This window comes from Panicum virgatum, chromosome 8K (genome assembly GCF_016808335.1).
Source record: "Panicum virgatum strain AP13 chromosome 8K, P.virgatum_v5, whole genome shotgun sequence".
Lineage (NCBI taxonomy): Eukaryota > Viridiplantae > Streptophyta > Magnoliopsida > Poales > Poaceae > Panicum > Panicum virgatum.
Genome location: NC_053143.1, coordinates 2,599,851 through 2,709,171, shown reverse-complemented (window position 1 = coordinate 2,709,171; position 109,321 = coordinate 2,599,851). Strand labels below are relative to the sequence as shown.

The 109,321-nt window shown below is 47.7% G+C and overlaps 13 protein-coding genes, 1 long non-coding RNA gene and 1 pseudogene across 20 annotated transcripts; 7 read left to right on the top strand and 8 right to left on the bottom strand.

Annotated features, from left to right (window-relative positions):
* Positions 1-4,876: 4,876 nt before the first annotated feature.
* On the bottom strand, positions 4,877-7,768 carry LOC120643519 (BTB/POZ domain and ankyrin repeat-containing protein NH5.2-like). Of its 2 annotated transcripts, none has more exons than XM_039919901.1 (2): positions 6,966-7,768; positions 4,877-6,054 (listed from the first exon to the last, which is right to left on the bottom strand). In XM_039919901.1, the coding sequence occupies exons 1-2, from the start codon at positions 7,443-7,445 to the stop codon at positions 5,107-5,109; spliced, it is 1,428 nt and encodes a 475-aa protein (XP_039775835.1). In that variant the 5' UTR covers positions 7,446-7,768; the 3' UTR covers positions 4,877-5,106. The 2 variants fall into 2 exon arrangements, with proteins under 2 accessions (XP_039775835.1, XP_039775836.1); XM_039919902.1 differs by lacking the exon at positions 6,966-7,768 and adding an exon at positions 6,176-6,955.
* Positions 7,769-20,676: 12,908 nt separating this feature from the next.
* Positions 20,677-21,903, top strand: LOC120646490 (scarecrow-like protein 3). The gene is made up of 3 exons (XM_039923049.1): positions 20,677-20,838; positions 21,042-21,599; positions 21,658-21,903. The coding sequence occupies exons 1-3, from the start codon at positions 20,677-20,679 to the stop codon at positions 21,901-21,903; spliced, it is 966 nt and encodes a 321-aa protein (XP_039778983.1).
* Positions 21,904-23,861: 1,958 nt separating this feature from the next.
* LOC120643518 (scarecrow-like protein 3) lies at positions 23,862-26,398 on the top strand. Its single transcript, XM_039919900.1, has 2 exons — positions 23,862-24,617; positions 25,160-26,398. Exons 1-2 carry the CDS (start codon positions 24,240-24,242, stop codon positions 26,162-26,164), a joined length of 1,383 nt encoding a protein of 460 aa, XP_039775834.1. The 5' UTR covers positions 23,862-24,239; the 3' UTR covers positions 26,165-26,398.
* Positions 26,399-26,751: 353 nt separating this feature from the next.
* On the top strand, positions 26,752-28,908 carry LOC120643517 (scarecrow-like protein 3). The gene has a single exon (XM_039919899.1). It carries the CDS (start codon positions 27,217-27,219, stop codon positions 28,711-28,713), a length of 1,497 nt encoding a protein of 498 aa, XP_039775833.1. The 5' UTR covers positions 26,752-27,216; the 3' UTR covers positions 28,714-28,908.
* A 15,737-nt stretch (positions 28,909-44,645) lies between these two features.
* On the bottom strand, positions 44,646-45,628 carry LOC120643516 (probable calcium-binding protein CML36). The gene has a single exon (XM_039919898.1). The coding sequence runs from the start codon at positions 45,360-45,362 to the stop codon at positions 44,787-44,789; it is 576 nt and encodes a 191-aa protein (XP_039775832.1). The 5' UTR covers positions 45,363-45,628; the 3' UTR covers positions 44,646-44,786.
* A 2,332-nt stretch (positions 45,629-47,960) lies between these two features.
* LOC120643515 lies at positions 47,961-51,655 on the bottom strand (annotated as a pseudogene). Its single transcript, XR_005663026.1, has 9 exons — positions 51,380-51,655; positions 51,147-51,269; positions 50,869-50,955; positions 50,676-50,780; positions 50,380-50,541; positions 49,652-49,687; positions 49,461-49,532; positions 48,680-48,957; positions 47,961-48,391 (listed from the first exon to the last, which is right to left on the bottom strand). The product of XR_005663026.1 is annotated as a PP2A regulatory subunit TAP46-like (transcript).
* Positions 51,656-54,430: 2,775 nt separating this feature from the next.
* LOC120643514 lies at positions 54,431-58,334 on the bottom strand. Its single transcript, XM_039919897.1, has 2 exons — positions 57,978-58,334; positions 54,431-55,447 (listed from the first exon to the last, which is right to left on the bottom strand). The coding sequence occupies exons 1-2, from the start codon at positions 58,066-58,068 to the stop codon at positions 54,684-54,686; spliced, it is 855 nt and encodes a 284-aa protein (XP_039775831.1). The 5' UTR covers positions 58,069-58,334; the 3' UTR covers positions 54,431-54,683.
* A 52-nt stretch (positions 58,335-58,386) lies between these two features.
* Positions 58,387-61,749, top strand: LOC120643513 (cytochrome c-type biogenesis ccda-like chloroplastic protein 2). Its single transcript, XM_039919896.1, has 12 exons — positions 58,387-58,555; positions 58,647-58,718; positions 58,827-58,882; positions 59,161-59,288; positions 59,413-59,498; positions 59,599-59,630; positions 59,836-59,997; positions 60,275-60,347; positions 60,468-60,568; positions 60,780-60,872; positions 61,020-61,066; positions 61,419-61,749. The coding sequence occupies exons 1-12, from the start codon at positions 58,468-58,470 to the stop codon at positions 61,492-61,494; spliced, it is 1,014 nt and encodes a 337-aa protein (XP_039775830.1). The 5' UTR covers positions 58,387-58,467; the 3' UTR covers positions 61,495-61,749.
* A 200-nt stretch (positions 61,750-61,949) lies between these two features.
* On the bottom strand, positions 61,950-65,763 carry LOC120643511. Of its 5 annotated transcripts, none has more exons than XR_005663023.1 (13): positions 65,423-65,759; positions 65,203-65,300; positions 64,822-64,904; positions 64,545-64,671; positions 64,350-64,413; positions 63,924-64,021; positions 63,750-63,834; positions 63,513-63,636; positions 63,140-63,241; positions 62,991-63,068; positions 62,573-62,654; positions 62,398-62,477; positions 61,950-62,304 (listed from the first exon to the last, which is right to left on the bottom strand). XR_005663023.1 is itself a non-coding variant. In XM_039919895.1 (13 exons), the coding sequence occupies exons 1-13, from the start codon at positions 65,635-65,637 to the stop codon at positions 62,247-62,249; spliced, it is 1,281 nt and encodes a 426-aa protein (XP_039775829.1). In that variant the 5' UTR covers positions 65,638-65,763; the 3' UTR covers positions 61,950-62,246. The 5 variants fall into 5 exon arrangements, 2 of the variants coding, with proteins under 2 accessions (XP_039775829.1, XP_039775828.1); XR_005663025.1 differs by having other exon boundaries at positions 62,991-63,055; positions 63,924-64,001; positions 65,423-65,752; XM_039919895.1 differs by having other exon boundaries at positions 62,991-63,055; positions 65,423-65,763.
* Positions 65,764-70,742: 4,979 nt separating this feature from the next.
* LOC120643510 (calcium-binding protein CBP-like) lies at positions 70,743-73,011 on the top strand. The gene is made up of 5 exons (XM_039919893.1): positions 70,743-71,422; positions 72,041-72,087; positions 72,188-72,363; positions 72,584-72,602; positions 72,687-73,011. The coding sequence occupies exons 1-5, from the start codon at positions 70,837-70,839 to the stop codon at positions 72,789-72,791; spliced, it is 933 nt and encodes a 310-aa protein (XP_039775827.1). The 5' UTR covers positions 70,743-70,836; the 3' UTR covers positions 72,792-73,011.
* Positions 73,012-74,900: 1,889 nt separating this feature from the next.
* Positions 74,901-87,616, bottom strand: LOC120643509 (E3 ubiquitin-protein ligase listerin-like). The gene is made up of 15 exons (XM_039919892.1): positions 87,354-87,616; positions 86,814-86,876; positions 85,908-85,985; positions 85,267-85,358; positions 84,965-85,067; positions 83,994-84,146; positions 82,924-83,582; positions 82,391-82,841; positions 79,780-80,258; positions 78,875-79,673; positions 77,868-78,552; positions 76,720-77,783; positions 76,181-76,636; positions 75,462-75,692; positions 74,901-75,349 (listed from the first exon to the last, which is right to left on the bottom strand). Exons 1-15 carry the CDS (start codon positions 87,516-87,518, stop codon positions 75,122-75,124), a joined length of 5,706 nt encoding a protein of 1,901 aa, XP_039775826.1. The 5' UTR covers positions 87,519-87,616; the 3' UTR covers positions 74,901-75,121.
* Positions 87,617-88,155: 539 nt separating this feature from the next.
* Positions 88,156-88,698, top strand: LOC120646489 (NAC domain-containing protein 101-like). Its single transcript, XM_039923047.1, has one exon. The coding sequence runs from the start codon at positions 88,156-88,158 to the stop codon at positions 88,696-88,698; it is 543 nt and encodes a 180-aa protein (XP_039778981.1).
* A 689-nt stretch (positions 88,699-89,387) lies between these two features.
* On the bottom strand, positions 89,388-94,905 carry LOC120643508 (probable calcium-transporting ATPase 9, plasma membrane-type). The gene is made up of 7 exons (XM_039919891.1): positions 94,384-94,905; positions 93,384-93,438; positions 91,361-93,300; positions 91,126-91,284; positions 90,616-90,787; positions 90,210-90,508; positions 89,388-89,950 (listed from the first exon to the last, which is right to left on the bottom strand). Exons 1-7 carry the CDS (start codon positions 94,567-94,569, stop codon positions 89,645-89,647), a joined length of 3,117 nt encoding a protein of 1,038 aa, XP_039775825.1. The 5' UTR covers positions 94,570-94,905; the 3' UTR covers positions 89,388-89,644.
* Positions 94,906-97,633: 2,728 nt separating this feature from the next.
* LOC120643506 (mitochondrial acidic protein mam33-like) lies at positions 97,634-99,541 on the top strand. The gene is made up of 3 exons (XM_039919890.1): positions 97,634-97,878; positions 97,957-98,276; positions 99,040-99,541. The coding sequence occupies exons 1-3, from the start codon at positions 97,648-97,650 to the stop codon at positions 99,203-99,205; spliced, it is 717 nt and encodes a 238-aa protein (XP_039775824.1). The 5' UTR covers positions 97,634-97,647; the 3' UTR covers positions 99,206-99,541.
* An 812-nt stretch (positions 99,542-100,353) lies between these two features.
* On the bottom strand, positions 100,354-101,576 carry LOC120643507. Its single transcript, XR_005663022.1, has 2 exons — positions 100,494-101,576; positions 100,354-100,388 (listed from the first exon to the last, which is right to left on the bottom strand). It is a non-coding gene; the product is annotated as an uncharacterized LOC120643507 (long non-coding RNA).
* Between the last annotated feature and the right edge of the window lie 7,745 nt (positions 101,577-109,321).

Below are 109,321 nucleotides of genomic sequence, written 5' to 3'. Positions count from 1 at the left end.
GCCGCCGCGGCAGAGCACGCCTCAACTACCCGCATTGAATGCGGTGGGTGGGCGAGTCTTCCAGCGGAAGACTCGCGCCCGCACCTGCGCCTGCGGGACACATGGCGCCTCCGGACCCCCCCCGGCAGTATATTGGTTCTACGCGCGTGGGAGGTCCGGACGGACGCGGGGAGGTCCCGGACCCATATGGGGGGTCCAAGCCCTCGGCTGTTGGCACGGAGGTTCCCTTCCTCAGGGACATGTGGCGTCACCGGACCTGTTCCCAGAGCGGGGAACGGGTCCGGGGCCGTTGGCCTCTGGTGAGGTAAGAGCCGTACCTCTGGGGCCCGGCTGCTCCGCCCCTTAGGGTGTAGTTATGGATGACTACACGAGTCCTGCCTTACTGCAGTAGGAGTGCCTTGCTGCAGTAGGAGTGAGTATCGCTGCACAGGGTACCGACAGGTTCTCTCATCGGCAAGCATGGAGACAGCATGCGTGTGTACGTGCTGCATGCTATTGATCTGCCACAACCGGCAAATAAACGAATGGAACAAAAGGGGAAAAGATGCCCACGCTCGCTCGCAACTGAACACACACAGCAACCAGCAGCTATTATCACACTGCTTCTGAAAATTATCTTTCCATGCATGCATGCCATGCCAACTGATTGATAATCAGTTGATGAGCAGCACCTGGTCCTGGTCATGCATATATGGGGCGTCGATCTACTAGCAGCTAGTGGTACCTACTTTGGAAGGGCAGAGACAAAAGAAGAAGATGCCATCTATCACCTCACTGGATTTTGTTGCCCACACCGCCACCACACACATTACAAGATTTACTGATGATGCTACCTGGCCTCGTGCTGCTAATATAATATGATGACTCCAAAAAAGTGTAATGTACAAATTAACTGTACATGAAATAAAGAGGTTAGTTAGCTATTTGTCGGGTCACTGAATCGAGAGAGGACATGCATGACTCAGAGAGCAGAGAACACAGCATAACTCATGCAGCTTAGCCAATGATCGATACATCGATTGAGAGAGGGCGATGCTCAGATGCAGGCCAGCTATTGAGGAGAGGACGACAGCGCTGCTGGCCGTGGGCGAGCACAGTGGAATCCCCAAGCGCAGCAACAGTTGCCCTGCCGCCCGGACGACGAGACGACCGTGACTTCAATTATTATGGTGAGATGTTTTCAAAACAGTCTCGCCTATAGTACGACCGCGGGGCTCGCTCGTACAGGGACGACGCCTTCCCAGCCACAGTCCGTCGTAGCCCCGCTAATGGGTTGGTTTGAAATGCGTTTGTGGGTTTTAACGTGGGGTGCGTTTGGATGGGTTAAATTGGGTTGGTTAATGGGGCGGAGCGGGGTGACTGAAATTTGTGAGAGATGACTTAGTGTGATTGGCAACTACTTTGTGCAAAATTGGGTGGGTAGAACTGCATGCGAGCCTCATGTCAAGAGTCGGACCCTGGAAATAAAACATCGCGTTCACACTATAAAATTTTATCGAAAGTGACCGAAATTTGTTGGAGATGACTCAGTACAACTGACAGCTACTCTGTGCAAAGCTGGGTGGCTAGAACTACATGTGGGCCCCACGTCAAGAGCCGGACCCTGGAAATAAAACCCCGCGTTCACACTATAAAATTTTATGCAAATTGACTCAAATTTATTAGAAATGACTCAGTATGATTGGCAGCTACTCTATGCAAAGCAGTGCGGCTAGACGTACATGTGGGTCCCACATTAAGAGCAAAGCCATTAAATTTGTATATATAGTAGAACCCAAGGGTTTTTATGGGTTACTCGTTTATAATGGGGCGGGTTGGTTAGAGTTGAGAAATTAACATATTGAGTTGGGTTGAGTTAGATATATATATATCAATATATTACTTTTGGGTGGAGTTGGGTATGGTGCGGGTTTCAACGCATTAGCATTAGCAGGGCTAGTCCGTCGTCCGTGGCCGTGGCGCGCGCGCACACACACAGGGCTAACCATCGAGATCGATCAAGCTGCGTATGTGCTGCTGGTCATATGCAACCATGCATGGAGTCATCGGAATCTACTGCAGTAACAAACTGCAGATCAAGTCATCGAGATATGGAGCAAGGAGATTGGCGCCCACACCATCCATCATACTGGCATAAGAATGTAGAGAAAACTGTGGCTGTGTTGTGTACGCATCCATGATTAAGGGCATGGGGACGACACAGTGTACGCACACAGTCTTTCTAGCTAGCTGCTTGATGGAGTTTGGATCCCTACAGTGACAGTTTTTTCCACAACTTGCATGTGCCTCTAGCTACGTACCTTACATACACAGCTCTCGGTCCCTGTCGCGGTCAGCTATACTAGCATCTGAAAAATATATGTGCGTGAACTTTTTCTAGATCAATAGATGGAATTGCCAACATACATATATACCAGTTGAAATAAGGCAATAATATTATTAGTTAGTATATATATGGGACAAATGGCGCAGTATACATGTAAAAAGTTTCCATGTGCATGTCAATATACGGTACAGGTACTGAGTGGTGGCATAATTGTATGAGTGTGTACTCTTGTACACAGAATACTAGTCACCTACAGTTAACTATATGTGTGGCATTGACATCGTCTACAGTTAACTATACTCTTGTACGATTATTTTAGTTTTTAAGTACAACAATATTTTGACAAGTATAGGGTAGTAAGTGCTTTTGTAGTCTTATTAAACGGTATATGTATGCATTAGCTAGTAAAAGTCCTTTTCCGTTTTATTTCCATTCAAAGAGTTAATTAGTATGTGGAAGTATAAAAAACAATATCAATAAAATGAATATTCATGCCCTATGTCTACTAGATGCACTTACATTCGTAGACAGGGCACTCACATTTGTTATAGATAAATATGATTTCAGTCCCCTATATGCTACATTCTTTTGGTACATGTCGAATAGTAGAATGTTGAAATACCATGTGACATTACTTGTCTAATTAAGAAAAAAAAATGAAGTTATCATGATTTTAAGAATCATTTCATGAGTCACTTTTTTATCATCATGCTAAGAAGATTCGAGAGTCACCCTAAAAATCACCAATACCATTTTCTGATACACTGTCTTTACAATTTTTTTAAAAAACTCATGATCAAATTTCATAGGAGCTAATAAACAGCAACAACGATATCAAAACATTATATATTTGTGAGTGAAGAACAAGGGGGCATGCATTTTTTAGGAAGAAAAAGATAAGAAAAACCCGGACAACTCATCGATCACTTAATCTCTTTATAAACTTTAGCACCTGAATCTATCAGCAGACAGGTGTTGGTAGTGCAAAAAATCAAACTAAAACATAATACATAAGGTTTTTTTTCATACTTTTTCATGTGCGCATGATATCTTCAAAACCAAAAAAATACATATATATTCAAGCATTTCATTGCAATTTTGTAAAATGGAATTATGCAAAAATCAGTGGCATTCTAGCAATTGTCCATTAATATATATGGAGAGGTGATTGATAGTGTTGGCAACTTCAACAGTTATTATGGTGCAACTGTTATATTTATTACAAATTATGGATTTTTAGGGCATTAACAATTATGCATTGGGCAGTAGCAGTTTATTGCTAATAAACTAATAATAGCTCCGATCTAATTAAATTCGTGAGAGGGACTGTAAATAATTAACAGACTGCATTACTTTGATCATATGGGAACTTTAATTTTATTGTAAAACTGAGTAGCCTTGGCATAAGCAAGCAGCAAGAATGGTAAGTAACTAAATTAACCAGTGATAGAATTCATGAGAAGCAATCACGAAACAGTACCAGAAGTGCAAATTAAACCAATATATATAATTCTCATGTTTGACTATCCACATGCATGTAGACGTCCAGTTTGTGGCATTATTATATATATTCCAGTGACAAAGCTCATGTTTTAACTGTGTTGTCGCTGACCATGTTGGACATATATATTAATGCTGTACAGAACCATTCTAATTGAATTGTTATATATCCATCCGTTCCAAATTGTAGGTCGTTTTGGCAAATATAGATACATAAATTTTGCCATGCACCTAGATAAACACTATGTCTAGATGCATGCCAAAAATTATGCATCTAGATTTGCCAAAACGACCTACAATTTGGAACGGAGGGAATATATAAATGATGTGCAGAACCATGCTAATTGAATTGCAGTCTGAAACTTCAGTTAAAACTGAAAGAGAAATTTATGTCCAAATGGGGCACAGTTGATTTCAAAATATATAGTTGTATAGTAGCAATATAACAGGAGAAATGTATGCGCAATTCCTGTGCTATTCAAACCTACTCTTAGATTCGTCTTGTCGATGGAATGGCAAAAGAAAAAATGGCAGTCGCTCCCCAATATAATGGCTCACATGAGGGCCCCGTTTGGTAGGGTTTCGGCTCTTCCAAAAACAGCTCCGGCTCTGGCTCCTCAGATGGAGCGGCTTTTCTGGTGGAGTTGGAGCCGTTTTAGAAAATATTTGGCAAAACAGCTTCACTTGTTAGATTGATGTGTAAGCCGCGTGAAGCCACGATTTCATGGCTTCACCTTGCCTGTGTAAGCCGCCGACAGCTTCAGAACCGGCTTCACACGTGAAGCCGGTCCTGAAACAAATGTTTGGGAGGGCTTCACCTGAAGCCGCTCGTGAAGCCGCCGGTGAATCCCTCCCAAACGGGGCCGAGGTTGCACCCCGCTTTCCTACCGTCCAAAGCTTCTCTACAGTCTCCAAAAGCTGCACTGCATAAAGGCTTGTAAAAACACCAGCAGCTAAATCCTAGCTTGCTGCTGCACACTACTACTGGAGCTAACTAGCAAGCTCTGGACTGGATTGAATGAAGCCACATTACAAGATTATTCATCACAGTTGAAGAATGGAGAATTTGAACAAAGCAACAGTTGCTGCCCAATCGATCAGTCATTCAAGATCGAACAATCCACAGCAAATACCATGAAATTCTTGCTCACATCTCCTAGTCAAATAGTAGTTAAATAGCTACACCGTTTCGAATAAAAATGCGCACAAAAGATCGAACAGGGCTTGAGAAAGATCCATGGAGATATATAGAAAAGACAATGCTAGATAAGGATTAATTCTTATGGGAAGCCATTGGGGAAGTACATGTTGGACGGGCTCCCCCGGCCGCTGTTCCCTTTCCTCGCATCGCCGGCGACCGCCGCCGCCATCTCCTGGCCCTGGTACATGAGCGTGGAGTTCATCGTCAGGCTCACCAAGCTGTCGTCGGCGTCGCTCCTTGGAAAATTCCCGCCGTCGCTTCCCCCGGCCTCGCCGCCGGCGCCGGGCGCGCCCTCGTCGCGCGTGGTCACCATCACCGCGGACTGCACGAGCTCGAGGCACAGCCTGAGCTTGTTGGGCTCGATGTGCGTCAGCCCCGGCACGGCGCCCTTGAAGAGGAACTCGGAGGTGAGGCTGCGGAGCACGTCCAGCGGGGTGACGCCGTCGAGCGTCCTGGCGTTCGGGTCGGCGTGGTGGTCCAGGAGCACGGACACCATGTCGGGGGAGACCATCTCGGCCGCCAGGTGCAGGGCGGTCTTCCCCGTCGGCCCGGCGCTGGAGTTGACGTCGGCCGCGCCGAGCTCGAGCAGCGCCTTGACGACGTCGCGGTTGCAGTGCTGGACGGCGTAGTGGACGGCGAGGGCGTCGTCGAGGTCGAGGCCCTCGCCCATGACCATCAGCTTTACGAGCTCGATGTCGGCCGCGTCCAGGGCCCGCCGCATGCGCCGGATCTTGTGGTCGCGGTCCGCCGCCGAGGACGGCGCGTTGATGGGCAGGTAGTGATGGGTGAGGAACGGCGAGCGCGGAGTGTTGGCGGCGGCGACCGGGGACTTGGCGCGGATCTCCTCAATCTTGGCGACCACATCGATGGGGAGGTGCTTGGCGAGGAGATCGGCGGAGAGGCCGGAGCGCGCCACCAGGTGGGAGCAGGTGGCCCAGAGCTCCAGCATCTCGAACTTGCTCGACGCCATGAGCACCTTCATCACGTCGTCCACGGACGCCTCCTTCACCATGGTCTCCAGCTGCTTCTGCAATGCGCCAAAATTAAATTAATCACGGTTAGTACCAGCAGATTCGCCAATAATCAGACAGAAATTGCAGGAGATTAGCAGCATGAAATGAAGTGGTTAATCGATCAGAGTGTACTACTGCACATATAGTTCTCATTGCAGCAATATGTGCAACATGGAGCTTGACTGTACTTGCATCGGCATGGCAGTTGTACGGCAAGGTGTTTTGGAAATGATGCACGGCATTCTTGTTGGATTGGATCGATCTCCGAGAAACCCTAGCGATCGATGCAAATTGCAACGAATTGAAATGCCGCGCGTGCAATGGGATGTGATGCAAGGAAGGGACAGCAGACATAAACAAAGGGCGTGACAAGACCCTTCCTAGTAAAGATGAGTCAGAGGCTCGATCCATGACAAGTGATGACAGGTGCAGTGCAGACGCGAAGCGGCAGAAAAGCAAGCGAGACTGTGAGAGACTAGAGACGACTCAGTCCCCTGCACCTGCAGCCTGCCAGGACACTCCCCCATCTCAGATTCCACGCACGACGCCATGAAAAAAAAAATGGATAGAATAATGCGAGAAGAGAGAGCTCGAGGAGCACTAAGGTCTGAGGGATTCTGCCGATCGATGATACTGGCGCAGGCTCAGAGGGCACAGTACTAGGCCATGAATCGGAAAGGCAAAGTGGCAACCTAGGGATCTAGTCGAGCTCGAGCATGCATGCAGGAGCAGCAGCCGCAGCCGCTCAGCTCAGCATGAGCCCAGGCGATTCTCTGGCTCCATCTTGAATTGATGCTGCTGGAAAGATGCTCCAGCTTCAATCAATCATGCCAGGGCTAAGCTAGTGACCCTGCTGACGGATGCGCTTAATCGATGGAGGTGGGAGCTGCAGATCCCGAGACGGAAATCGAATCCCAATCCCCACCTGGACCAGCAGCGCGAGCTGCTCGACGCCGAAGGAGCGCGCGGCGGCGAGGGTGTCGAGGGCGAGGTCGACGGCGGCGCCGCAGCGGGTGTGCCAGCACCCCCTGGCGCCGCAGCCGGGGAGCGGCCCGCTCTTGGGCGCCGCCACCGACGCCTGGCCGCTGTAGAGGAACTGCAGCACGAGGACGAGCACCTCGTAGCGGATGGAGCTGACGGGGATGACCAGCTCCGGCGCGGCGCCCGCGGGCCGGGCGCCGGGGGACCCCAGCTGCGGCGGCGGCGGGGGCTGGTGGTTGGGGTCGAGGCCGCAGAAGAGCTTGCGGAAGAAGAGGCTGCGCGCGGCGAGGACGCAGCGGTGGGCGTGCACGAGGCGGCCCTCGACGCTGAAGGCGACGTCGCTGAAGGCCTGCCCGTTGATGAGCAGGTTGAGGTAGTCGAGCGAGAGGGACTTGAGCGAGTCCTCCGAGCTCATTGATCTCATGTGCAGCAGCTGCCCGGCCGCTGGCCGCTGGCTACTGCTGGCTGCCGGGAGGGAGGGAGGACGGAATCCGCCGGCCCGGCTTTCCGGAGAGATAAGGCGCGGCGCGGCTTTTGGAGGGGAAAGCAGGCAGCAGGAAAGGAAGGGAGCACAGCGCCCGGGCGACTGTGGAGGGAGGAAGACGATGGGAAAAGGCAGGCTGCTTGGGTGAAGGCACTGTGAAAGGGATCGAATCGGCCGGAGAGGAGAGCCAGCGATCGAGGAGGGAGAGGCGTGCGCTCTCGCAGCTCGCTCACTGGCGGCTAGCTTGGGTAGCTACAGGGAGAGTACTAGCTACCCTTGATCACGATGGTGGGTGGGGACGCGCCCTCTACAGTCTTTGTCTACAGTTCCATTGATGTGTGCTTTCTGCGCGAATTGAACGATGGTGGTGAGGGAGGGAGGCAACTAGGCAAGGCGGCAGCCATTGACCCAATGAGACAAGCTAGCGTGGTGGCGGTGCATGTACCCCTGCTGTGTGTTACTGCTGCTGGCGTTGGGTTATTAGTATCTTTTTTGTAAAGTCAGTTCGAAATAAAGTGGGGATTGTGATTGGTCGAGATCTTAGACGACAGGGCTGGACTGGACCAACTAACCACGCTCGGTCCAAATAAAAGGTTAGAGCTGGACGCAAGTAGAAACGTCTACTGTGCGTGATTATGGACAGTGAAAATCATATATGAACCATCGAAACAAGAATATTAATTAATTTTCAGTCTAGAACATATAGTACATTAATAACTAGTGAAAAATATTTTTATTATGTTTATATTTTTGTAGTAATTTTGGTTTTAATAATTTGGACGAATTTTAAGAGTAGCATGGTTCTGCGTCTCAATAGACCCATTCCCTTTTCTCTTCCTCTTTCCACAAAGAGATTGCATTTATATGTTTCTTTCTCTCTCAAGCTTCAAATTTCATGGTCAAATAAAGGTCATGCCTACTTGTATTCAAACTCCAATTTATCTGTTGAGACTCATACTTGGTAAGATTCATACATATATAGTTTAGTTAACAATTAATTGAATATTATAAAAACTATATACCTTATCCCATATATATAATTGGAGAGTGAGCAATTATCTCTCCGTGCCCCTATCTAGCTAGCTAGCTACAAGTAAGTACATTATGAACAAAACCACATACAACGCATATAATAATTCACCGGACAAATGTTTCGAGTATAATCATTGGAGTACAATTAAAGTACTACCATGCGCCTAAACATAACGCAAATAAATAAAAGAGTGTTTTTTTTTTCCTTCAACTGATTTAAAAACATCAGATCCTGAGTTGCACTCATCACATGTTATAGTACGTACGTGTTTATCATTTTTTTTTCAGGAGCATGGAACATTATTTTCCTACTTCATTCAGACGAATAACTACTCAAACATGCATGATTTTGGTCTTGCAAATAATAGGCCATATATATATGCATGCGCGATCAGCATCATGCAGGAACAGTAGTATCACATAGTAGCACAGAAGAAAGTAACTTTTGACTCCTTTTGCTTTTACCTCCAGCATCTCCCCGTGCATGATCCCATTGTCCTGTTGTTATTTTGACCTCCCCAATTATATATTCCAACCCCACACACACACATACTAGTCAGCACGGTCTTTTATTTACTGTTTGGTACTCCCTTATCACCGTCAGTACATACGCAGCAGAAGTATACTGGCCATGCCTAGATCTGACGCTGCTGATGCAGCTCTATTTTAAATTTTAATCATCTGAATATATGGTAAGATCATCAATGCAAGATGCAGAGATGCATGCACACACATCTTTCAGGAGCGTAAGATCCGGTATGCTTTGACCGCTGAACACACACAGAAGATAGCTATAGCTCGATCGATCGGTAGAGACCAACCAATGCAAAGCGTACATTATTATATTATTTGCTGGTTCAGAATTGATTGGTGAACATGGCTGCATTTGGTTTTTGGCAGGGGCCCATAACAGCGTTTGGTGTCAACTGTACAGTAGCCGAAGCACGAACAAGTGCCGGCGTCATTCCATCTGCTGCATCCTGGAAAGTAGAGCGATCAGCAACACGATCGAACAAGGCCTTGTCGCTTGGCCTGCCCATACCACTACTGCATTAATGATGGTAGTGTGTATAGTACTTCTACCACTGATGGTTTCTAATTGCTTTGATCTGTCAGGAACTTCAGCGTCAAGTTGATAGAGTACTTCTGTAGTTGTAGTGCTCCTAAATGTTATCACACACAGCTCTCTCTCTCTCTCTCCAACTGGGAAGACCACCCGCGCATTTGCGCGGCTAGATGTTACCATCTCTAATGTTATATTCTAAAGTATTTAATTATTTCTATTTTTACTTGTGCGGCTAGGCGTAAGTATATTTAAGGTTACACTTTTTTAATCGGCTTTCATAAAGCAATTTTTTTGTTGACGAAAATCAAGATCTATTAAAGCTATTTTGAGGATCAATAATTTGATTTTATTTTCATACTCCTAGGTTTGAACTGGATACCATTTTGAGATAGTTCTAAGTTTGTTGTTATATACGTTGATTAAAAATATTTAGTTTCACTAAAGTGTAAATTTTTTAATAGTACTCAATGTTGTGTTTTGAGCATCGCGTCAATGGCAAACAGATTATTATTCATTTGGAGGTAGTATTATTTTTTATATAAGAAAATTTTAAGCATTTTTTAGGTTTATGTGTTACAGTTAATGTTGTAGTGTAATGTTTTTATTAATTTGGATTCTAAGTCAATGATTTGTGGCAGTTTCTTGGCCTCTTGCTGGTACTCACCTGCTGGTACTACTACTTCTTGTTTGCTGTTATCTTGATGCTCAAGGGGAGAGACAAAAATGAGAGGTTTACTCTCTCATTCCCGGCTTAATTCGTAGAATCGATAGAGCGTGTGAATCCTATTCACCCCCAACCATTCATTTCTTCGTTGTTGCTCCTAATCCAATAATAGTTCCTCCACACTCCACTCCTCCGTGTCGTCCACTTCGTATTCGCGCTGGCTGATGGCCTTTCCTTTTTTTCATTTTTCTTTTCATTTTTTCTTATTTTTTCTCATCCCCCTTGTCGTTTCCAATGGAATATGGTTTTAGTGCACCTATTTTGTTCCTCTCTTAGCCTTGGGTACTCATTTAATCAATTCAAATATGCTGCAACTGATTTGACTAAAACAGTGAGATAAACAATGGTTGACATAAAGTTGTTTCTGGTTTTTTCAGCGCCATTTATTAGTTTCAACATGACTTTTAATTGAAATGTTAGTAAATAGAACACATATTAACTTTATCTGTACATGTTTTAATTGTATGCAAAAAATAATATTATAATTATTCAACTAAAATGATAGTATTTCTCAGTAAACTCTGAGGCTACAACTTTTATACTTTTTCCAGCGTGGTGCTGTGGCGTGCAAATATTTTTCTGAAGCTTGTTCGAATTTTTTTATCAATGTTTATGCTTGTAGAAAAAATAAATTAAAAATTATGATAGTAATTTTTAAGAATCTTCTAGCTTACCAACGCTAGTTGTTTGGAGTCTCATTACTATATTGGATTAGTTTCTTTATAATGGCATAGTGGGCTATATTTAGTCAATCACAGACTCTAGTTGTTTGGAGTCTCATTACTATATTGGATTAGTTTCTTTATAATGGCATGGTGGGCTATATTTAGTCAAACACAGTGGTATTTTGGGCAGATTTTTTTTGTAATGGCAGTAGTGGGTAATTTCAATTTTTCTTATTTTCTCCGATTAACGTGGAAATTTTTAGGCCTTGAGATCGAACGTGGAGCCTCCGTTTGTTGACCAAATAATAAGATATCTCAGTACACTATGAGGCTACAACTTTTCTACTTTTTCTAGCGTGGTGCTATGGTGTGCAAATATTTTTCTGAAGTTTGTCCGGAATTTTTTTATCAATGTTTATACCCGTAGAAAAAATAAATTAAAAATCATGATCGCAATTTTTAAGAATCTCCTAACTTACCCAACGCTAGTTGTTTGGAGTCTTATTACTATGTTAAATATGAGATTAATTTCTTTATAATGGCGTGGTGGGCTATATTTAGTTAGACATAGAGATATTTTGGGCCGATTTTTATCATAATGACAATGATTGGATTAATTTCTTTATAATGGCATGGTGGGCTATATTTAGTCAGACACAGGGGTATTTTGGGTCGATTTTTATCATAGTGGCAGTGGTGGGTAATTTTAATTTCTCTTATTTTCTCCAATTAACGTGAGAATTTCTAGGCCTTGAGAGTGAACGTGGAGGCTCCGTTTGTTGGCCCATCATCACCTCACAAAGTCCAAATGAAGGCAGAGTATAAAACAATATTTGAAAACAGAGTAAATATTTTCTTTCCCCAATTAAACTATGAACTTCAATTTTTGTGTAGCCACACTTATACTGCTACAGGCATTAGATCTTGAGCATCTGTGTAGTCCCAAAGTATGGACGCCAGTCAATAGTTTTTGCCACTCCTGAACTAAATTCATTTTCAGTTCAGTAAAGACACTTATCACGCACCTCCACCTCCAGTCTCCTTTTCGGTTCGCCTCTCTGCTCCTGTCCCCAATCAGACGTGAGCAGTTGGGATTTTTTTCTCTCTCTCGATGTCATCCCTGTCCAAAGCCAGCTTAAGCTCCAACCGCGGGGAGAACCACCTATTGAATTCCGTGTGCTGCGCATCAGCGCCGTAATTTCTTTACAGTAACGTGATGGGTTATATTTAGTCAGACACAGGGGTATTTTGGGTCGATTTTTATTATAATGGCAGTGGTGGGTAATTTTAATTTCTCTTATTTTTTCCGATTAACGTGAGAATTTCTAGATCTCGAGAGCGAACGTGGAGGCTCCGTTTGTTGGCTAAATAATAAGATAATAGATAGATGGACCAGTGTTGCAATGGTAATGGGCTGGATCACTAAGGCTTTGCATGTCCACTTTTTTGGGCTGGATCACTAGTCTTTTTCCTCGTGTACGTTGGCCCCCACACCCTGCATTTCGGGATCAGCAGCATCTCGTTGTTCAGTGTCCATGCACAGCAAGCTGAACTGCTGAAAATGCAGACAAGTGCATCTCCGCTATTATAGATGTCCAAACGTGCTATACGGCACGGCACGACACGAGCGGCAGTGCGCGCCGCTGCCGCGGCCCAGGCACGGCACGACGCGCGCGTGGTCGTGCCGGCGGGCACGGCGGTCCGGCGTGCTCATGCCGACTCGGACCCGAAGCTCGGCGGCGGCCAAGGCGAGAGGCACTGGGGGAGGACCGGAGGAGGTAGGCGAGGGACGGGTGACGGCGGCCACGGGACGGCGGCGACGATGAAGGCGAGGGGCGCAGAGAGATGGCATCCACGGGATGGCAACAGCGTGGGGAGTCACCCATGGCAGCGGGGACGGAGAGCGGCGCAGGGAGGCCGCGCCCATGGCGGCGGGGACGGCGAGAGGCGCCGGGAGGCCTCGCCCATGGCGGCGGGGACGGCGAGCGGCGCCGGGAGGCCGCGCCTGCGGCGGGGATGGTGAGCGGCGGGAGACCACGCCCGTGGTGGCGGCCGGGTGAGGCGAGTGGAGGGAGAGGGGAATGAGGATTAGGGTTTGGGAGGAGGGGAGAGACCCTTGTGCATGTCGGGCCGCCGCCGTGGTGGGCTGTTAGTGGGCCGCCAGGTGGAAAAGGGGCCTAATTGCTAGTAAGGCTAAGTAATGGCTAGTTAGGTACCGTGCCAGGCCCGTGTCAGCCCATTAGCCGTGTCGTGCCGTGTCGACACCGCGTGCTGGAGTTTCGACCCACACACTACACTACGTTCGTGCCGTGCTAGCATTGACACTAAACCTATCGTGTCGTGTCGTGTTTTTTAGTGCCGTTTTCCGTGCCGCCCATCTGACACGGCCCATTTGGCCATCTATAATCTCCGCACATTGCAGATTTCTCGTCCTCGTACAGTATAATCCAGGAAGTTCACCTAGCTATCATGCATGGCGGCTATCCAGAATATATATGTGAATTTTGTCCTCCATAGTCCTAGGAGGATGACCACAAAGTAAATTTGTCCCTTGCTTTCCTAGTTGATACGAAAACCCCAAGAGGGCCATTAGAGTGGATATTCCATTCCAAAGCATCATTGCTTCAACGAAGGTTATTTTTGTCAGCATCTGGATCCTAGTTCTCTCAGATGTCACTTGGTTTGTCACATCCAAATCCCTATCACTGGCCACAAAAAAAAACCCCTAAATTTTCTTGTTATCTTCATCAGAAGCAACCTTTGCTTTGCCTAGACGACAAACATGGCGAGGATAAATACGGCAAGGCCATGAACTTGTAAGACCTGCTCCTAGTCGGAACACTGGAACCGTAGTGAACCATGATGATGCATGGTCCTCCTACTGAGAGTGAGAACGGGCCGGCCTGGGGCCAGGCGCATCTGGGCCGGGCCCTGTGCGTGTGCGCGGCGGACGTGGAGGCTGGGTGCATGGAGAAGGCGGCCGCTGCCTGTCGGCCGTTTTTTCTTTTTTATATTTTAAAAAAAATTAAAATTTCAAAAATACATGTCCGTTTTGAAATATTTCAAAAATATACCCCGATCGCCCTCCCATAGGGCGACAGGCCAAAGTGTAATTTTTTTTCTTCAAATTTGCAACGAAGTCCCTGGAGAAATGTCGGATATCCACCCAGTATTCCATGTCTCGCAGTTGAGAAGGTGTTTAAGGATACCCGAAGTAGAGCATGTGCCGGTTGAAACGATAGATCTGCAGCCAGACCTGCGATATCAGGAAATACCGGTGAAGATCCTAGACACCGTCACCAGGAGGACCAGAAACTCCGAAGTACGAATTTGCAGAGTTCAGTGGAGCAGACACGGAGTAAAAGAAGCTACGTGGGAACGCGAAGATGCTCTGAAGAAGGAATTTCCCCACCTATTTAAGGATCAGTCGAATCTCGAGGACGAGATTCATTTTAAGTGGGGTAGGTTTGTAACATCCCAAAAATCTAACAAAAATAAATCACGCGCTAATCCTTGTTTTGTCGTTGAGCTCGACCCCTTCTTGTTTCTTCTTCCGCCTGACTTCCCGATATCCCGAGGAATCGAGCCGGCACCTAAATCTTCCGCTGTCCCATCCCTGTTTGGCCCTCGGCCTGCGCGTCGCACGCGGCCGACTCACGCGTGGCCGACCGCGGCCGCGATCAGCGCCGACGCGCTCGCCCCCCCTCTCTTTCCCTTCTCTTTCCCCTCCTTTTTCTTTTTCTTTTCCTTTTTCCCAATTTCTTTCTCTTTTCTTTTCTTTTCTCTCTCCTTCCCTCTCCTCTCTTCCTCCTCGCGTGCTCGGCTCCCTTTCCCTCTCTCCCCTTCCTTTCTTCTCTGCCGCGCACGCTTGGCCGCGCCCTCGCCCCCTGCTCGCCCGACCGTGCCCCAACGGAGCACGCCACCGGCCACGCCACCCCTGCCCCGCTCGGCCTGCCACCGGGCGCCCCGCGCGCGCGCCTTCCCCAAACCCCCAGCGCACGCGCCGCCCTGCAGCGGCTCGGCGCGCACCAGCCCGCGCCCCGGCCGTGCCCAGCCGCGCCCGCCGCGCCGCGCGCACCGCCGCCCGGACCCGCTCGTCCTGCGCCCATGCCCCGCCGCTCACGGCCCGCTCTGCTCCGCACGCTCGCCTGCCCCGCGAACGCGCACGAGCGCGCCCAGCCGGCCTGCCCTACCCCGCTCCCCCTCGTGCGCGCCCACGCTAGGCCCCAGCTCGCTTCGCGCGCACGCCACGGCCGTCTGGCCACACTCGCGCGCACCGGCCACGCCATGCCCTGCCCCCCCTGCGCGCGCACGCTGCTGCCCCGGCGCACAGCGCCGGCGACCCTAGTGCAGTGCCGCCTGCGGTGGTCGCCGCCTCTTGTCACCTCGCCCCCCCCACTGGCGCCATTGACGAAGCACAGCGCCGCTCGTCGAGCCGTCGCTTCACCAGCTAGCCGTGCGTTGACGCCCGCACAGAACCAAGTCAGTCCCACCGCCATTAACCCGGTCACCGGCCTCCGCAGCGTCCCGGCGAACCCCAACCGCCTTAGCTCGCCTATAAATGGGCGCCTAGCATCACCCCCTTCGCCTCCGAGCTCCGCACCCCGCCCCGACCTCACTGACCCCCTCACGGCCCCCCTCTCCCTTGCTGCAGCGTCGCCCCGCCGGACCCCGGTGGCCGCCGCCGCCCGCCCCCGAAGACCCGCCTCCTCGCTCCAACCCAAGGCGAGCCAGGTGGGGGAATCGAGCCGCCCCACCTCCCTGCTCCTTTTTCCCCTACCCCGGGCCGCCGCCGAGGCGCAGGGCGCCCGAATCGGCCGCCGCCGGCGCCGCTCGGCCCCTCCCCTGTTCTCCCGTGGAGAGGGGAGGAAGAAGGGGCACATTTGCCCCTAGGCCCTTCCCTTCCCTCCTAATTGTTTAAGAGCCCATCTACCTTTTGGCATTTTTTGCAAATAAACCCCTTTTTGTGTTATATTTCCAAAACAAACCCCCACCATATAAACTTAATTACAAATAACACCCTGACCCTTTTTAATTAACCCAAGAAACTTCTAAAATATAAACCAAGCCCCTGCCTACTTAATCTTAATTACAAATAGGTCCCTGGACCCCTGTTTAGGGCCTAAACGCTTCCCTGACCTATCATTTTATGCGCCTAATGACCTCGGCTTAACCTAAAATTTTACCCCGCCTCTCCTAACTCAGTTCTGGCCATACCATTCAGAAACCATTCAAAAATAATACTCTATGCTCTATATTTCATGTGTTCCCGTTTCGAGCTCGACGACAAATCCTTGTTCTGATTGTGTGTTTGTCTGTGTGCGCTGTAGACCACGGAGTGAACGAAGGAGAACCCGTTGACGAGCAGTACTGTGAGCAGGTGAACGAGGACCCGATCCGCGACCCCGAGCCCGAAGGACAGGACTTCCCCGAAGGCTTTGAAGACGGCAAGTTCAATCCCATCCCTTGATGCATGTTTCTGTCCTAGTTTTTATAAATACAACCCAATGGCCTATTTTATAAATTGCATATGTTTTGCTTGCATGAAAACACGGTTGGATAGCCACCCCTTGATTTGTGATGACCATTCCTTGACCACCTCGATTAATGTCTGATTTTGTTTGGACGTTAATCGATATTAGAACGCTCAGGACTTTACTCATAATATGCTTTGCTTTATAAAGAAAATGTGTGCGTATGGGAAGGGATAAAATGTGGATTTTCGAAAGATGAGTATGGGCGAGATGGACGGCATTTCCGTGTGGATTGCCGATTGGTGTGCTTATGCCTGTGTGGCAGGGCAATGAAAGGAGATATCCATCTTGTCGCATGTAAGGACCGAGTTGGTGTGTCATCTCACCTAACTCCACTATCGTGCAAACCACTCGACCGTTGTATGGGCAACGGCGTAGCATAAATCCCACTAGTTGGTGTGATAGCCATCAGGAGAGCTGAGAGCAACGGGTGACTAAGGATAAGGGATAAGCCCAGAGCGACTTATGCCCGGTTATACCTGAGTGAACGGTCAATGACCCCTTGGTACAACCCGTGATGGCTAGTCAGGCTTAGCTATGGTGGGTAATGGCTATGTTGGGATCTACACCGACACGACGGTGTTCGAGTTGTGGTATCCTGCTTGTGGGTAAAGTTGCACATCTCTGCAGAGTTAAGAATCTATTCGAATAGTCCGTGCCCACGGTATTGGGCGAGTTATGGTGTGGTCACATAACTAGTGTTTCTTTGGGATGGGCTGGTGTGAGTTGTTTTGGAATTGGTTCCGGCAGTTGTGCCGTGTGCTACGACGGACGGGGAGTCCGGTAGCAGTTTAAAACCTGAACTCTGTGTTACTGCAAAAACTGATTTCTAAAAGGTTTTTCGTAAAATAAACCCCTGCATAAAATGTCGTTTTTCTGCAAATTAAACCGTAACCTTATCCTTGATTTACCTATGCATATTATTCTGTTATAACCCCCTCCGTGGGTGTGGTTGGACTTGCTGAGTACGTTTGTACTCACCCCACTCTTACTTTTTACAGAAGAAGACCCAGACTTCGTGCCAGACGACGCCGAGTAGGGTTATCGTTCTACACCCAACCTTGCCTGTGGTACCGGCCCTGTCGAGATGCCTCCGCTGTCGCAGTACTCTGAGCCTGATTTAGATCCCGTATTAGTAGCACTCTGGTGTATTGTCGTAGCTTGGTTAATCCTTGTTATCATCTGTATCGAGTGTCCGCCAAGGTTTGTAAGGTTTTGAACCATCTGATGTAATAAATGTGGCATCAGCCTCCTGGGACTGATGTTTTGTATCACATTTAAGTCTTCTCTTATGAGGGGACGCTTCAATACCATACCGTATTCCGTTGGTATCATAAAGGAATGACCATTTCTCCTTAGATGCACCTCGAATCCAGTGTGAAAATGGCTTCTCAATTGAATCCCTAGCCTCTGCAGCCCGACTCGTGTCTGCTCCTGATGCTCTTACCTTCACTAGCTCTGCAGTCAACTGATTAAGCATCTGCCATAATGCATTGAATTTTCTCTGTTGATTTTGGGTGCACAACCTCTTAAACAGGTTCTTAAGATCCTTGTTCTTGAAGTGTTTATAGAAGTTTGCACCCATATGCCTAATGCACCACCTGTTTTGGACATCAGGCCATAATGGAGGCGTTGTCGCAGTTCCACGTTGCAATTTCAGTATTGATTGCAGGATACCTGCATGCCTATCACTAATAAGGCACACATCTGGACGTGCAGCAACAACATGAATCTTCACTCGTTCAAAGAACCAATACCAATTGTCTATGTTCTCATTCTCAACAAATGCAAATGCGAGCGGAACAATTTGGTTGTTGCAATCTACACCGATTGCGGTGAGTATCTGACCTTTATACCTTCCAGTCAAAAATATGCCATCAATGCAGATCACCGGAAGACAAAACTGAAATGCTCTAACACAAGCACCTATCCAAAAGAAGGCTCGTTGCATAATTCTTTGTCCCCTAGTCACGGCTGGTACAAGGTATGTGTCATAAAAGCTTCCAGGATTTCTAGCAGCAACCTGGGATAACATACGAGGTAGGTTATCATATGATGCCTCGTATGTGCCAAACCGCATCTCGAACACCCTTTGTTTAGCCCGCCATGCCTTCAAATAACTGATGGTGTACTGGTAACTCTGCTCAATGTGTCGAACAATCATTTTTGGCTCATAATTTAGGTTGTCCATAATAAACCCATACATTTGCTTTGCAACAAAGTCGCATGATATATTACGATGCGAGGGAAGAACTTCTGACAGCAAATAAGTGTGCTCTGTGACAATGAAACATTTCCAGTTTGATTTACATTTTCCCTTGAATGCATGTACTCGCCATGGACATCCAGCATTTACACACTTCACCTCATATTCTTTACTGCTAGACTTTACGACTCTGAATTCTCGTTTCAATGAGATTGCCCATAGTCTCACAGCATCTTTTACGGCTTCAATGTTTGGATATGTTGCACCTTGCACTACCTCATTTCCTCTGTACTCCCACTCCTGATTTCGTACATCTTCTGCGACATGACTGCCAAAACCATGCTCTTTCCACTCTTTTGGCAATGAGTACTGCTTGTCATCAGATGAGTCCTCATATTCTTCCATCTCTATTGCGGTTTGGTCTTCTGCCTCCATCTCGTCCACAATGCTGTGTATCCTTTCTCCCTCATCAGCAAGGCCCTTTGGTCCCATGTTTTGGTTCTCTGTCTCTTCTGACTCATCTTGATCAACATAATTGGTCTCTCTTCGAATACTCGGAGTTCCTTGATCTGCACAATGTTGGATTTCATTTTGTGTCTTCTCCTGAATTTGAACAAGAATGGCCAGAGGCCACCCACGCTCTAGAGCTGTTTGCATGTACTTCTGCCAGTCATCAGTGCTGTGTATTATCATTAATTCACATAATTCACTTTCTACCTCCCAATTAATAAGAGACTGGACAGTGATCACATGTGTCAACGGATCAACATGGAACCCACGCTGCAGCCACTTACATATGGAACCAAAACTCCTTTCCAGAGGTTTATCTATGCCGCTAGATGTGCGCTTAAAGGCAGAAAGATCTACTCCATTTGGCCCATACATAACATTGTATTCACTATAAAATACTTGAAACTGCATCTTGCTCGACATATCTGTATATCACAAAATACTTATCGAGTTATACTCTTTACTTCACTACCTTATTCAATAATCCGTAAAAACTAAGTATGAAATTCAACTACAACGTATAAGTATTCATAACTACGTGATGACACTTAAATTCTATACTGCATATGCCAAATTCTATTCTAAATCATAATTTATTTATAAACACGTCTCTAATAGTACTGCAATTGTAATAATAAATGCGTAGAACTAATTTTCTAAACTAATTTACTACTACGTAACTACAAACTAAAGTATCATTGAACTCCTACTTCAATGGTTCTACTATAGCACTAATTAAATTAAATTACTCACCTCTACTTAAATTACTCATATTTAAATACGTAGTACTTAAATCTAACAATATATAAACTAAATGTACTAACCTGCAGATCACAAGTGCTGAATCCGGCAGGGCTTCGCCGTTTTTCTTCTCCTCACTCCTCTCTTTTTTTCTGAATTTTTGGTGGAATTTTCGGGCTCATTTATTTCCTTCTCCTCACTCCTCTCTTTTTTTCTGGATTTTTGGTGGAATTTTCGGGCTCAAATGAGGAGGGAAGGGGATGGCTGGACCTTTTATAGGGGGACTACCTGGTCGCCCGCGCGGGGGGGGGGGGGGGGGGGGGGGGGGGGCGACAGGCCCCCCTGACGCGCTACCGCGCCCGTGGGCTGGGCCCAGCGGCGGTCGCCCGGCCCACGGGCGACAGGCCCTGTCGCCCGTTGGGGGGCGACGGGTTTTTTTTTTCCCAGAGACCTCATTGCGAATTTGAAAAAAAAATTACACTTAAAGCCTGTCGCCCTATGGGGGGCAACCGGGAGTATTTTTGAAATATTTCAAAACGGATATATATTTTTGAAATTTTATTTTTTTTAAATATTAAAAAAATCGCTGCCTGCCGCGGGCCACGGGCCTCGCCGCCGCCGCGCGCGACGGCTCGCTGCCGCGCCTGGCCGCGCCCCGTGGCCGACTGCCTGGCGCGCCGCCTCATCCGCCCCATGGTCCCCGTCGTCGCCGCCGCGCTCATCGACCCCTCCGACCACCTCGACCGCCGCTGCGTCAGGGCCGCACGCCGCAGCTTCTTCGAGCTCAGCCCCTTCCCCAAGGCCGCCGTCGCCGTCGCCAACCGATTCATCCTCGAGGCCATGGAGAACGAAAAGGTTCTGCTGCCTTGTGTGCTAGCTAGTAGCTCACTGAAACAGAGCTAAGAAAAAATAACTTTGTCCTAAATCCTAGAAAAATAGGAATTACTGGCAATTTGAAGCAGTGATGCCATCAGATTTGCAGTAAAAAAAGATTTACGGTAAAAAATTGTGCTACTTGTGTAACACTAACAAAAATGTTTAACCTTGACCATGAGCAGAACGTCCACGTCATCGACTTCGCCGGGCCCGCCGCGCAGCCATGCCAGTGGGTCCAACTCTTGCGCGACTTCCACAGCCAGCCGGAGGGCGCGCCGCACCTGCGCCTCACCATCGTCCACGACGACGGGGAGTTCCTCGCCAAGGTATCCGAGTCGCTGGCCGACGAAGCTGACGAACTCGACGTGCCGTTCCAGGTCCATTGCGTCGCCGGCCAGATCGAGACGCTGGATCTGAACGACCTGCACGGCGTCCTCGGCCTCAAGTCCGGCGAGGCGCGCGCGATCGTCTGCACGACGCGGCTGCACCGCCTCCTCGCCGCCGCCGATGACGCCGCGAGTAGTAGTAGCCTCAGCAGCGTCGGGCACCATTCGAACCAGATGGCGGCGAGCATCGCGCGGCTGCAGCAGATGGCGGCGTCCGGCTCGTGCCCGGCGACCATCTGCGGCGCCGCGTGCGAGGACGACGACGGCGACCCCTACCGCAGCCCCGCCACGCCGCTGGGCTTCGTGTCGCCGCCGCTAACCACCCCTCCGTTCCAGATGATGCCGGCGGCGCTGGCGGGGTTCCTGTCCGCGGCGCGCGGCGGCGCCCGAGATCGTGGCCCTCGCGGAGCAGGAGGCCGGCCACAACGGCGCCTCCTTCCGGAAGCGGTTCGCCGAGGCGCTGCGCTACTACGCGGCGGCCTACGACAGCCTGGACGCGGCGGCGGCGGCGCGCCGGCGGCCCGCCGCGGAGCGGGCGGAGGTGGAGCGCGCGGTGCTGGGCGAGGAGGTCCGGGACGTGCTCCTGCGGGAGGGCTCGACCGGCTGCAGCAGTGGGCTCGGCGCATGGAGGCCGCCGGGTTCCGCGGCGTGGCGCTGAGCGACGCCGCGCTGAGGCAGGGGGTGGACGCGCTGGGGAGGTGCGGCGTGGGGGGTGCGAGAGCAGAGAGCACGGGGGTGCCTGCTCCTGTGCTGGAGGTCGTGGCCTCTCTACTCGGTCTCGGCATGGCGCCCGGACACAGGCTCGGCTTATGGAGTCGGTAGCGGTTGTCATCTGTCACCGTCCGCTCCTCCTCGGCTGTGTTTATCCGCGAAAAGCTGGTAAAAAAAAATTACATCAGATACTGTAGTATACTATAGTATTTTTCGTTTGTTTGTGGTAAATATTGTCCTATTGTAGGCTAACTAGGCTCAAAATATTCGTCTCGCAACGTACATCAAAACTATGCAATTAGTTTTTTTATTTACCTATATTTAGTACTCCATGCATAGGTCATTTGCTATATTTAATATTTCGATGTGATTTTAATGTGATGAAAAATTTGGAGGAATTGGAGGGAAGTGAACACAGCCCTCCTGATCATTGCTTTGGCTGTGTTTAGTTCCAAAATTTCTATCTCCAAACTTCACTATTCACCTATCACATCAAATCTCTTACCTCATGTATGTAGCATTAAATGTAGGTAAATAAAAAACTAATTGTATAGTTTTGATGTACACGATGAGACGAATCTTTTTAGCCTAGTTAGGTCATGGTAGGACAACAATTACCACAAACAAACGAAAAGTACTACAGTGTGCTACAGTATCCGATGTAGCCGTTTTTACCACCATTTTACGGATTTAAACACACCCTCTGAGAAGTTGATGTGCTGATGATGGCGGTTCAGTCGAGGAAGACTGAGGGAGAGTTGACACCGTGTTACAGTTAACTGAATGAGCTAATATACTCGATGCAATTTGCAACATAGATCGAGTTAGCGAGTGAGTAATGGATTCACTGGTTGTAGCTTTGCAGGAGCATGATTTATGCTGGATGGCATTGGCATCTTGCACCGGACGAACCAATGTGATTTTTTTTTCTGCGCATCTGTCTTTGAGCTGATGATGAAGAACACTATGCTTGGGAGTTTGAATCTCACTCAGCCACTTGGACTGTTGATCCATCAATCACTTTATGGGCCACGGCCTGCTCGTCGTCTTCTAGCTCGTCATGGGCCGTGGCCCAAACACATCTTCGGTTCAGCCCACCAGAGCCTTTCGTCGTCTGAGTGCGGTCGCAGCTACGCGTCGCGGCGGGCGGCGGCGCGCCGGCGACCGAGGTAGTCTCCGCCGGGGAGCCAATGCTAATACAGACCGAGGGGCCAGGTGCCCGAGCCCTCAGCGGCCTCGATCCCCCTCGCGTGGCCGTCGCCCCGGCAGCAACTGCACCCCAGCGCATGCGCGGCCGCCTCCCGGCTCTCCTCGGACACAGGTCATGGTTGGTTGTGGTAAATAATCCTTTCCCCCCCTCATTGATGGCTTCGCTTAAGGTTGCTTGTAAGTTGAAACTTGAAATGATGCGAAGCTGCTGTGGATTACCACACTAGTTTCAGCTTCTTCACCCAGCTTCTGATCCAATGGTGTGCTCTATCATCTATCACATTCTCGGCAGTTCATGCCTCCATTTTGCTATTCATGAATCAGGACCGACGATCCTGTATCTAATTAGCCTCTGAAAATTTCCAAGCCCCACCATAGCAGTATGTTAACGGTTGCTTGTCTTAATTATGCTAGCCACTTGGCTAAATTCCAATGACTAGTGCATATATATTTTTTATCAAGAGAAAAGATACTGCATCCAGCCATGTTTGCCCATGTTTCAGATCAGTGTCTTCCTTGCCAATTTTCCTGGTCCTAACAACAGGATGTTTGGGTGGCCGGCCTGTCATACATGCCTCCAAGGACGATTAGTTGCTTTGCTGACTCAGATTGTTGGTGAGGGCATTTTTCAAAAGATGATGACAATCCGTGATGCAGGTGATTTCTGAACATCATGAATAAGGTATGTTTTGAGGAAGTTTCACAGCATGCTCTTCAAGAATAGAATAACTAGGTTGTATTCGTTCAAAAAAAAAAGAATGACTAGGTTGTGCGTAAAGTTTGTTGGTTGCTACCTGGTGCCTGGTGGATATGGAAAAACCAAGGGGGCAAATCCAAAGGGAACAAACTGAACATTCCCATAGTATTCGTTTTCAATGCGGACCACTCAACATGTCAAACTTTGTGTTTACCATGAATGCTTCCAAATGTCCTAGTGTTGTCCATATAGAACAAAATCCCCTTATCAGATAATTCATGCTATGGACACTATAAATCTGTCAGTAGCAACAAATAGAAAAGTTGCTCAAGCTAAGACCACAGGGACCAAATTACTACTTGAACATACCAAGAGTGATGTACAGGCCACTTATGCAGGATCAGGGCACGATGGATCACTTGGCGCAGCTTGGTCCAGTCCTGTATGCGTGTGCTGCTCATGTAACCGAGGGATCCTTTGAGAAGACTGACATTGGTCTTAGTCAGATAAAAAAGCTCACCTCCATAGTCGATGGGCCACTGCAGCGTCTGTCCCTGATCATTGCTGATAGCCTAGCCCGACGTCTTCTCTGCCCTATCCAGGGCTTTGCTGATGCCCTCATTCATCCATCCGACTACTTCGAGCAGTCAGTCCTTCAGACTGCTCGCTGCAACCTCGCCAACCTCAGCCCCTACATCAGTTCTGGCTTTGTCACCATTAACCGGGCCATCCTTGAATCAATGGAGGTTGAAAAGGTCACAATATAATATACAAGTTTTCATGCTATTTCCATTGCAGTGGCTTCCGTATCTACTTTGTGCTCAAGACATTTAGGTTTTCCAGACTTTCTTTTCATGTATAATTTTCCTTTCGTAAAAGGCCGAAAGGAAATTGGTTAGTGTTCTGATTTCGTGTCAACATTGCTGCTTACTTGCTTTCTGACGATGTTGGTACGATATCAAAACATTTACAGTTTTTTTAGCAATACTTAATTGCGTTGTAAATTTATTCGAGTCCCAATTGCAGCTTAGGTTACTGGCAAGCCAAATTTCAGGTTGAGCGCAGTATAAATTCTTTAATGCAGTTTTGAGACATTATCAAAGTCAAAGCCCATCTAGATACCAGATTTCCAGTAATCTTTAATTTTAGATAAAATAAGTTTGAAACACCAGGAGGTTCGAACCTCTAAGGCAGGCATGTAAAGTATAATTGTTGCCCAGGCTAGCAGTTAATGATAACAAAGTTATATCTAGATATATGCATGCTTGTGACCTTCTGATGCCAATAGTAACTGCAGGTTGTCCGCATTATCGACCTATCCTGCTCAACCGCCCACCCATGGCAGTGGCTCAAGCTCCTTCATGACTTCCATGGGCGACAAGGTGGGCCACCTGAAGTACGCCTCACCGTTGTTCATGATGACAATGATTACCTGGCCAACATGCGGATTCTGCTATCTAACGAAGCTGACAAGCTCAAAATTCCATTCCAGTTTAGTTCTGTGATTGGCAGACTAGAGACCTTGGACTTGAGTAATCTTCGCAATACCCTAGATATAAAATACGGTGAGGCAATTGCCATCAGCTGCTCTCTACAGATGCATCGCCTACTCGTGGTTGATGACAAAGTGAGCTGTTCTGGTATTGGTCAGCTCCAGAAAATGGCAAACATTGCGCAACTTAACCAGATGGCCAGCTCAGTGTACAGCCCAGCTTCCACACTGAACTATCCACAAACACCATCCCCTCAATGTAAGATGCCAAAGTTGCTGGCTACCTTCCTCAGTGCCGTCCGTGCGCTCAAACCAAACATCATGTTGGTGATGGAGCAAGATGCAAACCACAATGCCTTGTTGTTCTGTGACCGGTTTGCGGAGGCACTTAACTATTATGCTGCCCTTTTTGACAGCTTCCATGCAGTGGTTGCAGCCAACCCGCGGAGGGCCGATGAGCGGTCACGAGTAGAAAGAATGATCCTGGGGGAAGAGATCAAGAACATACTTTTGTGTGAAGGAGTATATCGGCATGAGCGACACGAAAGGCTGAGCCAGTGGGCAATGCACATGGATAGATCTGGGTTTGACCATGTGCCACTCAGCTTCCGTGCCATTTGGGAGGGTAATCAGAAGCTCATGAGCTTCGGATTGAATGGTTGCCAGAGCAAGGTAGAAAATGATTGCCTTCTGCTGTGCTGGGGTTCCAGGCATCTCTACTCTATATCGGCATGGAGGCCACATAAAGGCTCAACTTCTGGGAGCAGAGAGCATATGTTAGTGCAGCCACAGCGCCAAATAATAGGGTGAGAAAATTAGGTGTCTCCGTTCATCGCAATTTCTTTTCTTTTCTTGCTGGTGATGCGCAGGATAGCTCTGGCAGTTCCTCCTTTTTTTTTTAGAGTAGCAGACAGCATTTGGTGTGAAGCATGATTATGCATGTATAGATGAAAGGATTGTAATGTTTTCACTGAAAATTGGCTCTCGAGCTGAACATAAAATAATGAGTAACATTTGTTTTGAATGTTGCCAAATTATATGCCATTGACATTATGCTGATAAGTTCCTGTAATTGCATATTAAGATGTCATCCTTACGTGGCTCAGATTTCTCCTAGCAAACAAGAACACCCTGATCCTTCTCTGTCTTCCCATACAAAAACTTTCTACAGAACAGAAAGAATTAGCATCCTAGGTCGAAAACAAGGGCATCACGGTCAAATTCCATTGAGTACTCCAAGAAGATCCCACCTTGCAATCACCTACCATTTGTAAATCTGACAAAACTAAAGTGTGTACTTCTTGTCCTCTGGGAAAATGAGGTTTGCACATGAATGCAAATTTTGGAGCCATGTTAGAACCATTTGAACCTCACTGGTTGGTCATGGAAAACAAATATATAGCTTGAGTTTTCTGTCAACCTTTTGTATCTCTATGCAATCTTGTTTTCTGCACACACTTTCAATAACCTGGACCAGAGGAATTGATCACAAAATTGTCTGGTAGCTCCTGATCCAAAATGCTGTTGATATGTTCCAAGAGAATGATTCCAATCTGCTTAGTTATTCCACCGAGATGCAGACGACATCACTTAGCCCTTGCCGCATATGCATCCATTTCTGCCTTGTCCCTTTTGGCATCCCATGACAATGTTAACAACAGGCACCTAGGAACGTATGAACTAGAGACCTTGCAGGCTTGCAACATTTGTCGCCACGCCAAGAACACAACAAGATCCAACAATGGAGTCGTCGTCGATCGCCTCCATTACCGCTATATCCAGTACTGAAATCCATCAGCCATAGCTGCGTCCAATACTGGGAGACAGTTCAGTGAGGATTTTGCTCTGAATTAAGTCTGAACATGGACATATTCCCGGAGGACATGGTGTCGTCGGCGACATCGTCGCCGGCGTCGTCCCTGTACTCGCCGTCGCCGTCGCCGCACGGGTACGGCTCCTGGGTGCAGGAGCTGAGCCATGACCAGCAGGGCGTGCGGCTGATCGGCCTGCTGTACCAGTGCGCCGCCGAGGTGGCCGCCGGCGCCTTGGACCGCGCCAACCACTCCCTGGAGCAGATCACGCAGCTGGCCTCCCTGGACGCGCCCCACACGCTGCAGCGCCTCGCCGCCGTCTTCGCGGACGCGCTGGCGCGGAAGCTGCTCAGCCTCGTGCCGGGCCTCTCGCGCGCGCTGCTGTCCACGGCCAACTCCGGCGAGGCGCACCTGGTCCCGGCGGCGCGGCGCCACCTGTTCGACATGGTCCCGTTCATGAAGCTGGCGTACCTGACCACCAACCACGCCATCCTGGAGGCCATGGAGGGGGAGAAGTTCGTGCACGTCGTCGACCTCTCCGGGCCGGCCTCCAACCCGGTGCAGTGGGTCGCGCTCTTCCACGCCCTCCGCGCCCGCCGCGGGGGCCCGCCGCAGCTGCGGATCACCGCCGTGCACGACGGCAAGGAGTTCCTGGCCAACATGGCCGGCGCACTCGCCAGGGACGCCGAGGCGCTCGACATCCCGTTCCAGTTCAGCGCCGTGGAGGCGAGGCTCGAGGACCTGGACCCGGACGCGCTCCGACAGCTCCTCCGCGTCAGGTCCGGCGAGGTGCTCGCCATCAGCGTGGTGTCGCAGCTGCACCGGCTCCTGGCGGCCGACGACGCGGCGGGCAGGAGTAGGCTGCACGTCCCGGGCAGCAGCTGCCTGACCCCGGTGCAGATCATGGCGCGGTCCAGCCCGAGCAGCTTCGGCGAGCTGCTGGAGCGGGAGCTGAACACGCGGCTGCAGCTGAGCCCCGACTCGCCGTCCGTGGTCTCGTCGCTGTCGCCGCAGTCGTCCCCGGCGGCGGCGGCGAAGCTGGGGAGGTTCCTGCAGGCGGTGCGGGCGCTGTCGCCGAAGATCATGGTGGTGGCGGAGCCCGAGGCGAACCACAACGCGGCGGCATTCCTGGAACGGTTCGAGGAGGCGCTCAACTACTACGCGTCGCTGTTCGACTGCCTGGAGCGCGCGGCGGCGGCGCAGCGGCAGCGGTGGGCGGCGGAGCGGGCGCGGGTGGAGCGGCTGGTGCTGGGGGAGGAGGTCCGCGGGGTGGTGGCGCGGGAGGGCGCGGAGCGGAAGGAGCGGCACGAGCGGCTGGCGCAGTGGGCGCGGCGGATGGAGGCCGCCGGGATGGAGCGGGTGGGGATGAGCTTCGCCGGCATGATGGAGGCGAGGAAGCTGCTGCAGAGCCTCGGGTGGGGCGGGTCATACGAGGTGGTCCACGACGCCCGCGGCCAGGCCTTCTTCTTCTGCTGGCACCGCAGGCCGCTCTACTCCGTCTCCGCCTGGAGGCCCGCCGCCGGCCGCCATAGGCTCGGCGGCTCGTAGGCCATGCCGTGGTGACGCCATGGTGGCGGCTTCGCTGCTGCAGCTGCAGCAGCATGCGTGATTATATTGCACGTGTGTAGAGCATCCCTCGTGCCGTATTTGCGTGCGTTCTGGACTCTGATTACGGTGTGATGGAATTAATTGACTGTTGCTTGGTTGGTGTGTTTGGTCTCGAGAGAAAATTGGGCTTGTGAACTGCTGATTTGAAGATTCTCGTTGTGGAAAGAAATCGATCATCCAGGAACATAGCGATACAATCATACATCATCCAAAAGATAATGGCACGTGCATGTGTACATTGTCTGATGGTGAATGCAAAGCCGTGCCTCCTGCAGCTTGATGCAACGCAAAGAAAGTGACATGATCTCCCGGCCATTCGGTGAAGTTGCTGGTGTGGACACTGAAACTTTGTCTCCAAGTCGCGGCACTTTCCTTGCACTGCATATGGTGCTGCAGAGAGACAGAGACTTGCAGTTTCCGAACTGCTCGTACCAGTCATTATATTAGCTGATTGCAGGTCATCGGCGTACCAGTCATTACCACAAATTTGGCCGCCCTTTAGTTTCACACCTCGACGATTTTCTTGTACTGATGGCTCATATTTTTAGACCCGAAATGCTAGTAGTAGGTCTGAAAAATAAGCTGCTATTTTTTTATAAAAAAACAGTAAGCCGCTAATTTGTTGGTAACAACGGACAATGCATCACGTATATATATATGAGTACACCAAGATTATCACAAAATTTCTACGTCAACTTAAAATTAGTCTAAAAAAACCGCAGGTAGAAAAATGTTTCGTATTGGATTTCTCCTATGTAGTGTCAAGGTTTGCATAAAAAAAAAGCGTACGCGGAGCAAACATGCTGGCCCGGCCACTATAATTATGCAGCCGTGTCGTCCTCTGCGAACACGACGATCGACGGCGTGCTGCTCGGGGGACACACGGCTGCGTAATCCTAATAAGTGGACCTCAGCCCACCTCTCAATAAGTGGACCTCAGCCCACCTCTCAAGAATTCCGTATTTTAGGTCTAAAATTGGTCCAACAAACCAATTCACTTATGTTTTATTGCTGGAATAATTTTTTTGTTTGAGCAAAAAAAATTATCCTGGCAATAAAAATAATTGTTGGACCTTATGTGATGATTTGACTATCAGTTACACGTGTAACTTCTAACATTGGCCAATGGATGGAGGCATGTGCTGTAAACTTATCATGATTAAATTTCTCTACACATGCAGGTAATAAGCAAATTTGGTTTTGCCAAAAAAAAAACTTGGTTGTCAGAGTTTCACAAATTTTTCATCGGAGTTCCTCAATTTAGAAAGATAGGTACTTTTTTTATAAATGAAAAATAGTGAATCCCATACTAGCGTTGTCATATACCGTTGTCGTGGTGCTGCAAACCACAGCCGGGTGGCGGAAGGCACCCGCCCTAGCCCAGAGGGTGTATACTCAGGGGGTAGCTAGTCTTAGATCGGTCTCACTCAAGAACACGAGGAACACAGCAGGATTTAGAGTGGTTCGGGCCGCCGGAGCGTAATACCCTACGTCCACTGTGTGTTATATTGCCTTCCCACGAGAGTGAGAAGGTTGCGAGAGCTTGAGTCAGTCTGGATTGTCCTGTGCACAGCGAACGCCTCCCTTTTATATCTCAAGGGGGTGCGTACACAGCTGTTGGATCCCCGATAGGTGGGTCCAACGATGCAGTATAAAATAACGTACTTGTTCATACATTATGGCGTCGCAGGCAAAGGAGATCTCTCTCTTGGATTCCCTCGCCTGCTCCCAGAGCCCTTCGTCCATCATGTCCTGGCGTTGTCTTGTCAGGTCGGGCCTGTCGTAGCTAGCGGCACCGCTCGCCACACTGCTTAAGCGGGTGGTGTAGCTTGCGGCGTAGGCGGCATGATGGAAAAGTGCCGTGCTGTCATATCCATTTAATGCTGCAGGCGGGCTCTGCGCGGGTGCGGCACAGGCGGCTGCACTGTGCTCCTTGGTAATACGCGGTGCTCAGCGAGGCCTGACAAGGCTGTCTTGCGTACCGCGGCGGCAGAGCACGCCTTGTCCACCACATTAAATGCGGCAGGTGAGCGAGTCTTCCTGCGGAAGACTCGCGCACGATCCCGCGTCTCCGGGACACGTGGCGGCTCCGGACCCCTACACGGTGAGGGGAGTCCGGACGGGCGCAGGAGGTCCCGGACCCCTCTGGGGGTCTGAGGCCTCGGCGGTCAGCCCGGAGCTTCCCTTCCTTAGAGACACGTGGCGTCACCGGACCCATCCTCAGGCGGGGAACGGTCCGGGGCCGTTGGCCTGGTGAGGGAAAAGCCTGGCCTGGTGAGGGAAAAGCCTGGCCTGTGGGGCCTGGCTACTCCGTCTTTCCCGCGCAGCTTCGGATAACTACGCGGGTCCTGCCTTGCTGCAGTAAGAGTGGGTATCCCTGTTACAGGGTACCGACAGTGGCCCCCGGGCCCACCTTGGGGGAGGTACGAACCCACAGGTGGGGCCACTTCTGCGATTTGGCTCTATATAGCTCGAAGTTCCTTTCTGCAGGGGTCTTGACCGGCTTTGACTACCCGTCGGGTTGGTTGCTGCCTCATCACATCGCAACGGCTTACTGACTTTGGGCCCCACGATCAGTGGTTCACCTAGTCACACGCGCGACGTTCGGCATTGTTGCGGCCGGAGTAAACGGATCATTTACCACCGGCGCAGCTCCCGAAAAGCTCGGCCACGCCTGCGATTAATGTGTGCACGTCAGCTCAGCTTCCGCCTTGCTCCACACGCGCGGGCGACGGTTCAGATCCCGCCTTTTCACACCTCCGTTGATTACCCGCTCTCCCTGACAGGTGGGCCTGGGCCCCTACGTCATGGACTGGGCGGTTAACTCTAGGCGCGGGCGTCGCTTGAGTTTCGGCGACGGTTCCGGGGCGCGCCGGTTGAGTCAGGCTTTATAACGGGGCGCACCACATTCCGCGGTTGCTTTCCCGCATTCGTCTTCTTCCTCCAGCCTTTGCGCCCTTTTGCCTTCTCTCCCCCCTACACAGGCACCCTTCTCACTCCACCAAGAGATGGCATCCCTTGTTCATCCCCGTCGCTTCCAGACCGAGGGAGAGCTGAACACAGTGCGCCACCTGCTTGGGTGGAGTGCTCAGGAGACCGGCTGGGGGGTGCGAGCAGGCTCGGTTCCCCTTAGCAACCTCCGCGCCGGGGAGTTCGTGCTATTCACCTCGCACGTCTCCGCCGGCGTGGGACTGCCAATTTCTTCATTCTTACTGCTGCTGCTGGAAGACTTCGGCCTCCAGCTTCAGCATCTGACGCCCCACTCCCTCCTCCTGGCGTCCATCCTCGTGCATTTATGCGAGATGTTCGTGGGAGTGCGTCCCTGCGTCATCCTCTTCCGCTACTTCTTCATTCTGGTGAGGTCCGGAAGGAGCAGGGACGAAGTGGGAGGGTACTACTTCCAGATAAGGAGCGACCTGCCGACTCCTTACATTCCCGGCCTTGCTGGCGGAAGGTGGGAGGAGTGGCGCAGGGATTGGGTGATCGCCACCACCGAAGCCAACGAGCGCCTTGCCCTGCCGACCGCGGGGCCCGCCTCCGACAAAGCATCCTGGAGGGCCAAGCCGTCGCTGCAGCTGGAGTTCGACTCCGTGCTGGACAAGATCAGGTCGCTGGCGGAGAGCGGCCTCACCTCATGGCACGTGCTCGGCGACTTCGTGAAGCGCCGGATCGCCCCCCTGAAGCAGCGGCCGCGTCCGGCGTGGAGCTTCACCGGCCTCAACGATTGCAGCAGGACCCACCGCGGGGAAGGAAGCGACCTGACCCAGGAGGCCTTGGAGGTCCTGGTGCGGAACGTGACGGGAGACACCTTCATCCCGGAGAACCTGATCCTTCCGCAGAGCATAGTCCCCCTCTGCGAGGACCCGGCGAGGGTGGCGGTGCTGGCTACCCTGCCGACCCTGGACGACGGGGGACTGGCCCCACGACAGACCGGAGGTGACCCGAACCGTGGGCTCCGGATCCCTGGCACGTCCGGGGATCAGGCTACGCTGAGCGCTGCGGGGTCCGGTGCCACCACAAAGGGGAAGCAGGCCGCGGCTAGCAGTGCGGTCGCGGCCGGCTCCAGCCGGGCACAGAGCAGCTCCGGTGCGTCATCGGGAGACGCAGGCCGGCGGAGGCTACTCCGTGGCGACGGGACCCTAGTCTCGGAGCCCGCCGCGAAGCGCCAGAGGTCTTCTGAGGGCGCAGGCCAGGGTAGCTCCCGGGCTGCCGGCCCCCACGGGTCCTCTGGCGCGACTGGACCACCACCATCGCCGCCAAGGAATTGTTCCCGCCGGCAGCAAGAGCAGCAGCAGCAAGAGCAGCCGCAAGTGCAGCGGCAGCAGGCACGCGGGCGGCAACAGCAGCAACTAGTGCGACCTCGGGTTGCGCCCATGCCACAGCCACAGGGACAGCAGCAGCGGGAGCAAGCCCGGGTTGCGCCTGCATCGCAGCTGCAGGGGCAGCAGCAGCATCAGGAGCAGCCGCAGGAGAAGAGGCCCGGGCTCTGGGGACGCTGGGTCCCCGGTACTTCCGGGTTAGTGTCATTCTACTCTCCTCCTTTGTGCCGGTGCTCTGTTTTTTTCTTTTCTGATGGCTTTTCTGCTTTGCAACCAGGGCTTCCCGCCCCAGCGGTTCCTCTACCGTCGCTGGCACATTGGCAGGTGCCCAGGCGGCGGCGGCCCTGGCGTCGACAGCGACGGCGGCAGCAGGTGCGGGGCCCTCAGGTACGGCGTCCTGTGCCAACCCCATGGTGCCTGGCATGGAGCTGACTAGCGTGCCATTTTTAGACTCCGCAGTGCTCAGTGCGGCGGCGGCGGCGGTGCTGGGTGCAGCCGCGCCCGACGCGGCGACGGTGGAGGCGCTGATACTGAACGCAGCCGCACCCGACACAACGGTGGAGGAAACGGCGGTACTGGGTGCAGCCGCGCCCGATGCCGTGGTGGCTGAAAAGCCGGCTCTGGGCGCCACGGCCCCCGACGCCGCAGCGGCGGAGGCGCGAGTGCTGGGCGGAGCCGCACCCGACACGGTGGTGGAGGTGCCGGTGCAAGGCGCAGCCGCACCCGACGCGGCCGCGGCCGCCACGGCGGCAGCGGGGGCGCCGGAGTTGGGTTCGGCCACGCCCGACTCAGCGGCAGCGGGGGCGCCGGAGCTGGGCCCGGCCGCGCCCGACTCGACGGCAGCGGGGGCGCCGGAGCTGGGCCCGGCGGCGCCCGACTCGGCGACAGTGGAGGCGCCGGAGCTGAGCCCGGCCGCGCCCGACTCGGCGGCAGCGGGGGCGCCGGAGCTGGGTCCGGCGGCGCCCGACTCGGCGACAGCGGAGGCGCCGGAGCTGAGCCCGGCCGCGCCCGACTCGGTGGCAGCAGAGGCGCCGGAGACAAGTGCCGCGGCAGAAGCCCCTACCTCCAGCTCCGGTCCTGCCGCAGAGGAGGAGTTGGAGGTGGTTTTTGGCAGGCGGCTCCTGCAGATTCAACTTCCGGAGGAGGATGCGACTCCGCTTCCTCAGGTGCTGTTGCGAGTTCGGCGTTCGATCGAGGAGGCAACCTCCTCTGCCGAGGTGGCCTTCCGGCGGGAGTGGTCTGCTCTGGAGAGCGAGCGTCAGCGCCTCTCCGATTGGCACACCCGTCTGGAGGCGCACACCAAGGCTGAAGCCTCCCATGCCGCGGAAACTCGGTCAAAGCTCAAGGCGGACCAAGAGGCCTACCGAGCCAACCTTAGGAAGGTGTTTGATCGAGAGTTCGCGGTGTCAAACCGAGAGAAATCCTTGGCGCAGCGGGAGCGGGACTTCACCCTGGAGGTTGTTGGCTTTGCTGCTCAACGGTCCGACCTCGAGGCCCACCTCGCAGCCCAGCAGTCAGAGCTGGAGACTCGCAGCGAGGACCTCGAGGTCCGGAGGCAGGAGCTCGACGTCTTCTCTGCGACTCTGCAGGGATGGCGTGAGCAACTGCAGGAGAGAGCCCGCCAGCTGACTGCCGACGAGGCGGATTTGGAGGAGGGCCGGAAGTCCCTCGCCAAGCGGGAGGCTCACGCCACCGGCATAGTTAAGGAGCTTGGGCGCCAGCGAGACTCGCTCAAGAAGCGGAAGGTATCTGCGGAGCAGAGAGAGACCAAGCTGGAGGAGCGGTCCCGCGAACTCGAGGAGAGGTCCCGCGAGCTCGAGGAGAGGTCCCGCGAGGTGGAGGTGGCCAAGGCGGCTCTGGACACCCGGGTGCAAGAGGCAGTCCGGGAGGCGGTCTGGAAGCACCAGGAAGACCAGCGCGTTGAGGCCCAGCGGATCGCTGACTGGGCAACCGAAGCGAGCCTGGCGCTGGTGCCGCTTGGTCTGAGCCCGATCCAGGTGGCGGAGCCGCCAGCTTCAATAGCTGACGCCCTCCCGGTGCTGAGTTCTGCTTCGGATAGGCTCCAGCGCCTGGGGCCAGTCCTTGCCGGACAGCTTGAAACCGAGGGCCGCGAGCTGATCCGGCTGGTGGCGGAGCACATCCTGACCTGCCTCCGGAGCCACGATCCGACCATCTCTCTGGCGCCCATGGTCGATGGCCCTGTAGCGGAGACGGAGGCCGCCGCTCGGGACAGCGTGCAGGAGGTCGTTGACTTCATCGCCGCCTACTTCAAGCGAGAGCCTGCAGACCCTTGAGCTGGGCATTGTATCTTTTTCCTTTTGCATTATGTAACAAACTTTGTACTAGCTGAAATTTTTGAAGCAGAAAAAACTTCAACTTAGCTGTTTGTCAGTTGTTGACTTGCAATATGCAGCACCCCGGTGCCCTGGCCCCCTGGCAGATAGGTTCAGTTGCTTCGACCTATCTGCCATCTGAGCCGTAGAAGATACTCCGGACCTCCTTGGCATAGGGCTGCATAGCCTGCAAGATGATCAAGCGCCTTGTTCCCTGTGTAGTATACAGGAGTACAGATAGAAGAATCAAGTTTGCTTATATAGCAGCAACGATACTGCAACTTAGCTATTTGACGCATGCAGAATTCATCCATGATGTCTGGGACAAGGCGGATGCCCTGGGCCCCCTGGGAGAGAGACTCAGTTGCTATGAGTCTGTCTACCATCGAGACTGGCTCTTATCCTGCAGGAAAGCTTTGAAGCAGATACTCGGACCCCCTGGTAGGTAGGCTCAATGGTTTGAGACTGACTACCACTAGCCAGGTTTTAACCTGTGTACCACTTCAAAGTTATAGCTTAGTAGCAGACCCGCGGGGCTCACTCCTGACCAATCCCAGGCTGGTACCAGGTCCAGGACTCTAGATGCGCAGGCCCAGGTAGCTCTGTGCTTGTTACAGAGTGGGGGAGTGCGTAGGCTTAGGGTCGGAACCAGGCTAAGGCGCTACGCAGGGCTCCGGACCATTCCAGGAAACAGCACGATCTTTCCGGACCTGGCTTCATCGTCCCAGACCCTTTGCAGCAGTGGGTGAGGTCACTTTGCTATGCTCGATCCTTTGAGATATAGTGCTGAACATGCCGTGTTGGACTTAGGAAGCCAGCTCTTGAGCTGGGGCGAGGTCCGGGCCCCCAATTACCCAGCTCCAGGTACTAGGGCACTCGTTACAGGGTGGTGGAGTGTGCAGGCTTTTGGGTACGGAACCAGCTAAGCGGCTACACTGGGCTCCAAACCTCCCTAGGAAAAAAGTATCCGCTCCCCAGAGTAGGTCCCTAGGGGTCCGGACCCCTCTCCAGCAGCAAGAGGGTCCGGATCTGTACGGCAGTCCAGCAGCTCAATGCAGATCTTAGTTGCAGCAACAAGAGTAGAGGTCCCGCGGGGGTTAGAAAAAGCGAAAATTCCGAGAATCGAAATGCGTAATTTAACCTTGACACAAAGACAGAACTAGGAGAAAATCTTTCCTTTGCAATCTCGATGTACATGGCTTGCGCGATGGATGCCAGAGGCCGGGTTTACGAGGTCGGACCTCTACCGCTCTGAGCCGCGCGTTAGCCGCTAGTGCGATGGATGCCAGAGGTCGGGTTTACGAGGGTAGCCCCCAACCGCTCTGGACCGCACGCTAACTCTATCTTATTACAAAGGAAAAGTTATTTCCCTGCTCTGCCTAGGTGTAAAACTTACGCAGATGCTCTATGTTCCATGGGTTGGGCAGCGGCACTCCGTCTTCTGTGGCGAGGCGAACGCATCCGGGCCGGCATACCTCTGTAACCTTTAAGGGCCCCTCCCAGCTGGGGGAGAGTTTGTGGAGCCCCGCTCGGTTCAGGATCCGTCTGAGGACGAGGTCGCCAGCCCGGAGCTCCCTACTGTGCACGAACCGTTGATGATAGCGCCGGAGCGCCTGGTTGTAGCGTGCATTTCGGATTGCTGCTCGTCAACGAAGTCCACGTCGTAGCACCACAGCTATTCCTGCATGGATTCGTCAAAAGCCTAGACCCGTGGTGAGCCCAGGTGAATTTCTGGGGGAAGGCATGCTTCAGCCCCGTAGACCAGGAAGAACGGAGTCTCCCCGGTGGCTCGGCTGGGTGTGGTCCGGTTGCCCCATAGTACACACGGAAGCTCGTCAACCCATTTGGCACCATGCTTCTTCAAGCAGTTGTAGGTGCGGGTCTTGAGTCCCCTGAGGATCTCTGCATTCGCTCTCTCAACCTGTCCATTGCTGCGGGGATGTGCTACGGACGCAAAGCATAGCTGGATGCCGATGTCCTCACAGTACTCTTGGAAGAGTCTGCTTTTGAATTGGGTCCCGTTGTCCGCGATGATGCGGTTTGGGACGCCAAATCTGCACACAATGGACCTGAGGAATGCGACTACTGATTTCTTAGTAATATTCACCACAGGAGTAACTTCCGGCCACTTGGTGAACTTGTCGATGGCGACATAGAGGAACCGGTATCCGCCGACAGCCCGGGGGAAAGGCCCCAGGATATCCACACCCCACACAGCGAATGGCCATGAGGGTGGAATCATCTGCAGAGCTTGAGCTGGGGTGTGTATTTGTTTTGCATGGAACTGGCATGCTTTGCAGGACCTTACCAGCTCAGCCGCATCCTGGAGTGCTGTTGGCCAGTAGAAACCATGCCGAAAGGCCTTGCCAACAAGCGTGCGAGAGGAGGAATGACTTCCGCACTCGCCTCCATGGATCTCCGCGAGCAACTCGCGGCCCTCTCCCTGGGAAATGCATCGCATGAGGACACCGTTGGCGCCACGGCGGTAGAGGTCCCCTTCTACCACCGCGTAACGTTTAGCCAATCGGACTACGCGCTCAGCAGACACATCGTCATCAGGGAGGATGTTATCCTTCAGGTAGTCCCGGATCTCGGAGATCCATGCATCGGGAGCTCCCAGAGCAGGTGGGGGTGGCTCTGTAAGGTCACCAGGTTCCTCAATAGAACACACAGCCCTGGTCGGGCACCATAGGTGGAATGCTGCCGGGACCGCTAGCTTCGAGGTGCCAGCTTGATCCCCCTCACCCGGCTCGGCAGGCTGGGCGGTAGGTTTCAGCAGCCGTCTTTCAAAGACACCCTCGGGCACAGATGCCCAGGTAGATGCTCTCGCAGAGAGATCATCTGCTGCTGAGTTGTGCTCGCGGGGAACGTGTTGCAGTTCCAAGGCGTCGAAGTCCTTCTCGAGCTTCCTCACGTGTATGAGGTATGCCGCGAGCTGGGGATTGTTGCAGTTGCAATCCCCTCGGACCTGCTTGATGATTAGCTGGGTGTCCCCCTTCACCAGAAGCTGCCGGACCCCCAATGAGAGGGCTTGCGTCAGGCCGAAGATCAGAGCTTCGTATTCCGCCATGTTGTTGGTGGCCTTGAACTCAAGGTGCACCATGTACTTCAGCTGATCTCCGTTTGGGTCGATGAGGACCACACCAGCCCCGGCCCACTTCTCGCGGGCGGACCCATCAAAGAAGAGTGTCCAGTGAGGCTCGGTGAAGACTGGTGTCCTGATTTCCGGCTCCGGGGGTCCAGCATTTATGACCGGACCCCCAGGGTTGCTTGGGGAAGGAGTCCACTCCGCTATGAAATCAGCCAGGATCTGGCTCTTGACCGCATGGCGTGGCTGGAAATCCAGTTGGAACTCTGCCAGCTCTGCTGCCCACTTGGCGATATTGCCTGTGGCGTTGGAGTTGTGTAGGATCGCTCTTAATGGGTAAGAGGTCACTACAATAACTCGGTGTGCTTGAAAGTAGTGGCGCAGTTTCCTGGACGCAATAAGTATTGCATAGATAAGCTTATGCGTCTCAAGATACCTGGCCTTTGCCTCGTGGAGGACTTCACTGACGTAGTAGACTGGCTTCTGGACGGTCCGGACCCTAGTTCCCGGGTCCGGCTCGCCCTTGTCCACCACATCTGTCCCTTGGGCCCCCAGTGGTTCTGGGTTCCCACTAGGATGAGGCTCCCCCGGACCTGCCTGTGCAGGATCCGGACCTTCAAGCTGGGGTGAGGCTGACGGGCCCCTGTGTCCGGGGTCCGGCTCACCATCCTTGGCCAACAGGACCTTGGAGCTCCCCTGGCGAGTTTGCTCCATCCTTTCGGCGACCAGCACCATGCTGACCACCTCCGCAGATGCAGCAAGATACAGAAACAACGGCTCACCGGGTTCTGGAGCCACCAATACTGGCAGCGAGGTGAGGTGCTGCTTCAGCTCCTGGAAGGCCTGTTCAGCCTCTTCGGTCCAAGAAAATGGAACGGACCTCCTCAATAGCTTGAAGAAGGGAAGGGCCCTCTCGGCCAGCCTCGATATGAAGCGGCTAAGAGCAGCGAGAGATCCAGTAAGCTTCTGGACGTCCTTGATACGGCCAGGAGGCCTCATTGCTTCGATTGCCTTGATCTTGGCTGGGTTTGCCTCGATGCCTCGATGCGAGACCAGGAAACCTAGCAGCTTCCCTGCTGAGACGCCGAAGATGCACTTCTCTGGGTTCAGCTTCGTGCGCGTGGAGCGAAGACGGTCGAAGACGAGGGACAGGTCCTCCACTAGTGTTGACCCTACCTTAGTCTTGACCACAATGTCATCGACATAAACCTCAACAATATCTCTAATTAGATTACAGAAGGTTTTGTTCATAGCTCGTACAAACGTGGGTAAGGCATTCCTTAGACCATACGGCATGACAATGTAGCAATAAAGCCCATCTACTGTTACAAAGGCAGTATGCTTCCTATCCTCTCTAGACATCTGAATCTGGTGGAAACCAGAGTATGCATCTAGGAAAGACAAAAGGTCACACCCGGAGGTGGAGTCCACGATCTGATCGATACGCGGAAGAGGATAAGGGTCTCTTGGACATGCCTTGTTGAGGCTGGTGTAGTCGATGCACATCCGAAGCTTCCCGTTGGCCTTTGGGACGACGACCGGATTGGCCAACCACTCGGGGTGGTGGACCTCCTCGACGAAGCCGGCGTGTAGGAGCTTACGGACTTCTTCGCGGATGAAGTTCTGCCGCTCCACGGACTGCTTTCGAGGCTTCTGGCGCACCGGCGTGGCGTCGGGGTAGATCCTCAAATTGTGCTCGATCACTTCCCTGGGGATCCCGGGCATCTGTGACGGTTCCCAGGCGAACACGTCGACATTTGCCCGGAGGAAAGCGATGAGCGCGTCTTCCTATTTCTCCTCCAGGTTCCCCGCGATGCGGGTGGTCCTGGTGGAGTCTGCTCCAATTTGTACCGTCTTCACGGGAACTTGGCCCGGATCAGATGGTTGGACCTTGGGAGCCTTTGCAGGCGCCCTGGGTTGCGAGGTGGACGGATCCTCCTCGGAGCGTGCAGCCTCTGCCGCCAGAGTATGCAGTCTCTCAACTGCAGCGACGGCAGCGGTGCGGTCACCCTGCACGGTGAGGACTCCGGCAGGGGAAGGCATCTTCAAGACCAAATACCCATAGTGGGCAATGGCCATGAAGCGGTAGAGTGCCGGTCGGCCAATGATGGCGTTGAACGGGAGGTTCACCTCCGCAACATCGAACATGACGCTCTCTGTGCGGAAGTTCTCCTCGGTCCTGAACGTGACCGGCAATGTGATGCTCCCCAGAGGGAACACCGGGTGTGGGCCCACTCCGGAGAATGGGCGAGAGGGAGTCAGCTTGGACTCTGGGATCTGCAGCTGCTTAAACGCTGCATAACTGATGACGTTGAGGCCAGCCCCACCGTCAATCAGCACGTGGTAGAGCCTCACGTTGGATATGACAGGAGCGGTGACTAAAGGTAGCACACCAGCTCCGGCCATATTCTCCGGGCAGTCGGATGGCCCGAAAGAGATGGTGGTGTTCATCCACCTCTGGTGCGGCGCCGCCCTCGGGACCCCCGGCTTCACCGAAAGGACCTCCCGACGAAGGGTCTTCACGTCCCGCCGGGAGACGAGCTCCCAGCTCCCGCCATACATTACGTACAGCTTCTTGCGGCGGTCGCCGTTGTCGGAACCGGAGTCGTCGTCGTGATAGACGCCCTTCAGCTCTCGAGCGGGGGATTGGTACCCCAGCTCCTTCTCCCCGGCTGCGGCCCCGCTGTCAGAGGCCTTCTCCTTGCCGGCCCGCTGGCGAGGAGGGGATGAGCCATCCTTAGAGGACTGCTCACGCCGCCCACTGACCCGCTTCGCGAGCTTTTGGATCTCGCGGCAGTCAGCGGCGCTGTGGCGAGCGGTGGGATGCACTGGGCATGAACCTCCGCTTCCACCTTGCGGGCGAGGGCGTTTGCCGTGTGCATTCTGGCCTCCAGCCGCTGCCGCCGCAGCTGGCGCCGCTGCTGGCGCTGCTGCTGCAACGACTGGTCCGCCAGAATACGGCTCCCCGCGACCCCGGTTCTTCTTCTTCTTCTTCTTCTTCTTGCCACCGCCCGGAGTGGTAGCACTGGAGCCACCATCCTTGGTGTCTCCGTCTTGGGGGGCTGAGTGCCATGCACGGCCCTCAGCGGCCCTGGCACACTTGTCTGCCAGGGAGAAAAGCGTAGTGACGCTTTCCACCTCGTGCGTCGCCAGCTTCTCTGGCATCTTCTCATCACGTACCCCCTGGCGGAAAGCAGTAATAATAGATGCATCTGAGATACGAGGAATGGTCCCCCGTACCTTGGTGAAGCGCGAGATGAAGGCCCGAAGCGTTTCCCCGGGTTTTTGCCTCACGGCGTGAAGGTGTGCCTCCACACCATGCTGCTGGTAGGCGCTGGCGAAGTTCGCTGTGAACCTCGCACAGAGCTCTTCCCAGGACTGGATCGTCCCAGGTGTGAGATTCATGAGCCAGGTCCGGGCTGGCCCAGACAAGGCTACATGAAAGTAGCTTGCCATTACGGCGCCGTTACCACCAGCCGCTGTGATGGCGGTAACATACACCTGCAGGAATTCTGACGGGTTAGTAGTACCGTCGTACTTTTCTGGCAGGTGGGGGCGGAACTTGGGTGGCCACGCCACGGCGCGGAGGTGCTCCGCAAGTGCAGCACAGCCCACCCCGGCCACCGGTGCGCCTGATTGAATCCGGGCGTTCACCGGAGGCCTGGGTGCCGCCGCGTCCAGATCAACATTGAGGTTGCGTCCCTCAATGTTGAGACGGCGCTCTCGCGCCCTCTCGACAGCGATGCGGGCATCCTCCCCCGCGCGCCGGCGGTTGAGCTCCGCCCGCAAGTCTTCTGTTCGTGCACCCCTCACGGTAGGGGAGCGCACAGATGCCGACGCACCACCCTGACGCTGGTGGTAAGGTACCACCACGTTGCCAGGCGGAGGTCGTTGCCCAGTCTTTGCAGAACTGGGGGAGGCCTGAGCCAGGTGGAGGAGACGGTCGACGTCGTCCCGCCACTGCTTCAGGGCGTCTGGCGAGGCTGCCTCAGCCGGGGGGTTGCGAAGCAACTCCCTAGCCGCTGCCAGCGCTCCGCCGCTCGCAGCCTGTGAGGGGGCCCTTGATGGGTGCCCTGACTCTTGCCGGCGAGCGGCGCGCGCCGCCGCCAGTGGTGGCTGCTCCACAGGCACAGTTGCCCCTGGAGCAGGAACGCGAGAGGCATGTGGCGTGGAGGATGCCACACCCTCTGTCATCTCCACGTCGTCCACGCGAACCATGGGGACGAAGAAAAGATGAACTGCGACCAGCTGCCCCCCTACCTGGCGCGCCAAATGTCGTGGTGCTGCAAACCACAGCCGGGTGGCGGAAGGCACCCGCCCTAGCCCAGAGGGTGTATACTCAGGGGGTAGCTAGTCTTAGATCGGTCTCACTCAAGAACACGAGGAACACAGCAGGATTTAGAGTGGTTCGGGCCGCCGGAGCGTAATACTCTACGTCCACTGTGTGTTGTATTGCCTTCCCACGAGAGTGAGAAGGTTGCGAGAGCTTGAGTCAGTCTGGATTGTCCTGTGCACAGCGAGCGCCTCCCTTTTATATCTCAAGGGGGTGCGTACACAGCTGTTGGATCCCCGACAGGTGGGTCCAACGATGCAGTATAAAATAACGTACTTGTTCATACATTATGGCGTCGCAGGCAAAGGAGATCTCTCTCTTGGATTCCCTCGCCTGCTCCCAGAGCCCTTCGTCCATCATGTCCTGGCGTTGTCTTGTCAGGTCGGGCCTGTCGTAGCTAGCGGCACCGCTCGCCACACTGCTTAAGCGGGTGGTGTAGCTTGCGGCGTAGGCGGCATGATGGAAAAGTGCCGTGCTGTCATATCCATTTAATGCTGCAGGCGGGCTCTGCGCGGGTGCGGCACAGGCGGCTGCACTGTGCTCCTTGGTAATACGCGGTGCTCAGCGAGGCCTGACAAGGCTGTCTTGCGTACCGCGGCGGCAGAGCACGCCTTGTCCACCACATTAAATGCGGCAGGTGAGCGAGTCTTCCTGCGGAAGACTCGCGCACGATCCCGCGTCTCCGGGACACGTGGCGGCTCCGGACCCCTACACGGTGAGGGGAGTCCGGACGGGCGCAGGAGGTCCCGGACCCCTCTGGGGGTCCGAGGCCTCGGCGGTCAGCCCGGAGCTTCCCTTCCTTAGAGACACGTGGCGTCACCGGACCCATCCTCAGGCGGGGAACGGTCCGGGGCCGTTGGCCTGGTGAGGGAAAAGCCTGGCCTGGTGAGGGAAAAGCCTGGCCTGTGGGGCCTGGCTACTCCGTCTTTCCCGCGCAGCTTCGGATAACTACGCGGGTCCTGCCTTGCTGCAGTAAGAGTGGGTATCCCTGTTACAGGGTACCGACAACCGTATTTACAGAAATTTTACAATGATTGAAAAAATAAGAGTCGTCCATCTGATAAAATTCTACGATGGTGAAGGCAAAAAGTACCCAGAAGTAGCTAGTACTTCTAAAATGTGGGACCTAAGCTAGATAGCCTTAACTGCCCAGTACAATGCAACAAAAGTTGGAGTAATGATGAACCAAACATACCATAGTACAAATGTCCCAAATTTCCAATTTAAAGTTCAGGATACTAAAATAGAACTTCTATTTATGATAGTCAACTTGACATTTAAACAATTATTAGATCCTTGATGAATAAGCATAAAATTAAGCTCCATGAAAACACTCCATTCGTCTAGCCAAAGAAACTAATGAAGTATATTTCATTTGGAGCTATATTTATATGACTGGAGAGTTCATTCAATTCGTGATCTTCACTGGACTAAAAGAACAAAGCTTAACTCTTGTTTGGATTTGCCTTGCACAACTACTATTGACATCGGTCTTGTTTGGTTCACACTTAATTCCTAGTGCACACAAGCCGAGAAAAGAATCTCGCATGCATGGAGTGCTAAATGAAGTCTATTTGCAAAACTTTTTCAGGGATAAGTATAATTTTTCGCGACGGAGTTCTAAATTAAGTCTATTTGCAAAACTTTTTCAGGGATGGGTATAATTTTTCGCGACGAATCTAATGACGGTAATTAATCAATAATTAGTTACAGTGATACTACAGTAACTATTCTCTAATCACGCGGTCAAAGGTCTCGTTAGATTATTCAGTATTCCTAGCCTAGAATTTTGGAGTTAGTTTTGTAAAATAACTTTATTTAATACCGTAATTAATGCTCAAAATTTACAGGACTCCCTGGCACGGGTAACCAAACAGGGCCATCGACGACGGCATCAAAGAACACAGCTGCAAAAAGCTAGTAGGCGCGCCCCCGACATATCAAACCCCTTGCGTCATCATGCGCGCGAACTCATTGAAGCAGACGAAGCCGTCGCCGTCGACGTCGACGCCGCCGATCATGCGGCGGCAGTCCTCGACGGAGCACCGGTCGTCCCCGAGCGAGGCGAGCACGGCGAGGAGCTCCTCGGCCGAGATCCTGCCGTCCCCGTCGGCGTCGAACACCGCGAACGTGTCCCTGAGCTCGCCCTCGTCCGCTGCCGCCGCCTGGGCCTCGGCCGCGATCTCCTCCAGCAGGACCCCGGACCCCGCCGCCTCGGCGAGCATCTCGGCCAGCTCCTCCTCGCTCGAGACCACCCGCCGCAGGGCGGTCTCCAGGTTCTCCCTCGTCAGGGGCGCCGCCGGGTGTCTTCTCTCGGCCCCCGACGCGGACGCGGACGCCGGCGGCAGCGGCAGGACGGTGCGCGGCGTCGTGAGGGCGGACGCGCACTCGTCGGACGCCGACGAGGACGACGTGGTGGAGCCGAAGGAGCCGCTCTTGCCGTCCTTTGATCGCGTCCTCTTATTGGTCACCTTCTTGCCGGAGGAGGAGCCGAAGAACGGCACGCTAAGCTTCATGGCGGCGATGCCGCGACCGCGATGGTACGTGTTACCTTAGCTTGTAGATAGCCGAGGGATGGAATTGACGAGAGGATCGGAGGAGGGATCGAGGTAGGAGGAAGGAGGCAGGAAGGTGAGGGGTGGAGAAGACGATGCTCGCGTTTATAGCAGGGAGGAGGACGCGGGACAAGGAAGACGATCAACCGAGTGAGCTTCCAGGAAGCTTCGTTCGCGCCCGGCGCGGGAAAAAAACGGCCGGTTCGCACGGGACCTACCATCTACCAATGCGGCGTGCGCGATGGCGATGCGATTCTTTCGCCTTCGCATTGAAGGTTTCTCTCTAGCTCGTTTAGGAAGGTAGTATACTACGTACGGCGGATGCGATGGGTGCTTTTGCATGAGACGAAAGTGAACTCATCATGAGGGTTTTCAGTTTTAACTGAAAATCTCGACGTCTCCATCGTCGAAAACCAACCTGACACCAAGCGCAATTACGCAAATGGCTAAGCCGAAACATGGAACAAGGCAACAAATAAACTGATATATCTACATGCATGGAAACTGATTCTTCTTTCTTTCTTTCTTTTTTAAAAAAGGCAACCAGCAAAAATTTTGATAGGCATACGTCCACAGCAGACACACCGTTGCCACCAACCTAGAAAACAGGCACCAAGAAAAAAAAAGTTTGATTTCACTTTACAGCAAGTTGCGCTAGTTAAAATAGTAGGCGGACAGTGATATCGTTCACGGTAACAATGGCCAATGCAACTACTGTGAGCCGATAGATATCGAAACTGAACTTTGTTGACCACTACGCGATCCAAACTGTCAGTCGTGACACGGGTGCAGAGCTTATTTTTTTGGAAGAAACACGGGTGCAGAGCTTAGAATTTGCAGTTGAGTGACAGGGACGTCTTCAGGTCGGCAGCACAGCAGATATACTTCCTGAACCGTAGGAAAATATAATATTGTTGTGGGCTTTGTTTGGATTCATTCTAGAATATCTAGAATACTCACTTCTAGAAGATGTATGGAGGATAAATGAAGTATATTTGCAAAATCTTTTCAGGGATAGGTGTAACTTTACGCGACGAATCTAATTATACTAATTAACCGATGATTGGCTACAGTGATATTACAGTAATCATTTTCTACTCACGCAGTCAAAGATCTTATTAGATTTGTCAGAATTCCTAGCGTAGAAGTTTTAAAATTGGTTTTGTAAACTACTTTTGTTTAATGGGCGGTCAAACTCTCTTCTAGAAATCCTAGAAGATAAACCAAACAGGCAAGCACTATGAACAGGTTAAGTTTCGGTGTCGTGTACGGTAGTACTAGTATATCATACTATGCACACCTCATGAAAATGCGGGCTACCTGTGAAGAATTTGGTTGATGATGGTCGAAGCTGCCAGGAAACTTCCTCTTCCATGCGTTTCGTAAAGTTGACGACGACGTATTGTGCGAGGTACAGACAGCAGCGTGATCTGAATCTGACTGACCTTGGTAGCGTGAGTTGGTTCGGAAACTCATCAGGAATTTCGGCCGCGTTACGGCTGCACTGCCTCCTTGAAAACTGCAAAAGCCAGCAGCACCCACAGACAGGATCGCACCCACCAGATAGTACTAACGGTTACATACGGTTTCATTCGAGGACGAGAATAATAAAAATAATAAGAGATATAATAAGAGGCTCAGATTTATTCCGGATCGAAAACTACTTGCAACAAAATAAGTTCATAATAGATACAACAAAAGACCCGGATTCATTCCCCATCTCTAGACTCATAGATTGATTCCGGATCTCTTATTGTATCTATTGTGAGCTTATTTTATTACAAGTAGTTTCCGACCGGAAATAAATCCGAGTCTTTTGTTATCTCTTATTGTTTCTATCATTCCGGGTCCAGAATGAAACCATATGCAACCGAACAAGTCCTTAAGCAGTTGTTGAGCTGTAAAGTTTTGCCAATGCCATGTACTTCGATTCAGGTTCGTCAGCACTAGACTTCGCTTGATGTTGGCAAGGATCAAAGGTAAACAGTGCATCTATTTCCTCTTGGAGTATTGGTAAACACTACTGGTGTCTACCTGGCATAAACTCCACTCGTGTAGCATTCCAGAAGCTGTGCATGGCCGTAGCTGACTCCATGGCATTGTTTGTACTTTTGCGTCAATATTTGATTGTACCCAAGGCTCATCGTGTTGTAACTTTTTTTCAAAAAAAAAAAGCCCTTGTTCTGGATAGAGAGAAATGGTAATTCTTTATCCATAAAAAAGGCAAACACAAAAGGAGAAGAAAAGAGCCGAATCAAACGTACTAGGGCCAGCCACCAACTCTACTCAATCCCATCAATCAAATCGAAATTGCAACTTTTGTGCTATTCTGCACACGGTTCGAGCGACACCACTCTACCGCAACAACTCCATGCCCAGCCAGAAGCTCCCAGCTGACCTGCTACCACGACGACGCCTAATCGGCTATCGCGGATGGATGTGTCAAAACAAAATTTCTTCAGCCATACAACACACACGAAGCGGTATATCATGCGGTGCCTGTTCGCATACCCAGAAGACAAGTGATAACACCCACGACATGATCAACAGACAAGATGCTACTCTTTCAACAGCACACCCCTCTTCAGAAACAATGTAATCATGCACTTGCTGACTTGCAGAGCACATCATCAGTATCGTATTATACACAGAAAATTACTACAAAAGCACAACTGAGACAAAAACAAAAATCAAACATTCTATAATCTACACGAACATCCATCACAAGGGGGTATTTCAACACATTGCAAGCAATTTAGCCGCAGGGCGTGAGCTTCTTGTTGCCAGCACCACGAGGGTTGTCATCCTTCCAGTCGTCCCAAGCTCTTGCTTTTGCCTCCTCTGCATCCTCATCCTCTTGAGCTGAGCTAGTACCGTCCTTGTGCCATGCCGAGTTTGCTTCTTTGATCATATTTGCAGTTCTTTCTTGCCATTTCTCCATCATTTTCATTTCACGTAAACCAGCTTCTTCTATGCTCATTGTTGGCAGCCTATATATGATTCAAGCGATAGGATGGGTACTCAGGTTAGCACCAACTCCAACAATGCTCCACCATGAAACATCAAAGCATGGAGGATACAGGATAAATCAAGACTCCATAGGTGTACACTCAAATTTATCGGTACGATATTGTAACTTGGGAGTGTTTTTCACTAGGAATTGTAAATAGTGGTCGTTCCATGTTCACCACAAGGTTATCATTATTAGCAGATATGCGCAGTATAGAAACAACACAAACATTGCAGTGTTTAGGTGTATAACACTTTTTAAGACATACCTGTAACCGGGCTGAAAAACTTGTGCTGCCATTCTTTCCCTTTCACTGGTTAGTCCTCCACCAACAAGACTTGCAGGTCCAAATATCAGGGGTTGGTGTTTGTGCTCATGAGCTTGCGAAACACTTGCTCTACCTTCAAGGACGTCTTGAGCAAATGTTGCGCAAGTGATTGGATCAGCTGGTTTGGAATATGGTGCACGGTTTGCAGCATTGTGGTGCCATGCTTCAGCTTTTTGTGTACGTTCATCAAGCATTTCACGAGCAAATGCATTCCCATCCTACAGAAACGGAAAGGTTACTGCAGGCAAAATTTATGTTTAATGAAAGTAATTGCCTTTTGGGTTAGAAAATCTACTAGATCATATGTTGAGAAAGGATCGCCTGTAGACATTTTAATAGCCACGGTTCTTCATAAATATGCATAGACTAGTCAACAATCAGATTCACACCATATGAAATATTTTTATAATTTCCTGAAAAAAAATCATGGGATGGAATGTTTCCAATGCCCTGTAGCATTTCCCAATCATAATGAAAGAAGCTATAAGAAGAGATGCCAATCAGAAGACATCATGTCTTCGGCTAACATTTGGCAGATGCTATGTTGAGAACACAGCTACCCTAAAATTTTGTGCACTGATAAATTATATGCATTTATAATATTTATGTGAGGCATGATAGCCTGAGAATCCCACATTCTCAGAAGAAAAAAGTTTTCTAAAAATGATAGGCCTAAGATGCTACGGACAAGAAATTGCCAAATCACTATTATTAGCATTACCTTTTCCTGTCTTTCCTTTACAGCTAGAAGCATTTCTTCTTCCTTCTTTAGCATGTCAAGAAGATCAAAGGCCTACATAAGGAATAACATCAGATCAGTGCTTAAATATTATGAATGCAAGTACTGCAATTTGAGAAATCGAAACCCTCTAAACTAAGCTTATGTAAAATTTCTAGTCGCAACAGACTAACCTTGCAGAGAGCCAATGAGATAGTAGCTAACCATGCCTGCAACATGGCAAAAGTAGATAAGAACCAGAGCATATGTTCTGATTAATTATAAAAATGAAGTGCAAGGTGATAGTATAAAATTTGGAACCACACATTGATAAGATACGAAAACACAATGTATAGATTCTAAAAGAATTATTTAATCATGCCAATTTAAATAGCATAGGAAGAATAAGGATTAAAATTTGAAGAACTTACACTGAAGATTTATTTCTATGGGACAAATTTTGTAGTAGCTATGTGTCAACTGTTACTAGAGAGAACAAGATTCATCCTCATGGGCTTGGTATGCACTAAAACGAGCATTACAGGGTGTGTGGTTGACTTCCTGCATGTAATTAAGAACTAGCTATATGCATCGAATTCATAAAGCTCCCTAGTCCCTATAGGCATTACACTTACTAAATGAAAATCCCTCATGTCAAGTGGAATAAAGATTCATCTTCTAGAATATCACAGCTCATGTTAATTTGAAATATTAAAAAATTCCTTCCTGTCAAGAGAAGCAAAGCTATATTTTTCTAGTAGATCACAGCTCATTTTAATTGGAAAAAAATCCCTCATGTCGAGGAGCAAAGCTATATGTTCTATTACATCACAACTCATTTCAAATTAAATATGCTGAAATAAAGAAACCGGAATAAACATATGATTCAACACAGAACACCTTCCAGGTGTAGCATGCTAACCTCTCTTTCTTCCTCCCCATCATCCTCCAAGGCATCTTCCTCCCCAGCTTCAACAGGAGCAGATAAAGCAGCTGCCCTCAATGAGCGCCCACGCCTTTCTTTTCTCTCTTTAATCTCTTGGAGCTTCGTTTCTGCAGCTTTTTGACATCTGAACCAGGCAATCTAGGCTCCAGAAATACGAAACAGAGTATTACAGGAGGTTAACTGAGTCGAAAACATGTCAGAGTAAACAGATTTTTTCTACTATAGACTGCAAACTGTATATGCTAAGAGCCGAAAAAAGTAATTAGTGTCACCTTCTGTGCTCTTCTGTTTGCCATAGTATCAGGCTGCTTCTGTCTAGATAATTCAAGCTCATCCTCTGGAATAAGTTCTAGTGCTTCACATAGAGCAATAAACTCCTGTGGTGCATAACAGAAGTGATTCGTACATACGGAATGGGTGGTGGTGTGCTGACAAATGAATCAATTTGGCAGGTAGATTGCTTACCTTCAAATGGTTCTGTGATGCCTTAAGAATTGGGATCCTGTCCTCCTGTGCAATCTTCTCAGTCATTTCCCCTAGGTAGTATGGGACCTAAATTACCAACAAGGGTCATCTGAGATATAACCAAAGCAACAATTGAATTTGTGAAACGCTGAAAAGGCTGTAAGTTTCCTAGCATTGCTGCGATCCAAGCAGCACTGATAACTGACTACCCGTCTAGTGTCATCTATGGCCTGTTTCATGAACTTGTTCACGGAGCAGAGGGAGGGAGGGGAGCATACGAGCAGGTATTTGAGGTTGGCGGTGGAGACGTCTTCCTTGGTCTCGTTGGTGGAGAAGAGGCCGAGCTTGCTGACCATCTCGTCGCAGCGCCGCAGCAGCTCGACCCCCTTCCGGATCCCTTCCTGCCCAACGCAAAATCAAAGCACGTAATAAGCACCACTGGACCCCCGAGAGCCCAATCTCTTGGCGCTTATGAGAAGGACGACGAGGCGACCCAGAAGAGGGGAGGAACCTGGTCGAGGGCGGAGCTGGAGGCGAGGCCGTGGAGACGGGACGCCCTGTCGAAGAGGGCGGGGAGCGGGAGGTCGGGGTCGTCCTCCGGCTCTGGATGGAGGCGCATCTGCGACTGCATCTTGTTCCCGACCTCCTCCACCTCCACCATTTCGATCGATCGGGGGCAAAACCCTAGAGCCGGGCGGAGTCGCGGGGAGGAGGGGAAGCAGAGGAGAGAGCGCTCGCGTGGGGAGGGAGGAAGCAGAGAAGAGCAGAGCAGGAGCCAGGAGGCAGCCGTCGTGGGCGGATCGGCTCGCTTCGTTGCCGTCGCGTGGGCCCCACCTGAGACGCCAGAATGTTCGGGTCGACCCAACCAAAGCCCCGCTGCCACGTTTTTCCAAGGCAAAATTGGATGCTAAAAAATAGTTTTTGCCACGAGCTAATAATTTTTTTTTATCACGCACACGCTACAATTTAGTGTTAATTTTTCGCTAAACATTATAATATATATAATAATATGTTTTTTCTCAAAGAGATATCAACACATTTATAAAAGATAATTATTCCTTTATCTTTTCATATCAAGATTCTAGTAAATAAAAGGCATTCGGTCCCACTCTTCAACAGTTTTCTCCCACCCATGGCGACGGCCTCCTCCTAGATCCTCCACTCGCCATTTTTGGACCTCAGGGTCCCGCTCTCGGCCGCAGACCTCTGAGAGGCCGCCTACAAGGCGCTGGTCGTGACCTCTGGGACCACTGGAGGGGAGCCGCTCACCTACATCCCCCCAGTCCTCCGTGGTGGCGTTGGCATCCCCAGCCATGTCTGCGTCCTTGACCTCATCCATCTCGCTCCAGCGTTCTCACACCCCTGCGGAGTTAGCAGCATGGCGCATCGCCGCTCGAAGCCCTTCTTGGTGGCGTTCCCACTCATCGATGCCGCCATCAAGGGCACTAACGCTAGTGGCGTTCTCTCCCACGATGAGTTTCGGAGCGCCAGGGCTCGGATCATCGAGCTGCTCAACCTCGCCGAGATCCCAAGTAGGAGAGGGCGGGAGAAGGCTAGCTGCGGTGGGTTGCGAGAGCAGGGGAGGCCTGGTCGCCAGTGATTGCCAGAGCAGGGCGAACTCTAGGGTGCAGGTGCAATTTTAATTTGAGGCCTAGGGACATCGGGAGTCTGCAGCATAGTCACCAGGAATGTGGTACCATGCCCACGTTTTCATGCCGAGCTTGTTTCTGTACCGGAAACACGGGTACATTTTCGTTCCAAAGTGTTAATCACTCTTAAACAAGGTACCACGTTTCGCGTTTCTCTCGACCTATCGATTTGAGAACTTTTGTTACTGTGGTCTGCACGTGTGATCCTATTTGGATCAAACCAGAACAGGGGATAGAGAGGCACGAGTATGATTAACATTTCGCGCGGCTTCTGTTTAAAAATAATATAATATTAAATATGATGTTCTACATCTAATTACCATATTTATATGTGGTGATAGCCAGTGGCCCTGTTTGGTTCTCTACACTAGTGAGTGCTAGAAAACTTTGATCGCTAATTACGGTGTTAAATAAAGTCAGTTTACAAAACCAACTTCAGAACCCCTGTACTAGGAACCTTAAAGAATCTAATGAGGTCTTTGACCGCGTGATTATAGAATTGTACTGTAGCATTACTGTAGCCAATTATCAATTAATTATCGTCATTAGATTCATCGCGAAAAGTTACCTCCATTCCTAAAAAAAATTTGCAAATAGATTTTATTTAGTACTCTATGCATTTGAGGTTTTTTTTCGAGAAATGTGTGCGCTAAAATCCTAGCGTGTTCCATACATGGTCAGTATATCTTTTCCAATGTCATGTGACAAAAGCAACTTTTTTCAAGTATGGCTGTGTTTAGTTCGCCCAACTTCTCCAAACTTTCCATCACATCGAAATCACATCGAAACATTAAATATAGCAAATAACTCATGCATGGAGTACTAAATGTAGGTAAATAAAAAAACTAATTGTATAGTTTTGATGTAAGTTGCAAAACAAATCTTTTGAGCCTAGTTAGCCTATGGTAAAATAACATTCGATGTGATATTTTTTTTATTTACGGGTAAAGATCTGAACAAGACTTGGTCACCTAGTCTGGAGCAGGGTTTTATTTCCCAACCGGAAACCGGTTACCGCCGCCCTCCGGTACCGGTTTACCGGACCGGTTAGGCCGGTAACCGGTGGAAACCGGTTGAATTCAAATCCAAATTCAAATAAATTCAAATTTTCCCGTGCAACCGGTTCCGACCGGTTTACCGGCCGGTTTGACCGGTTTACCGGCCGGTTTTACCGGTTTACCGGTCGGTTTGACCGGTTTGAAATTCAAACGCTCCCGTGCAACCGGTTTACCGGCCGGTTTTACCGGTTTACCGGCCGGTTTGACCGGTTTGATCGGTGGGCCTTCATGGGCCGGCCCATTTTTTTTCTTTTTCTTTTTTTGATTTAACTTTAAATTCCCACAAACTATAATAAATGAATGAATTTTTGAGAAAATTTGACACCATTAGATTCATCACACCTCAAAGTATTTTTAGGAATTTTTTGGAAATTTTTCATTTTTTGAATTCAAATTTAAAATTTGAATTTTGGCCGGTTGGGTACCGGCCGGAACCGGAACCGGACCGGACCGGTTTGACCGGTAACCGGTCAAACCGGACCGGTTCCCACCGGTTAGGTTAACCTTGGTCTGGAGACCGGAATTGCTGTAATTTTTAATTGCTGATGATTTTTTGGGTTTTTTTACTTGGACTGTTTGGCGCAGCTCCACGGGGCCTCGGCTCCTGTTCAGAAGTATACTTTTCAGATGGGGTGATGTGCTATTCCAGATTGTTTGTGCTTTTTATTTTTTTAAAAAATATCCGAGAGCACTGGGGAATTATGTAAGAACTTAAGTGGGCGCCGACCAGACGCTCAAACACAGATGGAGTGCCGAGAAATCTAGGATGCGCCTGAGGGGCTCACACACGCACCCATACATCCGCGCGCACACACGCACACACGAGCCCTGCAACCCTCTGGGGAACAAAGCTAATGGAGAAGTATAACCAGGTGAACTACCTTTGCCCTGGAATGGCATGCTGCAGGTATACAACAGAAGAAAACCAAGACCAAAGCTCCAGAAGAGCGGCAGCACAACTCAAACATCTATTCACACGTACCAATTTGCTAGCAGCCACTGACTGCACAAATCAAAAGCTACAAACAATTCATCTCTCAACAAAACGCGGCGATTTCGCCACTCGATCAAGAGCCACCCTCTATGCCCTGACCTCTTTTGGCAGGCTCTAGGCGTGCAATGGACGCCATTCCCTGTTCCTTCCTCTATGATCCTGCCAGCTGCTTCTTTGGTGGTGCCCCTCATCCTGGTTATTGTTCCTCTGCTGGAAGTACCCGCCGCGGTTCCGTTTCCTTCCAGATGTGTGACTTGGATCCTCTTCCCGGTATCTATTATTGTTGGATCCACCATAGAAGTTATTATTCCTGTTGTATGCGTACTGGTTATTGCTCCAGCCGCGCCAACTAGGCTCCTCCAGAGAAGCACCCCAACCGGAGTTGCTATTGACCCATTTACTGGAGGATTCATCCTTCCCTCCCCAAATCGCATTGGCGTCCCAGTCCCATTTATTCACTTCAGCTGGCTTTTCTATATAGATGTCCCAGTTTCCAGACCTGTTCTGAGTACACTTGTTATCTGCCCCGGCATTGCCCGATCCAGTAGCCGGGGCTGAACTATAATCCGAGTCGAATGGTAGCCGTACCTTGTCCAGGTCAGCTACCAACTCAGGGTCAACTTTGCAGCGGTGGTCGACCTTATCAATGTACATATCAGGGTCTGGCAAAGGAATATCAGAAGGCTGGCCATGATAATTAGCCCAGAACCTTGCCTTTGAATTCTGAAAATTCTCAAAGGCTCCTGAATCATCCCACTGCTCAAGGTTATTGTATACTGAAACATATTGCTTGTTTTCGCAGAACCTATGCCAGGAAATGTTGCCAACATAACTGCAGAATTCCCTTTCCCATAATGGTACTGAGCAGTGCTCGTGTCCTGCATATATGAAAATAAATGTTAGAATTTTATGGAACCATCGTGGTAATGAAGGATAATACAGGATCTGCAAACCTACTGCATTCAGCAAACTGACAAAAATAAATTATTTTACAGCTAGATTGATCAGTACTCTGCTGTCTAAATTTGGAAGATACCAGATTGGAATTTTATAGTGAGTTCAGTAACCTGGAAGAGAAATACTTTTTTCTTCAAATTATCAATAAGGCTAGAAACCAAGCACCCCAGGGGTCCAGAGATAAAACTTGTTCCAATCATCCATGTTTACAATCGCAGAGAACAGTTTTCAATATATAAAAGAAGATAAATTTAGAGGCTTTTATGTGCTCATTCAAGACACCTTCTACATAGAATTAAAAGGTTCTTGTTCTGTCATTCTAGTTTTATTGGCAATTTGGCACTCTAGCTTTACAAGATGTTCTTTCCAAGTTAAGCTGACTTTTGAACCAGTAGTGCTGGCGAAATGTTGTTGGCCCTTTTGTTCTAAAATATTGATAAATAGAAAAATACAATAAACTCTGAAATAATGGAAAATTACTCTAGTTAATGAAACCCAATCATGATGTAATACATTCATAGCAATGAGAGGTTTGCAACACTGAAACTGGAAAGTTGAAATCAGTTCACAGGAAGAAGATCAATATAGGACAAAAGCTATGATGCCAAGAAAGACACCCAGGAACTTTGTTTCCCGTTCTTGTTCTGTTAGAGTGTTTTCCACTATGCCGAAGTTCAGATGTTATGTGCTGACGTTGTTCTGTAACTTTATTTTGGTCTCAACACATAAAGCTGGTGCCTATCCTACTTGCTCTGAAAAAAAAAGACAAAACTATAGTGGACAAGGAACATTAAGTTTCCTATGCTGTCTGAAATTTTTTTGAAACCTTTCCTTATGTTCATGGCTACAGTAATAAGGCTTCCTGAAACTTAATAAAGGAACTTGTTTGCCAGCTTGCAAACCGGTACACTGGTGAAAGCAGAAGTATTCCCTTTTTTAAAAAATAATTTTCACTTTTTCTATATGATACCGACGAATCATGTCAGTATTGAGAATGGTAAGGAAAATCCTAACCTTGAAACCAAAACCATATCCCTAAAGGCTAAAATTTAGCTTATCCATATAACCCAACATTGTAGGATTACTAGCTTCAGAGCCTATAGTTATAAGGTACTACTTTCATAATCCAAGCTAATTGAGCTAGGATATAAAATCAGAAATTTTATGGATAGTCTTCCACCTTCTCTTCATTCATATGAATGAAGATCACGGGCGTGGTGGAAACATTAGGCAGTCATATGCACAGCATGCAAAATAAAGGAACCATTCATAATTCTTGATATAAGGGTATGGTCCTTAAATGGCACCATTTATTCTACGGGTAAGTCTCTATCTCCTATACAGTTGGATTCAACGTGTCATTTAATTAACGATATGTCCATAAGAATTAGTAAGCAGGAAGAAACTGAACATGTGTCTTTCAGCAGATCATAAATTTGAGGCCATATTACATAAGAAAAAGATGGACACCCTTTACGGGACCAATGGATTACTTTCATTGGTAGAAGTACGGACAGACCTTGGTTGCTTAATCAGGAAGGGAATTGACTACTAGAGACTAGGCATTTCGACGAAGCGTACAAAAAAGGAGAAAGTAATTGAAGATGGAGCAAGGCACGAAGTGAGCCATGAATCCGAAAGATCCCAGCAGTTACCTATATAAAGGGTGAAATAAATGGTTGTATTGTAGCCAACTAGAAGAGGGAAACATTCAAAATCTTAAAATCAGACAGTCACCATGTATGGGACAATGGTAATACTTTCATTGGCAGGCGTATGGATGGACCTCAGTTGCTTTATCAGGAAGGGATTAGTGACAAGGCGTTTCAACAAAGTGCACAAAAGGACAAAGCAATCAAACATAGCACACAAGGCGTGAAGTGAGCCATAAGTCCAGACGATTCCAGTCATTGGATCCATGTAAATGGTTAAATGAACGGTTGTACTGCAGCCAACTAGAAGGGGCAATGGTTCAAAAACTTAAAATCAGTGCACTGCGTGATTTGTACTTCCATGTATCTTCAAAACATTTTGTGTTAACGTTCCTTATTAGTCATTACCATTTACCAATTTGAACACCAGATATAAATTATTGTTGGGACACATGATACACTACACAAAATGAACAGTGGCCAGAAAGCACAGCCTGCAATTGCAGTATGCCAGTACCACCCTTTTCCAATTTCCCCAACAGGAATGGCTATCTACAATATTCAGGTAAAGCTAGCATTTTTTTTTGTTACTTCATTGTACTGCAATGGCAAGAACAGTCTAGACAGATGAGAAAGCTTAAAGCAACAGGTTAGTCTGCATCAGGCATCAGCAACTTTGATTTTAAGCTCTATAATCAGTGACAGAGGTCACCGAATCTCTGTTCCACAAGAGATTACGTGATGATATAACCCAAATCAGAAGAACATGGGAATGACAACGAGATGCATCCGCCCGTACCGTAATCAGGCGGAGGGAGAGGTGGGTGCGAAGGGCGGCGGGAGCGGTCCGACTGCCTCCTCACATACCGCGACCGATTCCAACCCCCCATCGGGAGGAAGAGGAGGAGGAGGGAAAAACCCCCAACTCAACGATTCGCCGAAGCTCCCGAGCCCCGGGGGCACCAAGACAAGGCAGCCCAATGGCAGGCAGTCGGACGCCCCCCCAAGAACTAGCTCCCAACGAGCTGGCTACGAATCCATCGCACCGCGAGATTGGGGCCCGCCTTCCTTCGCCGGGGACAGCGCGTGTCCGGGAGTATATCGACACAGCCGGGAGCGGAGACGGCAAGAGGAAGCCGCCGAGTCCGACTGAAACGTGGGTGCCTTCTTCAGGCGTAGTTTTGGGCCAGGCCCATCATCAACTGGGCCAGGAATATCTAGGCGAGTCAGCTCTCCCAATCTCCTTGTCGTTGGCCGTTGCTAGCACTCCGCCCACCCTGCTCTCCGCCATGGCCGCACGCCCCGTGACCGCGAGCAGCTCACGCCGCCCTCCTCTCCCAGCTCAGGCTGCTGCTGCTGCTGCTTCCTCTTCCCCCGGTACGTCTGTGCCCGCCGCTTGCTCGAGCGCCATTATCTGATTATTCCGCCTCTTCCTCTCTTTTTTTTATGTTTTTGTTTGACCATACAGCGGTTCGTGGAGTCAGATCGGGGGAGCGCTCGCTCCTTCGGCCGTGCCCGATGCTGCTGACGTCTGTGGCAGGTATAGCTCTGAGCTTCCCTGTTCCCAACTTCCCGGCATGCTTACTTTGGTTGCAGTCTGTTCGATGGAATGGCCGTGACTGACATGAAGGCGATGTGTGGGTTGCAGTGGGGAGTTTGGTTGCCGCTGGGGCCGCTAATGCTGCCGAGCTATTGGATCCTCTGGTTAGGAGAATCACACGTGCCTTCAAATATGTTACATGTTCACTGTTTAATGTTCATTCAGGAGTTGTTTGATCCTGATTACCCGTGTCAAGTTATGATTACAGCATGGCTAATTTGTCAAGAGATATTATTATCATCCATTGCATAAGCTGTAGGATGTCTCACTTGTAATGTAGTCAATTTATGTCTCCTGTTCTTTCTTTTTTGCATCCATTTGCTTTCCATTACAGTGATATTTATTGTGCATCAATCCCTGCAAACTGCTTGCTTTTCACCAGCACGGATCATCAGAACTTCTTTTGGCCGATCTTGGCATTGGAGATTGGTTTGGGGGTTTGCTGTTTTCTGCTGGACAGCAGGCTAATGAGGCTGTTCAGGATCAGCTATCTGCTCTTAGTTTCTCTAGGTATGTTCCTTTTCACTTATGTTAACTTCTTGTTGACATTTCTACCTGCTCGGCATTTTCAATTTTTCTGCCTATTGCCTAATGCTTGCATCTCTTATGCCTCACCTTTACCTTTACCCTCCAGCTTGGCAGTCATTTTCGGTGCTGGACTTGTAACAAGTTTGTCTCCATGTACACTCAGCGTTCTGCCATTGACCCTGGGATATATAGGTGAATATAGTGGTTATCGTTTGAGATGTTTGTTAGATTCATCTTCAGAATTAGTTGTCACTCATGACTCTGACATAATTCTTTCTTCATAAACTTTTAGGTGCATTTGGCTCTGGAAAAGGCCGAACTGAGGTAATTTAAGATTAATGAACAAGTGGTTCTGCATGACATAGAAGTTAGGATGCATATTTCCAAAAACTTACCTCCGCTAAAGCACTTAGTTGAGTTATTAAGCCTAGCATCTGTAATGATTAAAGGTTGACATTTCCAGCTGGATACTTCCCTTGATATAATTACTGGTATTTGAGTATGTGACATGGCTTTTCCTATCTATTAGGTTATCGGAAATTCAATAGCATTTTCATTAGGACTGGCAACAACCTTAGCTATTCTTGGTGTTGCTGCTTCGTTTGCTGGAAAGGCTTATGGTCAGGTTGGACAAGGACTCCCAGTGGCTGCTTCTGGGTTGGCCATCATCATGGGACTGAACCTTCTGGAGGTAAATCACTGCAAAATGAAAATTTGGATAAACTGGAGCATGTCAAGAAAAATTTCTTCCTGCATCATTTCCTTAAGTTAAATCATTTATGAGCAGATTTGATACCTGTGTTTCTTGGTTTCTCATTATATTGGTAATTTGTTTGTATAAACTGACTGTAGTGGTAGTTCATTCATTCTGATGAAATGACATTTATGTTTTTTTATCTTGTGTCTGTATTATTAGCACGCAAATTTCGCCTTAATGTTTTAATTTCATGTTATTATGTATTTAACAGGTACTCGAGTTGCAACTTCCCTCCTTTTTCAGTGATTTTGACCCTCGAGCTGCTGCTGCTAACCTCCCTTCAAGTGATGCCTCCTGACGTCATCGTTTATTTCCTAACGAAAAAATACTAATCTGTGTATCACTATGTTTCTTTTTACTCAAAATAATATATTTCTTTTGTCACCTATTTTATATTATATCAGGTGTACAAGCATATCTTGCTGGTCTTACATTTGCATTAGCAGCATCACCTTGCAGCACACCTGTTCTTGCTACCCTTCTGGGATATGTTGCCACTTCAAGAGTATGTATTATTGGATACATAAGTTGTCTAAGTAGTCAAAAGTTTATTACTGTTGTTTAAACTTCAACACAGGGGAAGACACTGTCAAAAATTAGTAAATCACATCCTGCCGTGCGGTACTTTATTTTGTATTATATGCTTCCCCTAGCTTTTGTCTTTCTGAATGATGAGGATATTCTGTCACCACAACTTCAACCTTTTTTTCTGTCAGGACCCCATTATTGGAGGAAGCTTGTTGTTGACATACACAACGGGCTATGTTGCGCCTCTTCTTATTGCAGCTTCTTTTGCTGGAGCATTGCAGGTATGGATGCTTTCTATTTCTTCGTGCCGACCTATTCGAACAGGATTTAAACCTTGAATTGCTCTCAAGACTGCTCTAGACTAATAGACCAAATGTGTTTTTATTCTCTTTTATGCCCCTCATAATTAACTTAGTTGCCTTATGTAGAGTTTGCTGTCATTCAGAAGATATTCAGCATGGATAAACCCAATCAGGTACCTACTCCATACTGACATTTGAATGTTTTCTCTTAACAAATAAATGTTGAGCTTAATATCCATTAGCATCTTGTGCTTTCTAGTCAAAGTCTTAATAGCAACTTTTCTAACTTTCAGATTGCACACTCTGTCCTTGCATAATCACTCTGAGTCTGCGTCATAAACTAGCTAACTTGATTTACTCTTGGGCTTTGGATATATAGATTGGCTAAAGAAACAACACACATGAAATGGCATATGAACCCTTTTTTGTAAACTACTGACCTGATGTAAAGATCATTATCAATTGTTCCTTCCAATACTCTTTCCTTTACTAGGGATACTTCTTGCACTAACATTTTTTCGACAGTGGTGCATTTCTACTTGGTGGAGGTGTCTACACCCTTCTGGACAGGGTGTTTCCTGCAACATCAATGGCAATGTAGGACAGTCCATTGAACATGTGATAGCAATGTCTTCAGATGTACAGTAGGTAATGATCAAGCACTGAGAGTATTTTTGGTTCTCTCTACAATGTATAGGCGTGTAAATGATTTTATACAGCCAAGACATCTTTACCTCATTAGTCTGTACTGTAAGGGCCTCAATAATTGGAGGTGTACCCTGTTAAAATTACTTACATCCAGAGACTGGAAGGATTGATATAATACATGGAAATCCATATATGCGTATGTACCTAAGGATCGGGGCTTCAACTAATGACCAACACTGGTTATCAGGGCATGTGGCGGGTCCAAATTCAGTGGTCAAATTCCTTATGGGCGTCAACGACCAAATACCTTCTGGTTTAAATTTTTTGCACAGAGGTGATGCTGAAAATAAGTGAGGCGATGCATAACTTATCCTAATGCGGATATGTGGAGAGATGAACATCGAATGGTTTCTGGGTCTAGGATGCTGTATTTACCGTGCTTCCACTGCCATTCAAGCATGTGGCTTGTGGTGCACAAAACTGTTTTATCCGCCCATACTAGTTTTTTTCCCTTATAACCATCATTTTTGTATACAACCCTTTCAAAATAAAGATAGCCCAACCAATCATTAAAAAAAATTCTTGCTCAATCTGGGGGACTTTGACATGCTGCTGGGTGCTGGCTGTCACATTCAACATCTTTTTACTCCTTAGATTTAGTCAAGCTCTGTCAAGCATCCAAGAATTTAAGCACACTTAATCTTCTCACACATAAATTCCTAGCCCGACTTCCTTTGGATCAGTTTCTACCATCCATGAAGGCCTGCCAATTCAAGTGGATGAACATGTTTAGCTCAAACAAAATATGAGTTGGAACATTATGTACTGTTTTTTAGGTTGGCAAAAGAGAAATCACTTGTTCATCACGAAGTTGCTTGTCCCTTGAGATGCACGCTCAAGAAGAAGCTTCCTTGCTTCGACTGTTATTCCCTCTGGCTGCATTACAGCAAACTGAGACAGTTTAGTTTGGGGGAACAAAGCTCCTATGTAAATCCTCCTTTCCTTTCTTCTTCCATTCAAGCATTACTAACCTCTTCTGGAAACCAAACACCTGGCTGGGTGTTGCCCTCAAGAACCGCCAAAGCAAATGCAGCTGTTGCAAAGCCCACTGATCTGAAAAATTCCAATATAGCATGCTTAGATGCAGTAGAGGCAGTATTCCTTATGGTAACTTCTAACAGTGTAAGATAATACAAAGAAAACTAAAATCTGAACCAGATATTTTTCCCAGGTTTAAACAAAAAATGGAACGGAGGGTTTCCACAGGATGATGTTGTAAATCAAAGGAAACCATCAGTTCATATTGTGTTGTGCTTTGGACAAATGAGAAGCTTCGTAATTGTTGCAAGTAATCAGATGGTTGGTGGTGACAATGTTAAGATTATAATACTAGATATCAATTACGTATTGGGTGTCAAAAATGCTCAATGTTCATGCTTTTGTACTTACACAGATAGCTTCTTATGAGTAAATAGTCCAATGGTATTCCGGCCATTTGAACAGTCCAAGTCTACCTGCAGAAAAAAACTAAATGACTGTATCAGGCAATGACCATTAGCGGTCAAGTACCACTCCTCTCACACATATAAAGAACTTACTCTCATGGAGACACGCTCTCCTGCAATGCCATCAATTGCTCGGACCAAAGGATCAACTGACATGACTAACTTTTGAACCTTATTTTTATCCCTCAAGAACTCCTGGAAAGAGAAAGATGGAGTCAGGCACTGAGATCAAATTAACTGCAATTCAATCAAAAATATCATTTATGTATACATTCTGGATTCCAGTCAAATATATATCGTTTAATCTTAATTCAAGAATTACTGGCTAAATGTTGTAATTGCTGAAAGGCAGATGCTAATAGCTGTTTGTAACCTTCGTTAATTTTGTTAGTACTGGTAAATAAAACTAGAAGAAGGGTTCAGATGAATTAACTTGATGATGCATAATCTGAGAAAAAAGACATACAACAGGTAAGAAGTTTGCGAAAGCCTGCATTCCCCAATTCCAGAAAAAAGGAGAAGTACCAAATCGAGCACTGACAGTTGGTACACCTAAAATCTTAAAGGCACTCCTCACTTCAGGCAAATTCCTGGAATCAGTAATGTAATGTCAAATCCATTTGCTTCTTTTTGTGGCTATATTGGGTCTCTGTTTTGTCAAATATAAGATATGGAACGGTAAAAATTGGCGAAAACTACTTACAATAAGTAAACATTTTTCTTTCTGACCCCTTTTCCAAAATCAATGTTCAGAGCTCCACTGTAGGGCTTCAGTTTGATTTCTTTTCCTGGATTAGTAATAGTAATAGAAATAAGAATGACTTTAAGATTTCTCCGAGGACCACCAAAGGCGCACTAATGAAGTAGTATGAAGTACCCTTGTTGTATGCAATTACATCTTCCCCAAGAAGCAGGAAACTTGTTGTCAGTATTGTTGGACCAGCGCCACCAGAACCTGCAGTATAGTAAAAGAATCTAGAAAAGGGATTTAGCAACATACAACATAGGTATGGATGCATCAAATTACTTGCTGCTAGCTTCACAAATCATGGAACCGTGGTTGACAGTGATTCGTACAATGCAATGCTTATGCAGGTATTTTGAAGATAACATAATTATTCACGTATCAATTAGGAGAAGGGGACATATCATTGGGAACAATCTAATTACTATATGGCAGCACAAAAAATTAATCGGAACAATCTAATTACTATATGGCAGCACAAAAAATTAATCCAACCATCCTTTTTAAATACACTGTATTTTGACATTTGATTTTGTGTAGACAATGACGAACTCTAACCTTAGTCTTTCCGGTTCGCCATCATTTTCACTTCTTGCAGCATTGACAAGTTCAGCAGCCATCACTGTCAGAAGAGAACAATACAGCACATTAATAAACACTGAGATATTGAAGAGCATACATTAGATACTGGACAACAGAAAGAGACAAACAAAAGGCAAATCTGAGGAACTGTATTGAGGGAAATGTGGAGACCATTGCTCACTCCAGGATATATGCCGGCAGTAGTAATAGCTGGGACACCAGCGGATTTCGCTTGTTCATGGAAACCTTTTGCTCGCCAGGAATAGTCAGTGTCGTCGCAAACATCAATATATGCTGTCTGTTCAGTAAAATATTTGAAGTTGTGCCAATAGCATTTGCAGGTGATTGAGTTAGGCATTGCTTAATCTTATCAGGAAACTTAACACAATACTTATATGAAATTGAGTTGAGCCTCAAAACTCAAAAGCATGGCATGTGTCTGCTCTACCTTTGTAGATATTGCTGCCTGCAACACGGTGCACTCCTCCGCCCTTTGGAAAGGCCCAGCAGTATGGACAACTAAATCCACACCTGGGGAGGGAGAGATTTAAGGTAGTTAAGCCTAAAGTAGACATTGGTTTAGGGCTCAAGTATAAGGATTAGATTATTAAGGAGTTAGGAAAAGTGAGGAGCTTTGGAAGAGCAGTTACTGCTACTGCTATAAAAACTCGACCGGATGGGTACGATGGACCCAACCATATTTCATTAAGAGGGTTACTGCTACTTCTATTGTGCGTGCAATCGTAGCATCAATCGGTGAAGTGTACAACAAGTCGCGGAATCAGTGCAGAATTAGTAGGGTGCTGCATTAGCAATTAGCATTACTAACCTTGTAGCGCTTCCTCCAACATTCTTGCGTCGCGGGTATCAACTTGGACAAACTCAGATCGCTCTCCGAGTTTAGATGCGAAGGATTCACCCTTTTCCCTGCCCATCAGCAAGCGGCGGTTACGCAGCCGGAACAGAAGAAGAGGATAAAAACGAGGCAATGGACCAGAGCAGAGGAGGTGGCCAGTGGATGGTACTGGTATCGAGGCAGAGGCACCCACCGGTTCCTTCCTCCGACGAGGACGCTGAGGTCGGGGCGGAGCTTGGAGAGCGCGGTGGCCGTGGAACCCCCGACGCGGCCGGTGCCGCCGAGCACGAGCACGCGGGCGGTCCTCGAGGAGTAGGACGACCTCTTCACCTGGGAGGCAGCGTCGTCCCTGGTGGAGGGTGCGGCGGCAGGAGGCGCGCATGCTCGGACCATGGCCATGGCGACCATTCGGTGGGCTTATCTGCCTGACGGAGATGTCAGATGTGGAGAAGCGTTGCTAGAACGATGGACATGTCAGGTGTGTGGTCGTTAGCAACTCCCGGTCCGGTCCGGCCGCGGTGGCACCATTTCCTTCCTTCCTTTTTACCTGCACCGCAGTCGAGCGAGATCGCAAGCAAGTGGCAGCAGTAGCGGGGCGCGTGAGAGGACGAGCTCAACGCTGAACTGCGCGGGGCAGGCCACCACGTACGCCCACAGTTCCTGCTCCCAGCTGCCCCTTGGCTTCGATTTGATTCCAGGGATTTTTTTTAAGTCCCTGGAATTTTTTTAGTATTTAGAAGTATTAAATAAAAGTTAATTATAAAACTAACTGCAGAACTCTGGGGTTAAATTACGAGACGAATTTAATGAGGTATATTAATCTATGATTATCGAATGGTTACTGTAGCATCACTGTAGCAAATTATGAATTAATTAGACTCATTAGATTCGTCTCGCGAAAAAGCACTCAGCTGTCAAAAAACATTTATAAACAGAATTTATTTAATACTATAAAATAGTAAAATTCTTTTTGATGTGATAGGGACTTCTGAAAAAAGTTTGGTTCCAAACAGGAGCCAGTACTAATTCTACAGTCACCCGATGGAAGCCACCTCACGGTCAATCCGACCTGCACCCGTCCAGTTCGCAAAGCGCAAACCAATTCACATGGAGGGTCCCACGCCCACGTCGCTATCTTCTCGCATCTTCATCCAGTGTCTAGTCTTCTCCTTTTCTTTTCTCCTTTCCGCTTTCTCTCTCTTCTCTTTGCTGGATTCTTTTCCTGCGACCATCTTCTTGCTGGCAGCCTGCAGCATGCACAGAGAGGTGCGGACTGCGGAGCTATATAGCGGTGAGCATTGAGCAAGGAGGGTGGCAAGCCAGCGTCTGGAACTCCACACGGCGGGCGGGGATGCATGGCCCAGACGTGGCCGGCGTCGGTGACAACGGAGCCCGGCGTGGCCGGAGGAGCTGCGGCGGCACTTTTGCTCGTCAGCTATGCTAGTGCTAGTGAGTTGAAAGCGCTGCGATGGCTGCCTCAATTTTTCTTTTTAGTAAAATGCGCTGCCGGCCTTTGAACTTGGCAGGGGTGTCATCAAAGTCCCCAAACTCTAAAAATGCGCATTTGCATCTCTAAATTTATTAGTTGGTTCACGTGAGGTTCAAATCACCATTACTCTGGTTAAACCACCAGCGTGTCAAGCTAACTGGACGATGACGTCGACCTAACTTGTGGGGCCCACATGTCAGATCCGTCCTCCTCCTTCCTTTTCCTTCCTCCCCCGTGCGGTGTAGCGGCGACAGCGGCCTACCACGCCGCGGCGGCGGTGGCACCCTGCAAAGTACGCGCGCAACGGCTCCCGCTCGCCAAGTGGGGTGGAGCCGCGGTGGAGCTCGCTCCCGCCGTTGGGGGCGGAGCGGCGGTTCCTGCTCCAGGCGGCGCCGCCCATCAACCGCGGGCGAGGACGAGGTGCAGAGAGAGCGCCCTGGCCGCACCCACGGCCGCGGCCTGGCCGTGAGGCGCCCGTGCGGCGCCCCTGGCCGTGCGGTGCCTCACAAAGGGGCGGCGGTCGGAGGGGGCGGCATGAGGCGGTGGCGGCCTCCGGGCAGCGGCCGAGGCGGGGCCGGCTGGAGGGGGCGTGGCCCTCGGCTGCCGGGGCGGCGCGGCACCCCCGACCCTGGCCACCGGCGCGGCGCAGCACCCCACGACCCTGCCACCGGTGTGGCGCGGCACCCTGCGCCCCGCCGCCTCCTGCTCCTGGGTGGAGCCGCGGCGTGGTAGGCCGCCGGCCCTGCAAGCCGCCTGCGCGGCCGCCGCCCCCACCCGGCCGCCGGCGCGCGGGAGGGGCCCTCGGCCGCCGGGGCGGCGCGGCACCCCCGGCCCTGGCCACCGGCACGCGTTCGTGGCCCTCGGCCACCGGCGCGGCGCGGCATTCTGCAGCCCTGGCCACCGCACGGAGGAAGGAAGAGGGAGGATATTAATATGACAAGTGGGCTCCACATGTCACAGCGCCTAATCAGCTTGACACGCTGGTGGTTTAACAAGATTAATGGTGATTTGGACCTCACGTGAACCAATTAACAAGTTTGAGGACATCACGTGAATCAACTAACAAGTTTGGGGATGCATATGTGCATTTTGGGAGTTCGGGGACCTGGATGACACCCGCTGCCAAGTTCAAGGGCCGGTGGTGCATTTTACTCTTTCTTTTTTTGTTGCTGTATAATTTTTTTTTAAAAAAGTTGTCCATAAATTTTTTTTGCTGGTTCATGAATTTGTTGTTCAAATGTTTTGTTTGTCGTTTTTTGGTTCTGAATTTTTGTTTTTTTTAATTCTGGTTCTAATTTTTTTCTCTCAGATTTCTTTTTTGTTTCAAAAAATTTTATCCCAATTTTTTTCTGAGTTTTCTTACAAACGTTTATACAAAATTTTGTATTTCAACAAAATATATACATGCAAAACTTTTTTGTTTGAACAAATTTGCATAAATAATTTGGAACACAAATTTTGTATTCAATAAATTTTTTAGTGAAAAAGTTTTTGTTTTAAATATTTTTCACGCACTTTCCCCATCCAAATTTTACACACAATTTTCTTACAATCTGAAAAAAAAGAATCGCTTCTGAGAAATAATTCCTGCCTGCGGGATGCAAAAGGGTGAGGGTCAGTGGGGGAATCTCATTTTCTGTAGCGCCAGGATTGATTTTGGTGTCTCGCCTAATTGGAAGTACGGGACCTGGACATATATGCCAAAAAGGGAAAGACTAAAGATGTCGGAAAATAGACTGTACCAATGAAAATAAACATGCGACCGTAAACTAGATATGCCCAGACGAGGAACCAGAGGGAGAGAAGATAAGGACAGAGACAGAGAGCACTAGTGATGGCCCCACTTGATTTTGCTGGTCCACGTATCAGTGGCTCCGGTACTAATAACTAATATAAATACCAGTGAAAGTTTCACTTAGCTCGCTGATATTTCCCTCGAAATACTCTTTTTTTTTTGAGTAATTTCCCTCGAGATACTCATAAAGGCTAGAGTTTCATTTTTGTTACGGCATCATTTTTATTTCTTCTGTGTTTTTTCTTCCATGGATGTGCTTTGCATTTTTCCAATCCAAAAGCCCAAGTTAATTAGTACTTCATTTGTTATGTGATTTGTGATGTTTAGAGAATTGAGGCTATTCACATAAATTGACGTTTGGAACCTCGAATATGTATGCTACATGTGTGATGTATGATCTGATGCGGTAATCATTGGTACTGCTTAACAGATGTATCGAATTATATTGCTAGTGTCATGGCTATGCTTTGATATGTTTTGAAATATTGTTTTGATGGATTTCCATCATTTTTTATGTGCTATCGGCCGGATAGTTTCATTTTCAGTTTTATCGGAACACACATGCCGTTTTTGTTTCCAATAATATTGTATCGTTTTTGTTTTCAAGTAAAAAAATATAAAAGTGAAAGTGGTGGAGTCTTCTATCGATCCTTTCCGACCATTTTCATCTCTAAGCGATGACAGCAGCAACGACACGTGCTATTGTTCCGGAGTTGGGCTTCACCCATCAAGCTAGTAGTTGGGCTGCGGCCTGATCTTGGCCCATTTGAAAGAATGTCTACGAAATCTTCTATTTGGATGACAGTATACAGTGGGCTTGCTTCTTCTCGGATCTCATTAGGAGCAACATGCGTGACTGGGAGGCAAGACCTTGCAGAAGGTCCATGGCGGTCCACGACGTGCTCCCTCCCGCCGTCGTGTTCCCGCCCGTCGACCCACCCAACGCTCGCCCACCCACCGCCGATCTTCGACCCGACCTTCTTTTTGGGCCCACCGCCATTTGCCAGGGGTCCAGCCCCGCCTTGCCAATGACACCGGAAATCCTATCCATCTTTCGAAAGATTTTTTCTTCCCCGCCTTGCACTGTTTGAGATTCGTGCAATCAATCATAACCCTTGGATTCACTCCAAATTCTACCATCCCCTCTCTCTCCCCCTTCTCCTCTTCCTACCGCCGCCACATGCCCGCATCGCTCCCCGCGCGGTTGCACGTCTGCTTCGCCGCGGTGCGCCGCTCGCTGCCTCCGCCACGCGTCTGCTCCGCTGTGGTGGCTGCGCCACCCGCTGCCCCTGCCGCGCGCCTGCTCCGCCATAGGGGCTGCCCGCGCATTGCCGACGTCGACGCCGCCTACTCGGCCTGCATCGCATGCTCTGCCTGTGTCGCCTACTCTGCCGCTGATGGATCCGCCTGCGCAGCCTGCTCCGCGCGCCACCTGCTTGCTCCGTTGCCGCCACCCGCCCTGCCGGAGCGCCTCCGCTGCCGGCCGCCGCACCTCCGTCGTCGGCCACCGATGACAAAGAAGATGGGAAAATGTTGATGTTCAACATTTTTGAACTATTATTTCAACATTTTCTAACTATTATTTCAACATTTTTCAAAATACTATTTCAACACTGTTTTAGTAAAATGTTGAATGAGTCATCAGCTGAGTCTTGGTGGACTTTATATATGAGTTGCTTAACTATCTTCTAGAAGATACACAGGAGCCCCCACAGTGGCACTCCCATGCCACCTTGCCTCCAATGTCGACCGAACCGTTAGTCGGTAGAGTCATTATCACATCGATCTCTCCCTCAAAAACCGCCGATCATAGAAATAGATCTAACCCTGGAATCCTACAACCGCCTCCTCAACCACCACCCCCGGCCGGCGGCGATCTCCCAACCTCGATCGCGAGAGGAAGAAGAACAATACCTTGGTTTACTTGCAGAGAGCCCGTAGATTCTACGCCGCCTTCGCTAGCACTCACGCGCGTGACTCCGAATATTTGCGTTTGTTCCCGCATTCAGAAATAGCGATGTGAACACAACTCCTTGCTCCGTGGCCGCAGCTCAAGCTCGTTTCTCACGCACGCACGCGCTGGAGCCGCCGCGTCGTCGAGTCGAGTTCGAACCGGGTCGTGTCGGGTCGGGTGGCCCGCGGTTAATTCTAGCCGTTGACCCAGTCCAAGACCGTTTCGATTCGCCACGTCATAAAGCCTGCTCTCTTCTCTCTTCCGCTGCAGAAATTTCCATTCGAAGCGCAGCCTCGATTTGATTCCCAATTCCCAATTCCCCACCATCACCACCGTCTCCCTTCCCGTGTGATCGCTCCACAAGCCCCCATGGCCGGCTACCCGCCGCCCGCCTCCGGCTACCCCTACGGCCCCGGCGCCGGGGGTGCCGGAGGCTACGGCGCCCCGCCGCCCTACGGCTCCTCCCCGGCCCCCTCCGCCCCGCCCTACGGCGACAAGCCCCCCAAGGAAGGCAAGACCTCCTCCTCCTCCTCCGCGCCGCCCAACTACGGCGCCCCGCCCTCCTCCCAGCCCTACGGCGGCGGCGGCGGAGGCTACGGCGCGCCCTACGGCGCCCCGCCGCCCTCGTCCGCCCCTCCCTACGGCGCCCCGCCGCCCTCGTCCGCCGCTCCCTACGGCGCGCCGCCGCACGCGCCCGCGCCCTACGGGGCCCCGCCGCCGGCGTACGGGGGCGGTTACGGCGGGAGCCCCTTCGCGTCGCTTGTGCCGTCCGCGTTCCCGCCCGGGACCGACCCCAACGTGGTGGCCTGCTTCCAGGCGGCAGACCGCGACGGCAGCGGGATGATCGACGACAAGGAGCTGCAGTCCGCGCTCTCCGGTTACAACCAGAGCTTCAGCCTCCGCACCGTCCACCTCCTTATGTACCTATTCACCAACACCAACGTCCGCAAGATCGGTAATTAAGGCCCATCACGCTCCTCCCCCCTCCTTCTCGGTCCTGCGTGCCATTGTTCCTTCTAGTTAGTCAGTAGCGCGCGCCTCGAAAGATCGGCATTGTGCTCCTCGTGCTGGTCAGCGGTGCTGTGGTTTAGGTTTTTGCGTCGTGCATGGGACTTATGGAAACCATGGGACTTTTTGTAGTTCATGAATGGTGAAGTGGTTCTACTGGGCATGTCAATCTGTATCTTTTTTTTTCTGTAATGCATGTAGTTTGGTAATGACAATTTTGTGCCATATGGACATTCATGCTTGCTACAATTCTTTACATTCAATTCTATTTGGTACACATTCGATACAAGTTGAAAATACTAACTTGATCTTCACAAGCTAAACCATTTAATTTAAGTAAGATTTCCATATATTGTTTTTATTCTCTTTTGCTATAATAAATGTAGAGTTCAAGTCATGAGTTGTGATTTTCTAGTCTCAACTCAAAAGATCAGTGCTAAGTTGTGTTTCTTGGTCCTTTTGCTCAACTAGTGCGAAATATTAGAGTCACGATTTCCCTTTTTAAATCATATACCTTCTCTGTTTCTAGGTATTCATGTGCTACCTTTTGTTTTCAACCTTTCAGGGCCCAAGGAATTTACTTCTGTGTTTTACAGTCTTCAGAATTGGAGAGTAAGATGATCTGCAACTTAATATTCCTTTTTCTCTTACTTTTAGGCAAGCAAATCAGTCATGCTTAGCACTGGTACTAATGTTTCGCTCTATTGTTCAGGCAATATTTGAAAGATTTGACCGTGATCGGAGTGGTAAGATTGACTCATCAGAACTGCGTGATGCTCTTCTCAGTCTGGGATATTCCGTCTCTCCAACTGTGCTAGACCTGCTTGTGTCTAAATTTGACAAGACTGGGGGCAAGAGCAGAGCAATTGAATATGATAACTTCATTGAGTAAGGGCCTTCCTTCAATTTAACTGGTCTTTGTTTCTTGACTGGTTGCCTGGCAATGATTTTTTTTCCTTCAGATTTTTCTGTTATGGATATAGCCGCATGGATCATACAGTGCTGTTATCTTGGATTTCATAACTCATTGATATCCTATATGCTTTCATTCTGCCCAGTACCACAATCCTAACTTTTTTTTCCCCATTTTTTCCTTTTACCTCTGCAGATGTTGCCTCACTGTTAAGGTACTCTACCATACTGAACAATCGCAGCATTTTTTTTTTGGCATCTTCTGTTATCTTGTGCTCATTTGTTTCAACTATTTGCAGGGACTGACTGAGAAGTTCAAGGAGAAGGACACCGCATACTCCGGGTCTGCGGCATTTACTTATGAGGCTTTCATGCTGACCGTGCTCCCTTTCCTCATCGCCTAGTAGCACAGTTCAGAGCCAAAGCTAAGCATGCCATGCCAGTTGTGTAAAAGTGGAGAGAGTTGTTTTGAGCTGAGTTAAAATTCTTGGATTTGATTGGTGTTCCTAGTGTTGCTTGTCATAAAGTTGATGGGTGGGTATGTTTAGCTCAGAAAATGCTACAACCTATATATAGCACTGGATCTGTTTGTTCAACAATAACCATCTAGTCATTTTCCGTCCATTGCTTCTCCCACTCGTGTCAGCACCTTCCCAAATTCTGCCGCCGCGAGATAATTGACAGCGACTTTCGGTCACCAGCATGAGTCTAAGACCTGTATTTCACGGTCGATTTCTTGTCCGTGGCATCGTTAAAACGAGAGAGAGAGAGAGAGAGAGAGAGAGAGAGAGAGAGAGAGAGAGTAGACTTTTTGTCCGTGGCATCATTAAAGTGTATAAAACAAGCGAGGAAAAAAAAAGTTCGCAGTATACTTTGCACAAATTTTTAAAAAAGATGGGTGGTTTTTGGACAGCGCCCTTGCACACTCCTAGATCCATTTTCTGGGCTTCTATCTTAAAAATAAAAAATTATTTACATGAGCACAACTTCTACCAAATAGCTAAGGGCAACACAAATATTTGGTCTCAACCTTGGATAGCCTCCTGGAACGATATGCATGATAGACTACAAGATAATGCACCTCGCACCTCCATCCCCAACATAGTTTCTGACCTTTGGATCCAACACACAAGACATTGGGACACACAAAAAATAGAGCTCTTCTTTGGACCTCAAAGTGTTCAAGAGGTTACAAAAATCCAGATTATTAATCACCACCATGATGATTACCTTTGTTGGGACACTTCCATCTCAGGCACCTGCACTGCTAAAGAAGCATACCTAATGTTAGCAAATCAAAACCCGGCTCCTATTAACAATCAACGCAGTCGTGCTCTTCCACAACCTATCTTGCACATTCTGAACATTATTTGGAGAAACAGCTTATTGCAGCCAAGACTGAAGACTTTTACTTGGAGACTTCTTAGGCAAGCGTTGGCGACAGGACAAAGAGCTGGACGCTTTTCCCAGCATATTGATGAAAAATGCGCATGCTGTGGAAACTTGGAAACTGATAATCATCTTTTCTTTTCATGTCATTTTGCTAGAGCTGTATGGTTTGCAGGAACGCCTTCCATCAGAACAGACCTCCTCCCTCAAGGACCACAAGGAGTATAACAAGAAGTAAGATCACTCATCACCCCTACTACCTCTATGCAGGAGATTCAGAGGCTGATTACCACTATGTGGTTCCTCTGGAAAGCTCGGAATGATCACAGGTTCAACAAAAAAGAGTGGAAAGTTTCACATGTCCTTCATGCTGTTAAGGCAGACATCCATATCTCACACACTATCACACAAGAGCTGCAAAATCAACCTTCTGCACCCACCCAGCCACAAAATACAGCACCACCACACAACAACACGCTCCCACCTTTTTCAGGAACAAGATGCTATGTGGATGCAGCAATCACACCAGACGCACAGAGGTCGAACCCAAGACAAGCTGGCCTTGGAATTTTAATCCAAGGAGCACAACAAGCTACGCTCAACAATGTCTTCATTCAGGCAGTTACTGACTTAGCGCTGAATCCACTACAAGCTGAGACACATGCCCTAACGCTAGCTTCAGCAATCATCAAGACCTTAAAGATTAATCAAGTGCAATACTTGACAGATTCTAAGCTACTTGCAACAACCCTTCACAAACAAGACCCGGTCACTCAAGCCGCCGACTGGAGAACAAGACCACTGATTGCAGATTTTCTCTGCAATTCTGAACAAGCAAACTTCACTGTCATCAAGATTCCAAGACAAAGAAACTCAACTGCACACGATCTGGCAGCTCAAGCTAGATCTCAAGCTGACCTTCCAGCTTGCCTTTTTGCTTGTAACAATGCTAATCACTTGCCACCTTGTCATGTCCATCTAGCTCTACAAATCATACATTGGGGCAACTACCGCCTCATTTCTGTATCTTGTATTTGATATTTCAATAAAGTCCTTAAGTATAAAAAAAAAGATGGGTGGTCAAACTTAGAATAAAAAAGATAAATGAATTATAATTTGTAATGGAGGGAGTAGTAGTTAGCGAATGAATTGAAGAAAAGGAGCTTGCTGTATACATTAGTTAATCGAATGGGCATTACCACTTAAGAGTCGTACATCTCTTCCTGTACCAAGAGATTGGACTGGAGATTCTGAGAGCTAATGGTGTTAAAAAAAACTGCTTGTGCTACACTGATACACACGTCATTTACAGGAACTATCGAACAGTGCCAACAAACATGCATGCCTAAAAGGGAGTTTGGCACAGTGGGCAAGTCGATTTGTTGGACGTCGAGAACCACTTGTAGAGGCAGGCACCGTGGAACTTATGCTTGCAGGTCTTGCACGCCAGCCGCGGAAGGCTGTGGTTGCTCGTGTGGAGAATGCTGTAGCAGATTGGGCACTCCTCCACGCCCTCAAACTCCTTGTCGAAATTGCTCTTCCACGTGCGGATCGCCTCTGCTATAGCACCGTTCTGCAAAGAAGCATATGCAAATATGATCGAACGCCTCTTTTCATGTCCTTGCGTTGAAAGCCATCGGTTAATATCTACTACCCTCTCATTTTTGTTCTAGGAAAGAAATTACCTGGTTGCGGACGAATGATGTGAGGGAAAGCAACCATTTCCTACACTTGACTTCACTGATACCTAAACTTCTGGTACATTCAACATCAACATGGCGCAAGGGGTAACAGTTGGGGAGGCGTATGACAAGATCAATTCCTGTCTCCTCCTTTTTGTATGTAGCAACGATTTCGTAAGCCGATCGGTTGACGCTAACTGAGAAATTCTCGTCAGCATACACAGAATCCTTAACCTGTAATAAAGAGAAAGATAGTGAGTTGCAGGAGACAATAGAGCTCCAAGGACCATGTTGATTTCAATTGGAATAGCATTATCTGATCTACATGCAGGGGCTGAGCTGGGCCAGGCCGACGCCTAGGACCACTCAATAGAAGAACACGCTGGCTGGACCTAGGACTTTTATGCTACAAGCTACAGTATAGAAAAAACCAGCCCACCTAGGGCCATGGCCCTAGTAGCCCTACCCTTCCCTCCACCACTGTTTACATGTACCCACTCAACTGTTACTACATGATTTTAACAAAAGAAACAATTACTGAAAACCAAATGAATTAGTGGGCATCTAATGCCGCTAAGTTGTGTCAGGCTAATAGGTTGTTTTCAAAGAGGTTAACCGCTAGTTAATAGAACCCTATAAGCTGGCGAATAAATTGTAACACGCATGGCTCTTTCTCACAGCAAGGCTAAAGTGTATCTTGCCACCGAAGATCATGCACATACCTGAGAAAATTCATCTAGCAGAAGAGGAGGGCTGCACCATTGTCTGGTAAACGACTCAATTGAGTATGACAATGAACGGTCCCTCAAAGTAGTAAACCATGTGCGCACAAAAGAGGGTAGCAGTCTAATCATCATTCCATACAATGATCCTGCAAGTGAAGCCATTTGCAAAGTCCCAACTGGCGAAAGAGATTCCACATATGGCAGCAACGAACAAGTAACTATGGCATCCTTAGAAGCTTTTGCAGCAGCCTCCGCTTCAGGCAAGAGTTCAGCATCCTTTTTCTTCCCACTAGGAGCAGCACTCTTTACTGGGATGTGCTGGAAAATGCAATCCAATATGCACGGACTGATCTTCTCTTGTATATATTGAAGTACATTTTCCCTAATAATGGAAGATGATGGCAGTGATTGCAGGTGTGACAACAATAATGCCCATGCAATGAAGACATCAACCTAGTGAGAGAAAACACAAAAGAACCATTAGCACATGATAAAAGAAATAGCTGCTAAATTTAAAAAGACATAATATAGCATACCCTGTCTCGCGCTGTCAGATCTGTTTTCAGAAGTTCAGACGTTGGGAATTCAACTAAGGCTGAGAGTTCATCTCTGAGACATAGAGTTTTCTCTGAATCTGGCATCAACTCAGTGCTTTGGCTAATGTCTGAGCGCTGAGCAGATGAGCAATTTTCTCCCAGAGAACTATCTTTAAGCAATGAAAGTTGACAGAAGGGCTCAGACAGAAGTAGAGAGAAAGCGGCAAACTGTAAGTGAAATATTGGTTGTGACGAGAAAAGAATTGAATACAGTCCACTGACTGAACCCTTGGTAAGTCCCCACAGGTCCATGGACTCCAGTGCAGACCTTCTAATCTCTGGCGAAGCATTCTTTATGAATGACACTACAAGTTCCCAAAAATGTAAATAAGCATGGCGACTGGAACCTATGATGGATGAAGCCTCTTCACCAAAGGATTTTGCAATTGCCTCTGAAACACCAGTAGCCAAGAACAAACGGAGGATACTCTCCATCATCTTGTTAGTACTCTCAGCATAGTCCCCTGATCTAATAAGCTGCAAACTCTTGGCAGTCTCTACTTCTTGGAGATTACCAAGATGGTTGAGGTGACACAATGTAACAAGAGAAGCTTCCGCGAGGCTTAATGTTAACTTATCTGTAGTGCTAACCATTAACTTAAGCTTCTCCAAGGCATCTTCACTTGATAACTGGTTTATTACGGCATCATTTATGCCATCTGTCATTTCTTCCACAAGCAAAGCAGATGATTCAATACACTTGAATACCATGCGGAACACAAAATGCCAATCATTTTCCTGAAGTTTTGTCCAGCAATATCCAACCATAACAGCTGTCAATTTTACCCCCAATAACTCAACTGTCCTTGGTATCACAGTTTCACTAGTGGATAATGATGAAGCTGCACCATTATAGAAAAACTGATATTTCTGAAAGAGAGTCAGCATTAATGATATCTCTGCATAGCTGATTTCTCGCTCAACCGTAACTACCAATCTCTGAGCTCCTCCAGTTATGCTCAATGGGAAGCAAGACAGCGCCACTTGCATCCAGTCCTCAATATCTGACAAAGTAACAGATCATATTACATGTTTGTAAAGGCAGTATCGTATGTGAGTCATCTAGTAAAAATTCTAATGAAGCCTACCTTGCACTGGTACTTCCCTTGGACTGGATGAAAGGCAAGAGATGGCTGCCTCAAGCCAACTCAATATGCTTTTCCTGACCAAATCACCATATGGAGAATCTTCAATGAATTTGTGCGGCAATGGTTTTATGATGGTACTCATAACAAAGGGAAGAACTTTCAGACATTTTCTGTTTACTGTTGAGCCCATAAAAAGATTGCTCAACACTTGCTCAAAAAATACAAGTGCGTCAGATTCTCTCCAAAGACAATTCTTAGTGTTGGTAGTAAATAACAAAGCCACAAGAGCACGGAGAAAACGGTCTTGAATTTTCCCAATCTCATTGTTAGAAAGATGCCAAGCATTAAACAGTACCCATGAATCACTCTCATGCATAAGGGTGCCCCCTAACAGTGTGTCAAGCAACAGAGACACAATGTTAACCTCAAGACGCGATTCCTCTTTTATGTACTGGACCAGAGAAGGCAAGAATGTTTTCAGTGCACTTCCCCCTTTCCATGTCCAAGTGCAAAGGATCTCACCAGCCACCCATGCTCTAGACAAGGAAGACATAGGTGAAGTAATATCAATTGATTGTGATGTGGCACATCGTAGATTTTCTGGAATACCTAAAATCACTTCACCAAAGCCAAGATTGAGAATAAGCCTATCAACGAAAGCAACAAACTGCTCGTGTTTCAGTTCCTGCACCAAAGGAATTATTGATTTAGTTCTCCAGAGCTACTACAGTGACTGAGAACTCTCACAAATAAAGTGCCATTTCATTTAAAACATAACTCAAATAGTAGATAGAACAGTGCAAATCAAATAAATTTTGAAGATAACTACTGTCTACGACAAATAAGTTACACATACAAACTATGCAGAAATTTCATAAAGATATGACTCGTCATCCAATGAAGTGCTTCTTAATTTCAGTTAAAAAAAATGAATGCTTCTTAAATATTTTGAGCCAAATAAAAGCAAGGACTGTGGGGAGAAAGAAGACAGAGAAAAGAACTCTTACAATGTCATCTGCAATAGCCGGATCCAACTGGACCTTCATAGATGCAAGCCCATTTTGTAAACATGGTTTCAACCAGAGCGGCCAATATTCTCCCTCAGATAGCAAAAGATCAAAAAAGCTTTGCAAGTTTATGTCATCAAGACAAATGAGCTTCAACATTTTTACCACCCACTCAGAACATAAGACTGCTGTCTTTTCCACATGCAATTCTCTTGTCTCAAATACAGAATACCTGACAGTTTGAGCTAGAATATTTGCCAATCTATTCACTGTGCATGAAGGAAGGTTATTCCAAAAGGATGGACTTAAGCTTTGGCAAAAAGCATGTATGCTTTCTGCAAGGTTAGCCTTCAAATGCATTTTTTCATCCAAATAATCTTTTGAGCTTCTGCCCATAGAAGAACCAACTTCCATATCTTTTATATGACCTTCCAAATCACTTTCATCATCAGTAGCCAAAGACATGCTACATTCCCATTCAATGACAAACAAAGCTGCCAGAATAGAAGGAAATACAGAATCTTCCTCAAGTCTCCCTAGTGAAAAGAAGCTACCCTGAAGTACTTTAAAAGCGAATCGAGCAGTCTCAAAGTTGATTAGCAGGGGATTTTCTTCTGGAAGCTTCAAATGCTCAGGTTCAGAAGGCAACAATAGAGAATATGCAAGCTTTGCCCATTCAAAACTTGATGCCAAGAGTGCCGATGCCAAATCCTTAACAATGGATCCTAGAACTTTATGAACAGTCTCAGCAGAAAGAAAACAGATCTGATCCTCCTGATCTGAGCCACCAAGTGCAGCACTGAAATTTTACAAATAAAAAATTAGGACAAATCAAACCTGTGTGCTGGCACCTGGAAATAAAAACATTCACAAAGGAACAAATACTAAGGGATTGAAGCACATACCACAAAAAACTAACATGGTGGTCTGCAGCAGTCAAATCGCAGAGGACAGAAGTTGCAGTAGAATCTAATAAATCATGCCGCCAATGTTCTGGAAGATAACCATTTTTCTGTAAGTTCCTTAGCTTTCCCCCAGCAATTCTTTCTCTGACTTTCTGAAGCAACAGTGTAAGCAATTCTAATCGGCTCTTAATGTTCAAGGTCTTATCATCAATGGAGTGCTTTTGTTCAGCTCTAGTATATTTGATGATGGAACACCATTGGTCAAAGAAGCACTCGTTTTGAAATAACGAAAGCAGCAAATCAATCTTTGAGTTACAGGTGCTATATTTTCCATTAAAACACCAAGGGAGAAGTTCAGAATTGAACAACTCCAGATAAGATTTGACATCTGACTTTCCATGATAATTCTTTAAAAATACGGGAATGGGTCCAAATATTTCAACCAAAACTGAAAGAAGCTTAACCAAGCTTGGAGTATCCTGCATCAATAGCACAATGTTTTATAGAACACACTTCAATTGCTATGTAAGTTGTGTAACCATAAATTCAAAGAAGGATGCAACTTTGTCTCGATCTCCACGTCTACGTGTCAATGTATGGTACAAACTGAAGGAAACAGCACTTAGATTGGTGCTAAAAAGAAAATTTTCTCAGGACGTTTAAAAACTTGTTCTACCAGCATCTAAGATCTTATGCCAGCAGAGTTTTAATTTAGTTAGTGGTTCAAATGAAGCACTCATGTCTATCATTTGCATACCAATGAAACCAAATTTAGCAGAGATTGTAACAGTGGTTGAATATCTGGCTCATTTACTCATTCTACATGATCGTTGTACTGTTAAACTTCTAGAGTCTATTTGGGTAGGGGGGACAGGGAAACCAATCCCTAGAATTTAATACAAACTTGAACTAATCCCTAGAACTTCCTGGACGAATCCTCCTCTCCTGAACATCCCTAAGTGTTTATACTTATTGGAGTGTAGATGTGAATTTCCACGTTCAACAAATCATAAAATAATAATTTAATTAAGCTCATGGCGACATAACTATCCTACTCCTGCTATAAATACTAAGTCATTTGTGAAAATATGATAAAAGGGCAGCCCGGTGCATGTAGCTCCCGCTTGAGCAGGGTCCGGGGATTCGTGAAAATATGATATTAAAATAAAAAGAAATGCATGATCCTAAAGTAGGTCGACCATGGAGGCGATTTTCTTAATACGACAATTGATGGAGAGTTATAGGGAGCAGAAGAAGGACTTGCACATGGTCTTTATTGACCTCGAGAAGACGTATGACAAAGTACCGAGAAATGTCATGTGGTGGGCCTTGGAGAAGCACAAAGTCCCAACTAAGTACATTACCCTCATCAAGGATATGTACTAGGATGCGATGACGTTTGTCCGGACATGTGATGGCGACACCACTGACTTTCCTATTAACATAGGCCTACATCAGGGGTCAGCATTGAGCTCTTATTTATTTGTCTTGGTGATGGATGAGGTCACAAAGGACATACAAGGTGATATCCCTTGGTGTATGCTCTTTGCTGATGATGTGGTGCTAGTTGACGAGAGTAGGGCAGGGGTTAATAGGAAGTTAGAGCTGTGGAGACGTACGTTAGAGTCGAAAGGGTTCAGGCTTAGTAGGACCAAGACTAAATACATGATGTGCGATTTCAGCGCGACTATGCATGAGGGTGGAGATGTTAGTCTCGATGGGCAAGTGGTGCCCCAGAAGGATATTTTTCGGTATTTAGGATCGATGCTACAAAAGGATGGCGACATTGATGAAAATGTTAGGCATAGAATCTCAGCTGGCTGGTTGAAATGGCGTCAAGCTTCTGGCATCCTCTGTGACAGGAGGGTGCCACAAAAGCTAAAAGGCAAGTTCTATAGGACAGCGATTCGCCCGGCGATGTTATATGGTGCTGAATGTTGGGCCACAAAAAGACGACATGTCCAGCAACTGAGTGTAGCAGAGATGCGGATGTTGCGGTGGTTTTGCGGACACACAAGAAGGGATAGAGTCCGGAACGAAGTTATTCGGGAAAGGGTAGGGGTGGCACCAATTGAGGAGAAACTTACCTAACATCGGTTGAGATGGTTTGGACATATCCAACGGAGGCCTCCTGAGGCGCCGGTGCGTAGTGGGGTTCTAAAGCGTGTCGATAAGGTAAAGAGGGGTAGAGGTAGACCTAAACTGACTTGGGACGAGTCGGTTAAGAGAAACCTTAAGGATTGGAATATCTCTAAAGAGGTAGCTTTGGATAGGAGTGCTTGGAGACTAGCTATCAGCGTGCCGGAACCGTGACCTTTGTGTCTTTTGGGTTTCATCTCTAGCCTACCCCAACTCGCTTGGGACAAAAGGCTATGTTGTTGTTGTTGTTGTCGTCGTCGTCATGATCCTAAAGTATTTTTCATGATTCTTAATGAAACTCAACTCTCCTGTGCGTTTGAGGAAAAAATAGGTGATTTTCATGATGAATCCAATAACATTGATCTTGCGTTGCAAAACAACTAACGACTTACATTTTTTTTTATCAGAGTATACAGGTAAAAGAACAAAGATTATGTTAATCTTCATGCCAAAATCAAGAGTCTGGTCTTACCATGAGCATGATGGCTGGCAAAGACTGTTCAACCAGCGGTCTTGCTAATCTTTCTAGTGGCCACGTTTTACCTTTGTGTACAATGAGTTGATCCAAAGATAAGAAGAACGACACAAGTTGCTCTACATGGTCCTGAAACTTCGAAAGCTTCTCCCCTTGTTGAATTATGTCCAAACAGTCCCTCACCAGCAATGAACAAGAAATATTGAGTAAATGATTTTCAGTATCCGCAATCATATCCACTATTTCAACAATACATTTCTCCAAATCCTGAAGATAGTACATTGGGTACTGGGTGTTCACCACTGACCCTGAATTTTTATGAGATAACTGAACACCGCTACCAGCTGTGTCACCGGACAATAAAAGATAATCACGCCAAACAATTTTGGAAAGTATATCTGTTATAAGCTTGATGGGAGTATCATCAGAAGAATCTTCTCCAGAATATCTGTAAAAAGAGATAAGGTGATTACACAGGAATTCCAGGAATCCCAAAACAACTGCAATTTGAACTAGTTCAGAAAGGATACCTTGATACATTTTCTAGAAGCCACAAAAAAATATGTTTAAAGGCAATACAGAAAGCCAAACTGTCAGCAGCTGATAACTGCCTCTGGTTCCTTCCATCCCAGAGATTATGCAAAAAATCAAAAACAAATTGTTGTCCCATGACTGCTTTAGGTGGTATAGAGTCCAAAAATTGAACTAGACGAGGATATGAGATTTGTTTAGACCCATAGCATCCATTTTGCAGGAAATTCCAAAAGCGACTGAGGACAACTTTGTGAATATTGCAATATGACCAAGCCTCTGGAAACTTTCTAGAGAAAACAAGAATTGTATCCCACATGGAAGAGTGGCATGACGCATCCTTTTCATGGAATGCACCAAGTATAGTAGGAGAAAGTTTCTTCATGGTTTCTTCATCAAAAACATGAGGGACTTGTTTGATATAACTTGTAAGCAATGAGTATGTAGCTGACCGTATAACAGCACTTTCTGACTTGAGGACATCAAGGAAACATTTATGCATACAAAATGCAGCTTCAGCAGAAGAAAGTGTAGTAGATCGAACTTTTGACAGACTCCTTTTTTCTGTACTGGTACTATCAACATCACAATTTTGCAATTTCACTCCTAGTAAAATGTCTATAAGAGTTGCCATAGCAAGCAGTGATGATGATATCACCTGCAGAGGAAAATAGGAAAATGGACAACCGATATTAGAAGCACAGTAGGAACTTACCAATAGAAAAGTTCAGGACAAAATGAACCAATGACCATGTCTAAGACAAAGAGCAACAGAAGAACAAGAACGCTTGTCAGAAAATGGAACTACTATTTGAAGATACAGACTTCTATCCTTCTATGTAAAAGTAGAATGGGGAATCAATTATGACTGTGAAATATAGCATCAGTGGAATAAACATTAAGGAAAAAAGGTGGAAATCAATCAATTTAATTAAAGATTGCATAACTATTTATTTAATATCAGCTGGTAATCTCTTGAAACTGATTGCACACAGGAAAATAATTTTTTTTGCAATGGAAAGCTAACCGATACACCACATTCAGAACAATGGAAGAGCATAAATCATACCCTCTGGTGCATATCTTCCAGTTCATCCATTGGTGTAGCCTTGTCAGATAAAGCTTGTGTTGTTAGCTTCAAGTTGTCACTTAAGTAAAGAAATATTTCCTTCACGCATAACATTAATGCATCCAATCTTCTCTCTGACTGTGGGAATGATGCCTACAGAAAGAACTGAAACATGTGAACAAACCTACAACATATTAGAAAGATAGAGGAAGATAGTATTTATAAAATATATTATATAGATTGAAACATATATTTTATAGACAAAAGTATATTATAAAGATAGATTTTATAATGAATCTAGTAACATCAATATTGTGTTTTCAATCTATGTAAAAATTTTACACATTGATGGTCAAAGTTCAAGAAAATGTTTGGCACGGCCCAAATGAAAAAAAAAACTTGCAATGTAAGGAAATTACCTCCAATACATGGAATGTACATAAATCCAAGGGGGAATCGTGTTCTTACTTACATACCCAACTAACAAGGAATCAAAATATTTTTATTTTCTTTTACCAACTAGTGGTAAGTGAGGGGTATACACAAAAAATCAGCCAGTGGAGTGCATCCCCTAACCAGATCTGAACATAAGAATAAATTCATGATTCCACATCAATGGCCCATTTCTTGCAGTTAATTGTCAAGAGATATTTTCCAATCATTTTGAGGGCTTACCTGAACTCGTGGGGATTGGTCCCAATCCCTTTGGTCAGGTGGAAAATTAATTAACTTTCCTGCCAATCCAAAGGGATTGAGTAAATCCCTGCCTACCAAAACAAGCCCTCAATGGGTTTAGTATTTTTGGTCTAGCGATCCAGGTAAGAAATAGCCTACCCCAACTTTCTTGGGAAAAAAGGTTATGTTGTTGTTGTTGTTGTGATCCAGGTAAGAAATGGGTGCAGCAAATCTAGGTGGTCCAGGAGAAGTAATTTGCAGCCAGTAACATTAATCAGAGAAGGTCTAGCACCCACCTCGAATGAACGTCGAGCAGCCTGTGCAACCTCAGGAGCAGGGTCAAATTGAGAAAACCACCAAGGACCTATCAAGGACTTCAGATGTGGAGCTATACCCTTCCTAAAACAATGGAGTAAATGACACACCTTCAAAGATGAGAAAAAAATTGCAAATTGAATAAATGAAATTACAGAAATCTACTAAGTTCTGCTGGGGTATAAGATCTTTTCAAACTGAAAGAAAACCAACAGGTACCACTACCAAATATAAACAGCATAGACCAGATCCACCTCAGCTGAATGGAGGGAGATGGACATACTTGATTGCTGTGACAAGGCTAGACATGGCCTCATGAGTAGCACGACGAACTTCTCTGTTATAGTCAAGCAGAAGCCTCTTGTACTCGAATGCCTAAAAAGAAGGAAAATATAGTGTGTACTTTTATGGTGATGGTACCATCATAATCATGAAACAGGCATTACAATCAGTGAATTGAAGAATCAAAATACTCTGAAGTACAATAGATTATAGCAAAATAATGAATAAAAGCATTTAATGCAACAATAAATTTAACCATGTTATCCTTCCTTTTTTTAACTGGTTTTGCACTCATATGATCTCATTTAGAAAGTCTAACAAACCTAAGGTATTCATGGATTACAGGGAAACAAAAACAATCTACTCACGCCAAAAAAAAAGAAGAAAGAAACAAGTCGACACTGCCAAGTAGGAAACAAGCTCCACATGGGTGTCATGTTCTGATTAGACCTTGCATATAATATAAACATATGTATGACAGAAAAAAGAATACCACTTTATCACTAGGCATATTTTCATAAAGATATTAAAATATTATGAAGTATGGCATAATAAAATTGCCACAAATAAGCTTTACTCATATAAGGGCCATAAGGATATAAGATCAAGATAAAAAATGCAACAGGGCAGTAGAGAAAATACCCATTGTGGAACAATCTGCACCACTTCCTCGCCAGGTGTTTGTGCAAAGAGTGTAAAGAGCGCAGATAAGGCCTTGAGCTACAATGAAGAAAAGAAAAGAGAACTGTAAGATGTTATGGAAAAAGACTTATAAATAGCAGATCAGTGAAAGCATATGCAGTGTATTATCCAGAATTTAAGATGTAATTTCCTACATAGAGGACTGGGAATCCGTCTAACTTCATATATGTGACCTTTGAAGGTTCAGAGAGAATTATGTTTCTGATTGCGATGTCTAAAATACTTATTTTCTATGTCATTACTCTTACAGAAATTAAAGATTAATCTTGTCTAGTGAACAATATGCTAACATGATATAGGTTAACAATACATTGACATGATAACCACTGGGGATGCAAATTGCTGCCCAATGGTGTTTCTTCAGTCAGCTAATTAATTGTGTGGCATGCCATTTTAATTCATTTATCTTCCCTAAATTAATTGTGTGGCATGCGATTGTAGTTAATTTTAGCAAAGTTTAGGTTGACCCAATGACCCAAAACAAGTGGAACATGTATCCCTAATAACCACGATAAGAACAAAATCAGCAGCGGAATGGCGATGTCATAGATTTTTCTTTTTTTATATAGAATGGGTGTAACATTTAAGGAAGAAACGAATAAGAAATGCAAGAGGTTATTTGGAATAATGGAAACTGAAGCATCCCTTTGACAGATAGTGATCAAACCTCAGAATTTGCATAAGTAGGACATCACTGAATTCTTGTTGTTTTATTATTCAACGGAAATGATTGTAAGATAAGTGGATTTTAGCTAAAGATTCTCACTATAAGAACACAAGTGCTACTAGTACAATATTTTTGAGAAAAATAAAGGTAAATGCAACGAATATGACTAGCAGTCTGACCTTTGTTGTTGGATCCTTCCTTCCTAGCCTTTTTAGGTTCTGAAGCACTTCACCATCCACATCCTTCACACAAAGATAAATAAGGCATGAGAATGTCCTAAGGCGCGCGAAGCCACAAACAGAAGCAAACTTAAAACAGAGCTAGTAAACTCAAAGGTTTTTAGTGGTGCCACGTGGAGCTAGATGATGCTGGAGTCAAACAGATAATTGTAGCACGTGTAGGTTGCTACAATACCCGTATAATGAAAAATATTGTGTTATTACACCTGTGAATTCAGGTCCAACTCCCCACCACTTCTAAACCATAAAGCCAATTCGAGTCTGATTCCTTGCTATCACAGAGGACATGGGAATCGTTGCTACTGGTTATTAGAACTTCGTCTGGTTTCGCTTGCGCGGAGATTGAAGTACTAGTACCCAATATGGGACCCAGTAATAAAACTAGACAAACAGGCAAATTCCTCCACTGATGAACTAAGGCAAGGAGAAAGCCTCGTCAATAGACCTAATTTCTAAGGAAGGAAGAGCGAGAAAGCATACCGGGGTGAGCCGGATCGGGGCGTCGGGGTCGGAGGGCGCAGCGGGCTCCACACGGACAGCGCCGTGGTAGCCGCCGAAACCGACGGTGGGGACGGCGCCCTGGGCGTGCGGCACCAGCGACGCCGCCATGCCGCTGCTGGACGCGCGGCCCTTCTGCTTCCCCATCGAGGTCGATCCCTCGTCTCGGCCGCTTTCCGCTCACCGCCGCGGCGACGCCGCCGCCGCACGAGTCGGCTGAAGACGACGACGGAAGCAAAACCCGAGCACACAGAGGCGACTAATTTTGGTTTGCTTCGGCTTTGGTATGTAGCCGGCCCATGATGACTAGTTGTGGGCCTGAGACGAATGGGTCCGGCCTTTTTCATTATTCATGGCTCAGCTGGCCCATCTCAACCCAACACGAGCATTTTATTTATTTATTTATTTATTTATTTTGCTTCTTTCCAAATTGCTTCAGAGTTCAGACAGCGAATTACCGGAGAAGTTTTGCAGTGTTACTGTTACGGTTGCTGATCACGATGTGTGGTGGTAGCTATGAAACCCTAGCCGCGTTCCGCGAAGCCGAATCCTATCACATCTCGGACGTCTGCCTCTTGGTTAAGAACACGACTCGAACTGGGATCTCCGGACCTGCACACACGCAGCGATATATAATGCCATCGATCCACATGCTCGCCTACCCAAATTCGCAACACACCTCTCGCGCGCGAAAATCTTCAAGGTCCCCGTCCAAGATCCTTCAACCCCTCTCCTCGATCTTGGCCACCGGACGCTTCCAGTTCCGGCAGCAAGAAGGGGACGGATGGAGCAGCAGGCGCGGTGGCCGGACGTGCCGCCGTGCTACCGCTTCACGCCGACCGCGCGGGAGCTCATCCGCTACTACCTCAACCCCTGGGTGGCCAACCCCGGCCAGACGCCGCCGTTCGGGGAGCCCGAGGGCGTCGTGTGCGCCGCCGACGTCTACAGCGCGGACCCCGGCACGCTCACGTCGCGGCTCCGCCGCTTCGGCCACGACGACGGCAACTGGTACTTCCTCTGCGTCGCCCGCTGGAAGGACGGCAACGCCGGCACCCGGATGAGCCGCGCCGTCCGGGGCGGCGGCACGTGGCACGGCTCCGGGAAGCGGGTCGCCGTCCCCCGCCACGGGTACCGCCAGACCTTCGAGTACCGCGACGCCGCCGGCGACAAGAGCGCCTGGCTCATGGAGGAGTTCGGGAGCAGCATGCCCGAGGCCACCGACGGCGAGGGCGTCAGGGTCATCTGCAGGGTGCACCGCACGCCGAGGGCGGCGGCGGGCGGCGACGACGGCGGGGAGGAACACCAAGAAGAAACCGACGAGGTCTAGGTCCCGCCGTCCAAGAGGCAGCGAGCCACGCTGAGCCAGGAGCACGGCTTCGCCGCCGCAGATTACTGGGCGGCGGCGGCGCTAGCGCCGCCCGATGCCGGGTGCTCCTATGCCATTGCCAGCACGTCGCAGACTGCTGCGCCGGTGAACGGGGCGGCATCAACCACCACCTGGCAGCTGCAGCCCATGATGGAGCAAGGCGTGGGTTATTACCACCCTACCGCCGGCATCAATGGCGATGAAGACATCAAGGGAGTGCCAGAGGCAGAGCCATTGGAGACGGTTCCTGCAGACATCGGATGGCAGCAATTTGCAGAGATGGGCTATGGCTTTGGCTATGCCGCTGAAGATGCGCGGATGAACGAATGGATGCGTAATACCTTCTCATCATGCCCACAGCCAAGTGACAGTACAGCGCAAGGGGGCGATGATCATAGCGACGAAAAGGGAGCAAGCTGATGCATTGCTGGGAGTTTTGGCGTCCATTGTTGTGGAGTTTTGGAGAAGAATTACATGAATGACTGACTAGCTTAGTGTCGATTCGAAGATCCTACACTGATGCAATGTTTCTGTTAGTATGTACTGCTCGACTTTATGGATGCGTATGCGTTCAGCTCTGTTTAGCCATGGAAGGTGCCATGGTGGCAACAATACAATCATGAGTGTTCCAGTACTCACTAAAACTGAACTTTTGCTAAATCCAGTAAATGTATAGCTTCCTTTTGATAACAAAGTAATAATTGCACTTGGATTAGTCAAGAACATTGTTTCCATGACCCATGCCAAATATAATGCGTTGCATTGCATGACAATGTAGAACCTAGACAGTGGTTTATTAATTATCCCAAACATAACTCAAAATATAATGTAGCCGTGGTGCATTTGGGGTTCTCAGGAAACTGCAAATCCTACCAAATGCAATGCCTTGCCAATCGCTCTTCTTCAGCTATATGTTATCCGGGCCACTCGGTAGCGGCACATAGCCATTTGGACTTGAAGGATTTTCATCTGATTTAACTGGTATGCACTTCAAGATGGCGCCGACGATCAAGCTGATGGATCCAAGGCCAACGCTCACCAACCAAAGCTGCCAACTAAGTGGAACAGTGCTGGCAAAAGTGCCCAGAAATTCTATGATCACCACTTGAAATATGACTGTCACGGCTATGATTCCAATAAAGATCCAATTGCTGATCATACCACGGAAAACATTAATCTTCTGCATTTCCCTACTGTTTATTTCATTGAACACCTGAAGTAACATAATTCAAAGATCATCATCAGATCAGACATAGTAATATGGGGAGAGAATTCAAATGCACAGATCTTCCTTTGTTTTTTCAGAGCAATGGCAACGTAGGTTCCATGTAACTATATTGGTTTAGGATGCAGACAAACATGTTATAATTTTTAGATTAGGGCCAAAAAGGAACATTTGGAATGAACTTTACTTCAGCACACCATAGGCATTAGGGCTGAATGTATGTTGCTAAAAGTTAGAATGCACTCACCTGGCAGAACACAAAGGAGTTGAAGATGAGTGTATTGATTACAGATTTGGAATCAGAACCCTTGATGTTCAGGAGTCGTTCCCCACCAAACATGAGAGCTCCAAGTACAATCAACTGATATAAACTTTGCCCAATGATATTTCGCCACATGACCTTGGTAATGAAACTCTCCCCGCGCCGAACAGGTGGCCTCTTCATCATGTCATCATTTGGAGGCTCTGTAGCTAGGGCTAAAGCTCCTAATGTATCCATAATCATATTGACCCACAACAACTGCACTGCTGTGAGAGGAGCACTCCCTGGAGCGCAAAAGTCAAAAGTATTGTTAATTAAATAGCGGGTATCAAGAATCACTAATGGAACAAACATGGCAGCGTAGGAAGAGTATTATAGATGATGTCCGCACCTGTGATGCATGCTGAGACGAAGTTGATGACCAAAGCAACAATATTGACAGTCAACTGGAACTGCACAAACTTTTGGATGTTTATGTAAACCGCACGACCCCACCTTGCGACATTGATTATAGTTGTAAAATTGTCATCAAGTACTATCACATCAGCACTTTCCTTGGCTACCTGAAGAGGTGTTAGGTTATACCATTATCTTTCAATGATCATGGATAGTTGCTGAAGGACAAGCTTTTGCAAGTCAGGAGTTATAAACTTCTAATACGACCGACATGTATCCAGTCAGCAAGAGGTTTAAACAAAAAGAACGGCAGAGATCAATGTTTAATGATGATTTCTGTGTCGGCATAGAAACAAACTATTCGAATCGCAGAGTTGAAAATGGAACTAAATAGATTTCTTCTACAAACTTTTCAAGCTTAGAATCACTATCTATGTATTCCGACGTGACTTAATCAGTTCCTGCTAATGTCACGTCCATGCATGAATGTGTAATAATAAAGTACCTCTGTGCCTGCTATGCCCATAGCAAGCCCGATATCTGCTTCATGTAGTGCTGGAGCATCATTCGTACCATCGCCAGTCACAGCAACCACCTCATGAAACATACCTCGCAAGTTTGTCACAAGGGTGTGCTTGTCCAATGGTAAAGAACGAGCCATAACCTGCAAATGATAATTGATAATTAAAATTTGTTGCAAGATATTAGCATACATATAGGCTGAGAGAAGAAAAAAGCACCCGAATCTTGGGTATCAAGTCCCTCATCTCTTCCGGGCTCTTGCTACGGAAATCTGGTCCTTCTATTGCTATGCCATCGTCAGTCAATATTCCACACTCTTTGGCTATAGCTTTAGCTGTATTAATATTATCACCAGTCACCATTCTCACAATGATACCAGCAGACATGCAGGCCTTCACAGCATCCTTGACTCCTGGGCGCACAGGATCTTTGATGCCAAAAATGGATATTAGAGTAAAACCGCTTGTCGGACTATCTGAATCATCGTCAAAATTATCCACCTCCTTATATGCTAGGCACAGTGTCCTCAAAGCATCTGAAGCAAAAGAGTTGATAGTATCCAAGATGTTCTTTCTCTGAGCTTCTGATAAGGGAACACTGTTTCCATCAGCATCAACCATCATGTTACACATCTGCACAATAATTTCTGAAGCACCTTTGGAGAACCAATGGTATGTACCATTGGGCAATGATACCAATACTGCCATCTTCTTCTTAACCGAATTGAAAGGCTCAACCTTAACCTTGGTGCAGGCCCTATCCTCAGCATTGTGACCTCCTTCCAGTTTCAGGCCAAATTCAAATATTGCCCTTTCTGTTGGCGTTCCTAAAACATTTTGCGCACCATCCTTTTCTTTGACTACCTCTGCACTGGTGTTCTCAAAAATGCCCTGCAAGAGTAGGCCCAATGTGGTTGGAGAAATGACAGAATTCAAATCTTCCAAAGTATTGTTACCGGTAACTGACTTTGAAACCTCAGCTATCCATATCTTGTCAACCACCATATGGTTAGTAGTCAAAGTTCCTGTTTTATCCGTGCAGATGGTACCAGCAGATCCCATTGTCTCACATGCTGAAAGATGTCTTACAAGTGCTTTATCATTCATTAGTTTTTTCATTGCAAATGCAAGACTCAAAGTAACAGCTAGAGGTAACCCTTCAGGAACAGCAACAACAATAATAGTGACTGCTGTTGCGAAGTAGTTCACTATGGTCAATGCGTCAGTAGAATACCATCTGGACAAACCAACTGTTAAACCTTTTTCAATAAGGAATCTAACCATCAGGACTACAAACGTTAACGTGGCAAACACCAGGCCAATCTTCCCAATGATGGTTGCAACTCCGTTTAGTTTAACCTGCAATGGCGTCTCATCCTCCCCTCCTTCACTCAGCGTGCTCATCAGTCTTCCCCATTCAGTGCGCATGCCAACAGCAGTTACCATCATCTTAGCTGATCCATCCTGAACTTTGGTTCCTGCCAAGATGAACGGCTTATCTTGAGAAATATAAACTGGGTCACTCTCACCTGACAAGCTGGATTCATCAATCAAAAGAGAGTATCCATGAATGTACAGTCCATCAGCAGGCACTTGGTCTCCAATTGATAAATGAACGATATCACCAACCACCAAGTCATATATAGAGATCTTTTGTCGAGAGCCGTCTCTGGTTACATGGATAAATATCTTCTTCTTTTCATTGTCTAGCTCCTTGAATTGAAGTGACTGCCTGTAGTCACTGATAGCAGTAACCATCACAACCAACAAAATGCTGAGTATTATGCCCAAGCCATCATACATGCCCTTGGGAAAACCTTCAGATGCCAGACCAACTACAGCAGATATCAAAGCACATACCATAAGAATGATAAGAGTCATGTCCTGCAATGCATCCCAGACAAACATCCAGAAACTTCTTGACGGTTTCTCTGCATAGCGATTGACACCATAGATGCTTTGTCTTGTATCCAAGTCACTAGCAGATACACCACGGTCAAATGTTGAGCGGATCTTTTTGGATATCCCATCTACCCCCCCATGCATCCCCAATGCTTTATGATCATGCTTGCTTGTTATCGATGCCAGTTCTTCTGGATTGATGGAAAATCCAGCTTTGATAATATCATCGGTCAGATGGTACTCTTTATGTTTGGCACCTTCACCATCAGATGGTTCACAAGTTAGATGGAGTTAGTAGAGCAACAAAAAAAAATCAGTAACACCAGAAGTTATGTAATACCATCAATGAAGGTGATCGCAGCCTTCTGCACATAGAGGGCAAGCCAGATTTTTTGCTGCCGGAGAAAACAAAGAACAAAAAGGTGTTCATTACCTGCATATAAGAAAGTAGTTCTTTCCTCCTAGCATGTAGCATATGAGATACAAGCTACTGCACTAATATAAAGATGCTTGCAGTTTACTAATAGACAATAGCATTCTTTTTTCCAGAGATGGATGTGCAGTTGTGCACCCACGCAATGTGCCAAAAGTAGAGCACATATACTAAAGCCATTATAACTCAAGACAAGACGCTGGATTCTCGAGTCCAACAAACAGAAAAATTTGAATTATGTATACATCGACATCAAACTGACATCTCTAGATCTGCACAAGCAAGATTATCGCAGGTGGGGCCTCAACGATGGGACCGATGTGGTTGGGGGGGGGGGGGGGGTTAGCAAGGCTGCTTCCTGGAAGCTTCCTTGAGGGTCGCAGTCATACTCAGCCTTGGCCAGATAATTGGTCCATGACCGTGAACTAGTATGCGGCTGGCGCTATGCTATACACTGTGAAGCAGCAACAGAAAAGTTCTGACTTTATTTTCCGTAAGGTTTATTAACAACTTGCATTTATACCAACTAGTTTGAATATTCAGGCACAGACCTTTCAGTGAGAGAATTTTTCTGTGCCGTTATGTGATGGCTAGACAAGACCAACAACTGGTAACCATTCCACTTTACTCTAGTCTCTAATATACACTGATAAAGATGAATCAGATGCAGTTTGGCGGAAATGATTTAATTATTCCAAGGTGGGGGAAGGCAGAGTGGGTATATGGTGCACTTGAAAAGGTGTAAAAAATTACAGATGCAGAAAGCTTCACGTGCTGGCTGCTAAGGAGATGCAGCAGAGGAGGGAAGTTTAAAGAGATCGGAGCAATGGTCTACGACTATGGAGACGGAACTAGCAATCAGAGTGGCAAAGGTTGGCTACGGACTAGCATCGGCGACGAGCGGTACCTGGATGGATCGCCGGCGTGCTTCGTTCTGGCTGCGGCTGTCGAGGTCGGCCACCATGCGGAAGCGGCGGCGGCGGTTCTTGACGAGGGAGCCGACGGCGGAGCGCCATCGCCGCTGCGCCTCCTCGGAAGGGTTCTTGGGCGGGAGATCGAAGTCCTCCCGCAGGCTCTTCTCCAACCAGTCCATCCCTCCCTCCCCTCCCTCCCACAGGAGCGACGAGCTCGCCGAGGCCGGGAGCAAAGAGAGGAAATGGACGGGGAGTTCGAGTTCGAGCGCTGTTGTGTTGGGAAGGGGGAACTAGCGAGGGCTGTCTTGACTCTTGAATATAAAAAGGAACAACCACTCCCGGCGAGGCGCGCTCTGACCTTCTGGTTCTGCGCACGGCGCGCCGGCCGTTCTCCGTCAGCCCGTGGCTGCTGCCTCCGTGGCTAATCAGCCAGGGTGCGACGGCGAAGGGCGCAAGGCCCGGCCGGCCGCAACTGCTTTGGGACGCCCGGCCGCCAAATGGGATGCCCAGGAGCCACCAAAGCAATGGACTCTGGACACTGGGACACCACAGAAAAACGAGCTATTAGCAGCTGGACAGATGACCTTTCGGGTATGAATTGACGACATTGTGACATTTTTTGAACTGTCGTAAGACTGCGACTTATGGAAACTTATTACGAGCTAGTACTAAATTGGTAAGGTTTCAAAATGACCGACAGATTAGTCAAGCATGCGTGATGGGCCAGCTTCGTGTACCATCATATACGGAGTTGACATTAACGCATGGTGCCCACCTAGAAAATGGAAAGATACTGATGACTGATTAAGATAGGAGTATACTGGTAATCTAATAAATATGTTTGACCAACCCGAACCAGGTTGTCTCTCCATCGAGTATGAAGGGCTAGAATTGTGCAAATATTTTTTTTAATGTTTATCAGACCTTTTTGAAAGTAGTGAGGACGTGTTTGATACATTTTAGTCGTATGACTAAACTTTAGTCACCCTTTTAGATAGAGTGAGTAAAAAGGGACTCATCAAGAAGAAGAGAGGGAGAAAGGAGAGAAATAGAGCCAGACACGTGGTCCAAGAAGGACAGAGAGCACTTTAGTCACTTTTAGCAAGCTTTCCATGACTAATGGACTAGAGAAATTTTAGTCACTTTTAGTCAACCATGTTTAAGAAATAGGTGACTAAAAGAGAAGTGACTAATTTTAGTCACCCCATCCAAACACCCCTCGAATCTATTAAAGCAATGGTCTAGACAAATCAATGACTAATTTTGAACGTCCATACTTAAAGTCTTAAAATAATTAGGCATATAACCCGCGCATTTTTGCGGCTAGTATTGAAAATTCAAAAATTTACATGTTGTTATATCCTTACTTAAAGGTTATACTATTTTTTTACCATATATCATCCTGTTCATTATCGTAAATTATGTCTTATTGTTGATTAAAACAATTCAACTATGATCTACCTATAATAACAATTTGATTTGTTAAGCTTTAATAATATTATGTAGATAATTATTCTTATTTTCATTTTATTTTGATTGATTGTTGTTAGCTTTAGTTTTTATTAATAGTATATATTTGTAACTGTACATAGCTAAATGATATTTTATATTTAATTTTTCGTAATGGCATTGGTGGGTGATATTTAATTAGGCACAGGGGTATTTTATGCTAATTTTTATCGTAATGGCAGTATTGGGTAATTTTTATTTTTCTATTTTTCTCCGATTAACATGGGAATTTTTAGGTCTCGAGAGCGAATGTGGAGGCTCTGTTTGTTGGCCAAATAATAAGATAATAGATGATACCTATTACAATTGCCACACTGGATTATTAGAAAAATTCGGCTATGTAGCACTCTATTCTAGAATTGATTGATGATGCCTATTGCACAAAAACAGTGCCACTTCCAGTGCAGTACAGTACTACAGTAGTACATCGTAAAAGCACTTGGCCACAAGTGGCACACGGAGAAAATCGCAGGAACTGGAAGATGCTTGCTGGCCTAAGGCTGACCACAGCGGAGGGAGCAAGAGTAAATTTGCTCCCTCTTCGTTTCCCACGCCCTCTCTGTCTACAGTGCATCTACAGTGCAAAACAGTATATTTGCTCCTTCATTTCCTCCTTCCACTGTGGACGGTCTAACCATAACCAGACCCAGAGAGCATCTTGGTTACGAGTAGGAGTAGCATACTAGGACAATACACGTGCTCCGCTGCGTGAGCTCACCGAATTGAAAGAAAGATAGCACAAAAAAATGAAAAGAAAAAAAAAACTGACCAGTTCAATCCCTATTGGAATCATCTCCTTTTCCACCGCACAGCTCGGCCCCCATGGTGCTGCTCCCATCGAGTGCGGAGTCGTCCGCCGCCCAAACCCACCACCCAGCACCTCCGCCACCAGGCCACTACCCTCGTGGCTCCGCCTCGCCGCCGCCGCAAGAACCACCGCCTCCGGGGATCAAAAAAAGGCGAAGAAAAAAAATTCCAGCACAGGTCCGCCGGACGCCGCCAATGGCGGCCGGATTCGTCGGCCGCGCGCCTCCTCCTCAACGTCGCCGGCCAGATCCACCACCGGTCGGATCCCTCGCGCTTGTACGCCGAGATCCGCCATGGTGGAGGCCCACGGTGACCGGGTGAAGCGGGGGTGGGGAGGGGGCGGGGATCGCGACGGACGACGGCGCCGGAGGGCGGAGCCGACCAGATTCGCCACCGTCACGCCGCCGGTTGGATCCCCCGCCGGTGGCGGGGTGGACTGGACGGCGGGGTCGGAGCGGTGGCGGCGGGGTCGAGGGGTGAGGAACCCGGGAGGGTTCGGCGGCCAAGGGAGGCGACCGGCGGCAGGGGAGGAGGGCGAGGGGCTGAGGGCTTGCGGGGCGGCGGCGGGGGCGGAGGGCTGCGGGGTGGCGGCGGGGAACACTAGAGTTAGGGTTAAGGGAGGGGGCGCGGGAGGTCGGGGGAGGGGGCGCTGGGGTTGGGGAGGCTTGAGCGGGGGTGGCTTTGCGGGTTTTTTTTATAAAAATATATGGACGGCGGGTTTGAATAAAAAAAAATTTGGAGGGTCTATTTGCAAAATGACCAAAGAACGACGTGGATCAACTCCATGCGACGGATCGGACGGCTCGTGTCACGCTACTCTCTCCGGAGACACGTGTCGCTCCGGGAGCAACGGAGCGCTCTCATGCTTCTCTTCCCACGGCGGATAGAAGTTAGAGTATTCGATGTTCTCCGGATGTTTATTAGTTCGAACGGAAAAGCCCATGGGCCGATCAATAATCTCGCTGGGCCGGGGTGGTTCCTTCTTCGCAAATGCTGTCACCGTGCAACCGCATCGCAGCCCCCCGGCAGCGATGTTCCTGCGGCGGCTGAGAACCTCCGCCGCTCTCCGCCGTGGCGCTAGCGACGGCGGCGTCCTGGCCGCCCTCCGCGCCGAGCTCTCACACGAGCTCGCCTCCTCCGCCCCGTCCGATCCCCCTCCCTTCCATTCCCAGGTAACACACCACCTGATCCTCCGCTTGCTCGGCGGCCCACTAACCCCAACTCTCTCTCTCTCCTCCCCCCATCCGCAGGACGACCCTGACTTCGTCACCGTAAGGGATGCCCCGCGCGCGCAGGACGTGCTCCTGCGCCGCCGGGGCGATTCCGACGAGGTCCTCGTGTCGGCGCTGCTCGCGCCGCTGCAGTTCGCGGACCAAGCGCCGCTGCCCAGGGCCGCGCTCATGAAGGTGTTCGTCAGTAAGCCTGGCGCGGCTCCGGTGCTGCACTTCGACTGCCGTACGTTCTGGGTTGGGGAGGACGGCGGCGACGCTGACTATGCTATTGACGCTGTTCGGTACCACCCAATTCCTGGTGATGCTGCGGAAGGCAAGTATGAAGGGCCGGAGTTCAGGTATTGTTTATTCCGTTTCACTTTCACGGTTATGCTTTGGATACTGTTCTATATGGAATGAGTGAACTGAACTAGTAAATTGGGATTCTGCATAGAAAACTCTGTACAAAACGAGTATTTCTTTGGCACATTCAGGTGGAGCTGTAGGACGATATTGATTCGAACTATCCTTTTGGTTTACGAGTGTCACTGAAACTCATGTTACAACTTCTCACAAAATTGAACCTATGCCAGTAAGGCTGTGTCGGCAAGACTAACTGAACACATGCCAAATTTGTAAATTTTGTATGGTCCATTATTCATTTATTCCTGAAATTCCTGTTTGTGCTTGTGATTTCCAGCTAAGGCTTCATTTAGTGTCTTTGTATGGGAACATGAAATTAAGCTTGTAACACCATTTGGTTAACATGAATGTAGTTTGCAGAACGCGACTTAGCAGAACCTTGTCTTATGCAAGCTGAAATATAAGTTGACGTTGCAAATAATTTATGCTTTTTAAATAAATCATAATATGAATTTGTGGAGATATCTCCCTTATTCTTTGTGCCACTAATTCATGGTCAGTTTTATGATAATTGATTGCAGCATTACTTCATTTATGTGATTCTTTGTAAAAAAAAAAACAAAGTGTTCTATTATCATGTCGATCCACCAGAGGGCATTATCTATTTTTGTGAACATCAAGAAGCCTCTTCAGCTTAAGAGGTTTGGTTTGTTCAAAATCACTAGCACTCCATGACAGTGTTTTCCTTTCTGTGTTCAGAGATTTGGATCCTGGGCTAAAAGCTGCATTGCGAGAATTTCTAGCGGCAAGGGGCGTCAACTCCAAGCTGGCAGGCTCAATTCTCCATCACTTGCTTCAGAAGGAGCACTCCCAGTATGTGAATTGGCTGAAGACTTTAGAAATGGCATTTGCAAAAAATCATTGACCATATCCTCATTTGAACATTTATAAACTATCGTTTCTTGCTGAGTCAAGAGTTCACATTTTTGTTGTGCTGAGGCGGGAACGGGCGACGTTCCTGCCCATTCATGTCGATGATCAGGTCCGAGCTCCACCCTAAACCCTGTTGAGAATATGTGGAATCCCGACATCCATATCCCGAGAGAATTCAATTCTCTCATTTTAAATTTGCCCCATAAATTCCTGTGGAACTTGTACATAGCCAACAGGTTCTTATTATGTACATGTCCATGAGGAGACATCCTTTTCCAAGGTGTACTTGTCATATTCGTTTATGAAGTGAATCGTTGAATTGCATGAAGATTGTGACTTCGTTAGTTCGACGGGGACGTTTTGGTAGAGTCTGACAGAAAGAATTCTCAAAAAGAATCGATGTAATGCAATGATTCAGCTTCTTTTCTGGGGGTAAGTAGGAGCACCACCACAATCTGTAAGCGTGATTCTTCAGCAGACAGTACGTCAAACGGATTGCGACCAAGCGATCGTGATTCTTCAGCAGACAGCACGCCAGTGCTGTTTGGTTTGGTTTGTGCTAATAAATAGTACTACTTTGACTATTAATTACGAGTATTAATGAAATCTAATTACAAAATCACCTTGAGAACCTTGCGCTACACGAATCTAATGAGGCCTTTGGCCGCACGATTACTGTAGCATTACTGTAGCCAATCATGGATTAATTACCGTCATTAGATTCGTCACAAAAAGTTGTATCTATCCGTGAATTTTTTTTTAAATAAACTTTGTTTAGTACTCCATGCATACAAGATTTCCTCGTAGCGCAAGTTGCCCTAGAGAGAACCAAACTGGGCCTTTGTTTAAGCTGTGATGGGATAAGAATGGGCCCACTAGATTGAGGCGGTGGTTACAGCCCCCCGGGCCCAGTTGCCAGCAGACCGCCGATTTTGGTCGACGACGGTCCTCGCGTCTTTCGTTTCCGTACACGGCTCCGCAAATGCAGAACCAACTCCGTCGGAGAACCGGAGAACCGACGGAGGATTTCCCCTCCTCGTGTCGTCGTGATGGGTAAGGCGTAGTTGTTTCCGATCTCACGGTTGTTTCTTCGATTTGGTTGATCAGGTGCGTGGGCTAGCCGGATAGATCGCTTGATTATATTTTGGGGTTAATGGATCCGTTCGATTCGAGGTCTAGGTTTGTTGATTTCCCTGCTCTGTTGCGTTTTCCTCCACGGATCCCTCTGTTTGGGGAAATATTTTTGTTTTGACCTACGACTAATTACGATTTGTTGATACCTAGGGTTCTGCAATTCTTGTTTCGATTTCTGTCCAAGGTCAGATCAGTTTAATTGAGTAACCCGGGATGTTTGGGCTTAACCTAAACAGGATAATTTGAAGTGTTTGTTCTCCATCTGCCTCTGGTCTACATGGTTATTGGTCGGATCAGGATAATTTGTTCATACGCCTAATTTTTGTGATCTGATGACTGTTACTGGAATAAGTGGAGTCCTCAAGATTCTGCAGTTTTTGCATCTGGCATGTTCCCCCTCATGGTTGTCAGTTTCATCAGAAGTTTAGTAGTGAAGATAAGATATGGTTGCTTAGGAGTTCGGAATTTACCTCTATGTGGTGTCAATTTGCTGTTAAGTTCCGCATGCAGTATCGGTTGGATTATTTGATGGTGGTTGCGAGGTATATAAGCGGATCCATGCACTGTATGTTTCATGGTTGACTTAGTGATGCTTTATGTGGCAGTAAGGACAAGATTTTGATTCAGTACTACTGACATGCTCATGGAGAGGGTTCTACGGTGTTGTTGGTCTTTAATTATCACTTAGTCAGCTTGTTTGAAAGGCACGATTTCAAGGAAGTTGAGAATGTGGGTTTTGATTGCCATTGTGCAGTGTGGTTTAGTGCTAGTTTCATGTGAAACCATCTGCTTGAAGATTCTCCCGAGTACAGTTCTTCCTTACTGGTGTGCTACTGCTGTGTGTTTATCTGTGGTGGTGGTACCTCAAGGTCTTCTCAGATTAGTGTATTGCTTTGGTCTGAAGCTCCTAGTGGCTAGTCCTCTGGTGATATAATCTTCGATCACATGGATTTGAATTTTGGCTTTTGCGAATGTTAGTGGTTTCAGCTTCTTAAGTCCCTTCATTTATTGGACCATGTGCCCATTTCAGTGTCAGTTTCCTTGTTGTAAACTCATGTTGTATGTGTATTATACTAAGCACCTTCTTTGTGTTTGTTTATTATAGAAGGGTCTGTTGTAACCAATATGTATTATTGGCATTCTTCTTCTTATAATGATAGTTTTTTGTAACTTTCTGAGCAATGGAATTATAACCTGTAGTCCTGAACTCTGCTTCAAAAATCAAAAGGCAGATACGTGGAGCAACATCGCCTTGCCTAGCACTGTAGAGTGGAGATAATATAAAATTTAGATATGGTTGAAAAAATAATCATTAATTGCCATTCATATTCAGGTCCTTATTGATGTCTATTTGTAGAATTATTATTGTTATCGACTTCTAAATTATTCCAATGCAATATGTGTTGCAATGAATCATACCTTATGTTACCTCAAGTTGTGGACAGTTAAGAAATCAAATCTCTTTCAGTATAGTAGAAGTAGAAGTAGAAATAGCTGCTTAATTTTTAAGTAAACATACATCTATTCATTGCAATAAAGCATTCTTATGTTATTGTATATATTTTTCACTGTTTTGCTTGTGCTGGCTATCAGTCTGAATACGCATATTGTGGCCATAGTAGTTACTTTATTTTCTACTGGGTTTATTTAATTGCTTTACATCATTTAATAATGAACAAAAATATAACTGTTTGTGCCCATTATGTTAATATATATTTCTATTTATATTTTGGGGTTAATTTGTGTGAGCATCTAGGTCTGCTAAATAAATGTATAAATTTTTTAGTTCTTTTCCTGTTCTAATGACTATTGATGATAACCTAACAGTGTGAGCAGTTCTTTTCAGATTGATCCATCATTTTGTTTTGATTTAGTCGCGAAATCTTTTAGCCTCTATTTTCTTCTTTTGTTTCTCATAGCCCTAAGCTAATCTAAACTTAAATCTTTTCCTACTTGAATACAGCAATCAATGAAGTCTGCTCATAAGAGTCATTGCTTATTTTTGTTGTTATGAGTCTCAGAAAAAAGTTTATGTTCATTTCCCAGGTTGCAAAACCAGTTTCATTTAATAAAGTTTCCTAATCATCTTGCTCCTGTTCCCTTCATTACTTTTGGAGGATTCTCTGAATGATTTGCTTATGCTAGTATATGTTACTTTAGGTTATGTTACTTTAGGTTATAGTAGTTCAACGCTTGTATTGCTTTGGGCGTCTCTGGAAGATCAATTAGATATTAGACTATTATAACTCATTCTGTAGCAATGGTGCTAATATATGTGGCAAGTAGTGGTTAGTCAAGTCCCATGCTTTCTTTGGACATATCTGGAAGAGCGTGTAGTTTGCTAGTTTGAAATCTTTGGTAGTGTTGTTCGCTCTCCATCAAAACTGCTTGCAAGTTTGTGAAAACCATTATTTTAGGCTGTTTTAGTTTGTCAGTCCTGGGGTCATATGAACTTATGAACCTGAATTGCCTTTTTAGTTCAAATGGGCGATCGCTTCATTTTTTTTAGATGCTCCATCAATTTAGTTAATTTGATTTGAAGCTACGCACATCCTTAGATATCTAACTGGAGTTGTGCACTAATTTTTATCTTAATTGTCTATTACTAACTTACCTATTTTTCCTTTCCATGCTAAGTTGTTTCTTTTTCTTCTATTATTATTGTTGGCCCTTAACTTCTGAGATACGATATCAAGGAGTGTTTACATTCTATTGTATTACATACATACTAAGTTTCTAACCAAATTGGTGTTGTATGCTACTCTGTAGAACACCCACTGATCTTTTTTCTTTTTAGAGTTATATATCATATTTAGTACTGTTATATGCAGTTGAAGCTTGTGTTCTCTTTTCTTGTAGCAGGTAGTCATACCACTGTTTTTTGGCATGTCGTACTTCAATGTTTCTTTGTTGTACTGTTTTGCTTTGTTTCTGTAATGAACCATGATCCTTAGGTTAGTATTAAGTGATTCAGATCCTCTTCAGCTTTCTTTGACAAATTTTATGCTCGAAGGTTTTATACAAAGTTTAGGCGAATAGTGAGGTACACACGATATTAATCATGGAGTTCACTGTTTGAAGTTGTGGTTTCATGCTAATGATTTTGAGTCGACAGTTTCCCTATTTTTGTTTGCAAATTGTTGGCCTAAGTTTCATAGGAAAACTAGACTAACTGTTCGCATTCAGCAATTCTCATCACTAATTGATCATTTCATCTTTAGATAGCCATCCCACAGGAATGCTGCTAACACAAGTTGTTTCTGTTACCTGATAGTGTATCATTACTATCCTTCAATTTTGTGATAGATAAGAAGTGTATATGTTGTTTACTCTGAACTAGTGAGAACTTGTTCTTCAAAGTTAAGGTCCATATTAAGGCTTTAATTGGTCATCCTTTGTTATATGCTATCTCATGGCACTAGTATCGCTTGTTCTGTACTTGTTAGAACTGGTACTATAATTTGTAGTACTGTCTGTGATCTCTTTCCTTGTGTATCATTTGTGGTTGGTAACAGGTCACTGTGATTCTCTTCTTATGCTTGAATCATTTATTACTGTAATGTTGGTTGTTTTTGTGTCTATATTAAAAACGTGATCCTTATCGAGTCTCTGTTCCATTGTTTCATATCGCTTTTGTATAGCTACAAAAGTAGAAGACTTCAAACCGTTTTAACCATAGCAGCTGAGTCTTCTATTATTCTCGGATTCATGCTTTACTGTTGGGTCTTCACGATGTTGATATTCAGATGCACAAGTGTGTGCAAGTTTAACTTCCTCTGACATTTGGTCCTTTGCTGTTGATATTCAGTTGCCTATACAATGTTGTTTGGTAGTCCTTAAATTTTAAATTAAATCTTCCATGATGGTCATCTATTTCTAAGACAAACATGGATTTGTGCATGTGTAATGTGTTTTGCTAAATATTGTTAATGGGAAATATTTGAGATTATTCTATGAGTTCACGGTCATGATGATGTTATGGTTTCATGCTACTTTTATTCAATAAGATTTCTGAACCAGTTGTCTCAAAAAGGGGAATCAAGATTAAGAAAACGTGTCAGTTCTCACAAACTAGCTAATTTGTCAATTTAAGATAAGATAATAACTTGTTCTATTTAGTTCATTCGTGAGCACAGCCTCATAGGTCCTGCAATTTAATGACCTCCTCCCTTTAATTTTGTTCTTTCTGAACTTGATAGTTTTCGACAGATTTTAATGTTTTCCCACCCATTTGTGGTACATATATGCAATTCAAATACTACATTATTGTGAGTTGACCCCTAACTTTGTTCCTTCTTGTGTCCTTCAGTAGACAAGGTCTTTCCCCTGTGAAAATGAGTTGCATTAGGTACTGTCTTGTTGTTTGGTGCTCATTGCCTCATTCACTTTGATCATCTTTTCTGAATTTCCCCTGTGAAATGGTGATCTGCTTAGCTGTAAAATTGCCTTCGGGTGCAATAATTATTAAGTCGGTGTTGAAAACCTTCAACTTATCTAGGAATTGATGACTGGTAGCATTTTTTTGTGTTTGTGCAAAATCTGACGTAAGGATATTTCTAAGTTAGTTTGATTCCATTTTTCTTTTATTATTATAGCAATCGAAGTGGTATGAGGTCAGCTATTAAAATGACACATTTCTGCAAGTGTTGATTGATGCAATGTGGTTGCGTCTTTTGTTAATAAAATTGTAATGTCCTTGTGCTGAATTGCCCTATGAGTTTACTGAGCTGAGCTACTCCGAGAATCTGTTGGGCATTGATTGACACCATTTGCGTGCTAGCTAACTGAGACACATGTAAATATGCTCATTACAAGTTTGTCTTCCCTGCCGTTGCATATTTTCACCTGATGGTTGCATTACTTCTGCTGTTTGTTGTTACTACTGTATGATTAGGTGGGTTTAGTTGTGATGGTTGCATTTTTAATACTAGAAGTTTGTATAGCTCCTCCTACATGTGATTTGTACTGGTTACTGACCGTGATGAATTTTGATGTGATTGTGGTGCGCTGGGGATTGGATCTGTTCTTTCCTGTTAAATTTTCTTGTTTATGCTTGTGGGTAGGTACTAGGGTGTTGGGTAGGGGGTGCCTAACACTGCCAATGCTGGTCCCAAGCCCGGATAAAAGTGGAGGGGGCACATCTAATTGATTGTGGATAAGTCTCATACCAGTGGGGTCTTTTCGAAATTTGACACAGTAGCTCATGTTTAGTTTGCATCAGACTTTGCGGCTGTGGCATTCATTTGAGAGTTAAGAATAAATGGTCCATTATCATCTACCAGTTGATTGCCGGACCAACCAAGAAAGAGGAAACTTTCAACTGGAACTGACGTTGTCAATGAACAAGCTGCCGGGCTTTAGCGAGCACCACTCCATCTACTGTCCATTTTCGTCGAATTTTCAGGCGAATATGCTGCAACCTGATTGTCCAGAGGCTCCAAATGTGGCAACTGGCAAGGCAACTCGACTGAAACAGTCAGACCGAGCTATCGTTCGGAACCTTGGAAACAAGGCATCAATCCATGGGGATATCCAAGGCTCCAAGCTGCTTGTTGCTACCGTCGCAATTGAGCGATGTCCAATCTGACTGGCGACTTCGATGCTGCCTGGCACTCCCGTTGCCGGCGGTTTTATAAAGCCGGCCGTGTATCTGAGCTCTGAGCTGAGTACTGGTTGCTGCTATCCTGCTGCTCCTCGCCTGCGTCTTCTCTCATTTTGGGGCCACGCACGCCCAGTACAGCAACAGCGGGGACGGGCCCTTTTGCTGATAGTGCGGGCTACTTGATGGGCGTCGCCGCCGCGGTGCTCGCCGTTGCAGCGTTTGTTTGGACCTGAAATCGACTTCTGCTGGAGTCCTGGTCTCCTGGAGCTAAGCTGCCATGCTTTCCTGTCTTCGTGTCAGCGCTCCATGTTCTGTAATCTGGTCTCAATCTTCTTTGTCGAGTCAGGTGCTGCTTCTTATGGTATTTCTTGTAAAGATGAGATTTGTGAGTCGGTGATGAGAGTTTTGTGGATATGTGGTGATACGGAATAATGTCGATCAAATACTCAGGCTTCGTTCCTTACCAAAATATATTGTGAATTTGTGATTGTGCTCTATTATCTTGAATGAAAGTTGTCGTGGGCTTTTGTGGGTACCCACAACTGGGTGGCGGAATGCACCCGCCTAATCCCCGAGGGGGAGTACTCGGGAAAGCGCTAAGCGATTAGGCCGATCTAGCTTGGGGGCAAGAACACTCGGGTTTAGAGTGGTTCGGGCTGCCGGAGCGTAATACCCTACATCCACTGTGTGATGTATTACTCTTAGTATGAATGAGTCTATCATCTGCCCCCGGGCTTGAGTCCTTCTCTAGCGGGCGTCTTTCTCTAGCGGGCGTCCCCCTTTTATAGAGCAAGGAGGACGCGTACACATGTGTTGGACCCCGACAGGTGGGCCCAATAATGATGTATATTATACTAGATAGATACTAATGGTGGTATAGTGATAGAGAATCTCTTGCCGTATACTCTTCATTGTCTTGTAGACTCTCTGACCGAGGGGGGTCTGCTCATGTCCCATCGGCGAGGCGGTAGTGTAGCTTGCGGCGTAGTCTGTCGAGGCTACTGTGCAGGCGTCATAATGGGCGAAATCGAGCCGTCGTGTCCAACTGGCATTGTAGACTGACATACGCGGCGTGGGCGGCGCCAGCGACTGCATTGTGCGCCTTGGTAATACGCGACCAACAGTGCAACCGAGCAAAAAACCGCCTCGGGCTCTACTCTGCCTACCGTATTGAATGCGGCTGGTAGACGAGTCTTCCAGGGGAAGCCACGCGGCCCCGCGCGCGTGGCCGCATCCACTGACACGCGGCGGCTCCGGACCTGCCCCAGGCGGGGTGTCGGTTCCTCCCTGCTGAGGGGTCCTGATAGTATATGGGGTCCGGGACCCGGCGGGGGTCCGGAACTCCCTGGGAGGTCCGGGCCCCCCAGCTATTTTGGCTGAGGACTATCTCCTCCGGGACATGTGGCGTCACCGGACCCTCCTCAAGCGGGGAGCGGGTCCGAGGCCGTTTGCCGGGAGAGCAGGGCTCCGGACCACAGGAGTCCGGCTGCTCGGCCGTCAGGGCGTAGTTAAAGATAACTACGAGACTCTTGTCCAGACACAACAAGAGGGGGTATCCCAGTCCTGGATACTGACAAAAGTATAGATTCTTGATCTGGTTATCAATGGGAATAGAGTGCTCTTATTATCTGTTCCTTTTGTTGACCAAGCCGTGGTGCTGCTGATATTGGCATTGAGCAATTTTCCACTCATTCCTTCATTCGCGACTCATCACCATTTTGATTTTTGTGTTAGATCTATGCCGTAACCAAAAATGTGCGTTGGAAATGCCACGTGATTTGGCACTTGAATGGCACATCGGCCTTTGGTTCAGAGACAACCATGGTTATGCAGACAATCAACAAGTCGATCCGCATGGTGAAAAGCTACTGAAGACCCACCTGTTCTTCCATGACACCAGTTGGACAGAGGTTCCCCGTTCTTCAGTGCGCACCAAATGCATTGGCGATCTGGAGGATGGACCTCGCCTACCTTCTAGTTACCGAAGAACTCGCTCTGCAGTGCGTGCCACAGGAATATCTTGCCGTCGAGGCTGTAGCTTTCCCGAGCCGCCGTCGCCGCCACTGGAAGCAGAGCATGACTCTGCAGGCAAGGAATGGAGCAGCACGACGACGAAAGGTAGGAGAAAATGGAGGATCTCTTCATCATCTGCCCTGCCTAGCCGTCCAGTCCATCTCTTCGCAGGCTACGTCGCCGTCACCGGAGTGGAGCCATCGACAGAGGAGATGGGAGAGGGTTGATCTGAAAAACAATGGATAGCAGATAGGACATAGGAGGTCTTATTCAAAATTTCGGATCGCGATTATTTTTTTAGGGGTTCTACGGCAGGCACGGAGCTGACCTAAATGATTTTATTAATAATATGATAGGTTGATCATACGGGGAGCGAAGGAGGTGATTACAAGAAGGATCCATCAACACAAGAACTCCACAAGAACAGGGAAGCTTTGTCCGATCCGGTGCTGCACCTGCACCTGCACCTGCACGTGCACGGTGGGATAAGATGGAAGTCGGCTGTAGTCGCGGCGTGCAGTGTAGCACAAGGCGGGGGGAACATACTCCAGACTGAAGACTAGAGCATTTCATTTTTTTTTTCAAATGTTCCAAAGGATAGCAGTGATGATAGTAGAGCAAAGCACGAGCCGAGGCGTCGATGTCCGATTGATAATCCGATTGAAGGGATTTTATGTAAAATAGTGAATTGCGATTAGGGTGCTTTCCGAAAAAAAATATCTGTTGACAGTGACCTCCCTGTTCGGTCGCCGCCGGCGGATGACCGTCGATGACGGCGAGCCTGTGGAGGCCGGAGACGCTTACCCACCCGTCTGATCTAGATGGAGAATGTTTCCAGGTAGGCTCCAAGTGACAGGCATTATTAGGAAAAAAACAAAACAAAAACAAAGACGTGCTCTTCTGGGCTGTCGTGGGTCCGCTGCATATCCTGACTGTGGGCCTCGCGATGGGCCTCTCTGGGCAGTTCAGTTTCGGATCGGGTTTCGCTCCACCTCACGAGTCACGGCCTCAGCCTTTTTCCGCTGAGAAAATTGCCTATTTGACACTAGAAAGGATGAGATTGGCTAATTTGACACCGAAAATTTAGAACTTGTCTATAGGTTTCCAACTGAAAATTTTATTGACTATTTGACACTCTGCTTGCTTCTGTTAGATTCCACTGTTAGACGCGTGGGCCCACAGCACGAAATGACCAATATGCCCTTCTGCCCACACGCGAAGACATAGAGGAGGCTAGGCTTGCTCTGCTCGGTCTGGGCGGCTGCTCGTCCTCGCCGGCGTCACTGCTCGTCCTCGCCGGACATGACCGTCCAGTCGCAGAAGACCACCAAGTTGTCGCCTCGCCAAGCGCCCTCCATC

Bases quoted from the DNA above. Each gene is read 5' to 3' on its own strand.
- LOC120643519 (XM_039919901.1), bottom strand. From the start codon at position 7,445: ATGAGATCAATGAGCTCGGAGGACTCGCTCAAGTCCCTCTCGCTCGAC. The intron at 6,055-6,965 runs GTGGGGATTGGG...GGCGCATTGCAG, and splicing joins AGCTCGCGCTGCTGGTCCAG to AAGCAGCTGGAGACCATGGT.
- LOC120646490 (XM_039923049.1), top strand. From the start codon at position 20,677: ATGGTCCCCGTCGTCGCCGCCGCGCTCATCGACCCCTCCGACCACCTC. The intron at 20,839-21,041 runs GTTCTGCTGCCT...GACCATGAGCAG, and splicing joins AGGCCATGGAGAACGAAAAG to AACGTCCACGTCATCGACTT. The intron at 21,600-21,657 runs GCGGGGTTCCTG...CTCGCGGAGCAG, and splicing joins AGATGATGCCGGCGGCGCTG to GAGGCCGGCCACAACGGCGC.
- LOC120643518 (XM_039919900.1), top strand. From the start codon at position 24,240: ATGTACAGGCCACTTATGCAGGATCAGGGCACGATGGATCACTTGGCG. The intron at 24,618-25,159 runs GTCACAATATAA...TAGTAACTGCAG, and splicing joins AATCAATGGAGGTTGAAAAG to GTTGTCCGCATTATCGACCT.
- LOC120643517 (XM_039919899.1), top strand. From the start codon at position 27,217: ATGGACATATTCCCGGAGGACATGGTGTCGTCGGCGACATCGTCGCCG.
- LOC120643516 (XM_039919898.1), bottom strand. From the start codon at position 45,362: ATGAAGCTTAGCGTGCCGTTCTTCGGCTCCTCCTCCGGCAAGAAGGTG.
- LOC120643514 (XM_039919897.1), bottom strand. From the start codon at position 58,068: ATGGGGGGTTGGAATCGGTCGCGGTATGTGAGGAGGCAGTCGGACCGC. The intron at 55,448-57,977 runs GTACGGGCGGAT...TCATATATGCAG, and splicing joins TCTCCCTCCGCCTGATTACG to GACACGAGCACTGCTCAGTA.
- LOC120643513 (XM_039919896.1), top strand. From the start codon at position 58,468: ATGGCCGCACGCCCCGTGACCGCGAGCAGCTCACGCCGCCCTCCTCTC. The intron at 58,556-58,646 runs GTACGTCTGTGC...TTGACCATACAG, and splicing joins TGCTGCTTCCTCTTCCCCCG to CGGTTCGTGGAGTCAGATCG. The intron at 58,883-59,160 runs GTTAGGAGAATC...GCTTTTCACCAG, and splicing joins CCGAGCTATTGGATCCTCTG to CACGGATCATCAGAACTTCT.
- LOC120643511 (XM_039919894.1), bottom strand. From the start codon at position 65,637: ATGGTCGCCATGGCCATGGTCCGAGCATGCGCGCCTCCTGCCGCCGCA. The intron at 63,242-63,512 runs GTATGTCTTTTT...TTCTCTTTCCAG, and splicing joins TCGCAAACTTCTTACCTGTT to GAGTTCTTGAGGGATAAAAA. The intron at 63,056-63,139 runs GTAAGTTCTTTA...TTTTTTCTGCAG, and splicing joins GAGAGCGTGTCTCCATGAGA to GTAGACTTGGACTGTTCAAA.
- LOC120643510 (XM_039919893.1), top strand. From the start codon at position 70,837: ATGGCCGGCTACCCGCCGCCCGCCTCCGGCTACCCCTACGGCCCCGGC. The intron at 71,423-72,040 runs GTAATTAAGGCC...TCAACCTTTCAG, and splicing joins CACCAACGTCCGCAAGATCG to GGCCCAAGGAATTTACTTCT. The intron at 72,088-72,187 runs GTAAGATGATCT...TCTATTGTTCAG, and splicing joins ACAGTCTTCAGAATTGGAGA to GCAATATTTGAAAGATTTGA.
- LOC120643509 (XM_039919892.1), bottom strand. From the start codon at position 87,518: ATGGGGAAGCAGAAGGGCCGCGCGTCCAGCAGCGGCATGGCGGCGTCG. The intron at 86,877-87,353 runs GTATGCTTTCTC...CTTTGTGTGAAG, and splicing joins CCCCGATCCGGCTCACCCCG to GATGTGGATGGTGAAGTGCT. The intron at 85,068-85,266 runs GTATGTCCATCT...CCATTGTTTTAG, and splicing joins AGCCTTGTCACAGCAATCAA to GAAGGGTATAGCTCCACATC.
- LOC120646489 (XM_039923047.1), top strand. From the start codon at position 88,156: ATGGAGCAGCAGGCGCGGTGGCCGGACGTGCCGCCGTGCTACCGCTTC.
- LOC120643508 (XM_039919891.1), bottom strand. From the start codon at position 94,569: ATGGACTGGTTGGAGAAGAGCCTGCGGGAGGACTTCGATCTCCCGCCC. The intron at 90,788-91,125 runs GTACTTTATTAT...ACACCTCTTCAG, and splicing joins TGGGCATAGCAGGCACAGAG to GTAGCCAAGGAAAGTGCTGA. The intron at 90,509-90,615 runs GTGCGGACATCA...TTTGCGCTCCAG, and splicing joins CGTCTCAGCATGCATCACAG to GGAGTGCTCCTCTCACAGCA.
- LOC120643506 (XM_039919890.1), top strand. From the start codon at position 97,648: ATGGGCCGATCAATAATCTCGCTGGGCCGGGGTGGTTCCTTCTTCGCA. The intron at 97,879-97,956 runs GTAACACACCAC...CCCCATCCGCAG, and splicing joins CCCCTCCCTTCCATTCCCAG to GACGACCCTGACTTCGTCAC. The intron at 98,277-99,039 runs GTATTGTTTATT...TTCTGTGTTCAG, and splicing joins TATGAAGGGCCGGAGTTCAG to AGATTTGGATCCTGGGCTAA.